This window comes from Lepidochelys olivacea (genome assembly GCF_965140295.1).
Source record: "Lepidochelys olivacea isolate rLepOli2 genome assembly, chromosome: 17".
Classification (NCBI taxonomy): domain Eukaryota; kingdom Metazoa; phylum Chordata; order Testudines; family Cheloniidae; genus Lepidochelys; species Lepidochelys olivacea.
Genome location: NC_140427.1, coordinates 4,347,087 through 4,479,920, shown reverse-complemented (window position 1 = coordinate 4,479,920; position 132,834 = coordinate 4,347,087). Strand labels below are relative to the sequence as shown.

The window sequence follows — 132,834 nt, the reverse complement described above, 5'->3', positions numbered from 1 at the left end:
CAACCATGAAGTCTGATTTGGCTACTACAATATATTAAAGGGCTGATCCCCATCCCATTAAAGCCACTGGGAATTTTGCCACTGACTTCAGCTACCACAGGAACCCTAATGCAGCAGATCTAACTAAGGCAATGAGAGACTGTGCTGTTGTTTCTGAGTAATTGGAATGGTTTTTCCTTACTGGTCGCAGAAATACTACTATACTTAGATCTCAGCAAACATCACCATCCACGCACCAGTTTACATTAAATATTCTACACACTTACTCTGAAACTTGCTTAAAATAGTTGGGCCTTCGCCCAAGTCACTGATTCAATGGACTAATAAAACATCCACACACACATACATGGTCTCTGTGAGGAGTCACTTTTCAAAGCCAGATTGTACTTCCACTCTGCTGTGGATGAAGGGCCTTCAATTTTTTCTCCCTAGCAGCAACAATTCTAGCGGGCAGAAAAACTACTAATTTTACAAACAATCAGGATATGGGAATTAATCACAAACCTCCACAGTCAGAGGTGCCGGCCTGTTGCATTCATCAGATTTCATACTGAACTGTAGGTCGTCATGACAACCCTATTTCAAAGAGGACAAGTACATTGCTACCTTTACTTCATTTTACATTAATAATGCAGGCAGCTAAGATTAAAGGAGACAGTGGGAACAGTTAAGCAAATTTAAGGCTTGATCTAGTAATGCTTACTCCCATTAGTCCTCCAACTGATTTGAGTGATTCTACTCATGAGAGCAAGGTTTAAGGAATGGGCCTTTATCTTAAATTGTAGTATTTTAAAATCTTATATTATTAAAAACGTTTATGCCTCCATGTAAAATATACACAACCTGAATATTTATTACATACACATATACCAATAAGCATATTACAAATAGTACTGATAGATTAGTTACAGTGAAATTACCCTTATATTGATAAAGGAGTGGACCAGTATTAAGGATCCATAATTCCATATTGGCACTGCTCCAGAACAGAAGATTAGAATGAGTTTACAATAAAACTTGGATTTACTGGGATTTGATTTATAACACCTTGGTAAATTTTAACACCCTTTGTTAAATGCATTCACTTAAACCCTGCAAACTCTCTTATAGAACCAACTTTATTTTTCTATCACTGGTATTTTTTTTATTTTCATATTTCATTTTGGTTAATATAATCAACATCCATTTATAGAAATGTTAGTTTGTCTTTTAGCTAAACAACCCAACACTCAATGAATACATGGAAAACATGGGATGAGCAGTTGGTTAATTAATCTGGGTTTTACACTGTATCTGCCAGACCATCTTCATATCTGTCTTGGATACCGAGTGGTCAAAAAAATATTACAGCAGTGCATTCTTTCTGTACTCAGCAACATTTTATAGATCTACCCTGGGAAATGAGTATTCAAGAGCACCCATACACGCTGAAACCCTCCGAGGATTAAGGAACATTTATTATCTGTATTATTGCAGTACATAGAGGCCCACTGAGATCGAGCCCCACTGGGCAGGGCGCTGTATATACTCATACTAAGAGACATTGCCTGCTTCAAAGAGCTTACAGTTTAAACAGGCAAGGAAGATTCAGAGTGAGTGGGAGGGAAACAGAGGTACAGAGAGAAGAAATGACTTGTCCAAGGTCACCCAGCAATTCAGTGGCAGAGCCTCTCACAGTTTACAATCAAAGGACCTGATTCTGCATGATTCCAGCATCCAGGCTGAAGCCGATCACTGCACCTGCATGAAGCCCTACTGAATGGAACAGGGCCTGAAGTACACAAGACAGACAAAAGATGGGGGAAAGGGATACCATTATTCCCATTTACAAGCAGGAATTCAACAGAAGTATCAATGGCAGCATGGGAACTGAGCCCATTTCTCCAGAGTCAAAATCCACTACCTTACTCATGAGTCAATCCTATGACATTTACATTTATTATGAGACTGATGAAACCGCAGGCAGAGTACATAAGAACATAAGAACAGCCACACTGGGTCAGACCAAAGGTCCATCTAGCCCAGTATCCTGTCTTCCAACAGTGGCCAATGCCAGGTGCCCCAGAGGGAATGAACAGAACAGGTAATCATCAAGTGATCCCTTTCCCTGTTGCTCATTCCCAGCTTCTGGCAAAGAGAGGCTAGGGATACTATCCCTGCCCATCCTGGCTAATAGCCATTCATGGACCTATCCTCCATAAATTTATCTAACACTTTTTTGAACCCTGTTATAGTCTTGGCCTTCACAACATCCTCAGGCAGAGCTCCACAGGTTCACTGTGTGAAGAAATACTTTCTTTTGTTTGTTTTAAATCTGGTGCCTATTAATTTAATTTGGTGACACCTAGTTCTTGTGTTATAAGAAATAGTAAATAACACTTCCTTATTTACTTTCTCCACACCAGTCATGATTTTACAGACCTCAAACACATCCCCCCTTAATATCGTCTCTTTTCCAAGCCGAAAAGTCCGTTTTATTAATCTCTCCTCATATGGAAGCTGTTCCATACCCCTAATCATTTTTGTTGCTCTTTTCTGAACCTTTTCCAATTCCAATGTCTCTCTTTTGAGATGGGGCGACCACATCTGCATGCAGTTTTCAAGATGTGGGCGTACCATGGATTTATATAGAGGCAATATGATATTTTCGGTCTTATTATCTATCCCTTTCTTAATGATGCCCAACATTTTGTTTGCTTTTTTGGACTGCAACTCCACACTGAGTGGATGTTTTCAAAGAACTATCCACGACTCCAAGATCTCTTTCTTGAGTGGTAACAGCTAATTTAGCCAATCATTTTATATGTATAGTTGGGATGATGTTTTCCAATGTGCATTTCTCTGCATTATTCAACATTGAATTTCATCTGCCATTTTGTTGCCCAGTCACCTAGTTTTGAAAGATCCTTTTATAGCTCTTCGCAGTCTGCTTGGGACTTAACTATGTTGACTAGTTTTGTGTCATTTGCAAATTTAGCCACCTCACTGTTTACTCCTTTTTCCAGATCATTTATGAATATGCTGAACAGGACTGGTCCCCATACAGACCCCTGGGGAACACCACTATTTACCTCTCCATTCTGAAAACTGACCATTTATTCCAAACCTTTGTTTCCTATCTTTTAACCAGTTACCAATCCATGAGAGGACCTTCACTCTTATCCCTTGACTGCTTGCTTTGCTTAAGTAATTTCTGCAGTTTCCACGATATGCATCTGAGGAAGTGAGCTGTAGCTCACGAAAGCTTATGCTCTAATAAATTGGTTAGTCTCTAAGGTGCCACAAGTCCTCCTTTTCTTTTTGCGAATACAGACTAACACGGCTGCTACTCTGAAACCTAATAATACTGTAGTCATTTCCCCCAAAATGACTGAAAGCAGCCTCCCCAACTTTCATTCTGTATCTCCCACAGTCCATTCGCCCCACAATCTTTATCATCATTATAAGCTCTGAAAGCTTCTCCCCCAAACTTTAACCAAAATAACAAACATTTTAACCATTTCCCCCCCACATCCTGCTTAGGAGTGTATATTGATAGCACAGTGCAAATACATACCAAGGGTTTGTCCACACTAGAAACGCTACAATGGGACAGCTGCAGCAGCACTACTGTCGCTTAGACACTCCCTACAGCAAGGGAAGGGCTCCTTCCATCACGGTAGTAAATCCACCTCTCCGACTGGCAGGTGCTAGGTCAATGGAAGGGCTCCTTCCATCACGGTAGTAAATCCACCTCTCCGACTGGCAGGTGCTAGGTCAATGGAAGGGCTCCTTCCATCACGGTAGTAAATCCACCTCTCTGACTGGCAAGTGCTAAGTCAATGGAAGAATTCTGTTGTCAACCTACTGCTGTCTACACTAGGGCTTAGGTCGGCTTAACCATGTCTCTCAGGGGTTTACATTTTTCACACCCCTGAGTGATGTAGCTCAGTTGACCTAACTTTCTAATGTAGACCAGCCCTAAGATGGCAGGGAATAGATGGACTGAACAAACAGCTCACTGGAGAGAAGCTGTCAGAAAGATGAACCGTCATCTCGCTGTGTGTGCCTACAGCACCAAGTACAACAGAGCTCTGCTCCTGGTTGGAGTCCCCAGACCTTATTGTCATGCACATCAAGCATAACAGCAATAGCCAGTTCTCTGTAGGCCACACAGTCCACAAAACTCTTATATTCTGAGTTATTTTATAACAGATCACTGCAGTTGCTCCTGTTTTCCATTCCCCTCCCCCCCCCCCCCCTTTCTGATCCCACAGGGAACTATTAGCTATTGTGCAGCATCAGGAATACCCATCATCAAGAAATCCCTGCTACTGACATTTTGAAACTAGAACAAAACTATTAACTGTTGTCAGAGAACAGCTGCCTGTAGCTCGAGGTCTGTTTTAGGAGAAAGCTCCTGGGAGTCTGATTTCATAACAACTTGCCTGAGCACAAAGCTTGTTGCCAAACTTTGCATCTAAACAGAACTGGGAATAGGCATAATTGCTTAGAGCCCTGAGCAGCTCAGGGGGGCCCCCTATTAACTATTAGTATGGGGAGGCAAAATATTCCTGTTTAAGGCCCCCAAATGGGCTAGCATCAGCTCTGCATTGAAGCCTCTCAATCTCCGGAAGTGGGGGAAATAGAGAGAAGTCAGCAGAATGCAACTCAATCCCCCTTCATGTCAAGGAAGTGAGAGAACATTTTGCTTTTGCTTCAGTAACTACATTGTAAATGCTTTTCACCCAGGTTCACTTCTGGATTAGAGACACAAGCAGTTCGGCTTTAAAAAAAACAACTAAAAAAAATACAAAAAAAACCCCACCCCCCCTGCAAACAGTTCATATGCCATAAAACCAAATGCAGAGAGATCTAGCATTGAACCAACTCCAGAGTATATGTAAAAAGAAAAGGAGTACTTGTGGCACCTTAGAGACTAACCAATTTATTTGAGCATGAGCTTTCGTGAGCTACAGCTCACTTCATCGGATGCATACCGTGGAAACTGCAGCAGACTTTATATACACACAGAGAATATGAAACAATACCTCCTCCCACCCCACTGTCCTGCTGGTAATAGCTTATCTAAAGTGATCATCAAGTTAGGCCATTTCCAGCACAAATCCAGGTTTTCTCACCCTCCACCCCCCCACACAAATTCACTCTCCTGCTGGTGATAGCCCATCCAAAGTGACAACTCTCTACACAATGTGCATGATAATCAAGTTGGGCCATTTCCTGCACAAATCCAGGTTCTCTCACAGCCCCGCAACCTGAAGCAAATACTCACCAACAACCACATACCACACAACAGAACCACTAACCCAGGAACTTATCCTTGCAACAAAGCCCGTTGCCAACTGTGCCCACATATCTATTCAGGGGACACCATCACAGGGCCTAATAACATCAGCCACACTATCAGAGGCTCGTTCACCTGCACATCCACCAGTGTGATATATGCCATCATGTGCCAGCAATGCCCCTCTGCCATGTACATTAGTCAAACTGGACAGTCTCTACGTAAAAGAATAAATGGACACAAATCAGATGTCAAGAATTATAACATTCATAAACCAGTCGGAGAACACTTCAATCTCTCTGGTCACGCAATCACAGACATGAAGGTCGCTATCTTTAAAAAAAAAACTTCAAATCCAGACTCCAGTGAGAAACTGCTGAATTGGAATTCATTTGCAAATTGGATACTATTAATTTAGGCTTAAATAGAGACTGGGAGTGGCTAAGTCATTATGCAAGGTAGCCTATTTCCCCTTGTTTTTTCCTACCCCCCCCCCCCCAGACGTTCTGGTTTAACTTGGATTTAAACTTGGAGAGTGGTCAGTTTGGATGAGCTATTACCAGCAGGAGAGTGAGTTTGTGTGTGTATGGGGGTGGGGGGGGGTGTGAGAAAACCTGGATTTGTGCTGGAAATGGCCCACCTTGATTATCATGCACATTGTAGGGAGAGTGGTCACTTTGGATGAGCTATTACCAGCAGGATAGTGAGTTTGTGTGTGTGGTTTTTGGGAGGGGGGTGAGAGAACCTGGATTTGTGCAGGAAATGGCCCAATTTGATTATCATGCACATTGTGTAGAGAGTTGTCACTTTGGATGGGCTATCACCAGCAGGACAGTGAATTTGTGTGGGGGGGTGGAGGGTGAGAAAACCTGGATTTGTGCTGGAAATGGCCCAACTTGATGATCACTTTAGATAAGCTATTACCAGCAGGACAGTGGGGTGGGAGGAGGTATTGTTTCATATTCTCTGTGTGTATATAAAGTCTGCTGCAGTTTCCACGGTATGCATCTGATGAAGTGAGCTGTAGCTCACGAAAGCTCATGCTCAAATAAATTGGTTAGTCTCTAAGGTGCCACAAGTACTCCTTTTCTTTTTGCGAATACAGACTAACACGGCTGTTACTCTGAAACCAGAGTATATGTAGTGATTTATCGCCAGGGTTAGAAGCCTTTTAACAGACGGATCCTCATCACCTCTAATCCTGAACTGATTGTTGATTCTTTTTTGGGAGGAGGGTGGGAAAGGTCAATTCACCCTTTTGCTTATATCCACGCTAACATGGTGCGTAAAAAGGAGTACTTGTGGCACCTTAGAGACTAACAAATTTATTTGAGCATAAGCTTTCGTGAGTTACAGCTCACTTCATCGGATGCATACTGTGAAAAATACAGAAGATGTTTTTATACACACAGACCATGAAAAAAAAATAAAAATCGCCCCGCAGCCTGTCTCTGGTTTTGCTCCACCGTCCTAAACTAAACGGCTGTCCCACCCCAGCCACCCACCCTGCTTGCTGCAGAGACTGACACTGTCCCAGGAGGCTGGCACACCCTCAGCGATTATTGCCCAGGGTTATTTTGTTTTCTTTTCTGAATTGCGAAGTACAAAAACTTCCTGCAAAAGCGGCTTGAGCCCGAGCCGCTCCCAGTCACCCCATAACAACGAACACTTTGCACTGGTAGATTTAAATACAACCACATTCCCCCTCCTCAGCAAGCTCCTCTTTTGTGGGGGAGAGGGGGTTGTTTGAAAAATGCCCGTGACCACATCTAACAGGAGCTACTGCTAATCCTCACCACCAGGCACGCTCTCTTTGCGAGTGTGGCTGTTGTGTTTGGCGCTCACTGATTGCTTGATTGAAGGCTGGAGGCTGCAAGTAACCACGTCCCCCGACCCTCTCACCGTGCATACACGTTGGTTGCTGCTCCCTTTCCATGCACCCTCGTTGCCCTCTAGCGACAACTGCAAGGAAGCGGGAGTCGGGAAGCGGCGAGATCACGCCAGCCCCGGCTCCTGCCCAGCCAATCAGAGCATCCCAGCAGGAGGCAGCCCCAGGGCTGTGCAGAGCTGGGAGCACGAGCCCAGGCGTTAACTGTCACCGTGCGTGCAGAGTTGGGCCCAGGGGTCACACACTGCTGCAAGAGCATTACGAGGTGCAGATTGCAGCCCTGGGCAAAGCCTCACCTGCTTGCAGGGTGCATGCAGCAGTATCAGCACTGGAAATTGCATGCGGAGCTGAGCCATGGCTCGCTTGCAGAGAAACGCCAGGGTTTCTGGCTGGCTGAGTTGGTCATAGTCTACCTTACTTGCTTGGTTTTCTCAAGTTGGGACACTTGAAAAGAAGGGACATGGGAGACTTCGCCTGATAATTCGAACCTTTTGCAAAGTGCTTCATCTGCTGGAAATCTGCTTTTAAGTCCTTCCCAAGGAGTCAGACTGGGACCAGTGTGTTGCCTGTTTCCCCCACTCCTCACATGCCAGTGCCGCTGAAGGGATCTCCTTGCAAAGGAGACTCAGCCCAGCTCTGCCAGGCCCATGCAATGGCATTGGTGCTGCTGCTTGCTCAGTAATAAGGAGGGATGCAGAGCCTGCTGGCAGTCCCTGAAGCAGACGGAGTTTTGACCATCACTGGCGGATGGCTGGAACGTGGTCTCAGTCCTGTTCCTAAGGCACAAGCATTCATATCACAAAAACATCTCATATTTATTTGCTTAGGTGTGCTATGCATTTCTTCCCTCACTCCAGGAACCATCACTGAAACCCTTTGCTTTGAGATGGGGGGGAGAAGAGAAATAGGCAGTATTGGGGACACTGGGGCATGGCCACTAGGTAACTCGAGGGGATGGAAGACCATGAGTGTGGATGAAGCCCCCTCGCACTAGGCCCAGGTGTCCTTGGCCCCCCCTCCCGCCTGGAGGCACTCGCAGCAGCTTTGCGTACTAGGCCCAAGTGTCCTTGGCCCCCCAGCCTGGAGGCACACACAGCAGTTATGCTGAGGATCTGCAACAATATGTTGCAGAGTCAGATTGCCTGAAACTAAGCAAGGCCAAACAGGGCAGATGTGGAAGAACAATGCTGAATAAAGCAGCTTTATGTATAGTTTAACAAATGATACAGAGAATCAGGGAACTAGCTGCAAACTGGATTGGCTGGCTATATGGATACTTGGGGCAGCTTGCTATTGGATAAGTATGCTGGGAAAAAGGATGTATAAAAGCCTGTGTAACTTCCTGCTCTGTGTGCAGGATTTGAGATTTTATTCTCCCTGTACCTTTTTGCAGCTGCAAATAAACTTTTCTGCTTCTCCACCCCGTTGTGATTCTTGGGTGTAGCACACCGGGTCACGAACCACTCAAGCTGTTGTTCAGCCTCTCGGCACTGGGTGCCAGCAACATGGGTGAGTCTGACACCCAAAACAATAACATTCAACACAAAATATGATTTTTTTTCAATCATGTTTTTCAGTCTGTCTTTTACCTTGAACTCCCCTGCCAATGGGTGTGTGAGAATTTCTGGTTGAAAAGTCAACATTTAATGCACACAGAAATGCCTGCCTATCCCTGGCTGCTCACACAGTCTCCACTGACCCTGCTCAGCTCTAAGGCAGGGGAACTGCCAGTCATTTCCTGTGACTCTCTTGCCCGAACAGCAACACGTCTCTGCGTCCTGCTGCCCGGGGACATCTCTATCTAGGAGTCAGAAGCAGCACTTCCCTGACTCTCCCACCTGGGAATTCACCTATCCCTGGGTCCCAGCAGCACCAAGTCCCCAGCTCCCATTGCCCCAGATCCCCTCTCTGCTCTAGGATCATACATAAAGGGAGTGATCAGTGGCAGGGCTGGTCTACGACCTGAGGCCCCCAGGCTCTCACAAAGAGCTCTGCCCACATACCGAGCCCTGCAATCTGCAGGAAGGGAAAAATTCATCACAACAGCTCCTCCTGCTGGCGACAAAATCCCATGGCCCGCGGCCAGCCCAGGAGAGTTGGCAACACATCAACACTGGCTGCTTCCCCCCTTGGCTGGCAGAGCTGCCATCTGAACACACAGCACCCTCCTTAGTCTCTCTCCCGCCCTCCATTCCTCTACACCCCATAAATCTGTCTCCTGCTCCCCCCTCTCTCTCCCTGCCCCTTCTCACAGTGTCCCTGTTGCTCCTCCCAGCTCCTGCATCCAGTCTCCTGAGCCACGGATGATGGAGCGGCACGCATTTCGCCTGTAGGCTGGCTTTAGTCTCACTGAAAATAGGGGGAGGCAGCAGCCAGCTTTACTAAGGGCAGCCTGACTTCCACACATGGCTCGACTGCAGGAAAACAGCGGCCATGTTGCTGGTGTCAGCCCCCTTGACAGTAACAGGAGAAAGCAAACATTCGTAGGCTGGCGCTTTTCAGCAGGTTTTCAGGAGACAGGTAAGACCAAAAAAACTCACATCGCAAGATTTTTGATAACCTGGTGAGAACTGGCAATACTGCATAGGGGTCATTCCCTAACAGGCCCCACTTCCTTTCTCCAGCTAACCCCTGTGAGGTTGGAGTAGTGGACTGAGCACAGGGCTGGCTGGCCATCAGCACTTCTCTTTCCACCTCTGCCACTGACTCACTGAGTGGCCTCTGTCTCTGGCTCCAATACCCTGCTAACACACTTCTGTTTAGTACTGACAATACCTCTCCCTTGTAACACTAGGAATGCTCCAGCCCTTTCTGCTGAGAGCTGCAAGAGTGACTGGTAAACACTTCTGTCACTTTCCAAATGCTAGGGGCCAACACTCAGTGCCTGCCAGCATACACACTAGTTAACTAAGCCCCCCACAAGCCTCTTCATCACTCTCCTTTCCCCCAGAAGGCAAGGCTTTATTCTCTTCTTTTGACAGGTGAAGAAACTGAGGCACAGAGACTAGTTCAAAATAATACTCTACAATAACACAGTGCACTAAACACATCATTGCAACACATGATTATTGGTCCAATTCTACTCGTATTTGCAATGGAAGAGAAAACTGAGTAAGACCTGAATTCATGTGGCTTAGCCCGAGATTCTCAAGGAGAAAACCCATGTTAGGTAATGAGTTATAGACAGGAGGATCATTTACTCTCTTAGGACTTCAGGAATCATGCATCATTTACAGACCTTTATGGAGATGAATTTCTGGCTCACATGGCAACTTGTGTCACCTCCTGACTTCTCCACATTGCATAAATCATCCCTCTTGCTGACAGGCTGCTGCAAACAGGCTCTTCTCCTCCCTCCCATCCAACCAATTACTCAGCAGAGGGGAGACAAAACAGCCTTCCCAAAGCACCTGTTAGCAGCAGAGGAGCAGGCAGGCCACACATAGGAGAGAGTGAGTGCCTGAAAGCCTGCCAAGCTTGCCCCTCGTCACTATACATCTGCTAGGATTGCCTCCAGCATTCGCGTTTGGACACTGTGACTACATGGACCAGGAGGACTTTGGCCCAAGAGCCCTGGATGGGAGGGGAATTTGTGTAGCAAAAGTCCTAGTAGGTGAAGGGAATGATGGGGCGTAGAGAAGCAGAGCTACAGGGTCACTACAGGGCAAGGGGTTGAGGCAGTGGTTAAGAGAGGCTGAGGTTTAACTAACTCGGGTATATGAAAATAGAATCATGATTTTGTAACAGGCATAAGAGGTTTAAAACACCAGGCGATTGGGCAAAGGCTGCAGGAGATCTTTGCAAATGGGACAGGTAGCTGCAGGGTGACAGGCAGCAAACTATAATAACAGATTTCAGAGTAGCAGCCGTGTTAGTCTGTATTCGCAAAAAGAAAAGGAGGACTTGTGGCACCTTAGAGACTAACCAATTTATTAGAGCATAAGCTTTCGTGAGCTACAGCTCACTTCAGAGTTAGTTAGTCCCTGATCCTACAAAGACTTAGGCACAGGCTTCAATTTACACCCAGTATGAGCATGTGGTGACCTTTCCACACTCACAGAGCATAAAATTAAGCCCATGTACAAATCTCTGCAGGATCAGGGCCACCAACAGAGACTCTATTCAGGTTCTTCTACCATACCCATCACCAGAGTCTATGAACTCCTGTTAGCAAGAGGAATTACAGTGTTTGAGCGTCATCCCTATGAAGTACTGACCATAAACTCCCTGAACATTAAATCCCACCAAATGGGAGTAAATCCATCCTCATCATCGTATCCATTCATTATACTCCACACCTGAACATAGCCATTGTATGAACAACATACCCCATATCTCAATGTCTGTACTTTGACCCGTTAACCTTTTACCCCAAATCGGGAAGACTGCAGATTATGTATTCTGTAGGCCACCCCTTCCTAAACCGAATTTCGCACCCCTTGATAATCTGTACCTTATTCCCTGATAACCAGAAACTTCTATGCTTAAACTCTGTCCCGTTTTCTTTCCACTTCAACATCATCTCAACACAATTATTAAACCTGGTTAAAAGGAAAGGGAAGAAAAACCGGCATTCTGCCTTTCAGCCAGGGGAGACTAATTGGAGCAATGTCACGACTGCTCCCATTTACCCTTTGTACAGGAGCATGAGAGTCACGGACACTAGCCAGCAGAGCTCTGGCGAGGGCTAACCAGGGACCCGAGCAAAGGCAGGGCATTACTGGAGAGCCCCTTACGTGCCTTCGGAGCCGCCCCGCGCGCTGCTATCGACCCTGCTGGGGGCCTGCTGGGCTCGGCGCCGCGCCACAGAGAAGGAGGGCAAGCGGCCTGTGACACGAAGCGGTCACAAGCCAGCTCGGACAAGCTCGGTAACAGAGGCCAGGCTCGCCCTGGGCCGTGCAATGGGCTCTGGCGCTGAGGTAGGGCGCGGGTCACACCCGTCAGGGCTGGCGGGGTGGCGGGCCCCGACCCGGGCCCCTGGCGGCTGTGGTGGGCAGGGCGGCAGGCCCGTCGCCTTGGAGACGGAACAGCCCGTTGACGAGCCGCTGCCGCCCTCCCCCGCCTGCAGCGCGGGGTCCGCGCCCGGCTCGGGGCGGGGCCCGGCGCTCGAGGCGGGGGTCGGGGGCGCACGGACTATTTGTTCTCGCGGAGGGCGCGGGCGCTGGCGCTGAGTCGCTGCCATGGAGACGCGTCCGGAGGGGACGGGGGCGGGGGAGCCGGCGGCGCGGTCCGGGCCCTGGGGAGAGGCGGTGGCTCCGGGGGGGAAGGTGAGCTCCGGCACCCCGGCGGGGGGAGCGCTGTGAGGGCAGGACTAGGGGTCTGGGGAGCAGGGGCCAGCAGAGACGGGGGGCTATGGGGGAGTAGGGTCGAGGGCAGGGTCTCTGGGGCTCTCTGGAGAATAGGGGTTGGGGGAGGGACTCTGGGGAGTGGGGGGCTGGGGGCCCTCAGGGGAGCTGAATCCAGGGGGTAGGGCCTGGGGAGAACAGGGGTCTCTGGGGGCAGATGCCTGGGGGGTAGAGGCCAGAGCGACATGGACTGGGGGTAGAGATATAGGAGAGATCACTAGAGAGTAGGATCAAGGAGGCAGGGATTGGGGGGACTGAGGGCTCTGGGGGGTAGGGTCCACAGGGCAGGGACTGAGGACTCTGCAGGGGGGCCTCTGGCATCAGGTCCTGGGGGCTCTGGGGAGTACGATGCAGGAGAACAGACTTGGGGGAAGGGTGATGCAGCAGGAGATGAACTGAGTGGACTAGGTGCGGGGGGGGGAGCTGAGGGGGGTTGTGTGGGCCCTCTGCTAGGAAGATGGTGGACTGTGCAGCAGATGAAAGGGGCACCGAAAGGCCCTTCAACAAGTCTTTCCCCCTATTTGCAGGCTCAGCAGTAGCTCGGTGTGACAGCCAGTGTGTGCCCCATGCAGAAGAGCCAAGGATGCAAAGGGGTGCAGAAATTGCTGCCTGGCAAGAAGAGAGGCAAGGCCAGCAGCAAGAAGCTGGCTAAGGGGTTCCTAACCCCTATGCTGTCCTCATCCCCACCACAGGCCACAGGCAAGAAGAAGCCAAAGAAGAAGAAAAAGAAAGCAGACCAGGATGACAGTAACTCCAGGAGCAGCGGGCATGGCAGCAGCCCCTCCACCTCTGAGGAGACAGGTTAGCAAAGCTGTGTTATAGCAATGGGTGCCAGTGGGCACAGCACCTGAGGGATGGGGGCACAGCCTAAAAGAAGTGGATGGGATGCAGGTGTGCATGGTGGAAAGCAGCTGTCACTTCTCAAAGGCCACACTGCTTCTGGCTACGGCCAGGTTGGCTTTTGCATAACATATTGCTAGCTCCAGTGGGCCCAGTGCTCCAGTGCCTTGGACCATCACTTACACCAGCACAGTGAACGGAACATGCTACCAAATGAGAATGGCAGATTTATGCCCTCTTTGCCCGGTGCACATGACCACACAAAGGGTAAGGTAGTGGAGAATCGAGTCTGTCTCCACTCTGCTGTCCCTGCTGTTTGTGAGGGAAGTGCATTATCACCTTTAGAGGTTATGGGTATAGTTACTGACTGTGCTTACTGATCAGCCAGCATACGTACAGATTGCCTGCTATACCCGTGTGTGTATGTTGGAGGGTATGAGGCTCTGAATCTTGGGGAAAGACCCTACACCCCCATGTTCATCCTTATAATATGATTGTGTGGTATCCAACGCAAAGTTTGTCATGTCGGGTGTCTTCGGAAGGCTTATGATGTACTGAGCATTGTTGTTATAGTAATGTTATAGGTTGTAATTTCATGTATATAGTTATGAGGCTGAAAATGTGTCCTCATGGCTTAAAACAAGCCCAGGCAAAACTCTCCAGGAACAGAGAGGCAGTTCACACCTCATCATGGCATGTAAGGGACAAACCCAGCCTAGCCTCACAGGAACAAAGGACACTGGCCTAGGAAACAACAAACGACCTGTTGGACTCTTGAGTGCGTAACCCCGCTTCCCTTGGTCAGTTTGGGACTACGATGAGGTAATGCTCACCTGACCCTGAAGGGAGGGGGCAAAGCCAAGAGGGAAGAAAGAACATGATAAAAGGGAGACGTTTGCCATGCTCTTCCTCCTCCATCTACAAACATCACCACCAAGCGCTGAAGCACTGATCAAAGTGGAAAGCCTGGCTGAAGAGCAACCAGCCAGCCTGTGCTGAGAAACATCTAAGTTTGTAAGGGCACTGAAAGTGTTAAGATCTGCTTAGAATGCATTCTGCTTTTATTTCATTTGACCAAATCTGACTTCTTGTACTTTAACTTATAATCACTGAAAATCTCTCTTTGTAGTTAATAAATGTGTTTGTTTATTCTACCTGAAAGAGTGCGTTTGGTTTGAAGCATGTCAGAAACTCCCCTTGGGATAACAAGCCTGGTACATATCAATTTCTTTGTTAAATTGATGAACTCATATAAGTTTGCAGAGTCCAGCAGACATAACTGGACACTGCAAGACGGAGATTCCTAGAGTTGTGTCTGGGACCGGAGATATTGGCTAGTGTCATTCAGTTGCACAATCCAAGCAGTTTATGTGCCAGAGGCTGTCCGTGAACAGCCCAGGAGTGGGGGTTCTCACAGCAGAGTAGGGTAACGCTGGCTCCCAGAGTCGAGGATTGGAGTGACCCAGCAGATCATCAGTCCAGATAACACCACTTTTGGTGCATACTTTTTGGAATGGGTAGCTATAAATATAGAAGCACACACAGTCTTGAGCTGAGATTGGCTCTATTTACGTACCTGTTCATAATGTAGAAAACTACTATTATACTGGGATAATTAGACATCCTTTTTCACTACAGTGCAATCATAGGAAAAAAAGAAGAGATTGGTTACTGTAGATCCCAGGAAATAAATCTGGGCTTTTGGTGAGAAGGAATCTTGTGCATTTTAGAACCTCCACCTAGAATTATAGCCTGTTAGTACTTCTTGCTGTAGCCTTTGCTTTTGTTTTTTTAAACAAATGGTTTATTGGAAGGTTTCAGAGTAGCAGCCATGTTAGCCTGTATTTGCAAAAAGAAAAGGAGGACTTGTGGCACCTTAGAGACTAACCAATTTATTTGAGCTCAAATCAATTTGTTAGTCTCTAAGGTGCCACGAGTCCTCCTTTTCTTTTTGGTTTATTGGAAGTACATGTAGCTCCCTCATGTGGACTGTAGGAGGCATAGGACATCTGTCTGAGAGCAGGTAGTTTCACAAAACTGTAGCAAGATTTGAGATAGCTGGATATATTTTAGATTTTCTTTCACAGAGCTGAACTGCAGTTGGTTGAATGTTCAACATTTAATTGATGCAAGTCAAAATCTATCTGACCTCTAACAAACAGTATTTGGCTTGCTGGTACAGCAACAGAGTGGGGGTTAATTTCAAAACTTCTTAACTGGGGAGGTTTTCTTCAATCATGTAAAGAAACAGAACTATTCAGTTCAGTACAATTGTAGAACGCCTGTTAAAATTATGTCAGGCATCTTATTAAAATAACATTACTCACACTATTAAAACATCAGGGATTTTAAAAAAATCTGACTGTTTTGTGAAGTTAAACTTTAGAAGGGAGCAGGATTAATTTATTACAATGACAAAAGTTAGTTAGTATAACCATTGGTGGAAGCTGAGACCTAAATGGAGCAAGACTTTAAAAAATAGCTCCAGCACAGATTGCAAGAGAAATTTTTTTCTCAGTGGTATCATTTCACTAGCTCTTTAACTGGAGAGACAAATTAAAACTGAAATTAATCCTAGTTGTAGCAGGTAACAAACTCTCAATCTGATTTTTTGAGGGAGGATTTATGAAAACTTCCTCTCGTTTAGGACTGTAAACTTTTTGGCACAGGGACCATCTCATTTCCCTGGTTGGCAGAGCATTAAAAGCCTGAGGTGGTGTTCAAATAATGGCCAGAATTTCTCATTTCAATTTCTGCCATTCTTTTAACTCAAATGTTTAACATTCACATTGGAAAAAATACAACACTAAAGTGCACACAACTACTTTACAAAAGCGCAATAGTCATACTGGTCCAATGGACATGATGCTTGTATCAAAGTGTTATGAGTACGTATTCCTAAGTACATTTATATGAGTACAGTTGTTCTATAAATGGCATCAGTCATTGAGCTAAATACATATTTCCCCTCAACAATGAGCTTTTATGTGATAGATATTTTGTTAACAAATCTGGTTTCTTGACAGTGAGTCTGTGCTATGTTTAATTATTTTTTTATCTGTAACTTTCTCATTACCATGTGAACAGTAAAGCCAGAGGTGACAGTGATGCCATATAAGCTCTCTGCTAATAATATTTATCATTGCAACAGATAAACATCACAGCAAAAGCAAGAAGCATCAGACCCTCTCTGCTCAGTTACTTGAAATACTAAGTCTCAGGAACGATCGTGACCCAGCACAAGGTGCTGTAAAGGGGATTCACATTGATGCAGAAATTAATAAGCTTTTATTATCAGCTTCCACTACTTCAGGCTCTACCCAAACAGAGCAGGACATTTCTGATCAGATTAATGAGAGCCTTCGATGGGATGGGATTCTTGAAGATCCTGCTGCTGAGGAAGAAAGACTGCGTATCTATAAACTGAACAGAAGGAAACGCTATAGGTTATATGTCCAGCAACAGCTACCCGCAGAGCCACGTCTGACTCTCAAGCATTTCCCATTACTTCAAAACAAAGATCCATACACAAATAGTGGTCAGACAGCATGTCAAAAGGATCGCTCCAGTCCTTATTTTCAGGAAAATAAAGATGAAGAGGTCATGAATGCTGAGCTAGCTACAAAAGTGTCTGAACTGCAACCAGCAGCATTACCAAATATTTCTCAGGAAGTTGTGTAAACCAGTATTGTTCTCTATTTTATATCTGTATTTAAAACAGTAATGGCAACAAAACCATTACTTTTAAACTTTGTATATACCTTTGTTCACGGCCACGTTGTTAGTGGGATTAATTCCCCCTACTAACAGGGTATTCTGTTTACTTCTGCCAGACCTTTTATAAAACACTACATAGAAAGTGGACAATAAAACAATTATTTTGATGGTTTTATTAAAGGTTCTCTACATCCTACTACTCTGCCCTCAAGTACCCTCTTACTGCTTATATGTTATTCATAAATAGTAGTGTCCTACTGGATTATCTCATTGCTTTTCAAACATGAATGCATTAAGCCTCACAGTACCTCAGTGAAGTGGGCAGGTGTTAGCCCATGTTGCAGATGGGGAAACTGAGGCAGTAAGTAGCTAAGTGATTTGATACTGTGCGTAGAGGGTAAGCGACATGCAGATAGGCTTACCTAAGGTCACATACAGTGCAGAATCAGGATTAAAATCCAGGTCTCAGTGCCTGGTTTGCTCTCTAACTGCTAGACAATACTACTTTCTTCTGTTACAAAAACGTATTGTATTGTTCCGTGAACTTGGAGATTTAAATCAGAAACAAAGTGTACTAAATTGAAAAGTGCCCTTTTCTCAAGTGACAGGATTGTCCTTGTCAGTATCGTGATTGCTGCAGCAACGTGCATCGGTGACAAAAATGAACTAAAAAAAAATTAGTCTTTCACTTAATAGGTTTCCCTGCCCAATCCATCAGCCTCTCAGATGCCCTTGCTTTTCATCACACACAGTAATGTCTTTCATACAAACTCCCTCAGAATACTTTTACAATATTAGAATATTTTAAAATAGCCAAGGGCAGACAAAAGGAGATGTTCTGGGGAAAAAAAGACCAAGCATCTGAAAGGAGAGAGACAAGAAGTTCTCGTAACTTCCCTCCACCTGCTCAGAAATATGTTCCTTTGATTTTAAAACACTTCTTAAACCCTGTTTGTATGCATTGGTCTTTTCTAACAACTATTGTCTTATATGCATAGGACTCCTCTGTTTTCTGTAATATTTTATCACTGAATGATCTTCTAATCCTATTGCCTTTAATTGGCTGCATGCCACTGGCACTTTTGCAATGGCAGGTTGGTTCTTTATAAATATATTCTGTTTCAAGACTAGATTCCAACGTCATTATTTGAAAACCAAGTGCTTTTGCAAAGGGGTGGACAAATGAGCAGCAAAAAAAGTAAACAAAAAACTCTATTAGGAATTAAAGAATTGGTATTTTGTTGCATCAATTCCTACCCTTCTGTTGATATTAAAAATAAAATCCATAAGCCTGGAAATTCAGAAGCATTTAACAAGACAGTAGGCATCCAGACACATAAGTTCTCTGACAAGAACAGCTTGTCACAAATCAAAAAAAAATTTTTAATATATAATAAATTCTAGTAACTTTTTATATACCGTGCCCATCACTGTGGCATCTGAGCACCTGAACTCTCCCCCCCACTTTTAAATCCACAATCAAAAGAGAGTTTTGTCTGTTTAAATACTCAGTTCATTTGAAAACAACAACTGCTTTGTTTGCAGTATGTGCCAAAATACATATCAGAAACCAGAACTAGCTCATTAGGAATAAAATGGTACCAGATGTGAAATACATGCCGTGGAGAGGATTTCCAATGGTCTTAAAAGCACTTCTTCAAGTGTCTTATTAAACTCATGAAGCCATAGCATTTGTATTATATTTTTATAGGGAATTTTATACTTGATATGGCTTATTAGAGAATTTAGCAACAATCAAGTCTGATAAAAGAAACAGAAGATCTAAGATCAGTTGAATATATTAAGTCTTTAGTTCTCAGTGAATCATGTAATAAATGATATCTAACTCTTCCACATAGTACTTACCCACTAATTTCAGTAATAACTCCCAGCCAGCCAGAGTTAACGCAGTAGAGATGAACCAGCCATTTGTGACTCTAGTTTGCATTCAAGACCAAACAACCACCAATAAGGCTTGAATTAAAAAGAGACTTCCCTACAATTATGGTTTTCATATAATTTATTACTAGTTAAATGAGAAAAAGCAAATTGAAACTTTGTTTTTTTGGGGGAGGAATCATGTCACAGAGAGCAGAACATATTGGACCTTGCACAGTGAGAACCAAGGTGTTGCTATATAGTAACCTGAATTTTTTAAAAAGCATCTTCTATCCGTTACCATCTTTTTAAAGAGGAACATCAATAAATCTGTGTTTTTAAAGCATGTGTTGTGTCCTAGACCATAGTGTAAGAGTTATTTCTAATTTAACTTGGAACAGGTCATGGTTACAATTTTAAAATAAAACTTCTCTCCAAAATCTTGTAATGAACTCAGGGGAAAAGTGATAGTGGAGTAAACCAGGCATCCATTCTAGTGCAGTATCGTGTCTCCTACAGTGGCAGGAGGAAAGTACAAACTAGCAATAATGGAATAACCTGTCCAACAGAGAAGTTATGTTTGAAACCCCTACACACAGAGGGTGGCTTATGCCCTGTCGTAAGTGCACTTCTGGCAAACGTTAAGGAATGGTCTTAGTGGGAATGTAATGAGCATTTCTTAAATAGTACAGACTAGATTCAATGCATTGGTACTACGCTATGCTACTCATGTTGGTAGTTCTGGCCCTGATTCACATCCCAGGCAGTTCCAATAGTTTCAGTGGGGTCAAAGGTCTTGTCAGAATTCCAGGACCCATAGTCTCTTATGGGGATGGCTATTTAAACTCAGCATTCCAAGTCTCCCTTGGAAATGTTTTAGCACATCTGGGTTTGTGGGCAGGAAACAAAGAAACTACTGATTCAAGGGAATAAACAGGTACAAAAAAACCCAACAAATCCCCTCTTCCATTACACTTTCAGTCTCTTGAATCATTTCAGCTCACACTAGTACCACATTGCAGAATATACCTCTACACAGGCCATTTGTAACACCTGCCGGATCTATTTTACTGCAGCCCCAATAATAATCTCCAGCTAGAACACATTCTACATTCCTCGCTCTCCACTGATGACATTTTCCCTTGTCCCTATGCCCTGCATAAGTCCCCTTTTGAGAGGTGGTCTTGGGCTGTTGCTCTATAGGGGATGAATTTTGTCCCATGTGAGTTTGGGGAGATATATATAAAAAAAGACAAGAGCCAGCTTCTATGGAACATCCACAATACCGGTACTACACCAACAAAGAGTATAAGCCACATCTTCAAAAGCACCCACTTTCCATGCTGCTCTCCTCTCTTTCAACAAAGAAACAAAAATTCTGGAGATTTAGAAAGCCACATGTTCTGGTTGGTCAAAGTGCATGATAGACAAAGACAATGTTAAGGTGCAGGTTATTCTGAAGTGATTATTCTCACCACCTCTCTCCTGCCCACTCCCCAACCCCCAGTGATCTCCAGTTGAAATGCACTCTGATTTGTTACTGCAGGGCTACTCAGGAAGCTCCGGGTATCGAAGACCTCCCTTGCCCTAGTGGAATCATCAACACCATCAGATCGAAAACTTAGACAGAATAATGATCTTTGTGAAGTCCAACAGGGAAAGCACAGACATAGCTGTGGATCTAGCCAGTTGACAGTTTTGCATTCCCTTTGTTGCAATGCCTTCCTTGGCAAGTCACTCCCACATACCCCTAGGTGATGCTGCTGGATTCCCAGGTTTCTGCTTCCACCTTATGACTTCCACCCTGTGGATTTCCTAACATTTTTCCACTGTTGCAGCTCCCCTTGAGTGAGAAACAGTGCCAGCATTACATAGTGGTTTGAAACTAGCGGATGTCTACACTTGGATTTCCAAAATTAATTACCCCTCAGAGATAATTTTCTGCGTAATAGTCGTTACAGTACAGTGCCTGCAAATTCTAGTATCTGCTGCACTGACAAATAGTTGCACAAGTTTGAGGCTGGGTTAACTAACTGAAAAGTATACAAGATCTTCTGTAAGATTAGGGGAGCCTGAAGAAAGATAACCCAGTTCCTTCTATGCCTACCCAAATGCAATTTAACTCTTGCTCTAATCAAACCTCCTCCTCCCCCCCCTCCCCCCGCCTTAAAGGAACATCTTTAAAAACAGGCATGAATGAGATTAAAAAACATCTGTTTAAATACAAAATTCTGGATTTCCCATCAGCTAGCCTATGCCAAAGGATGTCAGCACTTTCTGCTTTATCAAGGTCCTGTGACCAAAGCTGACATTAATTATGGCTCTCTGTTTACAAGTCGCTGAATTATCTGCTAAATTTTCTGCAGCAAGAGAATTGTCATTGGTTTTACACATCAGCATGAAGAATCTTACATTTTTCCACTGTCCCAGACTCTCCCTTATCTGTGAAAGAGCAATTAACTTTTCCTCTTTGGAAACATTTCCCTTATTTTCACCTTAATACTGCAATGTGGGAGCAGGGAAGGAAATCAGCAGCTCTAAAGGAGGATAAACTGATATCTCGAAAAGCTAAATTCCCATAGAAAATTAAATGCAGGCCATTTTGAATTTATGAGCTAGGACAGAGGTAGCGACAGGTAAGTTTCCCTTAGAGTGACTGGGCAATTAGGGTTTTTTTTTACCCACTTTAGCTAGTGGAGAGTTAGTACAGTACAGTAGAAAGGGACTAGGATGGATCATAGCAAGAGAGGCAGATGTCAGTCAGCAGCCATCCAGGAGGTAATCGTTCCCAGGGTATTCTGCAGACTCCAGCTCTATGCTGGACAAGAACCGCCGCATGGACTTCCTGCAGTTGTAATCCAGAGTGGTGGTGTACACAGTTTTGGTGTGTTTTGGGTAGACAATGGTGGTGCTGGTGAAACGCAGAGGCTTGTTCCGAGGCTCAAAGTGGACCTCGACTTTGTAACTGCGCCAGGTGCAATCAGGGATGCAGACGACCGTTTGGCTGCACGAGGAAACACCTAACCCCACCGGCATATAGACATCATCGATGAAGTGCTTGTCTGAGTCATACTTCACTGAGGAGGTGTACCTGAAACACAGAAGAGAGACCCTAGTGTGAATCTCACTTTGCTCCAGCAGCCAGTGCTCACTGGGAGATGTAGCTAGCCAAAGACACTACGGGAGGCAGGGTGATCTCCTAGCTAGGGCACTGAACTAGAACTCGATGGGTTCCATTCCCAGCTCTGCAATATGACCTCAGGCTAGCCACTTCCTCTCTCCGGGCCTCAGTTTCCTCATCTGTAAAATGGGGCTGACAATCCTGATCTCCTTTGTCACGTGCTTTGAGATCCATGGATGAAAAGTGCCGGATAAACACTAGGATTCCTAGTCCAAAGGCTTTTTTTATTTAAAATATACACATCCTCCCATTGATATCTATTTCCATTTAGGGGAAGAAGAAAACCACCTTCTGTTTGTAGCACACCTGGCGTTTTCATTGTTTGTCCAAGCACAATCTCTAGGCAGGATCTCCTTTTCTATTGGAATTTCCAGAAATGCCATCAGTGTAACCATCTTCTTAGCCTGGTGGGGCCTAGACAACCATTTTCAGACTCTGGCAGCACAGCCAGGCACCTAGATCCATATTTAGACTCCCTGTGGCCTGATTTTCATAATTGTCGACCCCTTGGAGCTTCCATGGAAGCAGATGCTGTTTTCTGTATTCTTATCCATCACGGGTCTTGTGGGAGTTCTTTATCCTTCCACATCCTTGGGGTCATCAGCCAAGGCAAATGCAATTATACCCACTTGTTTCCATGAGAAAACCCACCATGGACTCGACTGGCAGAAAATAATACAACTAGTGTATTGAGCATTTCTGATGTGAAAATTAATATCAGGAATGTCTGGGTTTGTCATATGAGATGGGACTTGAAGACTGTGTGTACCGAAAAAGATTTTCCCCCTCTGCTACACACCAGGCCTGATCCTGCATGGTACCAAGCATCAATTCCAACCTCAGGATTGGGTCCTTTGTCAACACTAGTGACAATTTTTTAAATCCTCTATCAGCATGCTGTTTGAGCGATACAATTGTTCTACTTATGCCTATAGAAAGGGAAACTTTGTTCCTTTTTACTGCAAAATTATGTCCAAAGGAACAATTCACATGCTATGAACTAAGGCAGTGTATTAAGAAAATTCCACATCTCAAAATATTAGTTTTTCCCTCCAGTTCACAGGATTACCTCTTGCTGATAAGTTAGAACCTTCTGCTATAAAACCATCAGCTTAAGAAAGTGGAATTCCTTTCTGCTAATAAAACAACCCTTTAGAAAGCTACTCCCTTTGAAGATCTTTGCTCCTGATTACCTTTCAAGTGATTAAACAGAACCCAAGATTTAGCAGCTGTACAATGAACTAAGAAGCATAATAAAGAGACACGGGAAGCCTTCCCTTGAAAATTCTTCTAGGAGGTGGTTAAAGGAAACAGAACATTCCTTTGCAAAGGGCTGGTTGAAGGCAGAAGTGGAGGAATGTACTGGCTGGGTGGAACTGAGCTTGAACCTCGGGCACAAATTGATAAATGCTATTGCTCCTTTGCACAGTACCTCTGTTAAACCTTTACTGCTTCCTATGCCCCTGAGAAGGGGAAGTTTAAACACTAACTGATTGTAACACTGTATTTACCTTATTTCCTTTGGTGGCAGAGGGTCAAACTCAACTCCTTCGCCAAAGGATAAAGGGCATAACCTCGCAGGGCAGCTGGAGAGCAGAGGGTTGGGGGAGAACACAGCATTCTGCAAAAGTGCAAAGAGAGCGCCTTTAATATAGCAATTCGGTACAATCCCAAGAGGGGATGTTTATTTAGTCACCCCCTAAGTCAAGGACAAGGTTAACATTACCCAAAACAGACATATCTGTAAATGACTGACAGTTCCATGGGCTTCCATGGAGACCCACGGATTTACACAATAGGTTTGCCTGGTACTTCTGGGGCATTCATACAGAGAAGGTCCTTCCCCACCATGAGGGGCTGGAGTCAGTACATCCTCCATGGATAGTATGGTGTCACTGCTTCGGGGATTTATGTTTGGGTTTTTTTTATCATTAATATTTTGAAAAGTGTGTATGAAACCTCTCAGCACTGGATTCATCCATCAATTCTGTACATAAATTGCAACAGAAACCTTCATGGGTTATTAAATTGCATGAACTTCCGAAGAGCCTTCCCAGCTTCCTATTTCCCAAGCTCAGCTGCATCCAGTATGTACTTGCACTTCAAGAAAGGGGGAACTCTTTCTAGCTTGGGGTTTCTCAGGAATGAAATGAAGAAGTCGCACGTCTGGTCCCTTAAGGGACCATATGAACTGTGAGACGGTTTCCCTTCTGCCAAGGCCCCCCAGCTGGGAAGGAGGAGCACGGTCACATGCTGAGGCGAGCACAGCACCTCTAAGCAGGCGAATTCTGCTTTTCTTTAACACAGCTTTGGAAATGCTCCTTTAAGACCCCTGGACGTTACGAGAATCTTATTGTTTGATCTTTGGCATGTCTAAGCTGTTCTCCCTTTTCCCATCTTAACAAATACATCTTTGATCTAGGTAAGCCAGTGAGGTATCCGTTGTCTACAATAAAAGGCCTGATTTTCAGAGGTACTGAGCACCCCAAACTCCAAGGGAAATTAGTGAGATGCGGGTACTCAGCACCTTTGAAAAAAAATCAGCCCCCAGAATTCAGCCCCCAGAGCCCAGGCTGGTATTCTAAGGGCACTATCCTGCTGATGCCACTTTGCGGCTTTCACTCCGGCAAGACCCGAGCGTGTGACAGACCTTTAAAAAGGCCTGGTGGAAAACAACTCCAGACAGTCTGAGTGCAAGAGTGACAGGCCGTATGGAATTCCTGTCACAGGCAGAAAGCTGGGAGGTTTTGTAAATGAATAACTCAGTTTCATGATTCTACGGTTCTGCCACCAGCCACTGTTACTGATGTCTGTACTTCCATCATGCCAAGAGTGTGCTGGGCACTTTGTGGGTACAGCCCCTGCACAGATAAATTAAACAGTAACGCAGCAGCAGTTCTGAGTGAAGGGGAGGGGAAGTCAGGTCAGTTGTTTTCGACCGCTCTCTTGTCCAGGTGCATTCTTCCAGGTGAAAATCTGTACCAGTTCTAACTGTAACGCTGATGCGACTGGGTTTTTAAATGTATGCTCAAGGCTTGGATGGATGCCGTCTTGTGTGATTTGAGACGAAAATCTAAATAAAAACAATCTACAGCCAGCTAAACAACCCAGCCTTTCCTTTACAATTTATTCATGGCAGACACCTGCCCCCTGGCTTAGGGAGACGTTACCAAAAAATGCGCAAACCGTTCTGCGGAGAGGCGCTGACTTGTCAGCAAAGGGATCACGCTTTCCAGCAGCTGCTGCGCCGCCAGCCAGAGGGGAGAGAACTGGCCGAGGGCATCTCTGCACACCACAAGCAGACGAGACACAAGAGGATTTGTGAGCTCGGCTGTGATTCTGTCTACTCTGCCGAGCAGGAGAGCCAAAGAATTGCATCGCTCCGCAGGTAGGACCCGCATCTTTGCGGAGAGGGGACAGGCGGAGGGGGGAAGGGGTGCGCACAGGGATCCCCAGAGCCAGCCACTTTTTGTGCTGCCCCCACCCACGTTCGGTCACACCGGGAGGTGCAGCCACTGCGAAGGGTGAAGCAGGGACGAGCCCTGCTGGGGATGCACGATCATCCGGAAGGGAAACTTCCACAGCCCGAACCTAGCACCCCCAGCACAACCCCGGCGCCCCTCGGCGACCCCCACCAAAGATGCCTGCCCGGGCAGCCCCGAGTCCCGCTGCCCTGTGCACGCAGCCATGCGCCCCCTGGCAGCCCCGGGTCCCTGCGCCGTGCACGTACCCATGCGCCCCCTGGCAGCCACCCCCAACTCAGTGCACGCCCAGCGCCCCGAGCGGCACTGCCCCGGACCGTGCAATACTCACCGGCGGCGCCTGGCCCGCGGCGTCCGGCTCGGGCAGCCCGGGGGCCGCAGCGCGCTCGGGGCCGGCGGCCAGCAGCCAGTGGCTGGGGCTGGGCGGCAGGCCGGAGTCGGGGCTGTCCAGCACCCGCTCGCCGCGCCGCTTCCTGTCCAGCGGCTCGGGCCCCTCGGGCAGCGCCAGCGTCCCCACCATGGCCCGGCCCGGCAGCACTGGCCACGCTCCCGGGCCGCCGGCTCCTGGGCAGCAGGGCCCGCCCCCGGGCGCGGGGATTGGAGCGGGCGGGGCCCGGGAGTCCCACCCCTCCGCCCCGTCCCGCTGTAAGGAGGGGGCCGCCCGGGGCCGGGGCACCAGCCTGGGAAGGGGGCGGGGGACCCTGCCCCTCTGAAATCCCCAGACGCCGCACGCAGCCTCCAGAGCACGCCAGCACTGGGGCAGGGGGGTTCCACCCAGCCCTGAGGTTCTGGTTGTTTCGGTACTACAGCGAGAGCCTGCTTCGTCTCTGCTTTACGTGGCTCCGGTGACAAAATGCCAGTTATTGATGGGGCCCTATTATGGGCTAAACAGCGCTCTCCCTTCCCTAGCGCCTTGCAGGTAAGGTTCTCAGAGCAGGTCACAAACCTACTTTAAGCCTCACACCAGCAGGGAAGTGGCATTACCACCCTTTCACAGGTAGGGAAACAAAGGCACGGACGGCAGAGTCACTTGCCCTAGGTTACCCAGCAGACCAGTGGTCGAGACTCACACGTACTGCTCTGTAGCACCCAGCTCGCCTCTGTCCCACTCCAGCTGAGCTAAGACACCACTCTGGTCTGTGACTCTCAGATTGTTATATGTTATTAAATTTGCAAGGAATTCTGCTTGACTGGACTTTAGGAATAAGGGGTGAAACCCTGGCCCCACCGAAGTCAATGGCAAAGCTCCCAGTGACTTCAACGGAGCCAGAATTTCACCCAGAGCATCTCCACCCACCAGTCACTGGGTCAGTGCTTCTAGAGGGCTGAGCTGAGAGAGACAGCAAATCCGTACAATAGTGGAAGTGGAGATCCTGTGCTGATGCAGCTGCCCATCAGTACCACTCCATGAGTCTGTCCTGGCTTTTGTTATGAAGACGAGTAAGATCTAGTGCTGTTCCTGTCTACACAAGCCAGGCAGCCATCAGGGTCACAGCCTTGCCCGTCCTTCCAGAGCTTGACACTAACCCTTCTGCCTGCCTGAACAAAGGTACTGTTAATCCAGGACGTTATTTATCTGCCTGCGGTCTCCCTCAGAGGAGGAAACAAATGGATTTTCCTACACTGGCCTACTGGGGACCCAAAGGGCTAGTGGCCCCTACTTCACTGTAGTCACATTCCAGCAGCCAGCACTCCCTGCCTCCAACGGTTTCAAATTGGGCCAAATGCAACCTGCATAATTTATGGTGTAAACATCTTCACATCCCCTCATTTAACGCAAATTCACCCCTGTCCAGTCCCACAGTGCATGACTGTACATCCTGCACACCCCAAGAGAGGGCTGAGTCACAGTTTTGAACCCGGGAGTGACACTCTTCCACGTTGTCCCTGTACAAAGTCACTCCCCTGATTTTATCAACTGGAAGTAGGTTTAGTTATTAACGCAAACAGCCGAGCACTCATTTGGCTATATATTTCAGATCTTGTGACTCCAGGGGAGCAGCCTATTTACTGAAACCATGTGCAAGTGTGAAATATAACTGCTGAGGGATTATTTATCTTTGGTGTCACTGCATTTTTTAAACTCAAAGGCAGATCGTAAAACAGAGGCTTGGTACCTAGCTAGGGCACGTGTGTACTGTACTCCAGAGGTGGTCTGAAGACAGGCTGCTGCCCTAGACCCTCCTTCCAGCTTTAAACGGTTTATATTCACCCTGGAGAAAAATCTCAACGACCACAGAAGAAACATGAAAAACGCAGCCACATGGAACATGAAACGGCCCTGCCAAGGTAGTTCAGAGCAGCAAACCCTGAGCTAGATTTACATTTCCCCTGCCCTAGCACACACGGGAGGAGTTCTAAGCAGCCATGGTCAAAGTCAGAGCTTTCTGAGCACCTGATTGTCACTGCTTGGGAGGGAGGGGGAAAATATGGCTGTGCTGTTACTCCATCTAGAATTGCCGGGGAAAAGGTGTGGCTACATAATTCAGTCAGAGCCCAGGGGGTGGGTGGGTGTTTATTTATAAGGAGTCAAGTGGATATGATTTCCTTTAATTTCAGCAACCTCCGAGATCCTCTGGCAATGTCCCTGTGTTTATTCAGAGCAGCCAGCAGTGCGCGTTCCCAGAGCCTAAAACCTGAGCTCCTTATTCAGGCTGCTGTCCTGCAAACTCTTCTGAACATGCTTAACTTTACTCCTGGGAGTAGTCCCACTGAAGTCACACACATGATGTTAGGCACTCGTGTTAAGGGTTTGTGGGATCAAGGCCCAGTAGGGCTTTGCCTGCACACAGAAGTTGCACCAGCACAATGGTGTAGACGCTTCCTACACTGACAGAAGGTTTTTTCTCTCAGTGTAGTTAATTTACCTCTCTGGGAGAAGATAGCTAGGTCGATGGAATCCTTCCATGTACAGCAGGGCGTTAGGTCAACCTAACTATGGAGCTCAGGGTGTGAAAATTTTACAAGCTGAGTGATGCAAGGTCGACCCAAAGTTTTAGGTGTAGGCCAGGCCTTAAAGATGCTATTTAAAAATGATTTAGTTAATCTGGGGCAAACCCCTCTAGGCGCACACTTATATTGTCTTAAATACATTTTGTCTAGCAGCTTAGCCTGCCCTTGTAAATTTACAAGGGCAGGCTACACCACTATAAACCAGGTTTAAACTGATATGAGTGACTCCACACCAAAGTTGCACTAATTCAGTTTAAAGGCACACTTTTTATTAAAGCGATGCAACTTTGTGTATAGGCCATAGTCCTTTCCAAGGCAAACTTCCACTTATGATTTTGCCCCATATAAATAGCACTTGGCTGGTTAATTGAATTTCTGAATGGCCACTGCTACTGAGGCAGAGTTGATGGGGGTGCAGAGGATCAGAGGGAAAGGTCTCCAGATTCCTGTAGTACTAGGAAGGCTAATGGAATGGCTTTTGGAAAATCCTAATTAAATAATCATGCAGCATCATCAGATTTGATGGGGAAGACTCCTCTAGGGGAAAGAAAATCTTTGCTGGCAGCCAAAGCAAACACATTGCTGTACAGTAACACACAATCTAGCCTGATGGGCCCAGCACAAGTGAACCCAAACCCTTCAAAAGAATTCCTTTGCTACCCCCAAATTAAAACCAGAACAGAGCCTTCAGCCAGAGGCGTCTGTGGTTTGCAGCTATGTACTGCTGGGAACTCCGGATACTTATTCCTAAAGGAATTTACATTCCTTTGAAGAAATGCTATTAGGTTGTTTGTCTTCACTGAAAAATGTGGATTTAAAAAAAGTACATTAAAAACCTGAATCAAATCAGCGGAGTCAGAGCAAAAGTGCTGGACAGGTGGTTTGTTGCTTTTGTTTTAAATACACCCAAGGCCGGACATTTTGGTCTCTCTAACACTGGGAAAGCAGATCACCTTTAACTTCCAAATCTGCCATCAAAAACCCTTTATGAAATGAGAGGCCCCGAAAGGCTCAAGGAGCCATGTCCAAGCTAACACGATTATTATTTCGGAGTTGCCACCAAGCTCCTCAGATCAGAGGCCACTCAGCTGATAATGTAGTTAGAGAAATGTAATGGGGGTGCAGTGGGGGGAAGCTAGATTTCCACTATCAAGAAGTCTGAATTTACAACATGCTAAAACTGCCGAAAGATGATGGATTTATTTCATTTAGAACTTTGGTCCATTCAGCAGAGGCCAACACTTCCATAAAGAGCTAAACTGGAGATGAGGCAGGAACACACCAGATCGCTCCTCTCTGTACAGCTGTAGTAAAAGCACCAGTGTCATGGTCCCAAAAGCTTTCACTCCTTGCAGAAAGCCAAAGAGTTCAGTGTCCTGTGTTTATTGCCTTCTCTTTACTGAAGTCCACTAAATCAAATGCTAAACCTGATTTGACAGCCTGGAGCAAGAGTCTCTCATGTTCATATTGCACCTTTTACCCTGAAGAATCCCAAAGCACTTCCACAAGCTGCATTCAGGGACCATTCACCTACCACTGCAATGTGGCAACTGTTAGACAGTGCACAGCAATGTTACGTTCTAACTTAGAACAGACGGTAAAGAACATCAAACCCAACTGATAATGCAAGTTAAAGAACCCTCTCTTATGAAAAGTGTCATGGGAACTTTAATAACTACAAGTCACCAAGTTCTAGGTTTTACCCCTCATCTGAAAGACACAAAAGTGGTATATGGGGTCTGGCTTCAGGACTGATTCAGAGCACGTCTCCTGAATCACTATCCCCTCCTTCATCAAGTGCCTTGGTTGTCTTTGAACGTTTCCCATCCAAGGGCTGACCCAGCCCAGTACTGAGAGCTGATGGGACACAGCACCAAGTTACTGCTCAACTTCAACCAAAGAGGAAGAGGTTTGTGAGACCGTGGGTGCAGTGTGCAATTCCAGTGTGGGTCACAAATGTTCCTGTCACTCCATGTAAGATGGGAGGGAAATTATTTTCAAAAGTGACTAGTGATTTTAGATGCCCATTGTGAGATCCCTTAAAGGAGCCCACACTCTCAGCCCCTCCTGAAAGCCTGGCTGGCCCCTTTAAGGCATCTCAAGGTGGGCACCCAAAATCACTAGTCTTTTGAAAATCTTTGCCAGTGTGTGTAAGTAACAGCTTGTTTGCCCATCTCATTTGCCTCCACTGATGCCTGCATGCATCCATTATACAAGTAATTTATCAGGACCCTTGTTCCACAGGGGACTTTCCACACAGGCCCAGCTTTCTGAGCTTAATCAGTCATCACACAATAGCTACACTGATGTTGGTCCAGAGGAGAAATCAATGAGAGAGAAAACACAACAGGAGCAATCTGAGTTATTTGATAATGATGAAAAAATCATTTCCAAACAATGGGAAATTCCAGGCTTCTCACCCCAGCATGGTCTGTGAAAACATAAGGTGCTTGAATCACACTCAGTTAAACTACAAGGCAGGTGATTTAATATGTGCTCTATAAATGTTTGTTTCACTGGGATGCAGACTAAATTCATGAACATCAACTGCATGTAACTCTGGTTATTAGAAGTCCTGATCAGTTTCCAGCAGTTCCCTCTGCTGCACAGCACAGAATCATTGCTGTGTCGGAGCACCTTTCCAAACACGTTAAACCCTGTGTTGGAGGATGCACTCCTCTTCCACTCTCAGTTGCTGGTAGCAGCTGGGATTCTGGCAGGTGGCTCACTCTTCCCCTTAGCAATTGGATCTAGTTCCTCACGGCACCCAACAGGTTCACTTCTGTTTGCTGCCTAATATGGCCCCTTTTTAACCAACATGAAGAAAGCACTGTGGTCTAGTGACATCTCAGCACGGAGCCAGGAGCCACAAACTCCTCTATGTTATACTGACTCACTGGGTGGTCTTGAACAGGTCACAAGATTTTGGTACCTCTCCTTCCCCCTCTGTAAAATTGACATAACATTCACCTACCTCAAGAGGTGCTTGGGAAGCTCAGTTAACATTTGTGAAGCGCTCTGTACGTGCTAAGCGTTACCAGCAGGCAGGAAACTGAGCTCTGTTGGCAATAAAGCTGAAAATAAGCAAAGGGTTTGGTGAGATTAACAGAAATGTTTGCTATATTTTCCATTTCACTATTTCCTGCCCTGAATGATAATTACTGCTCCTTTTATTAACTGTATCCTCCTGGGCACTCCAGAAGAAAAGATCCCCAAGAAAATGGCCCTTTTAACAAGGTCACGAGATGCACAACCTGCTGAGAGCCTACAAGGTGACCCAGTGCAAGAACATCTCAACACAAGACAAGACAGAGTCAAAACATTGAACCAGTCCACGTCCTCTCGTGCTGTAACTGAACTCAGTGACATATTCATCAATGTCAGCGCAGATCACTTTGCAGCGTTAGAAAATGGGTTTCATGGTGGTTTGGACAGAAGAAAATCAACACAAACAGGAAAGGGATTTTTTATTTGCAGCCTGATGAGCTAACAAATCAACCAACAGAACACTAAAACATGTTCATCTTGTACTACCTGAATTCGGGCAAGCCTGTCTTGGAAAATATATAATATCCATACCGGGAGGATTGCAGCTGACGTTCTGCAGTGCATGCTTTTATTAATAAAAGCCAATGGCTACCACAACATTGCACATACAACTACATACAAAGAACATTATTAAGGTTGCAAAGTCAAGAACTCAAAAGTTAGGAAACGCCAGAATTAAGGTCGTCTCTGGAAAAAATAGTAAGGGATCACAGAATTAAAGATTGTATCATATTGCACACACACACAAGGGTGCTGAATTAAGGTTGCACAGAAAAAGAATTAGTCCTGGCATTTCCTAACTTTTGAGAGCTTGACTTTGCAACCTTCATGTTATTTTAACATAGTTTTTTGGTGTGTAACTTCCTAGATTTTTAAAAAAGCAAACTGAAGAAACAGAAAATCCATTATGAAGCATTATATCAACACCACATGGGTCGTCAGTAAGGTTGGAACCTTTAGATCCACCTGACAGAGCTAATGGAGTAACTACTAGCAGTGGTAGGCTGTCATCCTTTATTGGGAACAGCTCTAGAGAGATACAGGACACTTTGCTGGGTTTCATAGACATTTGCTTACAGCAGAGCGATGATGAGACAGACACCTGGCATGAAAAATTTCAGCCCAAACAGTTAGGATTTGGCAAAGGTATAAGGAATAGAAAACAGGGTCTTATAATGGGAAATGTCAAGCAACCTTAATGATAGCCAATAGGTGGTGCTACCAGCCCCACCTATACCAACTCACACACAGAGGAATGTGTTTTGTTCAAACAACTTGTCATATAGCCAGAAATAAAACATTTCAGCTCATGTAAGTACAGCATGTTAAAGAGCCAACCTGTCTTAAATTGCCTGTTGACGGGAACACCTCTGTCACCCCTCCCAACCTGCAATTAGGAGAAACTCACTATAACTCACATGATATAACCCAGAGAGTCACATTCATCACTGCAAATTTGGTGAAAGAGGTGCACATTTCTGGCTGATCACTTGATGGAGGAAGAGCAAAGGGAAACGTACTGGAAAGAGAAATGAACCACTGACTCTCAGAGCAAAAGAAGTGGACTAAAATAAAATAATATTTATTGTATTCTAAAAGTCACCGACTTTTCATTATTAATAATGGAAACAGGAGGTTCCCCAGAAGTCTTTTCTGGAAGGTAAACAGCAGAGACATTACAAATCATCATCTAATTATTGACTAACACAAGATTAACTTTCCTGGACTGCCTCCCACCTGGGCTGGGCAGGGAAGAATCCCATTGGCTCTGCTGCTACTAATACAAATACTGTCTGTGAAAGGTCACTTTGCTGGAGCCATAGAGATATGCGAGGTGGAAAGATGATAAGAGGGAAACTCCATCTGCTAAGAGAGGGGAAGAAATGAGATACAGAAAGGTTTGTAAAAGTTTACAAGGCCAGCATGTGTCATACTATACCATGAGCACCACGCAAGAGGATTTTAAAACACATCAGGTAACACTCGGTGGTGGATACAAAGATAGGAATATAATTCTTCATGCAAACGCCCTCAGGACAAAGGCTGCATTCTGTGCAGTGCAGGTGTGTGTATGGGCACGTGTACACACAGCTTTCAGATTCCCTCCCCCCAAAGGCAAATCGGATCCAGTTTGTTCTGTATAAATTGCTACAAAACACAGGCTAGAAGAGGATCATTAGTAATGATTTAATTGGCTTTCATGTCACATTCCAATATACATCAAGAAATTACTTCCTGCACAGAAAACTTTAAAAGGTATTTTATACAGAAACACAATTTCTTTATCCTCAGAAAATGTACAACTCAGCCAGCTGACACTTACACTTTCAGAAGAGCCCACTCTGATAAATACCAAAGAACAAGAGAAGAAAATTTCAAATCAAGGAAGACAAATGCAAACATGTCCTTTACAGGGTACAATTCAATGCACCTGGATTTCTAACGTTCTTCTGATTTGTTTATTATTTTTGTTAACCTTTCCTTTTATCTCTAGAATTCTGAATGGCAAAGAATGACAATTTAGGAGTCTCCAGGGTAAAGAAACATGGAAATAGTTCAGATTTCATCCCCACAAAGTATATTACAGCACTGACCACGCTATTGCTAATTTTCATTGGGAGGAAAAAAATAGTTTAAAGTGAAGTTACTAGTCCAGCACGCAGATAATGAATCTATGCAAACAACCTGCATTCCCATATGGCTTGTCACTGCATTTGGTAATAATAATAACCCACATTGAGTTTAATTATTTGTTCTGCAGGAAAGGCAGACTACACACCCTCTTTTCTTAGGTTGTCTTTTGTAAACTGATCAGTAAGAAGTGCAAACACCACTCCCTGAGAATGCAGGTTGTGAAACTAGCAGAAGGGTCAGAAACAATAATCAGCACCTAGGGGAAGTGGTGTGATCCAACAAGAGGCTTTCTGATAAGGATTCAGAAGTTCACATAATTGGAGCTTGTCGTCACCCCTTTTAGCCAAGTTTACAGAAATTCCTACCACTGCTAACACTGCTTCAGGTGCATGCTTAGCGATAGAGGACTCCCCAGTGTACGTGTCTGGCTGCCTCCAACACCTGTCTACACTAGGACTCCCAGCATTTTAACACCAGCACACCATTCGAACCAGTTTCAATAGTAAGAGTTTTTTGTAAAGGTTTCCTCGTGTAGACGAGGTTAATGTAGGTGTTACAATATCTGAACTTTCATTTAGGTGTCAGTACTTATTTTAACAGTTTTGGTCAGATACAAATGATTTTATCTGCTGATTTACCAATTCTACTGTAATCAGTCTCTCAGTTCATAAACTATTAGGACACAGGCTGATTTATCAGTCTTGGAAAAATCACTATTACTAGCCCAGGCACAGAATCTACTGTCCCACTCACACGGGGCTGATACGGGAAAAACACTGGAGCCTATGTTTTCAAAAATGACTAGTGATTGGGTGCCCGACTCGAGTCGCCTTAAAGAGGCCTGATTTTCCAAAGGCACTAAACATCCAACTTCTGAAAATCAGGCCCACTGAAGGTGTCTCAAGCCAGAAATCCAAAAATCACCAATGACTTTGGAAAATGTAGGCTTAATATATTATTTGCCAATACAAAAAAAAATAAAAATAATAGCAAAACTTCTTATTCCAACAGAACTGTTCGCAGCTGGCCTATAATCATATGAGAATGATACTTGGGGAATGTTAAAGGGAAGTGAAGGAAAGTTATGGGACCTTTTCCAAAACATTAATATCTGATTCCACTTTTAAAAACCTATGACAGAAACAGGGTCACCCCAACCACTGAATGCTGGGAATGAGCCAGATATAGAGAAGGTAGGAACTTCAGCAGTTTGCCTTACCACATGCTGGAAATTAGCAAATGATGGCAAAGGAAACAAGGCAGGGATGGAGCATGAATATTAGATTTGTTCAAGACCTAGACATCAATAAAGGTCTTTTGAGGAGGGACAGGAGAGTATTAATGCTCAGTAACATGAATAGTTATCTTCATTTAGGGCCCATCAAGTAAACTATCAGTAAAGGAAATGCAGTAATGCAGAATATTGCACATATCGCAACCGTTATCTGTTATTTGAGCAGCGTTTGGTTCAGGTTTTTGTTTTATGACATCCAGTTTTTAACAGATCTCTATCCTACTTGTAACAGGATCGAAACAAATCCCGCACCACTGCATGGGCTACCACCAGTCTCCTCAGCTATGAGCACGGAAGCCATAATCCAGGATAGAGGGGGTGGGGGTGTGGGTGTGTGTGTGGGGGTGTGTGTCCCTCTCTCCCTTCGCACATGGGAAGGAGCAGGTGGAGTGAGAGGGGACAGGACAGCACAAAAAGATGAACATGAAGCTAGTGTCAGGCCAGATTTTCAGTCTCAACAAGGACATTTCTAATTTGGTGGCCCCCACTCCTGAGTGTCACAGGAACTCTGGAGGGTTTTTAATTTTAGACACAGGTCTGTGCGTGTGGAGTTTGGTTAAAATAAATCTGTACTTGATCTGGAATGTTCTCTCCCTCTCCCGCAAGTGAACTACATATCCCTGAACAGTGGCTGCAAACACTAACCAACCTGTATCTACAGCAGGCCCCAAATCAATACTATAATGAGAAGCAAGCTGGAAGTGCCCTGGAGTGCGATTCTCCTGAGACGATTGCTAGTCAGCTGCAGTGACTCCTCACCTGACACAAACACCGCATGCATGTGCCCCTGCAGAATGGGTAGGAAAGCATGGATTACAATACGGAAGCTGCACATGAACTCTCCTGCCACCAAAATCCCTGTAGTCTTGTATCATCACCTGGACTGAAACACACCTTTAGCACTAGGTGGAGAGATTGCCAGGGGGTTTGGGAAGAAATCCAGTGGTGATAATGAGGTGATTTGTGTCACTCAGTTAAGGCTTCTCAGGCAAGCATGTGTCAAGATGAGCACTTTTCACACAAACACTTTACAATTTAGATCCATCAACCCAAATCCTGCTGTTACTGAAATCAAGGAGCATTTTGTGGCCGACTCCAATGGGAACTGGATTGCAACTCCGGTTACTTTAAAACAAGCTGTGTTGTGAGATTTGGGGCCCAATTCTCCCCTCAGATATTCCAGTGCAAATCTGGAGCCACTCAATACAAGTTGCAACAGCGTAAGCGAGAGGAGAACCAGGTCCTTTAAATTTAAAGCCAGTGAGAGGGTTCCATCCTGTGAAGAAATCCTGGCAGCAGCAGGCCTATAATTAAAACTAACATTTCCAGCGGCTCTGCCTTCAGGGCAGCGATGGTGCCAAAGTGGCACACCCATCTTCTGGACTCCAGCTGGCATGAAACAGGCGGCCACAAGCATGGTGGGATAGTACCATTTGGTGCTTGGCTTCCAAGGCCTTATTCCATGAACAGCCCTTTGTGGAGGAGGGAGAGAGGTGTAGTGTAGGTTAGAGAGGGCGGGGTAGCCCAGTGCACGTGAGAAAATAATGAGAAGCTGAAGACAGCTTCAGCAGATGTAGAATTTGGCCTTAAAGCAGCAAAAGCAATAGAGACTGCTGGCTTGTTAACAGTAAGGTGTGATTTGACCGGTGAATGCAGTGATTTTGCCCCCTCCTTGCTTCCCACAGAGGGTTCTCCTTGCTGTTTTACTGATAGCTTGACCACACGCTCCTGCCCTCGGAGCACAGGGGAGACATTGCAGTGTCCTGTCCTGGGCATTTATAAAGAGCTCAGTAGAGTCCTGGGGGCCAGGAGCCAGCGATTTAAGGGGATCTTATTTTTAAAGAAACAAGCAGCTCTATGATGGGGAAGGAATGTCGTCTTGTCACTTTCAGGGCAGAGTCCAACACTGGGAGACCCCAAATGGGAACTGCAGCTAGACGCTGAGAAAGTAGCATTGTATGAGCAGCTGGCAAACCTTGGATGTAATTCAATCAAAGCATTTTCATAGCCTGCAGTCTCCAACTCACTGCATCTCCTCCAAGCTGTGGGCCTGGAGAAGCCCCAGTGAGACAGATTTCCCTCGGCTAATCTATCCCTGGGGCACAGAGCTCTGGAAAGATTCATCCCTTGCCAAAATCATGCTGCTTCTCCATTCAGAAGAATATGGTTAATGCCTCTCAGGGCGTGGCATGGATTCGGCAGCTATTTTTCTGTGATGAAGTGTAGGATAATGGGGAGCCTGCACAAGACCTGGCCAAAGTTGCTTCGGGGCAGCAGATGTTGCTTCTGTCCATCTACAGTCTCTTCTTGATGAGCTTCTCCAGTTTTCGTATTCGGGAGGACTCCTGCTCAGGTGTGGGAGCCGTCAGGGACATGGAGCTGGTGTTCTCTCCCCCAGAGGGAGGGGTGGGAAGCCTCTGGCGGAACAGTTCCAACATACTGCTTTGCTCACTTCTCTTTAGGCCCTGTTAAGAAACAAAAAAAAGTGGAATTACAATACACAGTGAGAGCACTACTGAACCTGGACAGTGGATGCCGGAAAAGAGCTACTGCAGACCCAGGTTCAAATCTCAGTCTTCTCTTCCTCCCCTGCAAGGGCAGGATACAGCCACCCCACTGTTCTAGACAAAGGAAAGCTAAGCCTGAAGCCAGGGATTGAACTCCCAAGTCAGTAGGTAAAGGGAAAGCAGGGTAAGTGGCATCAATCAGTAGCAGCTCTCCAGGCTTTCAGAGCAGGGAGGATGCATTTGTTCTGTAAATTGCCTTTTCATATTTCAGAAGCCCCACACATTTCTACTGAAACGGTTGCCAAGGCATTCAGATTTCTCCAGAGGGGGACTTTATTAGAGGACAATAAATTCTGCTGGGTTGGTTCTAACCTTCATGTCTAATATCTTCTGGAAAGTGTCTGTGCTGCAGTCAGCAAGGAGTTTGATGTAATTGTCAACAAACACAACAGGTGGCTCATGAGGGGCCATAACCACCTGCAGAGAGAGAGAAGGGGGGGGGGCATCAGACACAAGCTATGAACATATAAACCCACCAACCAGCTATACAAAGAGCCATAACAATGGTGGATGGAGAAGTTTCTCCTGACATGTAAGTGGAGCTTCTAAAAGCCCAACTGAAATTCATTAGGTTGAATTATCCCCTACACAACCTGGCATCTGCAAAGGATGAAGAACCGTTACCGTTTAAACTAGATTCAGGCAGAGGGATTCTGGAGAGGAGGGGAATGATGCACATTTTACAAGAGCCAAAAGTCCTGCTCCAACTTTACCTGAGTAAAGGCAAACTCTTCTTTTTAAACAGCAGGATAAATCTTTGTGCTTTAAAAGAGCAAAGCTATGAAGGGCTCAGGACAACAGTCTCCTGCTCACTCCCTGTGCTTTGTCCTGCCAACAATCTCCACACAAAAAGAAAAGGAGTACTTGTGGCACCTTAGAGACTAACCAATTTATTTGAGCATGAGCTTTCGTGAGCTACAGCTCACTTCATCGGATGCATCCGATGAAGTGAGCTGTAGCTCACGAAAGCTCATGCTCAAATAAATTGGTTAGTCTCTAAGGTGCCACAAGTACTCCTTTTCTTTTTGCGAATACAGACTAACACGGCTGTTACTCTGAAATCTCCACCCAGACTTCCAAGGCCTTTCACCCAGAGCCCAAAGCAGAGTTGTCTTACAATGGAACTGTCTGGGCAACATGCCAGAGACACTGCTGTGGGTAGCTTGCGGTATCCATGTAGAACAACAGCGTACAGTCTCGTCTCATCTGTGCAAACCAGTGGAACCTACAATGGCTAAAGAACGGAAAAGAGGCCATACACGCTTACTTTTACTGAAAGGTGCGAGCAAGTTAGTAGGAGCAAAGCAGCGATGAATCCCAGAGCAGGGAGGAGTGATGGGTCCCGTTTATGAACTGTCAATTGTTACTCAGAAGCTGAACAGATCCGAGAGGCTGCAGGGACTGCGTATTGTGTTGAAGCTGTTGTAGGGCTCTCCCTCCCAGCTTGTGGGCTGGCAGGCACTGGGGGTGGGGTTCGAAATTTCATTTTATTAACCTGGGAAGCATGAGTCTCTTCAATACCACCGGGAGAAGAGCCATGAACGTGGCACTGGTGAAAAGCCCCAGCTGACATCCTCTGCTCAGGACAGGCAGCATGTGCACAGTGGGAGCCCAGAGTTCCCCCTTGCTGCCCCATCAATGAGCCTCAACCCTAACCTGAATTGCTTATTACCCAAGCTCCCTTTCCACTGTACAGAGCAGACACAGTATCCCGTCGGGGTAGCAGGAGAAGATTACGTCTCCATCATTCATCTCCCCAGGAAAGCACAGTTTAGGGTCACTGCTTCACACCAAGGGCCTGCTTGTCACTCCATTTCAGAGCTAGGCTGCCTGAGGAAGCTACTTGAGACAACGATTAGGGTCAACATGGGGACAGTGGCACCCCCATGGATTGGGATCAGCGAGCAGAACTGTGGGGAAACTCCACACTGGCTTTGGGGCGATTTCAGCTAACGAGTTCACCTCCTGAGCTGCATTGTCCCAAAGCTACCAAATCTCCAGTGAAACCATCTGAGGGGGAAAAAGAAGGTTTCACTCAAAAGCCGGGTCAGGTTCATGTTCCTGGTCGGGATTGGTGCCTGAAGCAGACTAGTTTCTCATGGTTTTGGAAGGTTTGCCCAATTCTATTAGTTGACCAGGCTACTGTTGCTTTACATACCATGAAGTGAGCCACGGATATCAGCATTGGTGGGTTGTTCGAAGGCATCTGACATTTAACCCCATGGTCTCTGAGTACCCAGAGTCACTCCACACCAGAGCATGTTATTACATTACTGACATTAATGGCCCCTCTATCTCTGACAAGGCTCTCTGGACATATCTGTATGCAACACTTCTCCATAAGAAGTCCCAGTAGGAGAGGAGTGCAAACTCCCTCACAGCACTCCAACACATCAACACCACTTACAAGTTAAGTGCCCGAGCACAGATGCCAGGTTTGTGGATGTGAGGAGACTGATTAATAAAAAAAGAACAGGAACCACTGACGATTGGATTGTTTTGGGTGCATAAGCCAACCAATTAGTCCGGTCACCAGTTTATTACCGGGACTGTGGGCTCACAGCGGGACTCTGGTGAGCGTGGTGGTATGAAATATGGTAAAGAAAATATTGACTAGAGGGAGAATAGCTAAAGGTTCCACTGGCACTAAAGGACACCCTCAGCGTCAGCAAAAGTATTTTTACACACTAGCACTGACAGTCTGTGCTGTCTGAAAAGCAGACCTGCGACTAATGCAAGGTCTCTGCATTACATGAATAGTTGCACTGCTATCCTGCATTGCCCAGAGGATCTGCGGATCTGCTGCAACGTCAATACAAGTGTCTCACCACTCGCACTGGCTTCACAGCGTGACTGACCACGCCAGTATGATAAGGGGGGATAAAAACCTTTTGTTTTGTCTATCTAGAGCATAAGCTCTTTGGGGAAGGGATTTGCTTTTACTACGGTCCTGTGGTCGCACAATGGAGCCTTGATCTCAGCTGGGGCCTCTACGTGCGGTGTCGCTGTCATACAGTAACTAGTAGTCTTTTCTTTTCTTTTGGTTCAATTGTTTTCTGAATTCAATACTATTGTTTTAAACTTTCTAGTCTTTACTGTCCCATGCGACTCTGACAAGAAAGGAAATTCAGATTTAAAACTCCTACCATGCCCTTAGCCTGGCAAGCATGTGTCGAACAAACCAATTCTCTGAGCCAGCAGGCAGCACCGAAGTGCACAGGGCTGAGGACAAAGCGACTGCCTTAAAACTGAATCCACTCACTTTCCTCTTCCCTAGTTTAAATTAGACTCTCATTGTTGTGTTAGCTTAGCTTGGATATTATAACTGATCCCAGCTCCCACGGATTCTCGCACACAAAACCATCTGCACTATTTTGTTAACAAACAGAAGACAGCACCATCCACAGGAGATATGGGAGGTCATGACCTTCAGCACTGCTGTGCCAGCCCTTGGTATTAGTTCAGCCTCAAATCTGATATATTACTCCAAGGATACAACAAGCTCTGGTGTTTTCACATCAATTGTTCATTTATAGTATGACAAAAATTGTTCTTGGGTCATTTTACAGTCACGGGCTTCAAAAAGCGAAAGAGGACCCCACTCAACAAGGTAATGGAGCTGTGTCTGGACTGGCTCTCCTGCTAGACAGCAAACAGGTGCCACCACCTCACTTGGCTCTCGCCAACCAGCTATGCGTGAAAGTCTCCAAGTAATTTTAGCGGTAGCATTTGCTCTGAAGCATATGGGGAGGGATTTTTGAAGGTGCCATAGGGAATTAGGATCCCAAACCCTATTGTAAGTCAATGGGATTTGAGTGCCCAACTCCCTGATGTCCTGGAAACGCCAACCACACCATACCAATGTGCACATACGCGCATGTATTCTCGGTAACGTCGGGTTCCAAAGAAATGGCCCCATGGCAGTCACACTCCGAGTTTCCAGGTCAAGCAGACTCAAAATAAAGAATCTTGAGAGTTACCTTCAGGATCATTTCAGCCCGCGTCATGCCCTTCACCACTATCTTTGTGTAGCTGGCAGGAGCCTTCCTCACCACCTGGGACCCAATGGAAGGCAGATCCAAGAGAACCATCTTCAGAGAGTGAGTGTCCAACAGCAGCTGTAATAGTTAATCGCACTCCGCTGTTATACTTTCCCCAGCTACTAAGTGTCATTAGCAGCTAGAATGCCACAAAGTCTAAAAGTTAAACTCTTTACAATCCCAGAACATCTTGGCATTTACATCACTGTTGGCACAGAAGGAATGAATCACCATGATGGAGCCTCAAAGAACTAGTCCCCTCAGTTGGGGTATATCAGCAGATCTGCCCTGACCTTAATGGAGCCATGGTGATTTACGCCAGCTCAGGATCTGGCTCACAGCATGTCACCCATTTGTAAACTGGAATGTTAACTCGTTCCTAAGATCAACTCAGTAACACCTTGATCCCTTTGCCTCCCAACCTCCAATGCTATCCATTGTTCTGCATTCACTCAAACACTAGTAAAACTACAGAACAGTACCTATACTGACAGCTACCCACCTAACGTGCTGCACTCACTGACTCAGTGTCACTCTCCGTACAGTGCATGTGAACTTTCACTAAACTGGCCTCTACCAACACTTCAGGCAGCATAATGGGAAAAGGGCTGCTGCTCAGCAATAGCTAAACTGGAAAAGGTGCCCTCAGCCAGAGCTTAATTACCATAAATCCGTCAGGTCCGAATTAGAAAGCAGGATGGAGACCAGCCGCGGAGCAGAGACCTGAGTCATTTGGGCTGTATTTTTGCTTAACCAGAAGTGGAGCACAATTTGATTGGTTAACATGGGACAGGAAACACTCTGGGTATTCAGATCCACAGCTCATTCCTGCAAAGGGGCTAGAATCAGGCGGAAGTGGGCTCCCCACAACCTTACCAGTGCTGCAAAAATCCCCACAATAGTTAAGGACGTTTGTGTTACGGTCCTAAGCACACAGAATTTAGTTAACATATGAAGGCTATCGGACGTTAGTTAATATACTTGGGATATTGATTCCAAAGGGAGTGGCCATGGCAAGTTCACCAGCTCAAATGTGGACCAGATTAAAAAAGGGACACTCTACGATGGCTGTCTCAAGGCGTGTGAGAGATGAATTGATGGTCTCAGTTCAGTGGGGACAGGATTCCATATAATAAAAAAAAAAACATGTTCACAAACATGGTACTGGTGCCTGGATTTGAATACAACTGCTGTTAAATAGCTGAGAAACTCCCTTCAGAGATCAGCAGTGGCAGTAAAAAGCAGCACTATTATGGTAACGTTTGCACCAGGGGCCAGATTTACAAAGGTCTTTAGACAACTAATGATGCAGATAGGGGCTTAGTGGGATTTTCAAAAGTGCCTAGAGCAGTTAGGCACCTGACTGCCATTGAAAATCAATAGGAGTTAGTCACCTACCACACGCACGTGCTTTGGGAAATCTCACTAAGTGCCTATCCATCTTTGTCAATCCAGCCCCAAGAGAACAAGCATCACTCAGAATGAAATGGATTCAGGGTATAGATCAAAGCCTAACAGACCTGCACTGTTCAGTTTGCATTAGACAACACAGCGATCAGAGAGCTGAAATGGACAAGTTATTCCATTACCCTAATAATTAAACACACAAATGCACTGCTGGTAATGGGCTAATCAATTTAACCACATGGTCATTCAGAAAAGCTCCAGTGACAACCTGGAGTCTCTAATGATGTTTATTATACAAGATAACTAGGAATTGTACTTCAGCCACTTGCTTTCTATTCGGGAAAGCAGCAGGAGTTCAGTCTTTACACAAACACAGCAACATCTTTTTATTTTTTAAAGAAAGATCCTGTTCCATTTCGCAAAAGCCTGTTGCTCAGAGATTCTGACTCCTTGGCAGCCGGCAGCTTTGAAGACATCCATCAAAAGTTCACTGTTCTCCCATCTGAAAGCCTGTCCCATTCAAGCCACGTCTTCAAACAAAGAGCAGTGGTGTCCCAGCCACCAGACAGGTGTATGAAGATAGAAAAGCTGAGGCGACAGACCCAGCACCTGCACCCCGAATGCAAAGATAATGCAAACTCTCCCGATGTGTCCAGTCATTTGCATTCCCTGATACATGGCTACGTATCAAAGTTCACTGTTTCAGTATATGTCAAAGATATTGACAAAACCACTTGCTTTCTTAAGGCTGCTATTTGCTGTCTGTTAATTTTGGGGCTATCTAGGGAAGATACAGAAAAGAAAGGAGACAAAGAACTGGGAGTCAGGAGCTCAGAGTTCTAGTCCTGAGCCTGCCATTGGCCCCACTGTGTGACCTTAGACAAACCACTTCAGTGCTTTGGTTTCCCCATCTCTAAAACTGAGAATATTGTGGTGCGGCTGAAATGGTTTGTAAAGCACATGGAGATCCTGAGATGAAAGGCATTTTATAAGTGCCACAGCATTTTTCATCCAGCAACACCCCAAAGGGTTTGCCAAGCTCCATTCAGCAGCCATTCTGTATCAGCACTACCACACCAGAGTGTTTTTTAAAGAGAGAAGTATCATATCCATCTGGAAATACAAGAGGAACTGCAGGAGGCAGAATATAATTGCCCACACTGGAAATTAGCCAGGACACATGGCTTAACATCAACTCCTGACAAAACTGCCATGAGATCTCTGATTGTCACCAGATTTCCTATCAGAATCCTCAGCAGGACCGCCACTTTACTTACGCTTGAGATGAGACACACTCACAGCCCATGGGATGTACAACACTGAGCATTTTCATTATAAAACCTGTACAAAAGTGGGTTACGAATTCATGCAAACAAATTTGCTTTGGGCTGTACCTTGGCACAAATTCTCAGCCTTAAAAAAAAACAAAAAAACAAAAAAACAACAGTTTGGCTGCTTTTAATTACACAAGAGTTAAAAAAACAAACAAACAAACCAGACAGACATTTACTGGTTTTAGAAGCACATGGATTAAGAGTAAGGTCAGGATTTTTAAAACCCACTAGTGAGTTTGAGTGCCTTAGATTTTGGATGTCCAAACTGAGACATTTTAACTGGGCCTAATTTTCAGCAAGTGGGAGTTCAGTATTTTCTGAAAATTAGGACCTTTTAAAGGCGGTGCACTCAAAATCGAGGCATTCAAAGTCACATCCTGACAAATATTATTTCTCTTCCAATTCCTTTCTCCACCCAGAACTCTTGAACTTCCTCCCTTACCCACAGACTCTTCCTCTCAGTCTCACTCCCCCATCACAGGCCCCATAACATCTAAAAGGACTCCTCAATCTTCTTTTCCCTAAACCCTTCCCAACCAGACCTTCTCGCTGACTCACGGCTGCATTCATCCATCTTGAGCCACCAGACCAGTGTCAGGCCTCCACCTGCCTGTTTAAAAGCTTCATAAAAAGCCAAGACCCATCAGATGAACACTAACTTATGCGTGCAGCTGGAATTTCCATGGCAAGCTCAGGTATGCAGGATGGAGAAATGCTGCAAAAAACTGGAAAGAATGCTGCAAGCACCTGTAAAAAACCACAAATGGCACCGCTGGGAGCTACACCTCTTAGCCCCAGGCCCTATAAAGGATGCTATTTTTTCTTTAAACTACATTCACAGTAAGTCGTTCACAGCTCCAAAGTCAGTCATGGTCTACTGCAGCAATCCACGCTTTTGTGCAGCATTTTGTTCCCCAAACTGCTATAAAAGGAAATACAAACAAGGATCTACACAATCCACATTCTAACATCCTGTTTGAACAAAACATTAGCTGGGAAACAAACTAACAAAGCCAAGGAAAGACAGAAACTTCTTTCTCTCACACTTCCATTATTTTTCTTAATCTTACTATTATTACAGCACGTTCATCAGCAACTGATCTCAGCACCTTGGTAGAACAGGGTTCATTCTAGCTGTAACTCAGGAGTCCAAGGCTTCTGCTGGATTGGGTTACAACTTTTACATTATTTAAAAGCCACTTGGAGGGTGTTGGCTGGACGTTTCACTGTGAAACATTCCCCCATGCCTCAGCTCCCACTACTAAATACAGACACCTACACAGGTCAGGGGCTGTGCACCTGAGAAGCTTCAAAAGCCAGGGCGGCTACTATAAAAACGGCCTCCTTTTCCTTTAACATTAGCTAGTCTCTCAGGAACTGTTCTGAACACCATCAACACACCCCTCTCTCTCTAGTTAAGATTAAATGAAACTTCTTGTTCTCAAGAAATCAGGTTCTACCGACTAACTAAAATAACTTTACAAAGTCACACAATATTTTCCCTGTTATGAATCCAGCCATGTTATCATGATTCGATTTCTCTCTCAAAAGACGATGAACTTAAAAACCTGACAGACTCTGCATTTCGGTAATAAAAGAAACCAAGAGAGCCGCTCTCCAGAAGATGTTTGCATCATTACAAATCTTCTAGCACTTAGAAAAGCAACAACCAAATGAAAATCCAACATTCCTAACCAATCATCTTCATGGTTTGTTTGCCATGGCCATGTCTGGGGACCAGGAACAAAAACTAATACGAATGCTATGGATATACGACTGCTATGGATATTGACTGATTACTGAGCACTACGAGGCAAGGGCAATCATTCAGAACTGAGCTGCTGGCATTGAGTTGGAGGCAATGTCAGGACCTGCTCAGAATTCTCACCATCAAGGAGGCAATGTTTGCAGCTGAGCTTCCTTTTCCAGGTTGACAAACCAATGTGCATTGGCACCTCTCTAGACTATTTGCTATGCAAACAGCTTTGCCCTCCCACTGTGGCTGCTCTTACGCTGCTTTTCAGGCTTTAAATGACTGGATTTGGAAAAGCCACAGCAGCCAACTCATTTACAGTTGAACTGCCACCTGGCGCCTTCTGCATCAATTCCTTTTTCAAGATCAGACATTTATATGAATAATAGATGAAATTCACCATTGCACAGGGCCCTCTGCACCATTTAAGCACTGTGTTGGACCAAGTTTGGAGGCATGGGGGCACATCTGGTACAGCTATCCAGGGATGGCTCTGCACCAAGCCTTCTGATGATGTGGGCTAATCACAGAGCATCCTCTGGTTGTGTTCACAGGACTGCAGGTGGACAGCACAATATGTGGTTGTGGGAGGTTGGGTGGGTTACCCAGGGAGGATCCTAGACACACAAACTACCTTTATTTCCCATGAGGAGATCTGTACTGCCTACAGTACTTTAGCCATAAATAACATTTCACTCATCGCGCGTGCTTTTCACCAGGCTCTTTAGGAGCATTAAATCTCATTACAGCACCGTGAGGCAGGTACTGTAAGCTTCACTATCCTCATTTTATGCAAGGATAATCTTAGGTCCAGAGAAATGAAGGGACTTTGTCCCAAGTCATTCAATGAGGCAGCAGCAGAGTTGGAAACAAAATCCAGGAACCTGAACTCTTCCCTGATCTAACCCTAGACCACACTGCCTACCAGCGCATGGCAATCTTTCGTATCCCACTCCCCAAAATGTATCATGACATCACTGATCAGAAAGTCGTAAAATCACCATTGAACACTTACTTATATTGAAATTCAGACAATGCATCACCCGCAACACCCCACTTCTTTAGCAACAAATGCCCTAGTTTGGTGCAATTTGACACAGACACCAGGAAGCTGAGAGCTCTACAGCAGGATGTAATTAATTTTTCTCACCTGTTCTGCCCCCACCATGCTAATCGGTTTGCACTTGAACAGATGGTTGATGAACTTGGGAATGAAGGAGCTGCGGAGAAGAAGAGTACCAAAATTACATATTTGAATTTCAATATTCAGAGTCACATAAAATCTTAAGCGAACCCTGTGCAAAATAAATCAGGGTTTCCATTATGGTACTGCAAGTGCATACAGCTCTCAAATGGATTCTGAGCATACAGTATTTTTTTAAATATACAAATAGGTTAAGTAGAGTTCTTTTTCTTTAACCATGCTGATCTAAAAGTTAATCTGGAGGCCAAGTACATGTTATATGTAAGTATTTCTGTAAAAATGGAGCAATATATTATAGTGTCAGTTGAAGTATCAGTTAAGTAAGTTATCATACTACACAATAAACATCAAAACACCGGGACAATAACTGTTCATGGAGTGGAAACATCTTTATAACAAGAACCTATTCTGTACAGGATATAGAAATACTATTTACATAAAAATAAGTATTACAGAAGTACCGTGAGATTCCCACCAAGATCAGAGGTCCACTGTGTGAGGTGCTGTGTGTATATACATACACACACACACACACACACACACACACACACACACAGAGTAAGAGAAAATCCCTGTTCTAAAGACCTTACAGTCCACGCAGGTAAGACAAAAGGTGGGAAGAAAGGCAGCTTTACTATCACATTTTACAGCTAGGGAAAGGAAGCTGCCAGAGTTTGTGTCACATGGTCAGTCTTTAGCAGAGCTGGGAACTGAATCCAGATCTTCTGATTCTCAGTTCAGTGCTTAAACACAAGCCCACCCGGAACAATGGAACAATACATGATAGAACGTAGATTTTCTGGGTTAGGTTTCTGTTTTTTCTTGATTTTAAGTTTTTTTTTTGGGGGGGGGGTGATTTTTATAATGGAAAAAGAGCTTCTCTCCTCTCCCCTCCTTGAGAAGGGAAGTCTTATCAATGTTAAATGTGTTTTCCTTGTCAATCTGGCACCCTTTGAAGCCCCATGCTCCCAGGGATGGTCTCCCAGCAGGTGGATGGTTATTCTAGGGCCCCTCCCTACGCTGACAAAGGGCTACATCTGGGTATATGTTTCGCGGGTGAAAAAAGCTGTTCTCAAACGTTTGCTTAGGTGGGATCTCACTGGTTGACCCTTCAGTCCAAAAGACATGGTTAAGGTATTATAGTGTCTATGCCACAGTGTATCAAAAATAAAACACACACAAAAGACATATTATGTCTATATTTCAGTATTTTATGCATGTCTGAATTTTACACATGTTGACGATCAAAAAGGCCAAGCTACACAGGACACCACCCAGTTACACTACCCCGGCAGTAACACCCTCATTAAGGCCCCTTTACACTGCCAGAGTGATGTAAAGGGGCCTTAAAGCAAATCGGACTCAGGCCCACAATATTCACCAATAAAACCAAAGGGCCGCACTAGATGCATTCAGTAGCCAAACTCAAGGAGAGTGGCTAGCACAAGCAAAAGGAAGTTATCTAGACCCCGATGAGCAGCTTGGTAGGACCACATCATTAACGTCCCCTTTTCCTCTTATTCGCTCATTTGTAATTTACTTGGCTTCCTTCACCTGGCCTCCATTTGGCTGAACACTTGCATGTCTCATGTTTCCGGTCCCATGTCTGGGACCCAGCGACAGGTTTAGACTTTAATGGCTCAGTCCTGTATTTTGTTTGAGTTGGTCTGTTTTCTTTCCCCTTGCAGAAAGCTCCACTTACTGCAGTGACTGGAATTCAGTTTGGTTTTCCCTTTGCATCTGTCAAGCTATTTATTTCCATCCCGCGAAGGAAGCAGCCTGGTCAAGACCCTCTTTGTCCTGCCACCAGTTATTCTCACCAGGTAATTTCTTCTTGCCCTCACTCAGGTCAGAATGACACAAGGTACATGTCTGCAGCCCATGCAAAGCACTCATTAAATGAGCAAAAAAACTGAAGGCAAGAAGCTTTTTCAACCGAAGAATTTTCTCCTCTCTCTTTTCATGGCCGTGGCCTCTCACAATGAATAATCTTTGCCTGGATGGGAGGGGAGCCTCAATGGGGAACAATTTTAAAATCATTACTGAGAACAAGCTCCAGGGCTGCCCCCAAATGGCTTTCAGTCTGGCCACATGAGAAACTAGCCTTGGCAACACAGCATAAACAACAGTAGGAAAACAAACACGAGCTTCTACTGCAGGAAAGCATTAAGGCAAAGATGAAAGTTATCTGTCTCATAAGTCTATTTTTCAGGTGTATAAATAAATCCCAAAGGCCAATTAGAGAGAGCCAAGAACAGCTGGAGTTTATGTGAGCCTATAAAACGGACAATCAGTAGAAGTTCTGGCTGCAGCAGTTCACTGCAAATGGAGGAGCGTGCAAGATTGCGTGCATCTTTGATCTCACATGTAGGTCTAACCCAAGGGCAGGTCTGGTGCTAATACTTCCACATTGCATATGGGAGACAGTAACATTGCTTAATTCTGCAGCATTTCAGGTAGGGAATCCGCATTCACATGAGCCAAGGATTCCCCCTTTGAGTTGTCCAGCCAAAATCTTCAACAGGGGAAGCTTTGCTTAGTGTGAAAATTTCAAGGTGTCAGAGAACGGCCACCTGCTCTCCCCGCAACGAGCACAGAACGGAGGAGGGAGTGACCTTTCCATCCCGGATGCTGCCTGTTACGTTATATTATGCCCTGTCTAACTGGAATGTCCAGCAGGGTGGGCAAGATGAATGACACTACCCCTCTTCCATGTGTTGGCTGGCAGAGGCCATCAAGAGTGCTACAGCATGACTGAGAATCTCAGCTCATCTGAGCTTCTTGTCTCCGAAGACCTAGACAGCACAATTCCTAAAGTTAGCTCCAAAGCCCGACTCCCCCACAGCACGTGTAGGCAGTCCCGATAAGAGGAATATATATTTATTCTACTGTATATTCTCTCCTCATGGTTTAAGCACTTTGAAAAATGTGCTCCACTGTACTCAGAGATCTACATTTTAATGCCACAACTCATTTACAGTTTGAGCTGTAAAATCATATCCAAAACACTTTGTACAAGCAGACTAGTCCCCAAGGTAATAATAAAGCAGAGCAAGACAGATTAGGAGCCTGAAAACAGAAACCACAGCACTTGAAAGGCTCCCATCCAATAGGAGAAGCTTTGCCAAGCTTGTGCTTTCCTAATCCCTTGCACTGATAATGCATTAAACACAATACCTCACTAAGCAAGACAGACAGAGAGATGCAACCACAGTACATTTGTTTTAGAGATGACGACCTGCTACAGAATGTTGTTCAAAGCATCCAGCTGTTCTTGAGTCACTAGCAATAGAGAATCACTTAGGTTTAAATAACCTTCTGAAGTTCAGATCAGCCGCTCTCTCCGAATCAACAAGATTTACTCCAGGCTGCTTCAACACTAGCATATGCTGCCTGAATGTCACAATCTTCTTTCACATAATTCTGCTCACTGAATGCCTGATCAAAGTCCCTCCAAGTCATTAGTTAAATTTGCACTCTAATTATCCACAACATTCTACTGTACTTAGCTAACACAGAGCCAATCTGGGGCAGAGGAAAAGAGGATTACCTTTAAAAGCCTTACCACATGCCAGGGTTTCTATCCCCCCTGTTCCTCAGTTCCAATCTCCTTGCAACTTCCAAAGGTAGGTTGAGCAAATGTCCATACAGATGTGCTATATTTTTTATTTAATAGGGAAGTGAGTTAGGTACCATTAAGAATGTAAGAGAGGGGTTCATTTGTGTTGCTCTTAAATGTCATCTTGAATTTCTACTACACCAGTCTAGGGAGCGTGAGTGTCTTGGTCCAAAAGGGAAAAAATGGCATACACTGAAAGACACTTCAGGTCCCTGGTGAGGAATTTTCTTCCTCCAAATTTGGTTCAAATTTCTTCAGCTGGTTTTAAGTTTAACAGCTTTAGAAACTCTCTCTCCCTTGTGGTCCTGTAACTCAAAACCAGCCCTAGTGCAATACAATTAGATTTAAGAAGTTGCTGCCGGTGCAAAAAGATACAGATGTTCACACACAAAATGCAAACAGGATTTTCAGCATTGTGTAGCGCATAAAAAGGTACAATGTCTACTAGACAGACGAGCCTATAACATTAATACTCTATGGATTGAGAGTCTTAAAGACACCCAGATATGGGTAGGTATTAAAACGTCACATGGGTGCTGAGAAAGATCAAGGTATCATTAACTAGTGTACTGGTTCTGTTTAGAAGCAAGTCTTACAAAAGACTTCAAATGTAAATACTGGCAAAATCAACATCATCAGGAGTACGGAAGAAGCTGAATTCTCACATATAGGGCTTGATCCAGATCCCAGTGAAGACAACAGAACTTTCTCTCAACTTAAAGAGACATTGGAGCAGGTCCACAGTTGTATTCAGAGGTCTTTTGAGTGGTAGTTTTGCTGTTTTCTAAGGTCTACCAAGGAACAAACTTTGAACCACTCACTCATTCCAGCTTAGATTTGAACTCATCCCAGATGGGAGAGCTGGGTGCTTTATCCACAATTCACTTGGTATGTGCTTAGCAATAAAGTTTAAAGGGAGGCAACTAAGCCAAGGTATTAAGACTGTGCCGTGAACAGCTGAGTAAATGGATTTTTCATTTATCACCATGATAGCTATATAAAATTCAAGTGTAACCACATAGGAGGCTTATGCGCAATAAATTTTCAGAGACAGCGTGTCGAACAGTGATTATGGGCAGTGTCATAATATGATTTATCAGTAACTGCTCCTTAATGCAAACTACTGAGCACCCAGAGACAGAAAAGGGAGTGCAACTCTCAGGCCATCCGCCCTGCTACAGAAACTTATGGCTCTCAAGACATCCCACTACATCCTTTTCTGCTGAAGTAGAAACCGAAGCTCTGATTCTCACAGCCACACAGTAACTGCAAGTCTGTACAATTTACTTTGGAGAGATTAGCTTATTAGAACTGAATTAAATGTTTAGGTATTTTTAAGTATGAAATATGGCACGTGCAGTGTTCCCCGCTCACGCCTTCTGCTGGGCTGGCCATGCAGAACTCGACAGCCAGTAGCTGTAGCTACCACGGCCTTTAACAGCTTTTTCCTGGGTCATAGGCCTGCAGTGTTTGATTGGTCTCGTCGAAGAAAAGGGAGTTTAAAAGAAATTGCCCATAATCCCTTCAAAGGTAATTTGGCTCTAAGAAACAGGGCTCTAAAGACTCAGAAGCTAGGATTTTAAGGGGGGGGGGGGGGTCTAAGAGAGGTGGGCACTCAACTGCAATGAAAATCAGTGGGAGCTGGGCCCCTAACTCCAAAAAAGCCAGCCTTATTCTCTGCATCCCACAACCACTATTAACCTGTTTAACACTGACAGGCCAGGAAGCAGATCATCACAATGGCTCCACATACCTGGAGTACATTTCCAGTCCGTATTGATCACTGTCTTTACACAAATAAGCAGCTCTAGGAGGATTGTGCACTGTGTATTTACTTCTAGTTAAATGCAGCTTCACAGCCTGCTGATTGTTTAAAAAATGTGTTATTAGAAGGAGAAGAAGAATTGTCATGAGAGTTGGGAGCTGGTACAGGTTTATACCAAGGAAAAAAGAGATTCCCATAACGAAGCTGAAGTGTTCTTTTAAATATCCACCAAATGCTGATGGTCAACCTCTTCTGCACTGGGACTCCACATTCAGACACTCAGAACGGGTCTTTTGCAGAGGCCCACCCCAGAAACCTCTGCACTTAGAAAGCGGTTCTCCAACGATCATTAAAATAGTTTACGGGCTGGTCCGGGCATGTGCGAAGGAACCAGTGCAGACGACTGAGCAAATTTGCTTCAGCGGGACACTCAAGACAAGGAATGGAAGCACCTCACAATCTCACTGACAGCTGCAGGTGACCCCATTCCTCTAGACTTGGGAAGCTCTTGACCTATATGTCAAAAGTCACTGATATAATGTACTAAAACGCAGGTACATAACCAGACTAGCAACAAGCAGAATTACCAGAGAACCCTGGGACAGGCAGTGACTTACTTGGCAAATTTAATACAGAACTGAGTGAAGTATTTTCTCGTGGAGGCCAGATTGTCATGGATGATGGGAACATTCTGCTTAATATGAAGGATAACAGACGTGACATAAGGACTCTGGTCACCAACATGCTCCACATTCTGCCACTGCATCTGCAGGAGGGGGGGAAGAAAAAAAAAGACCTCTTACTTCATTAGGCTTTAGACAATGTAAAAATACACAGCAGTGTAGAGTACTGAAGTGAGCACTGGCTTTTTCCAATCCAGCCTTTACAAAGATCTGTAGAGAGTCTCCAGGAAAAAGTCATCATAATTCTTTAACCAGGCAGCCCTCTGTGTCAGCTGACTGATGACCAAATCCCTGGCAGAGAAACTGAGACCTGTTTTCTCATCAAATTACAGTTATTAGTGGTCTAAGAACCATGGAGCCCATTGAACAATAGAGAAGACGTGAAGAAAGAAGAGCTAGAATGGCCCTAATGTATCAAAATACAGAGTTGAGGTGGGAATATGTACCAATGCTTATGGGTGGTGGAAGGGTGTGCACATGTACATGGGTAGAGCACAGGGATAAACAGCTTTTGGTGTAAGTCAGGGGGACACTCCAGCCTGTTTGAAAGTTTCTTTTCAACAGCTCCCATAAATCCTGATTCTGGCCCTTTAAGAAATTGACTGCAAGATTGGAAAAAGGCTTGACATCTGTATCGAAACAGGAACATTAACACGGGTTAGGCTGAGGACAGCTAGATGGAAAAGAGATAAAAAAACCAGTGCAACTCAAACATTCCACATGAGCTCAGCTGACAGCAAACCTCATAATGTTACTGGTGTGGAAGGCTAGAATGCAAGACTCCAGCTCATCCGAAATGCACATATAAAACTATACACCAGCAAAAGAATAATGACTCCATCCCCCTTCTCATTTTCCTATACCTTCAGTAGAAGTACAACTGAATAGCTGCCTTTAGTAAGAAAGACGTGTGACTGCTTTGACAATGTTCAAAACATACAGCAGAAACCTTCTGAAACGAAGTGAACAGCTGAGGTCTTGAGGTCCCTGGAAAGACATCTTTGTTCACAGCAATTTCCCCTGCGGAGTAAGACCGTCCCGAGAGTGCCGCTTAGTGCTCTTACCGAACATGCACATTTAATGAGTAACAGTAAGCACTCATGATTCCATGTTGCATTATGGTTCCAGGTAACCAGTTAGCACTGCAGCCCTAACGTTCAAGGAAGCCATTAAGATGAATTATGAATGACCAGAACAACAGAAAATCAGGATGGAAAACTGCACGTAGTTTGGGGGGGGAAGAAAGATACAACTATTTTTGTTTCCTTTGAGGGATGCGTTTGCATAGGATCTACCTTCACACTTGCTTGCCTAAGCCCCAGATCTGTGTGTATGGCGTCCCTGCTATTTTTAATCTTATTACAGATGCTTTGTTCCATATGACTTTCCAGATTCAGCTCCATGCAAATGATGAGGGGCATAGGTGACTTAGTGGGTTAGAGCAGCCAAATCTCCAGTGTCTAGTGGAAGAGTCTATATACGTCCCATACAAAGCCTTTTTCGTTAACAAAACTGAAGAGAAACACACATGCACTCAGTCGGTAAGAGGGACATTTTTCTCACTGCCTGTTCAATAGTTTATAACTCTTACTCTGCCAACCTCCCATTGGAGGGATTGTTCAGACTAGTCCAGCTGCTCTTCAGCTGCTCACAGCAACCACCACATCTGAAGAAATACACCTCGTAACGGTTTCCTTGCCACACTTTCACACATTCCCAGCACCACAGCTTCCCCACCGATGGTAATTTAAAATGAACGCATGGTCAGGATATACAAAGCACATCTAGAAAAACCATCAGAGTATTGCTTACCGATAGTGCAACACTTTCCCCCCCTGCTGTAGACAATTTGTTTTGCTGGGTTTCATTCCTAAAGCAATTCTGATTACCAATCTTATAAAAATGTAAATTAAAAATTAGCTGGGTGCACGCAATTTTCAATAGGACAACAGTAGCTGTAACGAAAGGAATAGTGTGCACACATACTGAAAAGTCATCCAAAGAAATATGAACCCAATTTTTCTGGTAAAGGGTAACTTTTCTCCTGTCATTTTAAATTTACTCTTCAGGACTCAAGTGTTTTTTCCATTTGTGTTTGTCTTGGGATATCCCCAGATAGTTTTTGACTGGTATTGTACATAACCAACCAAAAATATAAGGTCTCACCTCATATGTGTGAGAGAGAGGAAATGTGACAATGTGAGAATAAGGAAAGAGCAACTGAGAATTGCACGGATAAAAACGTACTGTGCTGAGGGGTTCTGAAAGGATCCTTAAAAAAAATCCCACTAGCAAAACTCGGGTGGTTTTCTATGTAACTAGAGCTGCAGAAGTCCTTGCTTTTTATTATATAAATTTGTAACAAATGTTCCAATGAAGGCAGTTCATGTTACAGCCACGTGGTCACTTCATTGCAACAGTGTTTATTTTGCAAGTTTTGTTCCTTTTACTGAGAAACGTTCAGCTTTGTGAATTATGTCAGCACTACAAATCACACCTTTTCCGCTGTATGCAACTTTTCCGCTGGCAGATGTGTATTAGGAGTCTTAGTTCAGTGTATATTCGATGCAGACACATGCACATACCCTTGGGCAAAGGGTCTCTCCAACTCCTCACACAGGTCACTCCCTATTTGAAGTCTTTCACTGAGTCTCTTCTCATTTTCTGCATCCAAGTCAAGTTTCTTATCCTCACTTTCAAGACTGTTTCCCATCTACTTTTCAGCTTTCACAATGAGGCCATCAGCCATTGGAGCAGAGACACCTTGTCTAACTGATCTAAGGTACCTACCATCACATTGTTTCTGGTTGATACAATAAATCTCTCCATACCACCCAGCCCCATATGTTCCTTATACTCCTAAGCCTGTCCCCAAACTACTTTTATCTCTTTCTCACTCTCTTTACATCTTTTCATGCTACTTCTGCACCTAAAGAGCCTTCCAAATCCAACTGCAGCCAACAACTTCCCTCTCCTCCTTCAAACCCACTTCTGGCCTGAACTCTCCCAAAGGACTGCCTTCCATTGGTGTGTCTACACATTCTTGCTATTTAACTGTTAGTCCAGTGTATCTTTTTTATCCAAGGCAGATTAAGCTCTTGGAAAGTGCTGTCTTTATGCCTTTCTGCAGCACCACATACACTTGGAGCATTCCACTTATAAATACCACCTCTAAAACTGAAGGGCCAGGAGAAATCATCATAAAACGCAAGTGGTGTCCCACAATAGCTATGGAAGCAGTTATTAAAAGTAACTAACTACCTACTTAGATGCAAAGATGATACATATTTTGGAAGGTGGAGTCCTATCTTCACTTAAGATTTGCCCAAAATACTTAAGATAAAAGAAAAACCAGGACCACTTTTGTCTGACATGGATATTCACATTATTTATTTTCCGTGTGAAATCTCTCTACGAATAATGAAGCCAAGATATGCTTCAATGCTTGGGTATTTCATAATTCACTTCTATTTCTAACAAATTCTTTCCCAAGAAAACAGCCATTTTTCAGAATTAAAAAGAACCCAGAATAGTCCGCCTCACAGATTTCGGAGGGTTTATCTACAGTAAAAGATCTGAACGAAGGAAGAGCAATGGCTCTGGAACAGACATGTATTCATATTATAGGAAAATAAGAGTGGATTCATAGGCACATCCTTCATCCCTCCGAAACAGAATGAAATTTTACTCTTCCAAATGTTAACATCTTTGTTATTCAGCTGGAAAGGTAATAAATAGGTCTTGAGAAAGTAAAAAAAACAAAAACAAACAAATCGTACATCAAATCCAGCTCTTTCAAAATTCCAGTGAAACTCGCATACAAGCAACTGCCTGCCTGCTGCAAATGGAGGAATGGGTGTGCAAACGACAAGTATTTACTTAGCAAGTTTTGCAGCGCTTAGCTTGTTTATATCCAATCATTCCCATCACATGGATTTCATTTTGCTGGTGTTCCAAAGACAAAAATAAATGGCCGACCAGCTGCTGCTTTCCCAGTCCTGTGGTTTTGCTATGGTATAAACAACCCAAGCTCAGGGATTCGGACGAACTGTCATAGTGGGGGTAGGAGCACCTATGGGTCTGACAGGGCACATAAGCAACACCTGAAGTGCTAATCCCCTCCCCCACATAGTGCTGTTTTCCTGGAAAAATTCTCTTTCCACTTGGGACATGTACAAATTCTGTTAGCAGCTGCATTCCAACTCACACTCTAACATGGGGGTGGAGGGTAGTTGCAGCTGGAATACATCACGAACCAGAGTGCTATTAAAACTTATGGCAGTTGGGAAGTAAGTCGATGCTACAAAATGGAGACCTATGCTTAATATTTCTAACTGAGAGAAAACCCAACCCATAGTTCAATCTACTTTCATCGTCCTCACCTCTGCCTAAAGCAACCTGGGCTTTTCACAACACCGTAGCAAGACAAACAGCTCTACGTTTCAGCTGATGAGCAAAGGAGAACAATGCAACTGCCACATAACCCAAAAGAGCTGGTGACTCAGAAAGAAAGGTCGGGCTTCTGGCCTCTCTATTCACAGTGCCACATGCCACTGGGAGCATCAGAGAAGTGACAAGGCACAACCCAGCCCTATACTGCCCTTTGGGTACCTCCAGACAGACAATTCACAGGCCAGCATTAGAAAAGGCTTGGTAAAGCTCCTAGACAGAGGGTGTGGAGAGGAAAGTGACACACAGTGCAAATGGCATTTAGAGCTAATCAGATTTCTGCCAATCTCAAAGATTACCACAAGCATTGAGAGCTAAAAGGAAGGACAGGGATGAATATTCACTGACAGCGTTCTATTGCTCATGTGGCTTGCTTAGCTGTGAGCAAACGGAAGCTCTTACTGGAGTCACACAAAAGTTAGTCTGGAAATGAAGCACAACTTGAGCTAAAAAGCGGTGGCAGCTTTAAAAAACCAAGCCGGCACCACAAAGTTACTCTCCGAATGGGGCAAAGGAAACATCCAGAGTGAAATTGAACAGTGTCACTGAGCAACAGCTCCAAAGCATGACTTAAGGCTACCTCTTTTAAAAACCTACCTTGCTCATAGCAGTAAGGGCCGGGTCACAGGCTGCATCCAAGTCCTGCACTAACAGCTGTATGCTGTTTGAGATCACACTGCAAAAATCAAGTACAGGCATTATGATAGTACTCAGCAACCCAGTGCCAAAACTGACTTCTCTGAATGTTAAAAGGAGAAAAAACATAGGTGACATTTGTACTGAATTGTGAAGAGATACACAGTTAGAATTTTTATTTCTCAGAACCCAGGAAATATTGCATGCCATTTACAAGGGAGCTAGCAGATGTGATATAATCTAGACAGAGACCGCCTTTCACCATGCCCTGACATACAGAGGGGGAATAAGATCCCAGTAATGTGTCAAATCACTTACATGGGCAGCGTTGCTGGAACAATTTGTATAGTGGGGGTGCTGAGAGTGATTAAAAATGAAAACCCTATACATGATGGAAACCACTTCAAGCCAGGGGGTGCGTGAGAAACCCCAGCACTCCTAGTTCCAGCACCTATGTACATGGACCACACCCAATGACCAAACCGTCCGGCACTGGGGGCAGAGCTCACCCCTGAAGCCTGTTTGTGATTCTGTTTCCAAACTTCATCTGGTCTTTTTAAAATTTCATTTCCAATACGCAGTTCTACACCATGCACTGGGATGGCTTCCACTTGATATTTTGTTGTTCACATATTAACCAAAGAACCTTACAATAAGGCTTTTAAATAGTGCAGCTAAGACTGTGCATCTGGATGAGTTCTGAATGTCTGTCTTCCTTTTGCCGGGGCGACAGTAGATGGGCCATTTATAGCATGTCTAGCACCAGTCCATTGTTCTCGTTTCTCCAGAATGATAGGACATGCTAAACCATGGTCTTTAAAAAAAAAATTACTAATATTTCTTAAGAGCCATTTTTGATCCCATTACACTAAAGTTTGGACTTAAAAATCATGGGCCTGTAGGGCTTAACCTAAAACAACAGTGAAAGAATAATGTATGTTCATCTTCTGTATCTTGGATCATCCCCATGGACGTGTGACCCAGCAGTGCCTTTACTGCAGGCTTTTGCTAGGAGGTATACAAGACAAATCACCTTCCCACTAAATAAACAGATTTTAACCTCAGTACAAGCCTCAAGCCTTTCATGAATGACCTCTTAATTTTCCATGATCATGTTTTGCTATTTGCCTTGCAAATGATGCTGGCCTAGTCAGAACTTGCTGAGTGTGTAACAAACCCTGATTTCTACTTTCTTTCCCACCCTCACCATAAGTAAAATTCTGTAGATGCTGCTCTGCACCTTACCAGCTCAAGGGTTGGAATTTTCTTTTAGACATTTAAATGCAGTTATTGACATAGATGGACACCATCAACCAGCTACCAATTCACTCTGCATTGTTCCCCCTTACACACACAAACGCACATGCAAGCTGTCAAATCTCTCCAGTAGAGCTCAAAGCACATGAAGACAGGAGCAGTGCCCTAAATAGAAAGAGTGCTCCTGTCCAATACAGGATTTGTTTCTAAAAAGTGACCTTGACAGGCAAGCCTGTCAAAAACAAGCCTGAAAAATATTAGAGATGAAGCGCCTGTTGTCTTTAAAATAAATGATGTGGCATTTGCACTAAAACGAAAACACTTGTGCCCATGACTACTTGGCCGCTGTGCCTCTCTGCCATCTGGTTGGTGCCACATGATTTGCTCCCTAAGGAAACTACCCAAGCTCAAGCAATACCAAGATAGCTGGGATGGAGAGAACTGGGCTGCTTGGGTATGTCTGAGTTCTACAGGACGTCTGCTGTCAGCGAGATGTAGGGAAATAGTTGTGGTTTAGCACCAAAATGGAACATGACCATTCCGACAGAAGGCAAGCAGCTCGCGACTGGCTTCCATATGTTCGTAGTCTACCTAGGGCTTCGTCACCAGCCACGGAGTCTGCTGTAAGGAGCGGCAGACAGTAAGTTGGGGGGAAAAAAATCGAGTTTTAAAGATCAGCCTGAGTGGTTTACAGGACAACGGGATTGCAGCAGTGCCTGACTTACGGCACCGCGCGCACCGAGCAGCACCAAACGCAGAGTGCTGCATGACAGCCGTGCTCAGAATCCCTGATCGGAACTGGGGCCTTGCGGAACTCGGGGCCGTACAAACAATCCATAGACGCAGATGGGCTGTCCCCTGAGGAGCTTACAGCCCTTTACAAACTAACCAATTCATCCACAGCACCCCTGTGAGAAAGGCATCTATACTCCCTGTTTTACAGATGGCAAAACCGAGGGATGGGGACACCAAGGCCGGCCTTTTCCAAGGAGGCAAGGAAGTTCAAACTAGATACCCTCTCACTAGGATCAGGACAAACCCTTTAGAAATCCATCCTGAAGTGACTTGCCCAGAATCACACAGCAAAGGAGCGGCAGAGCTGGGGTGAGAACCTAAGAGTTTCTTGGTTCCATGTTCAGACCACAATTCAATTTAGCCTCCAAGTTTGCCTCAAGAAGACTGTTCGCTATGCTCCTGTCATTTCCTAAACGACCTGCACAGCCAAACACTTCCCCAGCTAATTGCTAATACAAATTCTTTACATGCATTCCAGTGATTTTTGCCTTCTCTTGTGCAATTACAAAGAGAAGGGAAAAAAAACAGCTGCTGGGCCTAATGACTTGTTCAGTAAAACAGTGGGCGGGGTGTGTTATCAGCAACATTTTATGGCTTTATTTACTCCTGGGTACAACTAAGCACCAGATCCCAGTAGAACGGACTTGTTTATTGTTTAAAGAAAAATGTCTATATCAAAATGAGGTTCAGAGGCATGTCCTCCACCGACAGGACACTGGCCAAAGTGCTACTCTGATTTAAAGGTCTTTAAAAGCCTCTGCTATGAGACACATCAGCCCTGAAGGTCTAACTTTAAAGCATGTAAAATGGCAGATGTGTGAACAGTATGTCAAAACAACTTCCAAAACCTCATCTCATTAGCCACTAAGTGAGACAACCACAACTGAAAGGCGACACAAAATAGCTGGCTCATAAGAGCAGGTCATGGCAGAATGCAGCACGCACTGTCCCATTGCCCTTATTGGAAGAATTGTACCACACAGCAGAATGGCAAATTACATTCCCACTTCCAGGCTAATTTGCTTTGGTGTTTCAGCTGTAGGCGAGGGATTCGCTCTTCTTAGTTAGGATTTGAGAGATAACACAGAGAAAGGGAATTTGATTAGGTCAGAAGGAAACCAGGCTGGAGAAGCAAGAGGAGCCCTAGAGTGTGAAAATCCTGCGTGGGCATTTTGTTTGTCATCCTGCCCATTACAGCAAGAGAGGAGGAATAGTCTTAGCTGGAGCCAGACAGGAAAAAGCTTTTAAAACAGCCTTGCTGGTAGCAGCAGATCAACATGGGCTTGTTATCTTTACTAAATCTTAGCTCCAGGACTGGCAAGAAGCACCAGTAAGAGTGTACAATTTGATTAAACACTTGTTCAATTAGGATTTCAAGGAACAGTGGTTCTGTGACAGATCAGAGAGTCAGGATAACTGGGTTCTGTTCCTAGCTTTGCCAAGGACTGTGTGCGTGACCCTGGGCAAGCCAATTAATCACTCTGTGTCTCGGGTTCCTCACCTGAAAGATAAGATGGGGATAGCCCTCATAGGCTAGATGGTTGGAGAGAACTTTGAGGTCCTCTGATGGAAGGTGCCAGCAATGGTCTTCTTATTAACATGGGATAAAAATCATTTTAATGTATGATCACAATTTCCCCCTCAATTACATTTTTTAAATGCAAGGATCTTGCATCTTGGACCGATCATTTTATGCCACATGAAATGGTGTTTGATAATAATGAAAATACTGCTGATTTACACTGGGAAATTACTGTAGGAAGAAGGTATCAGGATGGCTTCCTTCTTGAAATGTAACAGGAATCTCAGACAGCTACCAAAATGCAAATGTTATTCCAGATGGGAACTCACTATTTCCTTTCCTTTCTCAGTCTTTTTGTTCCTTTGGCCATAATGATGGGGAACAACTACATCGATGGTCAATACCACTCGTGTTCTTGGGCTGTCCAGGAGAGAGACTGTTTTTTCACCTGTGAAAAGAAGCCTACTTCTAGACTTAAGCATCATGGCATTACCAGTTTATATCCTACATCTACCAGCCGTTCTGCTAGTACTGGCCTGGCCTACATCACTGAACAGATCAGCTATGACATTTGCCAGCATTATGGAAAGATGCCCTGCTGGACATACATGCTGAATGTATCCATCTCTCCTGTCAGGTTGATTCGTTCCATGAGACTTGCATCCACTTTTTCTTTGAGCTTTTCTTCAAGCTGTCAGGGGACAAAATGAGTAACAGACAGACATCAGATTTCTACCTAAATTGATAACTTAGCTGCCTAAACTCCTGGAAAAGCCAGCTTGTTAAATCAGGAAATGGTCCTAGACTATTGCAACCTGTCTGAGATTTCCTTAGTGGGTAATAGTATCCAGAATAGAAATTTCCTGTCTGTCAGAACCTCTAGACACAATGGTGGTGTGTCCTTGAAGCAATTGACTTTCAAGGCTGTAAAAGCAGAGTTTCTGGCCCAGTAATGCACACAAATCTAACATGACAATGTACTAGGGTACTAACTCACCTAAACCAGGTGTGTAACCCACTGATGAATATGCGTTACAGGTCCCCATTTGTGCCAGATGTGCAGAGGCTATGAGTCTACAGCTCCAGCTAGAGCAGCTTGGTTCTTTAGCTAAAGCAGTAGCAACTCATGGTTTTTGGTGTGAAGGTCCCCGGTTGAACCCGCACTGGATTGGCCAAGATGGAGGCTAACACAGGGCATCCACTAAGCTAAGACATTCTGAGAGCATGTTAAATGTCGAGTTAACCACAATGATGGAGGCGCCTGAGGGAAACATTGTGTGTCCCCTCTTTTCACTGTGCCCTGGCACTCGGTGAGATGATTAACCACATTCCTGGTCCTACATTAAGTTAAGACTTGAAGGATAATGGAAGAAAGGATTTTGATGATTCACCCTCTCTTGGATTAAAGCAGTTGATGTATCAAGCATGAAAGAACACTACCCAAAAGTGAGATACCAGTTAGAGTTTAAGACACAAAACTGTTCTGATAGAGCGAGGGCAGCAAAATCAACGCTCTCTTGTCTTTGAAATATGGTTTTAATTAACGTTCTAGTTTCCATACTTAACCCAGCATTATGCACAGCAGAAATTACTACGCCAATTTCAGCACAGAACCTGTCTGACTTTAATTAGATGAGTAGCAACCTTTAATTTTAAAATTAAATATTACAAGCTATTACTTAGTGCAGCTGAGGACCAAGGTGCAGTACTTCATTGTCTGATTTGCCATGGCATAATCGTGTGGTGGACGGGATACAATATCACAGGTTATTGCAGAGGGAAGTTCACCTGCTGGGTTGTTGCCAAGCAGTACTCTGCTGTGCTCAGGATGCTACAGATGAGACAGAGTTCTTCTACAGTAAACTTAGCCACTTCTGAGCCCTCCTTTTCTTTCAGCAGGCTGGTGATGGTCAGTCCACCACTGCTGCTTGTTGTTCTGGGGGAAGACAAAAATTGTGAGGCTCAACCATCAACTGTGCTTTCTGGTACACGTACACACACCACCATATGCACTATTTATAGATTTTAAGGCCAGGAGAAACAAGTCTGACCTCCTGCATAAAACAGGCCAAAGAATCTCACCCAATAATATCGACACCAAGCCCATCCCTTCTGTTTCAGCAAAAGGGAATCTTATAGAAAGAGATCAGTTTTTATTTCATGACTTCTGGTGATGGAAAATCCAGCCCATTCCAGTGTATTAGACCTTAACCAAAATTTAATACACATTTCATGGCTAACCCTGTCTTGGTTGTCAACTGCTCCAATACTCTGCTTAATGGCTATAGGAAGATCTCAGTAGCTATAATGCAACATGGTAATAAGCTATTTATTATCTGATCACTAAATACATTTCAACATATATCTCAGAGTTTAGCAGTCCTTTCAAATACTGTGGTAACTAAAAGGACAGTAAATAGCATACGGAGATTATCTCCTGTATTTTCTACTGATTTGTTGATACACAGCAGTTAATCAAAGGATCAGAACAGTTGGGAGTCAGGAAATTCCCTGCCTATTTCAACTCTATAATCCAAATCCTTTTTAAAAAAAAAAGGATAGGACAGTGATATTTATCTTGGACAGCAGAAATAGAGCACAAAAAGTCATATGTTCAAAGAATGCAACTGAGGTCTGCTGGAGAACACACGTTAAATTCATCTCTCCATTTTTTTAAATGTAACCCCACTACCATATGTAAAACATTTTAGCTGGTTTCAGAAATTCACTTTGCAGCTCACAGATTTAGAAAGGGTGACAGCCTGGATATACCAAATAGCTGTATGCATACATTATCTGTAACTAGCATTGACGATTTCCCAGTGAATTCACTTGGACAATTCTCACTCTTATTTACTCTAGTGTAAATCCATGACTTCAATGACTTCACTGGATTGACATATGTTTAACAGAGCTTAGTTCAATTAATTATGTCTGTGTGTACACACACATACACCCCCCCTACCTAAAATATTTCCAATCAAGACACTTCAGAACCCTATAACGAAATTACGTTTATTACTCGTTATTATATGAATCACATCAGTATCAACTTGATTGCCCTGATTTTCAAAACTGTGCTTGCACAACTTTGCTTCTAATTTGCATGTGTAATTAGCACAGATGTGTATGTCAGGGCTTTTGCGTATACAACCACCCAACGTGAAGGGGCCTGACTCTTCACTACCTTACATCTTGGCCTCTTGGTGTTAAATGCTTCTCTTCCTATCTGGTAGTTTCACACTCACTTTGCATGTGACACAAGGTGTAGGGCAGTGGAAAATTGGGGCCTGAATCGGCCATTGGGGTAGCTGTGCACAAGCAGTTCTGAAAGTCAAATCTCAAGTGTTTATTGTTCTTGGCACGGTATCCGACTCCCACTGAATTACAATGGGAGAGGGTCCTAACTCCCAGAGACTCTCCTGAAAATCCCAGTGCTAGCTCTTCTGTTTGCCCTCCTGCTGTCTCTCAATTCAATATAACAGTACTTTGTATTTACGTATGGGAGTCATATCACAGCTACGCGCTTCCTTTGAAAGTGCAATGCTGGTATTCACAAGTGTTGATTTATTAACCAGTTATCATCACAACACATCTCTTCCCACACGGTATCCCCAGACTGTGGCCTAGCATTTGGGAAACTAAACTTACTTGGGCAGGTTTCCAGAGAGAATTTTCCAGGCATATTCCCGGAGGTACTTCTGAAATATGGTGGTCAATGCTATCATGGGTTCACCAGTGCTGAGCTGCGAACACTGCACCATGCACTTCTTGTAATAGACAAAGAGGTCAGCACAGCTGGGCAGGACAGCTCCCCCTTCATCCACATTTGGCTTGGGAGGCCCTTGAGCTTTGAAATCAGCAACAAATCTGTCAATCAGCTCGCCAAGATTTCTAATGCAAGGAAAATAAAGAGAGATTTTAATATGGTGGTAAAAAAATAAAAAGATATGCTTAAAACCAGATGTCTTGTCGTATGATACCAATCAAGTGAATTCAAATCTTAGCAGACAGATGCTTTAGACCTCTCCTATCCCCACCCATTCAGCACAAAGCTTGTTCAACAACAAAGAATAGGGCAGAAGAATAATGACCTTGTGTACTCAGAATTTTAATGGCAGCTTCAATTGGTTCTCCAGACATATAAAATATTACAAACCCTGCCAGGACCAGGTTCAGCATATTAAATGCAAGTGCATAAAGACTATGCTCAAGTTTCATTCCTGGCACCAGTTGAAGTAACAGTTGTATTGCACAGCTCAGCCTCCTCCAAATCAGGGCATGGAGAACATGCTGGTTTAAAGGGACGAGCTCAGAATGGTACAGCATTGGTGCCATTTGTTGTTTCATGGTTTCCGTTGGTTGTGCAGAAAACACAAATCCTTTAAAGAAGCTTTATTAATAGACAACAATTATTAACACCACATGAAAGTGTGTTTTTTATTCAAGCTCTTTTTAATCACTGACTACTTATTGTATGCAAGCATGGCACTTTTTGCTGCCCCCGTTGAGCTGCGGAGCACCAGAGTTAATCCGCTCTTCGCTAACTGTAATTGCTACAGGGGATAGGATGTAAATGCCCCAACGAAGTTCACTCATTACCTAGCCCACCATGGAGAAAAGGCTTTTCAGCTTGGCAGATGGCTGATACAAGCACTACAGAATCAACACAAGTCTTCTGATCAAATGGGGTTCCTTTGGTCCCACTTCTCCAGGACCAGCACCTCCGTGTTAGCATACCAGGTTCCATTCTTAGAGTACGGATGGGTTTGCTGGTCTGTGCGTGATAGGTTTCATTAGAGCTGGTTGAAAAATAGCGCCCTCCCCCTCCCCAAACAGAAAATATTGGGTTTTCAGCAAAATATCAAAAATCAAAATATTTCTGCTGAAAACTGAAATTTCCATTCAAAATGGCACCATGGTGCTTCATGGGAGTTGTGGTTTGGATCCTTACTCTCCCATTCTTCTTTATGGTCGAGGCTCCCTGGCCAGACTACGTCTCCCATGATGCACTCCTCTGGTGAAGAAGAGGGGGATACATCATAAAAGTGCCTGGCTGTGGTGCATCATGGTAGAAGTTGTACAGCCAGAAAGCCCAGCCCAACTCATAGGGGAAAATGGTACCATAAAGCAACTCAACTACAATGAGACACAGCAGCGCCATTTTGAACTGAAATGTTTCAGTTTTCAAACAAAATATTTGGGCTTTCAGGTGTTCATTTTTTTCAACAAAATATCAAAATTTTCCACAAAAAGTAGACACTTTCTGCAAAAAATGTTGTTTACTCAAAACAATTTTTCGTTAAAAAACCAACCCCCTGCCTAATTTCAACTGAAATTTTCAACCAGCTCTACATTCAATGCCTGAGACCTGGCAAATCAGATAACTAACTGGGCTGGAAGTATCACGTGCACTGGGATCCCCTGAAAAGGGCACAATAACCCTTCTGCCATTATGCTTCTGATGCTGGGCTTCAGGAATAGTCCTGTAACACCTTTCCAAACATAATTTCTGGACAGTCTCAGGACAAAAATACACTTATTTTCTCTTGCAGATGAAGACTGGACCGTCAGCATCAGGGTTCAACTGCCTTTGCCACGCCCAGGTTTGCAATCAAGGATTGACGAGCCTGATACCTGACACTTCCAATTTGATGCTGCAGAAGTTGAAGAACTGCATGGATTTGCGCAGTCAGAGCAACCGAAAGTAACCAAGCAATATGCCTGCCATGGAGACATGGAAGGAATGACTGCTTGGCCTTGATTCTATGGCTTATGATCCTATTCTGTGTTGTGGAGCCCCTTTAGCAATTAAATACCTTATGGAGAGCCAACTACCAATTTTGCAACGAGGTGTCTGTAGAATGGGTAGGCCTAGCAAAGTGCCAGAGACAGAAGCTCAACTACGTCGGAGCAGTGATCTGTGAGCTCTGCGGGGCAGGCATTGTACCTGCCTCTCTGTTTATGTGACACCTAGAGCATTATGCAAACCTGTGACGATGACGACCATTTTCTTCCTTCAGGAGACGTGACTGGGAACAGAGGGGAGAAATAGATACAGAATCAGGGAGGTTCCTGCCATGGCTGCAGCATCAGCTGAGCCGATGCCTACTAAAGATGGCTCACATATGGTAGCCTGCAGCATTTCTTCAGTGTCCCAAAGGATAACTGACATGGCCTGTTCCTAGTAAACGTCCTACTAAAAATTCAACAGCTGCTTTTCTATCCCAGCAACTGTGCTTTGCGCCGTGTGTGCACACAAATCTGACTCTTTGAGTAGGCAGCAGCCATACTGTTCTGATTTCTACTATCCCAAGACACGGTGAGCAATGGCAGTGGCTTTTGTTTCTTTACACCTCTTATGCTTGATCTCCACAACAGAGTCTCCTTTGCTATGCAAAGCAAGTTAGATGTATTCTCTGGCTCCCCCAAAGCCTTCTCAATACAAGCACATGTAGCTGCAACAACAGCTGTCTGAAATGGCTGGGAAAGCAATGCTATTGTACCATGCCTAGTCTAAGGCTAAGCTGTGCAGGCAAATGTCGGGATCCTGGGGTAGCCAAATACCATGGATCACCACTTCAGCAAATGATCCTCAACTCTGGAATTCACTTCCCCTCCCTTCATACATCAGAGACTGGCTGAATGAGCTGGCCTTCTGGTCAGATTGCAAAGCCCTTCAGGCTTTTCCCGGTGAGCAAGCTGGAGAGGATAGATGGATTGGGGTGGAGAGGAGAGTCCTGTGCTGAAGGAACTTTAATTGTGGACATTGGTCCAATTTGCATTTGGAAGTTATTGTAAACAAGCAGCTCAATTTTGCTTCTATTGATGTCAATGAAGTTTTCCCATTGATTTCAGTAGCTGCAGGCCCAAATGCTGTACAAGTGCCTAAAGCATTTAAGTTAGTCCAAATAACTGTTTTGTCACTTTTCTGATGGACTGCATGACCTTCGCTGTGAGCCGGCGGGGTCAGCAGAGCACCCTCACTCATCCTCAGGCCACTCTGGAGTTCTTGTCCAGATTGATGTGGGACTGATGTGCTTTTGGGCCTTGATGAGCCTGGAGATGGTGACAATTCTTTGCAGGAGCTGTTGCTTGGGAGTTGGCAAACTCATGGCAGCTGGACTGTGAACAAATACGCACATTTCTGCCAATGCACCACAGGAACAACATATTGGCCTCAGAGCAGTGTGAAGCACCAGATAGGGAAAAGTTGTTCCCTACCATTAGGAGCTGAAGTGTGAAGAAGGTAAGAGAGAAACAGAAAAGGACTCTCTCCTATCCAGGTTTTGGAAATGAGACCGCTGCAGACAGGACATTTTTTTTTCCATATGCAAACGGGAAGCTTCTCCAAACAATGGCATACTAGCTGGGAGCAGATTTTCCAAAACGAGGTAAGAGAGAGAAACTGCAATGAAATCACTCGACTGCAGAATTTTACTCTGTTTCTAATGGACTCAAATCCTTCTATTTGCATGCTCACCCTTTCTTGATTCTCTCTCTCTCTCTCTCCTGGTCTCCAGAATGTCAGTACTTTTTTCTAGATCTACGACAGTATGCAATTAATACAAGTTCCTAGTTAGTGCTATCACGACACAGCTGTCAGCTGAGCAATGACAGAATTAATAGCTAGTGCTTCGTTCTTCATTAGATGAATGGGAGGATGCACAATCTTCATGAAGAAGAGCTGGATATCAAGCCATGAAGCAACATGAATAAAGAATGCACGGCGTTTAACAAGCCAGTTTGTTCAATCTAGATAACATGCATCATCTCAGTAGTAGGAGCAAATAACGTGAAGTAGTCCAGGTCAATTGTAGGGTATAACACACTATTGGATACCTCTGGAACTCCTTGCTCAAGTGACCCCAGATTCAGACCACTAACCCTATGCTGGACTACAATAAGGCACAGCGATTTTCAAGACAGTTTGAGTATGTGGGGATTTTAGAGGACTTAGAAATATTGGCTGATAACAGTTAGCAAGTCTCAACTTTAACAGAGCTACTGCTCTGCTATAATATAGATTTGTTTATTTCCAACATTAGATTTCCTTCCAACATTATATTTATTCATGTTGCTCACATAAATTGTGCGTCAGAGTCAGACGCTTATATCCCAGAGAGACTGAAGTGCAATCCGATGCCTGATATTTGAATTGTAACCAAGCCTGAAAAAATCCCACAAATCTTTAAAGGCTTTCTTCCAGGTATCTCCTGCGAAACTGCTACAGATTTTGGCACCATGTTTCTTCATACTGGTATGGAAACAATTTTCCAGCAGAAAAAAGGAACCAGCTGCTTTCTGCCACGAACTAAGAGACACTAAACAAAACTTCTGTCCCACCATCCTTTCTATTTGCTGCCCAAATACCCAATTAATTATCTGAGCAACATCCCCTATGCAGATATCAATCAAACAGATCCCTCAAAGGTTCAATCCCAGTAGAAAAGATTGTACAGAAAAACAAACTTGGGGGGGGGTCACTAATGTGGCAGTTTTTCTTTGAACTCCCTGCTATAAAGCTAATGTAAAACATCTTGGGGACTGCGGAAGAAAACAGGAGGAAAAAAACGTTGAGAGCAGGAGCAGGGTGGGGTAGGATTACTGAAAACAGGGACTGAATTGGCCAAAGGGGGCGGAGGGGGGTGGAATGTTCAGACACTTTGGTGTTTAGCTTGTGGAGAGAGAGGGAAAAAAAGACATTTCCCTTTGTTCTGCAGTGAGAATGAAATCTAGCCCCAAAAGGACAGACTATTGCACATATTTTTTAAAGCATAAAAGGTTTATGGGACATGGAAAAACTGACCCAGGATTTGCAAAGAGAAAAGGAGTACTTGTGGCACCTTAGAGACTAGCCAATTTATTTGAGCATAAGCTTTCGTGAGCTACAGCTCACTTAGAGACTAACCAATTTATTTGAGCATAAGCTTTCGTGAGCTACAGCTCACTTCACAAGTACTCCTTTTCTCTTTGCAAATACAGACTAACACGGCTGTTACTCTGTGACCCAGGATTGCTACCTGGCATTTCAATGCAACTGGGACACAGTGGGGCTCTGATCCATGACTGGGGCTCCTGGGGGTACAATAATATGAATAAATAATAATTATATCACCATCATAAGCCTCTATCCAATTTAAGCCCATTCATTTCTCTCCCCTCTGGAGCCCTCAGGGAGCTGGCTGGTCACATGATGGTGACTCCTCCTCCGCTCCCCCAACCCTTAAGTTATATTAAAAGAAGCTAAACTATTTTAAATACTTTCCCATTATCACTTTTCCCTGTAATCAGTCACTGCAGTTGTCATGGGGGCATTATTTGATCACGAATGGGAGGGAAGGTGCCCAGGAAACAGTCTATGAAGATGTGGTCAAGCCTATAGAAAAGTTTGAGAGCCCTAGGCTAGAACATCTTCCATTCAGAGGATCTCTAAATATTCTGCAGTGAGACAGAAATGATGATGATGCTTTAATAGTTTACGGTGACTCAGATACTAAGCAAAATGGTGGGCCGGGAGTGACAGAAAACCTATTTGATAATAGCTAGCACATTCATAGCACGCTTCATGCGTAGGTGTTTATACAAATAATCAAATCTCAGAACACCCCTTTAAGGCAGGTGTTACATCCATTTTACAGAGAGGTAAACCCACACACAGCAAGGATAAGACAGATGCAAAACATTAATAAGCAAAACTATAGATGTAGGACTTGAGATGAAAGATAAGTGTTTATCATGGAGGGGCAGTTGACTATGCTCTGAGTCTTCATTGCTCATATTGCAGGAGAAAAGCCTGCTTCCCAAGAAACCAAGATGGATCACTGCTCCAAGCCTATGGGACTAGAGAACACCATGATCCAATCACATCAGGGGCATTCAAACTTTGCCCAACCCAAGGCCACACTAGTAACTTACCAGAAGCCTAAACTCTTTTCCTGATTTGAACACAAACATCCAATGGTAGCCACTCTCCTTTTTAAATAAGGAAGCAAGGGCTGCGGAAATTAATGGAACCTGCAATGTGGTTTGGCAACCCAGACTGTCAAAATGGTGTATGCTGGGACTTGTAGTGCCTGCGAGTCACATCTCTCAGCAAGGAAGCAACAGAGTGCATTATAGGACTTGGTGGGCCCCATTTTGGCCACCTTTCATTGTGAATTTTCCAACGTGGGGTGTGTGTCAAACACAAACATCCCTCTGCAGTTTCTCTTTTTGGGAGGTCCATCTCTGTACATCACATCCTTTTTAAGAGATGAAGGAGCGGCACTACTGTTGCTGACTAAAGCGAGCAAAGCAGAATTTGAGAAAACCCTCGTCATAATACACATTCAATCAAGACAAAAAAAAAAAAGGGTGCATGCTTTTTACTCACTTGTCCTGGGACTCAATATATACATAGAGGTGAGGTTCAAAGCACTTGGAAATGATGCCATGAAATGGGTTGTCTGGCGCCTTTGGCTTCTTGGGCTGCAACGAAACCATTTAGAGCAATGATTGGAAACCTGCCATCAAACTTCTACAGAAAATAGCAAAGAAAATAGCACAGCAGGACCTACATTCCTTAGAACTTTATTATAACCCAGAACTCTATGGCTAGATAACCAACAATGTACAGAGGGTCACGGTTTGCCTCAATCTAGCAATATTCTCTTGTGTTTATTTGCCTGGTTTATTTGCTTTGAAAGATAAAGTGTTGCTAACAACATATATAACCTGGTTTGGACCCTTCACATCGTAAGATGTCCATAGAATCATAGAAGTGTAGGGCTGGAAGAGACCTCAAGAAGTCATCAAATCCAGCTCCCTGCACTGAGGCAGGACCAAGTAAACCTAGACCATCCCTGATAGGTGTTTGTCCAACCTGTTCTTAAAAACCTCCAGTGACAGGGATTAGTTAGTAAGCCTCTCCGAATATCTAACCTAAATCTCCCTTGCTGCAGATTAAGCCCATTACTTCTTGTTCTACCTTCAGTGGACGTAGAGAACAATTGATCACTGTCATCTTTATAGCAACCCTTAACATATTAGAAGACTTCTCACGTCCCCCCTCAGTCTTCTTTTCTCAAGACTAAACTGCCCAGTTTTTTTTAACCTTTCCTCATTAGTCAGGTTCTCCTAACCTTTTATCATTTTTCTTGCTCTCCTTTGGACTCTCGCCAATTTGTCCATATCTTTCCCAAAGTGTGGTGGCGCCCAGAACTGGACACGGTACTCCAGCTGAGGCCTTCCAGCACTGAGTAGAGCAGGACAATTATCTCTCGCATCTGACATACAACACTCCTGTTAATACACTCTCGAATATTAGCTTTTTTCACTGCAAACTGTTGACTTGTACTCAATTTATGATCCACTATAACCTCCAGATCCTTTTCAGCAGTACTGCCACCTAGCCACTTATTCCCCATTTTGTAGTTGTGCATTTGATTTTTCCTTCCTAAGTGAAGTAATTTGTGCTTGTCTTCACTGAATTTCATCATGTTGATTTCAGACCAATCCTCCAATGTGTCAAGGACATTTTGCATCTGGCATCTTGTCCTCCCAAGTGCTTTCAACCCCTCCCAGCTTGCAGTAAAATAAATGTATGGTCTTTCAGAGAGTTGTCTTTTCACTTGTAGAGTTCTCTTACAATAAAGAATAGTTTGTGCTTTTATAACACCTTTAAACAGAGGATCTCTAAGCACTTTGCAAATAAATAGGGAAGTTGTGAAGATTGGTTAATAGTAAGGAAACACCATCAAAAGGAAACCCCATTAGAGATGGGCACAGCAGCTGTTTAAAAGCACAATGAACACATACCTACATTTTAAGACATGAAATATACTATACTCAGGTGGAATTTAGGTAAGCAGATCCCAGGGTTGCAATTATCAATGCACAGAGCACGGTAGGATCTCTTTCACTATGACAACATATTTTATGGGGGGAGGGAGGTTATGTTTTAAAATTATCACTAATAATACTATTTTTCATATCAGATTTGCAACATTAAGTACATGCACAATTTTGGGTCATCTGTCTTATTCTTATTTTATTTCATATAATATTTTTTAAGTGCCGAGCCCAACTCATAACCATGGCACATCCTCCTTTCTGGGAGTCTATATTTCCAAAGCCCAGCTCATTCACTGATTCAGCAAAGTCAATGGGGCTGTTCGTATGTTTAACATTCTGCACATGCTTAAGGACAATGCTGAATTGGGGCTTTAAAGCCTCCAAATATTTGTACCGTATCTAGAATTTTTAAATGTTGATATCGACACTTTCTTCTGTTGTCTCCATTTCTTAGCAACCAGACAATTTCACAGCCTGCAAAGAAAGCACTGATGATTCGGTGGTAGAATTCTCACCTCCCTTGCCAGAGACTTAGGTTCAATGCCCAGCCAATGAAGAGCTGAGTTTTCCTCTTTGAAAAAGCCTTTTCATCCTAAGAAAAGGAACTAGAGAGCTCTTTCCCACGTGCTTTCCTAAACAACAGACAAGGAGGCACTGGGTCACCTGTGGAATGTGCACAGAGACTGGAAACACCAGCATTTCATAGAAATAATTAAGACTAGCGCACACAAAAATGAGTAATAATGTGTGGCTGCAAAGCCTATGTGAACCAACAATTTATGGAGGCCAGAACACTCCATGAACCTGGTTTCATTAACCTTTTCACGAACAACAACATTGGGGAATGTGAGCTTTTATGACTCTGGGAGAGAGCAACTGCCCAGCATCCCCCAATCCTGTGCTTTGCCAACGTCTGTGCAATCCAGCTGGATGTGTACATTCCTTGGCTTCAGGAAGAAAGCAATGGGTGGCATTTCTAAAACACACCATTCCCAGAGGTCTCTGGAACGGGAGCTCTGACAGGACCACCTTGTGCATCAGGGAATCAGGGATTCACTAGGCTAGTGATGTTTACCGTTCCTGTGGCTGGAAGAGCTGGATTAAAGCAGAGATTGTGTGTGCTGTCCCTCTCTCTCTCTCTGCATCATCCTGCACCCCACACTGCTTAGAGAGACAAAATACTAAATCTTCTAACAGTAGCACTGAAGCAGTATTTCAGAGTGCATGAATGCTGTCCAAGAGCTGCAGATGTTTAAGCTATTTCCTCCTGGAGTTTGATGGAATAATAAAAGGTTACTGTTGTCACAGTAAGGAGGTCTGCAGCTGGCCCAGTTTCCTTTTATTACTATCCAAAGTAAACAGATTAAATCTAACTGCTAGGATCACCAGAAGGGTTTCTTTTTAACGTGGATTTCTTTGATTTCTTTCCCCTCACTCTTGTGCCCCCCCAGTAGCCCTCTTCCACTTACACATGTCCTCAGTCATCAGCACTAATATCTTAGAGGCTTTCTACCTCCCAGCCCCCTCCACCTTCACCCTCTTCTTTTTCTGCTCCTCTCCTGCCAGCAAAGGCGAGTGAAATATACGAGGCTCTGCCACTAATGTGCAAGTGTTAGTCACCAAGTGGTGCCTAGGAGGCAAACCTCCTTCCCAGGTGTGCCTCAGCTGGGCGGGGCTTTGCTGAGTGCACTCACAGCTCCAGCCAATCGTGGTGCCATTCTCAAGGGTAGTAATCTGGGGAATGCCAAAAGTGGGGCTCCCTCCCTCACAAGAAGCACTACAGGGAATGGCACGACGGGCTGGCACAGACTTGATGCCAGGAAGGAAACCAACTTCCTTGTATGCTGGGAACTAGACAATTCCCTGCTCAGAAATACTTGAATTGCCTTCTGACAAGTTAGTACATTCAGCTGTTCATTAAAAACAGGGGATGGTTCTGCAGTTCATTTAGTCCCTCGCCTGCCCTCTGGCGCCCTTGAGAATCCCCTCAGTTTTTCTTACACTTTACTCCCTCCCCAACACCTTTCCTCGTGGCTGGCTTTCTCCTAGCCAGCGTAGGGTAGACAGGAACAAGTCAATGCCCACACCGCCCATTGGTAGAAAGGGCCATTCTCAAAGGACACACCATGCTCAGACCTCCCTGGCCCACAACATCCTACCTCCAGATCATTTCCTGCCCCTAACAAGCTCAGGAAGGTGGAGCTCAAACTCAGGTTCCTGATAGCCAAGGCCATCAAGGTAATATCCCACCGGGAGGAACAAATCCTTGTTTTTAAAAATATCTGCTTTAGGACTTTCTTTATTATGATTATTAAATTATTTGCATTTCAGTGACCCCCAGGCACGGAGCAGGACCAGAACAAAAAGATGGTCCCTGCCCCAAGCAGCTCACAATTAACGCTCTGCAACCTTCAACTGTATCGAGCAAAATAAAGCGGCTTGTTGGCTTTGAGATTGGTGTCTATTAAAACAAAGAATACCACTTCCAGCACATTCATTTACTGTTTGTATAGTGCTCTAAAGGTGCAAAGTGTTACGTAAGTGCTTCGCTTTCCCATCCCTGGAGAGGGAATGGAGAACAAACAAACAGGATATAAAAATCCCTCCACTCATATTTTTGGAGCGAAAGTGAAAAATTACACATAATGAGCTTCCCATATTTATTCTCATTCACTGATTTGAGGTTTAATTTGCCCAGTTGACAAAGCAAAATATGATTCTCAAATGGCCAGCACAGCAAATATCATCTAGGATCTGAAAACCCAATTATATTCTGGTGCCTTTTGTCAGTAAGGGTTCTCCAGTTACATTTCAGCTGCTGACCAGGTTGCTGACATGCAAGGTAGACTAGAACCCAGCTCATTCTCCCTACCTTGGAGGAGTAAAACCGGGTTTGTTTCAATAAAGTGAACACCTATGACCTGAAGTCACATGGGGAGATGTGTCCAGTGAGGGACCATTGCTGTAAAGTATTTGTTGGACCAAATTATTTGTTGGACCACATTATTTGTTGGACCACATGCTCAGCATGTGGCAATGACAATGAACTTCTCAAATAGATTTGGAAAAAAAGCTTAGGGACTTCCAGAGAGTCTCAGGAACTGGGACTCTTTTGTTTGCAGATAAGGAACTTGGAAGACTTACTCTGTCTATATCGCCTTTCTCTATCACAGTTTCGTCCGTCTCTGTCCCAGTTTCATCTTCCAGAAATGGGTTGGTGGAGGGAGGTGGCAGCTCTGCCTTTTTCTGTTAAAAAAAGAAAGTCAGTAAAGGGAGAGACAGTTTCCTTTTGGGACATCAGCCACGTTGCTGCATTCTCGCTTTGCCTTCCTAAGCCCTATCTGCGTCTCCCCTCCCTGCCCGATTGTCTTATGGGAATAAATCTACAGATCACGGATGACCACAGAACATCGAAAGCAAGTATCAGCCAGAGGTCTGCTTTGTGAAAACGCAGAAATGAATTCAAAGCTCAACGAAGTGAAAGACTGATGGTGAGGCGTACTGCCAAGCACCTCCATCCTGACCTCCTGCTAGGCTACAACTAGAGTCCCCCATCCTCCTCCACTGCTCTATCAATGCATCTCACTCCTGACAGGCAGCATGCCCTTCTGTTCCAGTGCTGGGCTCCCCAATCTGCCAATACACCCCAGGAAGGGAAATTCTGGCTAACACCACCACAACAAATTCCTACTCTCCCAAAATTAGCCCTGGGATCTTTAATAGCTAGCAAGCTGGGTGGTCAGCGGGTCACAGTTCAGGGCTCCAAACTCTGCTCACTGCTCCATCAAGCATTAGAAGCAGAACCCAGAATTGGTGCTAAACACTCAAGACGGAAGAAGCAGAGTTTGAGCTAGCGGCAACATGGTCTTTACTGGCCGACAAGCGAATGGTGCTGTGGAGCACTAAGAGGCTGGAGAGGGTGAAGAGCCTGCTAGGGGAAGGGGAGCAGAGTGGCTTCCGTTCGAGGGCTGCCCTGTAAGAGCACTTCTTGGTCACACGGAGATGGAAATATAGAGATGGTGGGGTGGGGCAGGGGAGGGAAATACCCATGTGAGACTCCAGTCACATGGTTTCCAAACTGGCTTAGCCAGCCAGGACAGACTGTGCTGTGGGGCAAATCACAGGTGGTATGTGAGTGTGATAACGTAGCAAGCCCCAGTGCATGAGGGGGTAACCCAGAGATCTGCCCACCAAGTAAGTAATGGGGGTGGACACAGAAAGGTAGCGAGCAAGTGGCTGTGGCATGGCTAGCTCGAGTGTCCTTTCCCCCGCAGCAGGCTAAGAAGCTAGAAAGGGCTCCAGCAATTGGGATGCATTGTTCTGTTCTTGGGTTTATTTGGAATCTTTTGTGCACAAAAGCTCCAAGAAAAGGGACTAAACTCTGCTGCTCCTGACAGCATCGTTCATCGCTGCCAGCTAAGGTTTCTGCCCACTGGTCTACAGTGGGCTTGGTAGAAAGTGAGGTGGCGCGTCACCATCTGTCCACCCCTCAGACAGAAAACCTCTGCAAGTTCCTTGTAACTCACAGAAACACGACCAAGTATGCAAAGCCAGAATGAGTCTTTACTGGTTACACTCCGACCATTCAAAAGGGGCCCACATGCTCCATTGGCCAAGTCTTGCCTTGCATTGGCAAGACTTGGTTCTAACCTCTTTAAACAGGGGCTTTATTACAGAATTGCTGACACAACAGTTAACTACAGAACAGTGCTGCTGCAGCAAATCCTGTATTTCGGCTCCCCTCTGCCACTCATCTCCACTGTGTATTGTCCGTATACCCATATATAATTACATGCTATGTTTTGTGTTTAAAAAAAGAGTTCAAATGACAGCAATCCCAGGCTTCATGGTCCCTAAATAGAATCAGAAGTGAGAGAAAGGCTGCCAGGAAAAGAAATTAATTTTCTTTATTTCAAACTCCCTTCTCTCCTCTTTTGTTGTTCTTCAATTACAATTGCTTCCGTGCATCCTGTTTCTGAAGGGAGAATGAGAACAACCCAATGCAGTCAGCTAATTAACAGCACATTGGATAATAAATATTCTGGGAAAATGAAAATCAGATTGTGAAGAACTCTCCAATCAATCAACTGAAGGAAGTGTTAAAGAACTCCCCCTTTAATTGGCACCATCCACTGCATTACAGCAAATAGTAATGGTTCAATCCATCACAGTGGGCCCTGATGGAAACCATTACACCTATACAGCTTCCTCAAAGATAAGAGTCCAAACAGGCCTCCGCAGATTAACACTGCGGAGCAGCGCTCCTCAAACCTGCGGTCTTTGAGCCACATCTGGAATTTGTGCTGTCTAGGCAGCATGTGTTTAGCACTCCACTTGCTCATCTTAGATTCCAGGCAGAAAAATCAGAGTGACAATCCCAGGAACACTCCCTAAGCTAATGGACATGCTGGTAACAGACAGAGCTCGGAACAATGAAATGAGACAAGGCCGCATGCAAGCTGCCAGGGTCCTTTCCCAAAGCCACTTTCCCCAGCAAATAAGAGTAAACCCCACGGCTAAGGCAGGATGGGACCTTTTCCATGCAGTAATTGGAAAGGAGCACTGAGAAGAGGGGAAAATGTTCAGTTATGATGTTGTATCAGCGTGCAAGAAACTTGTGTCATGATGCATATTCTGTGGTATAATTATGTAGTGGCTCTTCATAACAAAGGGGCTTCAGCTATAATTTAATTAAAGAGGCGCAGGAGAATTGTAGGAGAAGTAGGATAACCATGCACCCTCAAGAGGTAGGGGAGGAAGGGGGTTCTCTGTGCCCCAGGTGGAGTACCTAGGATCAAAAACTCTCTGCTCTCCAATCCAGGCTAACATCTTTTGGGCAGAGGCTTTCAAAAGGTATCCTTTATAGCGCCTCACTGCCCCAGTTACAGCTGAGGATGGGAGTTTCTTCCCGTAACTGCTAGGGCTGTAGGGCTGTTCTTTAGAAGTTTCCTTACCACGGTCCCATCAGCCAGAGTGCACCCCGAGAAGCGTTTAGCCATCAGCCCTTCAAAGTTGGTCGTTCTCTGAATGGCAAACAAAAGCAATTTCACCTCAATCTCTTTAGCTCTTGTGCGCATGATCTTAGCAAGCTCAGTCCTGAAAGGGAGGGAAATGAAGGATGTGATTTCGTGCTTGAAGAGATCAATTACTTATGCACATATTAAGAAAAAGATTTGAAGCTTATGGTCGTAACTCAGTCCAGTTCCTATAGCGAGCCAGCTCTCGTCACTAAATTCAAGTTAATTCCTAAGCCATTCTCATTTAACTGCTAAACTCCCATACAGATTAGGTTTCAGAATTCATACCCATGTGAGGTTTGTGCGTAACAGGACACCAGCCACTAACATCCAATGTACTGTTCTTAGCCAGAAAACCCTACAGTAACAAAGCTTTGGTGAGAGCAGTGCTTATAATTGGGGTCAGAGAACAGCAGCAGGGACAAATGCTTTGGGGACCTTGGCTGGCGCATACTTTTCGGTCTCCTGGGGGAACTGGCTTTCAAGGAGCTAGCTCTGTGAGATGGCAGTCCCAGGCTTCCCAGGCTCGTTACTCATCTACAGCTCTGCTGCAGGGAAGGTTGGCTTTTCCTTTTATATCAATATCTGTGTATTCAATGTATTTCTGTAATTCTCTCTCAGGATTATCACCTAAACAGCATTTTTTTCCCTTTGTAAGTCACAGGCAGTAACCACTCTACAAAGACATTTAACAGCAGCATTTTAAAATCTTACAGATCTGCCATCAACTCAGTGAAAAACATGGATATGCCCTCTTAGCAAAATTCACCATGCTAGGAAGCACGATGAGCTGCGTTTGTGCTCACCTCGTAACATGGCAGAACTGAACGGCGATGCGCTCCGTCATGCACCACTCCTGCGGAAACATCCGCCCGTACTTTTCCTCATAGTCCATCAACTGACGTTTAATCCAAGCATAGCGTCGGTCAATTTTATCTAGCCAGGCGACCTGAATGAGATGAAGAACACTGTACAGCCTGCAGCTGCTAATATTTAGACATGTTGCCTAAGTATATTCTAGTGGCTTTAGAGAAGAAGTGGGGCTAAGAAACTTGAAGTCAAATGGAACTGAACAACAAAAATAATACTTAGCACACCTTCAGACTGCTTAAATACAGGAGGGATTTTCAGACATGCTGAAGTGACTTAATAGCACTAGTCTTACTGAATGTCAATGGCAACTGTGCTCTTAAATCACTCAGGTGCTTTTGAAAATCTCACCCATTCTCTCATTTATTCCCAGCACTCTGGTGCAAGGTACATATTATTCCCGTTTTAGAGAAGGAGAATTGAAGCCCCAGAGGAAGTCAGTGGGATTAGAACTCAGGAATTCCTGAATTCCCATTTTCAGCTGGCTTTCCAACTCTGGCACTTGGGCCACCAGTTGCCTGCAGGATCCTTGCTAGTGCTGTGTAGAAGGAAAAAGTACAGCACAAGACCACATCCTAAATCATCATCCACTCAATAGCACATCATTAAGTCATTACTCATCTCTGACACAGTTCAGAAACAAATATTACAAAATCAAGCTGGGAAAATATGAAATTAGTAGCTGCCAACAAAGCAAAATCCATTTCTTTTGCAACACAAAATCTAACCATAGCATGCTGTGCTCCACTTACGTCTTGGTTTTCCTGGAAAAGTACCAGGTATTCCGAGAGGTGTTGTTTAATAAATTTCTTGATGATTTCCTGTTTGATTCTGGGATCTAAGACACTAGCAACTAGACAGGCATCACGGAGGACGTTGCTGGGACCGCCAGGCCTCTGTCAAAATAAACAAGAACAAAAGATTTACTAGCCAAAAAGCCTAAAGGAGAAATTGCAAAATCTACTGGGTTTTGCAGCTTCATCTTGTTTTTGTCCTCTACTTTTAGTTTCCTTTTCCCTCCACTGCTGCTGCCCGGCTTACTGATGCTTAGGTATCTCGCTTCTGGTGGATGAACAATGAAACATCTCTCAGCAACCTGCAGCAAAGCACAGCCAGCTCAGCACACCATTTTCGTTAAGCCCTTCACTATACACAGAATAATTCTCTAAAGAACGATGACTAACAAAGCAATCCTGGGACAAGCAACCTTGTTCCCAGCTGCACGGAGGGCCAAAACAGAAAATAAAAATAAAAAGCAGACAGGAGTTGATCAAAGCTTCAACATTTAGAAAGTTATTTGATTGCTGGTCAATATTGGCACATACCACAGCTTTACCGCACAAGACCGCAAACATCACAGTCGCTTAGAAGCATCTTCAGTAAAATCCCAACCCCCAGTGCAGTTTCAAGTGGACACAGAGTTACTCTGTTCAGGGGCTCTTTCAAAGCCTCTCCATTGATTTCAATGAGCTTGAAGTAAGGCTGCCATTGTGCAATCCCTGTTCTTAAACATTCGTTGCGTTCCACCAGTGCAGTGATGGGCAAAGCGATCCCTATACTTGTACAAGGGCTTAGTAACATTTCTCAAGTGTTTTGGGGCCCATCTGCATGTAAGATGCTTTATAATACAAGGTAGTTATTCACAGAGAACTCTAGGCTTTGCAGGAAGAATAAGCAAGAAGTTGTAAGCCAAATCTAAGAATTGTTACATCTATTACCACCATCTTTTGCATCCCCATAGTGCCTAGCAGGCCAGTCCTGGCCCACTGTGGGAGGTGCTGTACAGAACAAAAAGACAGTGCCTGTCCCAATTTTGTTACCTCTTATAAAAACTGTGGCCTAGATCTATAAAACAGTGCAGCTCTGCTGGTCTCAATGGAGCTATAACAGCTGACCCCAGCTGAGGATCTGACCCTAGAAGTGAATTTTTAAATTAAAAATAAGAGCTCTTTAAAGCAATAGTGACAACAGTGATCAGAAGCCAGAGACTGCGGGGCTGTCACTGTGAAAGCTTCCTTTACACAGCCTTGCCATCACATTTTGATCATGACCTGCAATACACTTTGTGAACTGCTTCTTACCAGGATCTGCTACTGCTATGATCTTTGATGTGGACTAACTGTCTCACTACAAGACCCATTTTGTTTCTGACAAATAAGCCAGATTTGAGCCCAGGCGTCCAGAGAATGAAAAAATCTAGTACATTAACTGCACCTTCAAGTGCCCATTTCAAACATTAAAAGTAAACAATGAAACTATGAGACTCTGTTGTATTCATGGGTCACATCCCCGGGCAATGAAACTGAAGAGACAAGGCAAATGATTTATTAGGTATATGGTCAAGGAGCAGTGGTGGTATTTTGGAAGACAGAGTTAGCTCCTCCTGTGCAAGGAATCCAAATTCTCCACAGAGCAAGCAGTAATTCAAAATTATTGCTGGACTTCTGCTTGTTAGTATCCACGAACATACCAGCTCATTGCAGCATAGTGGGGTTTTCATTTTTATAGCGCTCCAGGGACTGGCAATGGGGAAGAGACTAAGTATTATCTAGACCATCCCTGACAGGTGATTGTTTAACCTGCTCTTAAAAATCTCCAACGATGGAGATTCCACAACCTTCCTAGGCAATTTATTCCAGTGCTTAACCACCCTGACAGTTAAGAAGGTTTTCCTAATGTCCAACCTAGACTGCCCGTGCTCCAATTTAAGCCCATTGCTTCTTGTCCTATCCTCAGAGGTTAACGAGAACAATTTTTCTCCCTCCTCCTTGTAACAATCCTTTATGTCGTTGAAAACTGTTATGTCCCCTCTCAATCTTCTCTTCTCCAGGCCAAACAAACCCAATTTTTTCTATCTTCCCTCATGGGTCATGTTTTCTAGACCTTTAAATAATTTTTGTTGCTCTTCTCTGGACTTCCTCCATTTGTCCACATCTTTCCTGAAATGTGGTGCCCAGAACTGGACACAATATTCCAGTTGAGGCCTAATCAGCGCAGATTAGAGCGGAAGAATTACTTCTTGTGTCTTGTTACAACACTCCTGCTTAAAACATCCCAGAATGATGTTTGGTTTTTTTGCAACAGTGTAACACTGTTGACTCATGATCCACTATAACTCCCAGATCTTTTTCCACAGTACTCCTAGGCAGTCATTTCCCATTTTGTATGTGTGCAACTGATTGTTCCTTCTTAAGTGGAGTACTTTGCATTTATCCTTATTGAATGTCATCCTATTTACATACATTTACTTGATGGAAAACAGTAAGAAAAACTATACGCATTACACTAACACTCAGGAGACTAGGTTTCTTTCTAAAATATCTCCTAAAACAAAAGAAGTCGCACATAGATCAAATAATAAATAAAAACCCATGATGATTATATTTGACATTTCATTTGAACAACAGACTGTTCATTAGAGGGAGAAAAAAGCCACAATACCTTTGTGCCCTGGGAAGGAAAAGCTTCTTCAAAATCTGCCAAGATTTGTTGTCCTAACTCATTTTGGGCAGCCTTTACCCTGCCAGAAAAAGAGCAAACAATTACTTTGTTCCCGGAATTACATGTAAGCAGTGTCAGGATGAGCTCCACCCTGACATCTGGTGGTGAGGTGTGGCAAGTTGTGGAAAAGAACTTCAGGGGCCGATCTCATTTGCATAGGCACACCCACCACGCCTAGAATGAGACCATAGCTGCCCAAATGGTCACTTTGGCTGCTGTGGGATCCCCAGTGTCTCTGTTATTGGGGCAGGAAGAATAAATTGTTATTACCCTGATTATGGGAACTGTGCTTGGAACTGTACGTGGCCTTTTGTTATGATGGAGGGATTCACCATCAACTAAGTAGCACTCGCTAGGCAAGGGTCATGGGTTCCAAAACTGTGTGAATGGAGAGAGGCTGGGGACAAGTAGTAGTACTTGGTGGCATGGGCCCCTTGGTGAGGGCCTTACATGCTGATTGCACTTCCTCCTCTCTCCACTGTGGAATATCAGAGCTAATTTTGATTTCATTAGAAGTCTAGTTATAGGCTGCTGAGCTGACTTTGGGCTGACAGTGTACCAGCACTGGGGCTCCCCTACTACAAGCTGAATTCACCTAAGAGCTGAAATCACTGAGTGTTGTGTTAAGTAGTGGGGGAGCCTGAAGATATATTGTGGAGCAGTTTGCGGGACGGCTGGTGAAGCAGTTCGACGCGGAGCAGTGTGTGGATGGCAGGAGCTGCTTGTGGGCCGTGGAGCTGAGTTTGTGGGGCGGCTGACGGAGCGGAGCGCAGCTGAGCGAAGGAGTTCGTGGGGCGGCTGGCGGAGCGGAGCGCAGCTGAGCGAAGGAGTTTGTGGGGCGGCTGGCGGAGTGGAGCGCCGCTATGGAGCTATGGGGCGGTCAGCTTCAGATCACGTAAGGTGCCTCTTACCCCCGTCCCATTTCCACCCAGGTTGGGAGGTAAAGCTCCGCCGATAAACTTTCGAACTCTGGGGCTGCCCTGACCAGGGACAGAGACTTTTGGGGCATTGGACTTTTGGGACTTTGGGTGATTTGGGGTTGCTGGACTCAAGAACCAAAGGGAAAAGGGCATGCCCCAATTTGCCTGGGGTGGGGTGTTTTTGCTCATGGGTTGTGTTATGAATCCTGTTGGTGGTGTTTCCCCAACATAATGCCACATTGTTTCTCTCTGTTATTAAAAGACTTTTGCTACACTCAGACTATGTGCTTGCGAGAGGGGAAGTATTGCCTCTTGGAGGCGCCCAGCGGGGGTGGTATATATTTTTCCCAGGTCACTGGGTGGGGGCTCGAGCCGGTTTGCATTGTGTTATTGGAATGGAACCCCTAGATATTGAACCCGGCCCTTGTTGCTGCCAACTCTGACGGGCAGAAGGGTTACATTTTTGGGGGCTCGTCCGGGATCGCCTGGGTCAGTACCCCTCGCAAGCACCTGTTGAGTGATCCACTACATTGGGAAACAATTTATATTTTTTTTGTTTGTGCTTATATTTTGAGGAAATTACTGTTTGTATAATGGCTAATATGTCAGGTTTGTTGGGCCCTGGCTCAGCAGCTTCTAGCTCGGAGGCTGCAGCCTCGGCTGATGATTGGACAAAAGCTCTGGGGCAAATATTGGAAAAGGTTGTGCTGCCCCATGCTGAGTCAGACTCTTGTCGTAAGTTAAGATTATTTGCTGGGGAGGAGGAGTTTGAACCCTGGTTAGAGCATACCACTGAAATGCTGCAAGAGTGGGCCGTACCAGATGCAGAAAAGCGAAGATGCCTTATAGAGAGCCTTGGCGGCCCAGCATTAGATGTGATTCGCACCCTGAAGCTCATTGACCCTGGGGTCAGTGTGAAGGACTGCCTAGAGGCCCTTGAACACAACTTTGGGAGCGTAGAGGGCCCTGAAGACAGCTACTGTAAGTTCCTTAATTCCCGACAACAAAAGGGCGAGAAGGCTTCAGCCTACATACAGAGACTGGAGAGACTGCTTCAGAGAGCTGTCATGAGGGGAGCAGTGACTGCTGAGCAGATGGATCAGACCAGACTGGCTCAAATTGTAAGAGGAACTCAGTATCAGAACCCGATTCTACTTCATCTCCAGCTAAGAGAACGACGGGAACATCCCCCAAGTTACTCCCAGCTGATAAAAGAGGTCAGAGAGGAGGAAGAAAGGCAGGCTGCCAGTGAGTTTTGGGAAGCCCAAACATCGGAGCCAGCCAGCACAACACCACTGCAAATGGCCAGTGTACTGATGGTGAGCACCAGAGAGGAACTTGCCCAACAAATGCAGGTCCTGACGGAACGGATAGCTGAGCTGCAAAGTACCGTTGACCGAGTTAAGACTTCTAGGAATAAGAAGCCTCAAACTGTGGCGATTGAGAAGCCCGCACTTAGAGCCACCATCCCCCCCAGGCGAAGGGGGAAAGGTCAATTCTTCTGCTACCGATGTGGTCAGGATGGACACAGTGCTGCCAAGTGCCGTAATGAAGAAAACCCCTCCTTAGTGTATGGAAAGCTGAGGATCAGTTGGGAGAGATCCGGTAGCTGCCAGAGGGTCTGGGGACGGGGACCCCCCAGGTCTGCAGGATTTGAAGATTCCCCCAGAAAAGACTGTCCAGCTGGGATCCCTGCAGGACTGATAGGGCCTCGAGCAGAGGTCATGGTGAGGATTGAAGGGGTGGAGTGTAAAGCAGTGCTTGACACTGGATCTCAAGTGACTATTATATTTCAGTCATTCTACCAACAGATGCTTAGGCACCTGCCTATACAGCCACTGACTGGCCTTGGCCTATGTGGCCTCAGCATGGATGAATACCCCTATCAAGGGTATGTCATAGTGCACCTGGAATTCCCAGAGGAGGTTGCTGGGGTAAGAGAAGAGGTAGACACAGCTGCCTTAATATGCCCTGACCCTAAAGGGACTTCTGATGTGTCTGTGCTGATAGGGACCAACTCCAGTCTCTTCAAGGTACTCGCGGATTACTGCAGAAGGCGGGCTGGGGACCAGTACCTGAATACCCTGATGATCCATACGCTTTGTGCTGAAGCCTATAGGAAAATTGAGAGCGCTAAAAGGGACACATCTGAGCTACCGCTTGGGGCACTGAAGTACGCGGGCACAACCCCCTTAGTAGTGCCTGCAAGGACGGAGCAAGAAGTGCTTGTCATGAGTACCTGTCTGAAAGGCAGTAAAGGGACGTTAGCAATGATAGAGCAGCCGATGGGAGGAGAGCTCCCTGAAGGAGTGCTGGTCCCCAGTGGAGTCATAACCCTACCTGCTGAAGCCCAGGAAAGGGTGACTATACTGATTGCTAATGAAACGAGTCGTGATATTTTTGTGAAGCAAGGACAAAAGATAGCAGACCTCTTTGAGCCTGAGTCGATTGTAAAACCCCAGTATGAAACTCCAGTTTCGGCAATAGACCCAGCAAAGTTTGACTTTGGAGATTCACCAGTGTCCGAGGACTGGAAAGATCGCCTGAGGAAGAAACTTTGTGAAAGATCCAAGGTGTTCTCACTGCATGAGTGGGATGTGGGATGTGCAAAAGGAGTAGAGCACAATATCAGACTACATGACTCTCGACCTTTCAGGGAGAGATCTAGGAAGATTGCTCTCTCTGAGATGGAAGATGTGCGACATCATCTTCAGGAGCTGGCTGCGAATGGCATCATTACAGAGTCCCGCAGCCCATACGCCTCACCCATTGTGGTAGTCCGCAAAAAGAATGGGAAAATCCGGATGTGTATTGACTACCGCACCCTAAACAGCCGTACTGTGGTCGACCAGTACACTATGCCTCGAGTGCAAGACGCCTTAGACTGTTTGCTGGGAAGCCAGTGGTTCTCTGTGTTGGATCTTCGAAGTGGATACTACCAGATCCCTCTGGGAGAAGAAGATAAGGAGAAGACAGCCTTCATCTGCCCATTAGGGTTTTATCAGTTCGAACGCATGCCCCAAGGGATTTCTGGAGCACCTGCCACCTTTCAACGTCTCATGGAGAAAGTTGTGGGAGACATGAATTTACTGCAAGTGTTAGTTTATTTGGATGACCTGATTGTGTTTGGAAGAACCTTAGAGGAGCATGAAGAAAGACTTCTTAAAGTGCTTGATAGGTTGGAGGATTATGGTCTGAAGCTTTCAATTGACAAATGCCAGTTCTGCAGAACCTCAGTGAAGTATGTGGGTCACATTGTGTCCCAAGAAGGTGTGAGTACTGATCCTGATAAAATAGAAGCACTCACTACATGGCCACGTCCAAGTAACTACAGAGAACTCAAGACCTTCCTTGGATTTAGTGGCTACTACCGCAGATTTGTGAAAAACTATGCTACGATTGTAAAGCCTCTGAATGATCTTACCAGGGGACATCAGTCCAGCAAGAACAAATCTAAGTCCAAGAATAAGGGGAGGTCCCCAAAGCCTCCTGTGCAGAGACACAATGGCCCCTTTGCACCATTTGGGCCACGGTGGGATGAGAGATGTGAAAGGGCTTTTCGAGAAATCATTACTTGCCTAACTCATGCTCCAGTCCTAGTTTTTGCTGACCCAAGCAAACCATTTATCCTGCATACTGATGCCAGTTTGGAGGGTCTGGGAGCAGTCCTGTACCAGGAAGTGGAAGGCAAATGTAAACCGGTAGCCTTTGCCAGCCGAGGATTGTCTGATAGTGAAACTCGCTATCCCACCCACAAGCTGGAGTTTTTGGCCTTGAAATGGGCCATCACTGAGAAATTTCGAGACTACTTGTATGGTGCTCAGTTCCAGGTGTGGACAGACAACAATCCACTGACTTATGTGTTAACAAGTGCTAAGCTGGATGCTACAGGGCAGAGATGGGTGGCCGCCTTGGCTAGCTATGAGTTCAGCATTCAGTACCGATCAGGGAGAAGCAATGTAGATGCAGATGCATTGTCCAGGCGTCCGCAGGCTCCAGAAGTTGCTGTGATACCCACAGATGGAGTGAGAGCTATTTGCAGTGTGAGTCGCCGAGAGCCAGAGGCCCGTGAAGGCTTTCAGGGATGTGTTGCAGAAGCTTTGGGCCTGCCCCCTGAATGCATGCCTTCTGCTTCGGTGAACTATATTGCATTAGACCAATCTCCTTTGCCCATGCTCAATGCGGCTGACTGGCAAGAAGCCCAGCGGCAAGATATTGACATTCGTGATACACTACTTGCCAAAAGGGAGGGGCGAAGCCCAGCTGCGGTTGTCCCACCTAACCCGGAGGGTAAACTACTATTGAGAGAATGGACCAAACTAAAACTGATTCAGGGAGTGCTACACCGAATGACCACTGACCCTTTACAAAAACAACGAGCACAACTAGTACTGCCAAAAAAGTACAGAGCCCTGGCCATGAGGGCCCTGCATGATGACTTTGGGCATTTAGGGATGGAGAGGACCCTGGAACTTATTCGTAGTAGGTTCTATTGGCCCCGAATGGCTGAAGATGTTCGCAGGAAATGTGAGACTTGCGCTCGATGTGTTCAAAGGAAAACTCTGCCCACGAGGGCTGCATATCTCAAGAACATCACCAGCAACAAACCTTTGGAGTTGGTATGCATTGATTTCTTGTCTGTGGAGGTAGACAAGAGGAATGTTGGAAACATTCTAGTAGTGACTGACCATTTTACACGGTATGCACAAGCATATCCCACACGTGATCAGAGGGCCACCACCGTTGCTCGAGTATTGTGGGACAAATATTTCTCAGTCTATGGATTCCCGGCTCGGATACACTCTGATCAGGGGCGGGATTTTGAGAGTCACCTTCTGAAGGAGGTGCTGAAGATAGCAGGAATTAAAAAGTCTAGGACAACGCCTTATCACCCCCAAGGTGATCCTCAGCCCGAGAGGTTCAATCGAACCCTATTAGATATGTTGGGAACTTTGCGACCAGAGCAGAAGGCAACCTGGAGCCAGCATGTCGCATTTCTGGTGCATGCCTACAATGCCACAAAGAACGATGCTACGGGAGTCACCCCATATCTCTTGATGTTTGGGCGAGAACCAAGATTACCCATAGACTTGTGCTTTGGTGTATCAGAGGATGGAGATAGCTATGAAACTCATCAGCAGTATGTATCCCGACTAAGAGAAAAGCTGCGGGATGCTTATCGCTTAGCTACCGCTGCGGCTCGGAAGAACGCAGACCGCAACAAACATCGATATGATGCTAGAGTGCGTTCGCAGGAGCTCCAGCCGGGGGACAGAGTCCTGCTGCGAAATTTGGGTATTGCTGGCAAACACAAGATAGCTGACAGATGGAAGGCAATACCTTACCTGGTGATGGAAAAGCTGGGAGATCTGCCGGTCTACAAGATCAAACCTGAAGACGGTCCAGGGCAAATAAAGACGGTGCATAGAAACCTTTTGCTCCCTGTGGGGGAATTAGTAAGCACCCCTTGTGAGATGGGCCACGGCAGGGCCGCCGGGCAGAACAGAGGTGCTAGACCAAAGCCGCCATCCAACACAGACAGTGGGCCCCCTGCAGCTAACTTACCCCTATTCTGCACATCTGAGAGTGAGTCTGAGGAGGAAGACACAACCCTGGTGTATCCTGGGATGGAGACAAGATTTCAGTCTCGATCAGCTGAACCAAACGAGAGTTTTCCCTCTTCCGCCCTAAACCCAATGGCGGAACTATTTAGGCCCCTTTCTGATACCCCGGTGCTGCTGATGAGACCCCCCTGTGATGACAAACACAGGTTATTGGACAATGGGGACAGACAGGTAGAGGATGTCCTGGGCACCTTGGACCCTCCAGCGTTAGAACTAGGAGTGCAGGGGCCTACGCCAGTAGCCGAGGGACCCTCCAGGGAAGCCTCTCCATCCGTCACTCAAGAGGATGTTCCCCCTACCTCGGCAACAGAGATTCTCAATAGACGAGACAGGGTGATAAGACCAGTGAAACGGTTAACTTATGATGCACCTGGGGTGACTAGTGAGGAGCCAATACATTTAGCACACAGGCTTGTGGAAGCTAAAGTGGGCTTCCTGAGGCCCTTTGGAGGAAACCAATGAGTTGGTATAAAGGGAGTGTGATTTGTCGGGACGACAAAGTCTCGGCTGGGGGGAGGATGTAAGCAGTGTCAGGATGAGCTCCACCCTGACATCTGGTGGTGAGGTGTGGCAAGTTGTGGAAAAGAACTTCAGGGGCCGATCTCATTTGCATAGGCACACCCACCACGCCTAGAATGAGACCATAGCTGCCCAAATGGTCACTTTGGCTGCTGTGGGATCCCCAGTGTCTCTGTTATTGGGGCAGGAAGAATAAATTGTTATTACCCTGATTATGGGAACTGTGCTTGGAACTGTACGTGGCCTTTTGTTATGATGGAGGGATTCACCATCAACTAAGTAGCACTCGCTAGGCAAGGGTCATGGGTTCCAAAACTGTGTGAATGGAGAGAGGCTGGGGACAAGTAGTAGTACTTGGTGGCATGGGCCCCTTGGTGAGGGCCTTACATGCTGATTGCACTTCCTCCTCTCTCCACTGTGGAATATCAGAGCTAATTTTGATTTCATTAGAAGTCTAGTTATAGGCTGCTGAGCTGACTTTGGGCTGACAGTGCACCAGCACTGGGGCTCCCCTACTACAAGCTGAATTCACCTAAGAGCTGAAATCACTGAGTGTTGTGTTAAGTAGTGGGGGAGCCTGAAGATATATTGTGGAGCAGTTTGCGGGACGGCTGGTGAAGCAGTTCGACGCGGAGCAGTGTGTGGATGGCAGGAGCTGCTTGTGGGCCGTGGAGCTGAGTTTGTGGGGCGGCTGACGGAGCGGAGCGCAGCTGAGCGAAGGAGTTCGTGGGGCGGCTGGCGGAGCGGAGCGCAGCTGAGCGAAGGAGTTTGTGGGGCGGCTGGCGGAGTGGAGCGCCGCTATGGAGCTATGGGGCGGTCAGCTTCAGATCACGTAAGGTGCCTCTTACCCCCGTCCCATTTCCACCCAGGTTGGGAGGTAAAGCTCCGCCGATAAACTTTCGAACTCTGGGGCTGCCCTGACCAGGGACAGAGACTTTTGGGGCATTGGACTTTTGGGACTTTGGGTGATTTGGGGTTGCTGGACTCAAGAACCAAAGGGAAAAGGGCATGCCCCAATTTGCCTGGGGTGGGGTGTTTTTGCTCATGGGTTGTGTTATGAATCCTGTTGGTGGTGTTTCCCCAACATAATGCCACATTGTTTCTCTCTGTTATTAAAAGACTTTTGCTACACTCAGACTATGTGCTTGCGAGAGGGGAAGTATTGCCTCTTGGAGGCGCCCAGCGGGGGTGGTATATATTTTTCCCAGGTCACTGGGTGGGGGCTCGAGCCGGTTTGCATTGTGTTATTGGAATGGAACCCCTAGATATTGAACCCGGCCCTTGTTGCTGCCAACTCTGACGGGCAGAAGGGTTACATACAACTAGTTGTTTTGTGTTTGAAATCTACAAATGTTGCTCAAACATGCTCTTCAAACCAAGCAGCTAGATGAAAATACACAAAAACCTGGCATAATTTAAAGTCATATCCACATTATGTAGGCTATTTCATCAAAACCGGATCAGGTGGGATTTTTATTTTTTTTGCTAAGTACATCTGGCTAACAAGTTAGTGCTGTGACTATGTTTATTAAGTTCTAATGGAAGAAATGCTTGATTTTAAAACCCCCCCCCCACTATAAATTAGTGCTGTCATTCTGGATCAGTTTTTCAGCTGGTATAAATCAGTAGTTCTTTTAACTCCAATGGAACTATACCAGTTTACACAAGCAGACAATCTAGGCCTCTATATTCATGGGCACCATTGATATTTTAATTAAAAGTATATTTTTAAGATATAAAAGGCTTCACAAAACCTCTGTTTCCAGAGTGGAATTATTCACAGCTCCCAGGTGGACTGACCTATTGTTAAATACCTCCATTCAAGTATCCTTTGGCTACAGTCACACATAAGTCCTTTATTTCTTTAGGAGAACGAAAGAGCTAGGACTTGAAGAGGGTGGAAATGTTTAAACAACTCAATCTTTTGTTTTCTTTAAAGAGCCATATACAAGATCCATCTTTTGTTTGACTTAGCTGAGAGAACAAAGCTTCTAACTTTCAGAAATAAAAGTTGACAGGGCTTAATTGATTCTTTTAGAGAAATGGAAATGCCTACACATTCTGGAGCGTGCCAAAGTAAATAGCTAAGCACTTAAGTCCCTTTGCAACCCTTGAAACCTTCCATCACTTTTTACTGTACTGGAACTGCTTTAAGGACTAAAACTGATTATACAAAACAGTGGATTTTCCATAGACACAGATATGTTAGTAAGAGCAGTTGGGATTTTTTTTTTTTTAAATATTTATTGAGGGTGGATTTGGATTGTTTAAAAAGACCTTCCAGCCATATCTAAGAAGGATTTGCTTATTTAATTTTCCCAGTTCAGTTCCAGCAATAGCTGAAATGCAACAAGTGACAACAACAAAGCGGGATTCTTTAACTGTCATTTTCCCTTAGGTGCTGAAATGCAGAAAAATCCATATCAGTAAAAATTACAGAGAGATTTTGTGTGTGTGTGTGTGTGTATGTATGTATTTAGGTACTGCTCTCACAATATGATCTGCTTTTCCCTGATTTACTTACATGGATCTTCCTTCAAAAAGCTTTCTACCTGCAATGTTGAATGCAATTCTCAATTATGTTCTTTGCTGTCCAGTGCTATTTGAAAGTTTAAACACTACTCCAGGTTCAGATCTACATTCATGCTTCTATTTTGTGGTCAAGCTTAGAGCTGGCTGAAATTTGGGATTTCTGGCTTGCACCAAATTTTGAAATTTCCTGAGAACTGGAAATTTTGGAAAAAAAAATCCTTTTGGAAACACCAGTTCAAGGTGTTTCTGAAACAAAATATGTTCCCCAGAATGCCAGCCGCAGCTGACTGAACTTGACCAGATTCACATCAATGTCAGTCAGCTGTTGCCCAGGCTGGCAGGGTCTATGGTTCCAGTGCAGCCTTGCCATGCTGCACTGTAGACCCCAAGGCTTTCGGACTCCTCTAAGCCAGCTGCTTCCCAGGGCTGCCTGACTCTGTTTGGTCAGAACATTTCCAACCAGCTCTAGTCCAGATATTAAAGGAATTATATTAATATAATAAAACTATGGGGGGACATTGTAGCAATAGAGAGGCCCACTTCATCAGCCCTTACTCGTGGGTGTAACCCTGCTTAAGTCAGACAAGTAATTCACGTGAGAAAAGACTGTAGGATCAGACCTCTTGAACCTCAAGAAAAAAAACCTGTGGATTGAGAAAGCAGCATCTTTTAATGGACTAACAAATAAACAAGCGTTTGGCCTCAAAACATGTCTGGAGCCATGTGAATAAGAGACTTTATATGAACATGTGGACCTGTTTGCTGTAATTCCCGTTTCCTTAAATTTGACAGGATACAGTAATATCAGCATTTGACTCCAGCTGAAATACAAAGTACAAAGGAACCTCAGAGTAGGAGAACTACTGGCTTCTAAAAAGCTGAACGAATTAAAGAGGCTGTGAAGTAGTTATAGACCCATTTTTGAGATTTGTTGTTCTAGGCACTAATTCAGAAAAGTACTTAAGGATGTGCTTAACTTTAAGCAAGTGAGTAGTCCCAATGACTGCTCACATGCTGAAAGTCATACATGTGCCTTGCTGAATCAAAGTTTTAAAATGGATTTTAACGAAATGTAACACAAACAGAAATCTCTTCTTTTTAAAAAAAAGAAGTCAAGGATGACAGGTGTGATTTTGTGATACTTTATGTAAACATTCCCCTCATTGTGACAAACTTAAAATATTAATACAGGGAAACAGGAAGCGAGTGAGGCCTCAGTCCTGCTACACGTACACATCTGAGTGACTTCACTCGTTTTAGCAGCCCCAGGCCTATTTGCATGTGTAAAACAGAGCACACGTCTACAAAACTACGGCCTTGTCTAGTTTCAGTGCCCAAGCTGAAATGCAAAGATGAAACCAATAGCATCCATGGTAAAATATAAATAAATGAAAAATTTCAGCTGTTTCAGCCATTCTAGATGTTGCTAGTTTAACTCAGTTTTGGTGGTTTATTAGTGCTAATTTTATGCTGACAACTTCCCTTTACCTGACTCCCAGCAAGTGCTGGGACCGCCACAAAGCAGCCACCTTGACCCTAAACAACACGGACTGGGCATTTCGCTATGGCAGCTCACACATGCCTTCAACCTTTGGCTACATGTGTATTAGCAAAGACCTTATTTCTCTTCTAGCCCTCTACTTGTCTTTTCTTTTCTTTTTAAAATAACTTTGCTAAGTTTCAAATAACAGTAAATTACTAGAAACCACAATTCCTTTTGCCAAAGCTACCAGAAATATTAGACTGCTCCTGGCAGCCTGCTGAGATAAAAAGAGGCTGAACTAGCCTGTTTTTCTGTGGGAGACTTATAATTATGTCTCTTCTAAATATTTTCCAGGCTTTTTTCCCCTCACTATCTGCAAATCTTTTTAAACCATTTTCATGGGTGGGTTTCTCACCACTAATTATATTCTCCCTCCGCAGATAGAAAACAGAGCAGAAATGAGAGATAACAGTATCTCTGTTTACTGTAATCCTTTAATACACCATATAAGTAGTTGTTTTAAGAAGCATGGCTGGAAAAAATATCAGCTGAATTTGAATGCAAAATCTGATGCTCAATAGATCCATATAAAGCATCGGTACAAGAACCTGAATAGAAGAGGATCCAGTCAAACCTCTTATAAGCACCTGGTGAGTTACTTACAAAGGACTGTAGAAATACAACAGTTAAATGACATACAATTAAATTTGGCAACATCACGCAGCAAGAACTTAAATTAAAACCATATTACTTGCAGCAATCCACCCAGTAGTGTTCAGCTGTCCCTTTTCTTTCCCAAGTTTTCACATTTGGCTTCATCTCATTCACCCTGAACAAGAGAGCTAGTCAAATCATGATGTAGCAATTTAACAAATAAAATATTCAAATTATTATTATTATTGTTGTAGTTCTTCATCCAACTCTACTTTTAAGAGGGATTGCTTGATTTCACAAACATGCAAGACCCCTCAACCCACTTTGGGTTGCATTGATTGTTAAACCAAAGAACAAATGAACAGGTACACCAAAAACAATAACTTGAAAGGATGAAAACAGTGCTAAAGCTAAGCAACTCTTCTTCAATGTTACGTTAATAATTAAAACACTTCCAAGCAAGAAAGAGAAAAGAAATGAAAAATCCAAATCATGCTGGAATATGGACACGTGTAATCAACCTCAGGTCAGATATTACAGAACAATAAATCATTTCACAATAATTTGCTGCCTGTCAAGTACTAACAAGATCCTAGCAACATGTTGGGTGTAGCTCTTCTTTCACCCCACAAACAACCACTTCTAATTTTACCAGATGGTGCATCTGTAACTGTCTAAACAGAGAAAGGAAAATCCCACAAACAGGATCTTAAAAATAGTAAGAACAGACTTTCCCTACACTTCTAATAGCCTTATCTTAGAGAGGCAGTAAAACAGAGAAAGGTTTTCTTCCCGGCCCCTACCAGATTTTGTGGTAGGACTTGACACCAGTGTGTCTTCTACCGGCATTATGAAAAGGTTTCATTTTACAGTCCAAGCCACTATAAAATAAATGGCTGCACATTAGCAAAGGAACCATGGGCCAAATTCTGGCTCACCGCATAAGCAGTTACATATATTAGGTGCATAAGCAGCATTAATGCGTGGCTGTGTAATGGCCAGCAAGAGTCTCATCCACAGCTCCCTGCTCCCATCAGATTGGTACTGTGCAGAGCAGGAGCAATGTAGAAGAAAAAGGGCATGCTTTCTATTTCTGGGGTACAGCACATACATGGACCATGGCCTTAATTCAGTAAAGCATTTAAGAATTTGCTTAAAACTCCCTGGACTATGAAGTAGCTTAAGCAAGTGCTTGAAGTTAAGCCTGTGTTTAAGGGCTTTGTCAAACCAGGGCACATGCCTATTATTCCCAGGTGTCTCCACAGACTTTGAGGGGAGTAGTACCGGGGTGGAACACATGCATCCCCACTGGGTTTTCTGGCAGAAGGGTCAGCGCAGTACAGAGGAGCTGCCAGATTCTACCTCTATGTTTTCAGTGTTCAGACACACTAAAGCAATGACATCAATATTGCCTGCAATCCTATACTGCCTTGGACAGCTAGTTGCTCTCCCTAGGAAGGACGCCATCAAAAGCCATTCTAAACACTGTATCTGCAGAGCTCCGCCAAGGCCCTCTCCTCTACCAAGCCCCCTCTTTGATATCTGAGAATGGCAGTCACATGCATGCAAAAAGCAAACATTAGGCTAAAGTCTATGAGTTCACATTACCATGAAAACATTGTCACTCCATCCCCTGCATGAATGCTAACAGCACACTTTTAAATTTGATTCTTTGGCTCTGCCTTTAGCACCGTCTCAGGCAGTTTTGTACACAGTGTGGTTCATTTTAACCCCACCAAGGAGTGAGGGGATGGTAAAACACGCTAGCTGTCTCCTAGCCATTTTCTCAGCCCCATCCTCAAATTCCCAACTGAAGCCATCCCACCCCAAGAACGCCCGGGTGGGTCACTCAACACGAATGCTTAATCAGCTAGAAGGCGGTGGTAGTGGGTGACAAGATACACTGCTAATTCAGGAAGAGACTAGAACCAGAGATCAAGGCCGAGTATCCTATGCAGCAGTGTAGAGAAAGACCACAAGCTCAGCTCACTAGTTCGGATTCTGTTGTTCAAACGATTCCAGAAAAACAGCACCATGACCAAGCTGGGTGAAAAAATTTCGTAGCAGAACCAGGCATGTTTTGTCCATTTATTTTTTTCCTGGATGGGGTGGTTGCTGCAAACCTCAATTGCTGAGCTCAGAGCCAAGTGGGGTCAATTTCAGGTGGAAACCATACAAAACTCAGTAGATTCAGAATAGCCTTGTTTGGTTATTTCAGGGAAAATAAAGTGATGACTCCCACTGCATGAACCAATGGGAATCAGCACATGAAGTTCTAGACTCAACACTATGGGGAAAAATTTCGCCCTGACTCTGTGCAATTCCATTGAAGTCAGGTGGAAATCAGGGCAGAAACTGGCCCCGAGCATTATTTTGTTTTAAATGTACATATCTTCTACTTTGTGTTATGCTTCTGGGCCAAAGAAACAAGGCTAAGAAAGTGGTGGAAAAGATCAGCTCTGGGTTTATTACAAATACAGATTCCTATGAGGTCACATAAAATGATGTTCACTGTAAATAAATTAATTACTATGCCTATTAAAAGCCAGGCAATGGGAAGCCAGGTCATTTGTGAATTGTATACATAATAATCATTTATGAATAAAATGGACTGTTAAAAAGATGAACCAGTTGCATCCAATTTTAAACTATCCATTTTGGCTGGATATAAATTGCAAAGAATATATCCAGCCTTTAAATTCTTGGAAAAGTTACCCTGTGCAATGCATTTTCTAACTTCCTTTCCCCGCAGGCATGTGAAGGGCAAAAAGACCGATCATTTTACCTTTCGGAAAGCTGGCGTATCTGTGGAATCCCCATATATTTGTTGAAGTGCTCTAACACATTCACAACACCTTGCAGGAGATTGGCAACTTCCCCGTACTGTCTCCTCCTGGTCATAGCCCTGAAGAGGAAATCAGAGATTATAAAACCAGGCTCAGTGTAAAGGGCAGATCTTGGGTGGCAATTCCATAGATTACCTCATCCTTCTCTGGGTCACAGCAACGCATACTGAAATTTATTTTTCTAAAATACACAAACGTTCATTAACATTCCGCTGCAGCATTAGAATTTGTTTTAACTGATGCTAAAATAAACGGAGACAGCATACAGCTAATAATACTTCAAAAACACAGACGTCAAAAGTAACTCTTGGCAAAGAACATGTAAACTACTGAATGCATCAACTTAACAGTACAGGTTTGAAGGCAGTAAATGTTATTTTGTCATATTGACCCAAATTAAGATATTTCTCATCCCAGAAGAGTATGAGTTAGAGCCTCACAGGGAAGAGAATTATAATGAAAAGTGGTTGGCCTTGACTTCATTGTTAATGTCTTTCATGAGCAAATGATGGAAAAGTCAAATTGAATTATTTCTTTTTCTGTATTCTTCAGGCTCTGTACAGCTGGAAAGGCTGGGTTTAAACTATAAGTGCCTAGAAACATGAGGTTCTGTGCAGCAAGCTCTCAGCTGGGTAATTTACTACCATGCAAACCAGGCCTAGCCCTTGTCTTGCAACTTTCCAGTTGCTTGCAAAACTCATCTGATCAACAAGTGAAACCTGTGGATTGCCCCAGCAGCATGCTCCTCAAGCAAACCAACTAGAGACTACTACTGATAAAACATAGTTTCAAAATGCAGGCAGAAGAGAAGAACTGGGTTCCCTTCTCTTGAAGGGCCATTAAACATACTTCATAATTTATGTAACAGCACCTGCACACAGTAGTGGTGGGCACCTTAGAAATGCAAACAACTAAAGAAATAGATACATTTCACTAATCTCAAATACCACTTGAGGGATGCTCTAATTTGTAAAGCCCACACTCAGAATTAGGAAATCCAACTGAATGGAGCAACATTATTCACCAACATAGCAACTATGGTCCTCTAATGCTGATTTCAGTGACACAACTCAAGAGTCCAAGGGTGCAACAATAGTTCCCATTCATATGAGACAGGGATTGCAGGACCTGCCAGATACATGCAGAAAGGACCTGCCAACAGTGTTTATAATAGCGATTGCTAATTCTGTGAGCGCACGGTCCCTGGAAGAATAAGAATCGGCTAATGCAGAACTATTCAGAATGCTGCCCAGTACTCCACAATACAGCTGTAGAGCCCCATATTTATAAAAGTGCCAGTGAAAGTTCCTGTGGCTTACTCAAGTGAATCCACACCCCCTGCCAGCATGTGTAGGTGATTGAGGGTAGTGATGGAGGTGGTCAGATGCCGTTTGGCATGATCTAGTTGCTTGATATCTCGTGTGATTTCTTTAACCTAGGGATTAAAAAGAAGAGACTGATTAAACATCCAAGCCACCACAGCAAATTGTAAGGAGAGGATGTAACAGGCCCTGTCCTCTGGAATTAGAACCCTGCTAGCTTCTACAGCCACATTAACATAGGGACAAGGGTTCAGAACCTACATACAGCACGTAGAACTAGAGCCAGAATGAACTCTCCATAGCATGTGCTACCAATATGCGACCATTAGGGTGGACAAACCACAAATGCTGAGAACAAAAGAAGATCTCCCACTCCCCTTAAAGGACAGGAAGAAACTGCCACTCACCATTTGCTCTGATTTTTCCGCCTTGTCTTTGATATCTTTAATCTTACCAAAGAGTTGCTGAATGGCTTTCTGGGCCTCCTCAAGAGCCTGAGAGAGAAGGAAAAGATTCATACTCAGTTTCCATCATCAAAGGAACTATGCAGTTGCTCCCTAGTGCAAATTTTGTAGCATTTTTACAACACATAACATTCAATCTGTATATCAGAGGCCAATATACAATTGTATTGTCCCAAGGTTTAATAGAAAGACCTGAGACAAGGAATTTTTCCCAAGACCTTTTCAAAATAAATTGGATAGGATTTTATTCTTTGTGGTCGATGGCTCAATATGAATTTTATAACAGACTCTAAGTGCCTGAATTAAGAGCTCTAAGAGTTTGTCTCTACGGATTACAAACTGGAAAGTCACGATATTTAAGAAAACCAGAATATTTTCCACCCATCTAGTGAAACTGGAAAGACACTTAAAACCTCCACTGATCCACATATTTACAGTGGATCAGGAGAAGAAAATATCTACTCTACCAAAAAAAGTGATATGAAAAAGGTGCCATCAATGGAAAAAGTATCAAGTGAGTTACCTAGGGGGACAGAGGAACTGAACTTGCCATGTTTGCTAAATGAATAAGTCTCCTAAATGAAGGGGGAAGGAGGCTTTGTGGTTAACACACTAGCCTAGGCCTCAGGAAATCTATGTTTAATTCCTGGCTTTGCCACAGACTTCTACTTCAGTGTCTCTGTGGCTCAGTTCCCCATCTATAAAATGGGGATAATATTTAAATATAAAATTCTTCTATCCCTTATAACTCTTGTTTAATTAGAATGTTGGCTCTTCAGAGCAATACTGTCTCTTCCCAGGTGTACCAACAGCACCTAGCACAATCGGGGGAGATGTTGGTTCCGGGCTCTAGCTAATACTGTCATACAAATAATAAATAAAATGACCCCCCCCCTCAGCCAATGCACCAAAATCATGCTACACGGCACTATAACAGAGAAACAACAAAAGGAGTGCAGCCCTCAAGGACAGTGAGATTTGTGTAGCCCAGAGCGAGGCATACAGCAACATAGGGAAACTATTAAGAACACATCAAGCACATTGAGGCTCTCTCATTTCCAGGTTCCCGTTCTGTTTTTGTAAGTAACACGGTGTGATACTGACAGATATGAGGATGCATGGCTATCTGTAGAGTGGTTCCTGGTTTTTTTAACAACAACAAAGCTTGACTTCTGACAGCAAAGGAAAGAAGTAGTCAGCATAAAAACCCAAGACTGCCCATAAGTTTTAAATTAAAAAAAGAACAAACCATGTTTTATTTTTACAAAGCCACTTAGCTGCTGAACCTGGGTTACAAGCACCTCCTAATCTAAACTCACACAGGGCCTCGTGTCTTAGAGAGCTTTCCCAGGATCTGCACTGTAATATTACATAGGGAAAGTCATCATACTTTGTCCATTGTTTCAAGGAAAAAATGTGTGGCAAAATATTTAACACGTTAATAGTGAAAGGAGAGAAATTTCTCCTTTCCTTCCTTCCTTCCTTCCATGCTTCTCAGAGATTTCCACAGTGGGAAATGTGAGCAGAGGCAGACAGAGCAACAGCTTCTTTGCAGGGTAAGAATAAGATTCACAGTCAAGCTCATACATTAGCATCTCTCGAAGAGAGAAAGAGAAAGATGACAGCATTCTCATCCATATCATTGCTACAGTTAAGGGTGCGAGAGCACTTCAACTACAAACCTGTTTGCAGACATTTATAAATCAGCTGTAAAAATTCGCTTCCAGCCACATTATGATTTAATCACATTTGGGAATTTGACTAGACAAATTGAATCCACCATGGTATGGTAACTCTGTAAAGCAACTACTGCATATATGCAGTAAGGGACCAATTCACATACCACTGAAACCAGCAGAAAGACTATTTGACTTCAGTAGAGCAGGATCAGGCCCTAGTGAGCTCTAAGAACTTTTAATTAAGGTTTTAAATACATCTGTACTTGTGTCTTATGCAAAACAAGCCACCTGAGGACAAGATCCTCAGCCAGCACACACATTGATTCACACCAGTGAGGAAACTTGCCCCAGGTTTCTTGGCTGCTACTGTACACTGAGCAGCTGGTTTCAATGGCATCTCTCCCAAATCTTTTCCTGATCACTGTGCTGCATAACCAATTCTTTACTTTCAAAGCATTGTGCGTTGTTCTGTCATGAAGTGCATTCACATTTGTTGGCCTAAGTTATCCAGTTCCTTTCGCATCTGATGGTGATTGTAATTATGTGCTATCTGCGATTCCATCATCATCTGCAGACCTGAAGGGCTCATTTACAACAATTTCATTCAAATCATTCCTATTTTCACACCCTCCCTCACTTAAATTCCCTTCCTCCATAAATCACACTTCTGCCAAAGGCCGGAAAGCATCAGCTCTTCCTCCAAAGAAGTGCTAGCAAAAAAGATAATAAACCTAAATGGAAAACTTAAAAGTTATGGAATGAAGGAATGTAAAACCCCACATCTCGGTCACTTTGCTTTCAATCTCAGCCCTCCAGCTGTGGACTCTAGGGCACGACCTTATCTACATACTTATCTGTAAAAGTCCTTAGCCTTACTGCTGCTGTATTACAGGGGTAATACCATGGCCAGTCTGTGTTGAGATCTGTACTTTAAGCATGACTAATATTCTTCTGTTTCACATTTTAATAACTGAATTTGGTTTCCAAATCTGGCACAATAGCTCTTCCGAAGAAAACTGCATTTTCTATGTCTTGATCATTCATGAGTTGGTATTACATTTTTTATGTTCAAGTTATAGAATTGAAATTTGTGTGTGCACCTGCTGTTGAATTATATTTATGGTTAGAGTTTCATCTGTATATGGTTGTTCAGGAGAAGGTTAGTGGTAAGTGGGCTGTAGGTTGTGGAGAGGAGGCAGCTGAAGCTGAGAAGGGGAACAAAAAGATGGCTTGTACACGGGTTGTTGAATGACTTACCTTCTTCTTTTCCTTGGTTTTGATATCTTGTACTGATAGGATATGCAACCTAGCAATCTCAGTTCAAAGATGACACACAAAAAATTAGTTGAATATATAAAATTATGCACAGAGGTGGAAGTGTTTGCTTGAAAACCTCCTTATGATCATGCTGAAAACGTTAAGTATCTTTTGTCGATTCACTGTTGCAGGTAGTTCAATATCTCACCATAAGGAAAGTGGGAATGACTCTTGATAGACAGAGGGCTGGATTTTGTGTGGTATTTTCAGTTCCTTACATAAATAAGACCAAACCACACAAAGGAAGTAAGTTTAAACCCCATCACAACTGGTGTGAATTGTGTATGTGAGGGGGAGAAAGCCACCCGATCGGATGTCCTAAAACTAACCTGCCAAGTAATTCAACAAATAAGCCCTTTCCATCTTGATAACATCTCCATCCCCAGCTCCCTTTGTCTTCTGCTGTTAAGTAAGCTTCTAATCATCCCCCTCTTTATATCGAATCCCATGAGCAAGGATATTATTGTAGCTACATACTCCTTGAAAAAACAAATACATTTATCAAAATCTTGTGTTTCCAAGATCAAAAGGAAGACCAACTTGGCAGAAGGATTTTTTTCCCCCCTCCTGCTGGAATGGTTTACTTTTTATAATAAATGTGACTAAGTTGGAGAACATTTTTTAATTCACTTTCCAGAGGGGAAAAAAGGTCTCATCGGAAGTATCAGAATCATGTGAGCATTAACTTTTATCTATTTAACGTCCCTTAGCCAGTCATCCAACACGTTCAGTTAGTGAAGTGAATGTACATCTTACATAGATAGTTACATTGCTCATCTGCAATTGACATCTTCCTTTTTTTTTTTTGCTTAATTATTCACGTGTGTGAGAAGGAGAAAAAGAGTTTGGCTCTTAGCCCTAGTTTCTTTTTATAATAAAATCTTGCCTTTTATTCCATATCCATTCCAAAGCATGTGGTTTAAAAACAAAACTAAAGAATTCTCTCTCCAACTTATTTAACCACAGTCTCTGTATAGGTACCAGATCCCAACTTCAGCTATTAAACAGACCATTACCAAAGTGATGCTCTTGCATATTCTGAGACTTGGATAGGCCTGTAAAAAGTCAACCCAAAGTCCCTCACAGAGGCCAGTTGTTACATTTCCTTTTATTTCAGCACAGCACTGACTGCTACCACTAACTGGTATTTCAAGCCAAGAGGGATGTTGAAAACAGAGCTCTAAATAAAGAGATACAGAGGCCAGATCTGGCCAAGAGATTAAATTAGCTCCCACGGAAGCACCACAGCTCGATTACTCCATTCAGAGTACTGTCATGACACTTATTTAGACCTTGGACCACCCAAAACAAATTTAACCTTCAGGGACATATAATTATTTGGTAGGAGATGCTAAACTGAGCTCCATTCAGAGCCTCATCAGTGGCTATCACGGGGGATGGGCAAACACCAATGACATTTCACAATGAAGTTAAATGACAACCCCAGTGCATTAACTGACAGACGCTCATGCTTAGTACAACAGGTTCTAGACATTCAAGGTTGCACACAACTTATTGCAAGGTACATGATATTTGCTCTAGATATGCTTTGTAAAGAGCTTTTGTAACTAGTTTTATGGGAAAGTCCTTTATTTTTTGTTACAAATATCGAAAGATTTTTTCTTGCCCTTAATTACTAATCAGTGTTTCTAAAAGTCTTTTACAGCATCATATAAAACCAGGATTTGCCTCATTTACTCAAACTGAGTAGCACCTTACTCTGCAGGTAGTCCAGCTGTGGCTATTCAAATCAGTACGATGCCTTTCAATGTGAGCACGATATCAGAATCCAACCCTTACCTGTTTTCTTATTGCACATGGGTTACATTTTCATTATTTAAAATTCACAGACCAAAAAAAAGCTTCAATAATCTGAGGTATCAATTATTTAAGAGAATTTTGGCATTTTCTCAAAAATCATACAAGGTTAGAAAGCCAAAAATTCCATATTTACATTATAATAAGAGGACAAATATCAGAAGGCAGGAAAATTCACAGCCACCCAAGCCGCCTTAATTCTGCCTTCATCCCCTGCCAACATCCCATCTTGCACACAATCGCATCTTGCATCTAACATGGAGGTATTTTGATAAAGGTTGCTTTGATACGAGTTTTTAAGAAGTTGGCAGCTTGCCATAAGGTGACCTCTGCAAAGCACATTAGCAATGAATGTGTGGCTGGTGATTTAAAGCTGTAGAGTACTATGCGAGGTCTAAGCAGTATTACTCGCCATCAGTCTCCCAAGTTAAAGATTGCTTTGTTATTTTTACTCTATGGTACTTAGACAAAATATATGGTGTTGGAATGACAAGTTTCTCTTTGAAGTCCTGTCCACTTCAGTTATCAAAAATAAGTGGAGAAAGCAGTGGAAAAAAATAAAAAAATAGCCAGACCTCTCTCTAAAAAGTTAACCATTAGGGTCCTGATTCTGAAAATGGTTACATGCATGCTTAACTTTGCTACCGTGAATAGCCCCAAATTACTCTAGCTCAAAGTTAAACATGTGCATAAGGGTTAGCAGGAGCGGGGGCTACCAGAGGTTCTTTTCTAAAGGTCTGAACAGGCAACAAGAAAAGGGCCAGCATCTTATACTAAAATCGAAATCTGTTATCAAGCTCCTGGTAAGACCTGGTCAAACCTGGTCACTATTAGGAGATGGTGAAAGGAGAGGAGGGTTACCCACCCTTCAGAGTCAGGATCAGCTAGCCTTACTCCTGCCAAATTTGTTATCCACTGCTTGTCTCTTGGGTGGGATTTTCTAAAAACCATACATCAAGGCTTCCCTGAAACAGTAGGAAGTTATTGAAAAACTCAACAGGATCAGTCCAGAAAAGTGACGAACACCTACACTGTATTTTGTCGAAACGCTATCCTGTTCAGTGATAACTAGTTTTTAAAGCATGGACTTGGACAGAGAATGTAAGAGCAGTAGTATTCGCCTGGGTTTGACACACAGCCTCCAATCTGCACTCCCAGACCTCCAACCATCTATCAAGGTTATTTCATTTGAAGGACAGTATTTGTAACGTGTTCTGCAAAGAAGTGCATGATGTGCTGATGCTTTAACTGTCACTGCAGAGTCTCATCGCTTGCTTGGTTTGATCCCAAAGAGTTTGATTCCAGAGAAGAACAAGATGGTGGGCGATATAACGTCATCTCAGTTCAAAGGGGGTTTATAAATAAAAATCCCCATTCATGGAGATAAAAATATCTCCCTTCCATTTCATCTCATTGGGATGAAAATATTCCCAATCACGAACATGGGAGTACCCGTAATAATGACCAGTCAACTCACAATTACTAAACACCAAACACTTGTTGCATATTTTATTCTCAGAAAAAGCATACTCCCTGAAAAGAGTTTCTCCCTGCTCATGTACAATAAATTCTCTCTTTCATACTTCTGGGATACCCCAGCGCCTCTTGTTTCAGAAATGGGACAAGAAGCAATAAAAGAATAGAACGTCAAATATTTAAACCGGGGAAACCTTTAGGATCAAAGTGGTTTATGTTTGAAAAAATACTTCCCTTGATTATTATTTTGCACTTCGTTGGAGATGGAGCATTGAAGCCAATGGCAAGCTCCAAAGCTAACAAATTGTCACTGGAATGCTGACCAAACTAAACCAGGATTTTGCCCGCGGACACTTTAACAGCCAAAAAAAAAAGGTCAACAGCTACCATCATGTGGTGCCAGCATCTGTTACTTTTACCTACTTAAGGGCTCTGGAGAGCCACAGTTTGGACAACATGAGCTCTGGCCCTGTTTTATGAATTAAAGAACTCAGGACTCCTGCTATTTTGCTGAACAATGTGGTTGGGATGTAGGGGGAAGAGAAGAGACAGGAATAGCAGCTGGTATTCAGTTTAAGTTTTATACTGCAATTTTTAGAACAAGGTACAAGTTTCCAAAACTGTAAATCATAGAATATCAGGGTTGGAAGGGACCTCAGGAGGTCATCTAGTCCAAGCCCCTGCTCAAAGCAGGACCAATCCCCAATTTTTGCCCCAAATCCCTAAATGGCCCCCTCAAGGATTGAACTCACAACCCTGGGTTTAGCAGGCCAATGCTCAAACCACTGAGCTATCCCTCCGCCCAACAACAACAAAACTTGACAATGTTGTAAATTTCAGGAGCACCAGTACGAAGTGAAATTGCTAATAAATATTGATTTGACTTCCTAACGCTTATTTCAAACCCCTTCATTTACCCCTTAAAACATAACCTTCAAACAACACAGCAGTAGCTCTGAATGATTCAATGGTGCCGGAGGGCTGCATATTTCTTTTTGACCTAGAAAAACCTAGTTAATTGATGAGCTCTGTGCATGTTTGGCATTTTTTTTGTACCTCTGAAATTTTTTAAGTTAAGAAGAGAGATAACATAACATTTCACTCAGACACACACAGAAACCTGCCAACAGAAAAGCTGTGTGAAAACCTGTTCCACGCTTTTTAAGTCATGGGGCACCATTTGGTAGTTTAGATGTAAAATTTGGTGTTGACACAAAATAAAGGTTTGGTTTGCTTGACAAAGCTTAACAACATTTTCATGAAGCTTTGTTCTGATGATGATGACAACAGTTTGTTTGGATTTAAACGACTGCCTGTAGCAACTGAAACCAAAATGTTGCAGTATTTGGTTAGTGCATAAGGAGGAGAGTGAGACACTGACCACAAATACACACACAACGAAAGATGACACTGTCTGAAAAAGATTTGTTTACTTAGAGCAAATCCACCCTTAAAACACTGCATGAGTGCAGCTGCACCACTGTAGTGCTTCACTGAAGACGCTCTAAGCTGACGGGAGAGAGCTCTCCCATTGGCGTAGTTAATCCACCTGCCTGAGAGGTGGCAGCTCTATCACCCGGAGAAGCTCTCCCACCAACATAGCGCTGTCTACACGGGGGGTTAAGGTCAGTATAACTATGTTGCTCGGGGTGTGAAACTGGTATATGTCAATAGGGTAGACCAGACCTCAGTACTGTTATAAGTAACCATAAGATCACTTTGAGTATAGTCAGTTACATTGTTTCCCCTTGTTAATGAGTTGGTTTTGGGTGTTTTGCATAGCAAAGAAGGACGGGAAAAGATTTTTAAGAGATGAAAATGTGACTGTAAAACCATAACTGGCAGGGGAAGTCAAGCAGTACCCGACACTACTGACCTTTTTTAAATCAATTCAACTTTGAATGGTTGTGTTCCTTTAAAACCAACTTTCTTGCCACTTATGGCAATTAAAGGATGTCCTAGCACTTATGTGCAGGAGTAGGGGTGTTACCCATAGCATCCTACCCGAAATCCAACACAGGGAATTACGCTCTACCTGTCTGAATTCCTCTTGCAATTCCAAGTTGACATGGTAGTCATCTTCACCTCCACCCTAAAAAGGAGGGCAGAGTTGTTGTGCTCTATTGAACAGCTGCCACTTTCTACCAGTGATGTGGCGACATTTCAGGGGTGGGTGCAGTGATCTCTGAACACCCCCTACCCACCCTTTCAGGGCTGTTGTGGAGCTCAGCTAAATATTTAGGGGTTCGGAAACCCTCAGACAAAAGGAACTATACGAGGTCTGTGCACTATGAGAGAACAACTTTTCATTGGGGATTAGAAAAAATGTGCTAGGATAGGTTGCTTGCTTAGGAAACTTTAGGCCTGAGGGCCACTAGGATCCACTTTGTTCTGTCCCCTCTTGAGTAATAATGGTTAAAATACTTAGATGACTTCCACATGCTGGTTGGTGTGGAATAAAAACTTGCTGGTTTTATTTGCTTCTAGTTAATATACATTTCCACTGGATGTTATTACTCATATTGGAAAACTGCCCAGCGCTAAGTATTTTATAGACACTTGACACATCTGCCCAATTTCTTAGAGTCCAAACGTATCCTTCATGTTACAAATTGGGCTGTGGTTGGGATACTGAGAGCTTTGAACTTCTGGAAACCTCCCCGTTCTCAACTGCAGAGAGTTAAATCTTCTTTCATTCCTTGCCACACTTACAATTGAAATCAATGAAAACCTCAAGCATGGTTAAAAATAAATTCCCATCTAACAACCCAAAAAAGCCTCAGCTGCAGCACTTTCAAAGAGACTTTTGTATACTGTGACCACGCTAACAATTTATTCTATTAAGGTCTCATACCTGCAAGTCCCTCCAGTTTGAGAAATGGCAAAAAAATACTCTGTTAGGATTTCATGTTAGAGGATGCTGTCAGAGTTGCATCAAAGATAAACACAATCTAGGATTAAGTTGCTCTGAAATATAGTCAAGCCTCGGGAAAACAGGAGCATGGTTTGGAGAAACTCTGAACACTTATTTCTTATGCCTACAATTTATTCTGCTGAAAGCCTCTACCTCAGCCTCCACACACAAACCCCTCATCACTTAGTCCATGGTCATGTCTAGGAAAATAGGTTGTACTGGAAAACACGTTGGCTAATATGCATTAGCGGACATGATTTTAAACAGGACATTGCACCTCCCGTGGACTCAGTTTATCAGCTTTAAAACTGGCTGTAAGTGGCCCAGGCTCGCTCTCCCAGGGCTTGTTAGCTGGCTGTAGGTGACCCAGGCTCGCTCTCCCAGGGCTTGTCTTCACAAGTAGATTAACTGGCGTTAACTATAGTGGAATCAGCTATTCTGCTATAGCTGTGCTGGTCATTTTCACCAAGTAGACAAGCCCTTAGGGCTTTATCACTGGAGTACCTGATCCTAGTAGCCCTCTCGCCACTAGGAGTGACCACTTACCAATTGACATGGTTTTGAAAGGTTTTAAACAGCCTACACATGCTCAAACACTACCTATTTTCCTAGTCTAGACACGGCCTAAGCATTCCAAATGCAAATAATTTCAGCCGGTTTAAAAAATTTTAAAAAGAAAAAAATCTAAGCTTCCCCCATCTGGGGCACATACCCTGTTGCTGCTGACTATACGGGGACATGTACTACTTTAAAACATTAACTCTCTCCCCTGCCCCTTTGAGAAATATTTGGCTGTCCCCCACAAAAAACCTGCAGTCAATCTATGGGTGGAGGGATGCTCTTGTGAGTAAGGCATTGGACTGAGAATCAGGATTCCCAGCTTCTAGTACTTGCTATCTACAGCCTGTGCATGAGACCTTCTGAAAGTCACTTGTCCTCTGGATGCCGAAGCGTCCCCAGCTGGAAATTGGGGCTAGTACCTATTTATCTCACATGGTGCAAAGCAAACTAGCCTGTTCAGGTGAACACACAAAATGCTATATTGCTACTACAATTCTATAGTTTATGTGCAAAGCCAACTAAGTTCCAATCTCACCTGCACAGAACATGGGTTTCTATCGTCAGTCCTTTTGCTGCAAACAGAATCCAGTTTTCAGCCAAAAAGAGGGCTCTGCAGGGGACTTTATTCAACAAACCAGCTTTAAAAGCTATGTTAATAATGAATCAAGCTTCAAATTGTACCCCCTTCCCTCCCCCCCAAAAAAGAGAAAATCCATAGTTGTGGTTAGAAGTCTAGCCTGGGTGTTAAACAGGCAGGCCAGGACTGACAGGCACATGAGATCTGAAACAGAAGACGATCTTCCATATTGTTTGGGGCTACATAATGAGGTATAACACCTCTACTCCCATATTTACCCAAAAGCCTTTCAGAGCTGTCCTTTTCTATAGCATCAATGACTCCTTACGTCTGACTTGGGGGCCCAGGGATGAGTCAAAGGGGTGGTAAAGCATGGCTACCCAAGACCGTGAACTCACCTGCAACACTGTATTGCTTACGTGCACATAAGCCAAGCCACAGTGACATGCATTGATTTGGGATTGAAACATTGTGGCCCATCACTATAGCAATTAGACAGGTGCCTCAGACTCCTGGCAAAGCCCTTAACGTCACTGTATTTGGGCACAGTGACTATTATGGCTTCATCACGTAAGTTTGCGATGAGGGCTAGCTAGTCACAGCCCACACTTAGCTGCACAAGGGAGCAAAGCCCCACTCGACCCCAGGTCAGAGACTGGCTGCAACGGCTACTCCCTCATCACTCCCCACTGAGAGCAGGTAGAGTGGAGTCGCGGCTCCATCTCCCTCTACTAGCCAGGCAGGCACACGATGGGGAGCAAACTGCTCCAGACGAAGGGGCGAAGTGACCTGTTCCTTTCTCAGGGAGCAGGGGAGGAATTGTGACTCAGAACCACAGCTGGCTCCCCGACTTCTCCTTAGGTGTGGCTACTCCCCAGGTCCTTACTCAGGGCTGTTTGTAAAATTACAGCCTAGTCCTGAATGACTGGAAACTCCTCCAGATTATTAGAGCAAGGATAGGTCTACATAGCAAAACACACCCGCAGCAGAGAGCCTCAGAGCCTGGTTCAACTGACTCGGGTTCACTCTGCAAGGCTATAAACAGCAGCACAGACTGGAGCCCTGGCAAGGAGGGAGGGTCTCAGAGCCCAGGCTCCAGCCCAAGCATCTACACTGCTATTTTTTGCTCTGCAGCTCAAACCCAAATCACTTGACCAAGGCTCAAGCTCGTAAATGCAGAGGGTTTTTTTTTTTTCTGCGTAGACGTATCATGAGCCACTGAGGTAACATGCTGTGGATGAGGGCTTGTCTACACAGGGAAAATGGCCAGCATAACTATACCAGTCTAAATATTCCACTGTAATTCTACTGCTGTAACACCCCCACATGGACGCTATTCCGGAATAAAAGTCTTCAGACAAGGAGTTTTACCAGAATAACCATACCTGTATAATGATACAGGTAAATTCCCTGTGTAGACAAGCTGCAATTCTCTCTTCTGGATCTCATTTTTTTTAGAATACGTGTTGAGTCTTTACCCCCACCATGCTGCTCCTGTTCCTCTCTAAACCTTTTGTCTCCACCTCCCACATGCCATTCCATGCCTCATTTTGTTCCACCCACAATGCTCCAGAGAGCTGCCCTTATCTCTTGAAGTCAGTGACCTCCATTACTCCTCCAGATTCAACAAACCTGATCTCCACTCCAACATGGCCTGCACCTCCCTATTTGAACTGCAATCTTGTGCATCAAATTTGCCTAGCCTGTAAACTCCTTAGGGTGGGGCACTTGTCAATTATATGCCTGTAAAGTCCATTTGAGAACTCAGCATTTTGGTTGTTCCCACCAAATCACATTTGATCAATCAGAGCCATGTTTGGTTTGTACATTGTGTACGTCCAAAAACTGACCAAAATAATCCTTTTCAGATTTTGTAAAATAAATCCACTCTTGGGTTGAGGCCTATGATTGTACAGCTGCATTACAAACCCTGAAAATAGGGATTTATAAATGGAAATGCTGACGGATCTTCAGCTCTAGGTATGTGAACATAATGGCTGGAATAAACGTTTCCCCATGGGGGGGGGGGTGGCACTGCATGGTGAAACCAAGCTTCAAACTCCTGCCTGTTGTCAAAATTTTTTCTGTTGGAGTGGACTTCTCATGCAGCTGGCGTGAGGCAAACAGCACCAGCTCCAACCCAGCAAGATCTTGTTTTGTAACTTACTCCGGGCTTGGGTCCATCTGGGAATGAAGTTTGCCTGTTGCCAGCACAAAACACGACCCGAGCCACACCCTGGACAGTTACAGCAGTGCCTCTCAACTTTTCCAGAATACTATACCCTTTCAGGACACTGATTTCTCTTGCATACCCCCAAGTTTCACCTCACTTAAAACTTACTTGCTTACAAAAATCAGACATAAAAATACAAGTACATCACAGCATGCTATTACAAAAAAATTGCTTTCTTTCATTTTTACCTTATAGTGAAAAATAAATTGATTGGGATATAAATATTGAACTTACATTTCAGTGTGATACTTGAACCTGTTTTTCACTTGTGAGCCTTGTCATTCTGGGAGGCTGTGAATTACAAGTTCACTGTCGCCACTTCTACTGCTTCCAGCTCCTCGTTTTAAAAAAATCTATCAATTTTTACATCGCAGCCACATACACACCATGACAACATCAACCTCATTAACATGTTTGCATGCATCAGTAAATGACATAAAAGGCATGCATGTTTCATAAAGTGCATATATGCACGTTACGGTATAATATAGTATATGGAGCAGTATAAACAAGCCATTGTCTGTATGAAATTTTAGTGACTTCGCTAGTGCTTTTTATGTAGCCTGTTGTAAAACTAGGCAAATATCTAGATGAGTTGATGGACGCAGAGGTCTTTCAGGAGGTACCCCTCGGGGTCAGTGTACCCTCGGTTGAGAACCACTGAGCTACAGGATGGTGACAAACTGCATTTACCCACTTATGATATCGAAGCACAAGAAAAGGTCAAGCTTCGACTTGCTTCTCCTCTGAACTTGGCTACGCAGCACATGGCAAAAGTTATGCTTGATCTCCTTGTGTAGTTGCAGATGCCAGTTTTAATGGCCAATGTCCAAAAGGATAATAAACAACAGTATTTCTTCTTGGCATGCCATTTGCCTAAAACCCTTTTCAATAAGCGTGTTTTAGACTAGAAAGGCTTACTGTGTTCCTGCAGCTTGGAAGAGAGACCATCCAACTGCCGTAACTTGCTAGAGAAATGAGTCTAAATGAATCTTAAGTTTGATTTATTTTGGCAGCTTGACTTCTGTTTATTATTCATTGGCTACAAAAGCTTAAGAACTCTGTGTGACTTTAATCACAAGGACTGAGTTTTAAGAAATGTGGGTTTGGTTTTTTTTAAAACTTACACACAGAGCTTAAGACATTCCCTAAATCTGCATTCCCCCCACACACACTCCACACAAAAATCCTGAATATTCGCCTTTGCCTGCTAACAATCAGGATAAAGGTTTCTGTAGAGAAAAACAGGAGACAAGAATGTTGAATGGTTCATGATAGACGAGTGTTCTACATAAGAGGCATGGGAGATATTAAAGCGATTGTGCCAAAGAAAAGCCTACAAATGATATTATTTAAAATGTCAGGCTTAAACACTTGTTGCTAACAGGCTGATGATTTTACAGGGCTCTTCAAAGCCTGCTTGTTCCAGCTAACCTGCTATACTGGTAGCCTCTAGAGGCCCTGATCAGGAATCACAGCCCCACTGTGTTTGGCACTGCACAAAACATTAAGTAAATAGATAGTCTCTACCCCAAAATGCCGAAAATCTTTTCTTAAACACAAGACACAACACGTGGGTAAAACAAATAAATGGGTGGGCACTGGGAGATCGAGAGGATGAAGTGACAGTAACCTGAGTACGTTGTTGCCTAGCCTAGCTGTACACCCAATTTAGCTGTCTACCTGCCTGGCAATTGTTGTCCAAAGCCCAGCACTTAGGCATATTTGTGATTTTAAGCATATTAGCCATCTCACTGACTTCAAAGCAACTATTCACGCACTTCAGTGTTTTGCTGGACCAAGCTTAAGGAAGGAGGGAACAAGCATTGGACAATGGCTAGGTGGCAGGAAGCAAGACTGAGGGCACAACTAGCCTATGCAAAACTGTCTTCAGTGGGTTACTCACATGCTTTAAATTACAGATGGGCTTAAGTGCTTTGCCAGATTGGGGCCTTATCCTCACCTTCCAGGCTCCCTCCCCGTTCTTAGGCTGCAGGAGGTCTTAGTGGCACCTGCATCATTTTCACCTCTCACTTCCTCTGCTCAATCTCCATATGCAATTCCCTTCCTCCCTGCATCCATTCGGTAAAGTCCTCTCTGATCTCAATTGAAATAGCTGAGTGAGGGTAAGCATCCAATGCACATCAGTCTAAGACCTTGCCAAACCCAAGAGAGCTGTGGGTATTTCTCTACACCAGATGCATCCATCTTCCTCCTTTCACAGGCTTAAACATAGCAAGATCCTACACTGTGCACATGGCTTGGGAAGAGAAGGCATTGCTAACCTTCCCCCAGCGGCAAGGGTGCTACACATTTATCTTTATCTGCAGCATTGTTTATGAAAGTACCAGACAGCTAATTAAAGTGTCCACCGCTGAGCTGGGTGCAAGCTTGACAGCAAGAATTTACTTGCATTCTTATTAACACCAGCAGCTGCCATTTTTTTCCTGCACTCCTATGGTTAAGGAAAACATATTTCCAATATTATGAGTCAAAAAAAAGAGATCTGGGAGACAGTCAAAGCCAACTGAGTTACCAAACTAGTATCTTCACCTGCCAAAAAATGGGCAAGGCTGTTCCCTGTCCAGAACAGGTCCACTTCCTTTTTCTTATTATTTAACGTTTATATTGCACTGGGACCTAGAAGCCAATTAGACTGGGCCCCATTGTGCTAGGAAATCCTCTAGGTTAAATTACGTTTTGTTTTTCTTAAAGCAATTTAACACACTAGCAACTTAAAAACAAATTCACACATCCATCTGAAAATGTTCATCTACTGTTGTAACAGTAAAACCTATCACTATAACAAAAGATTGGGAAGGAAAGATTTTTTTCCCTATAAAAGACAACCTATTTCATCAGTTTCAATAATTTCCTTGTATCCCTTGTTGTTTGTGAAGGTCAGGAAGTTGGGGTGGGGGGGAGGATTTTAAATAAAGAAATTCAATAGTAAAACCACAAACATTGGCAGAGAGGCTTGGATGTGAAACTAATTCTAAGTAATTTTGAAATGGACTAGATTTCAAGTTGCCTGTCCTTTAATAACTCAAGCTTGCAAATGTTCTGGCTGCAGAGATGGAACAAAAAAAGAGTTAAATTATAGTCTGAAAACACAGAGGATAAATTACAGAAAGGGAGTTTGAGGGAATGGGTGAAGCAGCTCAGGCCAAAAGAACATTATAAAAAAGTCAGTGATTGTCAGACAAATTATAGCTCACATATTTAGAAGCTTTGGTAATAAACTGGACTAACTGGCAGCAAATTAGAAATGTACTCACAACATGTTAAATGCTTAGTGGAAAAGCAATGGGAACTACCCATACCGTAACCTGGGGCAGATATGAAAATGTGCAGTCACTGGAATTTAGCTTTTGAGCAAGGGCAGTGTAAGCTCCTTTCCCATGTCAGATCTGAGAAAACTCTAAAGGGGGATCTACAGCACTGGCTCGATACAAAATTCAGGCACAGCCCTAACTACATATTGTTACAACTGACCCACAGCAGCTTCTGCATACCCAGCCTCTCCCAAGGCATCAGAAATAGCTGATGTCTGGGACTCACAAGGAAAGTGTCACCCTGCTATGGAACGTTCCACCCACAGCTGTTGTTTTTCCCCCATAAAGAGGTAATTAGCAAGTTAATTTTTGAAGTTCACGGCATTGCCTACAGATGTCACAAAAATATCACACAAGAAAGTGGAAGCCAAATGAGCCAGACTATTTAAAGGCCTTTGCATTTGTAGAAAATCCTAGGGCAAAACTTCAAAAATGCAGATGGCTTTGAACTGGGAAATGTTATACTATATGGAGAAGATGGAGCACTCCAGCCTGTAAAGCTGTTTAAATGGTTCCTTTGATGCTACATTTGATTTATTTTAATTTTAAATTCAAGCACTTATTTTCAACCATCTTACTATTTTTTTTCCTTTGGGTAATATAAAACATTTGGGGCACTCCATTTAAAAGGGAGTAAAATTCAGCATTTTTCATCTGCTTGACAAACTCTCATTAACGTGTGCAATGGCCCTGGGAAGCACAGTAGTATTATCCCCATACTACAGAAGGGGAGACTGAGACCGAGTGATTAAGTGACCTGCTTATAGCACAGAGGCTCTTAGCGTTGGACATGGGATTAGAACTCCATACTTCCTAGCTCCTGGTCCTGTGTTTCACTCTGTCTCAAGGCCTGATGTTGCACTGCGAGCACACCCTCCTGCTGTAGGCGAAGACCCATGATCGGGAGCATCTGTGCTTTCTGCAGCCCGTGTGAGAAATCTGAGACACTGTACAGACCATACCTTTCCCAGACTCTCTCTTTTCCACCAGCTGATGAGCAAAACCAAATGCTAGCCTGTTCTCAAAAGCAATGTTGTGCTCCCCCCTCCTGGACAGAAGGGGAAGATGCAGTTGGCAAATAAAAAAGAGCACCCTCACTTTGCTTGTGCTCAGCTCTTTAGTGGCCCCTCTCACTGAAATAGAAAGGATCTGATCAGCCACCTACAAATGAAAGGCTCCAGACTCCTGCTCCCTCATTCAGCAACCAAGTTATGCAGAAGAGAGATGGGAAACGCAAAGACAAGGGTTACATTTCTGAATATTCTTCTCCCCTCCAGCAATGTACATGTCACTCCCCTTAATAAAAACAGAGGGGAGAATAAACTTCTGTATCCACAATTCTGCCCGCTCCCAACCATACGTAAATAACTTGTACCACAGTGAACTGCCTCCTTCAGGGCAGAGTGCCGCTTGGCACCTCCTCCTGGCTTTTGTTGGCTCAAATAAAACCTTTCATGTTGTTTTAGCATCACTGTTGGGGTTTATATTTCTTTGGAAAGAAGATCAAAGCCTTTCCAGGGTGTTTTTATAAACAGTGATTTACCCTCAATTCTACAAGGTATCCTCCAGGCCCACAGAAATCAGCAGTTGCTCAGGCCCTGGCAGCATCAGAACCCGTGTTACTACAACTGGCACTAAAAATAGGACACTGGGCTACCTCTCTGTGGACATGACAGACCTGAACAGCTTCTTCTGGTCACCTACGTGTTGTTATATGGTTAAGAGATGGGAGTGGCTTCTTTAAAGCCACTCTAGCATGCTGTGTACTAAACTCAAGATGGCCATCTCAGCCGCTATGAAATCATTACAACTGGGACATGGTATCTGAGGTTTAAGTGTTCTTGTTGTGGATATTTTTAATGTTTGGCTTCAAAATACAAAACGTGATTAGTGAATTGCAAACTCTCTGCCAGCCAAGTTCCTCTTTAGTAAGGAAAGCACTCTGCAAAAGTGTCCAAATGGAACAACAGTTTTTATTTGGGTCAGACCTGTCATGCTCTCAGACAGGAGGTCAGACTAGATGATCATGATGGTCCCTTCTGACCTTAAAGTCTACGAGACCGAGTCTTGCCATAAAGAGAATGTTATTTTAAAATGTTACTTATTAAATTCTTATGTTTATTTAAATGGTCCGACACTCAGAAAGGAGTCAAATGCAGAGTGTAAGCACATCATTGGACTAGAGCGTGCCACACCACCTCTGGAGAAGAAAAAAGCAAGACAGTCCCATGTGCTAGAGAAAAGTGTAGAGGAAGTGTGGCAGATATTATCCCCATTTCAGAGATGAGGAGACTGATGCAGAGAGACTAGGTAAATTGCTCAAGGCCAAAGAGTGAATTAGTGTCAGAGATGGGATTAGAACTCACGACTTCCTGACTCTCTAGCCTGTGCTCAGACACACCTCTGTCTCCCTAATCATAACATTACAGACTGGGTAAACTCACAAAGTATTAAATGCTTTCTCCAAACACACATGCAGAAGAACCTGCAATCCAGGAACGAAGCAAGTTTTTGACAGATTTATACATCCCTCCAGCAACATGCACAAACCAAGCCCGGTTCCACAGAGTAGACTATTGTCACCTGGTTACAGCATCTGCCACACACCGTAAATTAAAAACAACACACCAGTGAAGGGAAACTCTCCTCTAGATAAGCAGCACGGAATGGTTTGCTACGGCTTGGTCTCTGGGAGTAGAGAGGAGAAGGCACAGCAGGAAAGAGATAGATTAGCAAGTAAAAAGGTTACACAGTAGCTGCCAGTTCTACACATGTATCAATTTCCAGCAAAACCCAAAAGACAAAATGAACTAAAAAATGGGTGATAAGGAATGAGAAGACACTCGGAATCACCAGACAGGGAAATTTCTGCCAGGAAAAATATAATTGTTGGAGAATTCAGATGACATATAGAACATAGGATCCAGACAGAAGGGGATAAATAGGGCTTCCTGGTCAGCATGGCTGTTGCTCCTGAAGCATGCTGCTGTTTTTTTAAAAGTTCCACTCTCTTTACAACGGCATTGATTCTCTCCATAGCTGAGCATCTGTTTTTCTTAGATGTGCCTCACTTGTTGGTAACAAATTCTTACAATACTTTGGAAAATTAAACTCTTCCTCTGTTCCATCCAAGAGGGAAAAGCTGGGCCTCTTGCCCTAAAAAAAACTTAACATTTCTGAGCATCCATATTTCCACTGAACATGTGCTAGTCAAACAAAGGCTCCCTTCAGCAAAAGAACAGACAGCCAGTGCTAAAGATCAAGATTTTCACCCACACGAACTATCAACAAGGTCATTATCTGAAATGGCCTCTCTCTCCATTCGCCTGCATCCTGAGCCACTGAGAAAGAAAGAACTATGGAGAGGCCAGGAATAGCAATTATTTCTTCTGTGTTTCCTTTCTGTCTGGGTTCTGGGGAGATGAATGCAAAATTCCATCTCTAACTGAAATGCTATTCACAACTTTCTCTCTGTAATCTGACCTGCTCAACTGCAGTACCCTTTGACCTACAAATATCTGAGGCCTGGAATTACTGACATTTCTGCAAGCTTTATACTTCTAGGTCTGCCCTTCCCAATAGTGACACAGCTTTGTTCCAGCAATCCATGTATAAAACATGTGTGCAAGCATATATACATGTACGTTGTACAGACAGAGAGGAAAGCATACATCCTTTAAAATACACACAGATCCTTGAGAGAGAATAATGCTTTCAACAATTTCTTGGTGTCAGTATTTCAAACTCTTTGAAAGGATTAAAAGCTTAGTTGCATTTCTAGATGAGTACCTGCCTTTAACATGACACCCTCTGGTTACGTTCAGTAAAATAAAGTGCTATTACCTTGAACAGCAGTAAAGTGATTCAACATGGAAACGCTCATGCCTGAATACTGCACTAAGCTACTTCAAAGGGGCTCTGCATAAACATGTCACACACATGTAAGTATTCCGTGGTTTTATTCTGATGGAATTTTAATTAGTCCCTTAACAGGCAAACTAACTAGAAGCTTCACAACAATATTTACCCTTCAAATGTGCACAGGGTACTGGCCAACGCCTGCACTGTTTCAATATGGCACAGTGACCTTCTAAGGAACTCAAGGATGTGAGACATATAAGGCAGAGATTTACATGGAGGGTGCTGGACCTCCACAGTACACATCCGCCAACAGCCTAGGAAACTCACCCAATAAGTCATCATTTCCCCTGGTAAACCCAAGCAGCCTCTTTAAGTTCTGTCCAGCGGTTCTTGCAAAGGTTTCTCTACACAGGATTCCACAGCCAGCATTTCCACTGATGCTCAGCACCGACATACTCTGCTGAGCTGTGGCCTTTTGTCACCATGTGGGAACAGCTCCTTTTATTTTGTGTCCCTCGTCAAATTCATCCTCTGGACCTGCCAAAATCCTAGGCCATGCTCTAATCATTTCTCTCCTTAACTACACTCTCCTCCTCTTCTCTGCGTTCTCCCGGTCAGCCCTCCACCCTTCAGTCTGTCCGAGAAGCTGCTGCCAAAACCATCTGTCCCACTTTTGTCACCCTGAGCACGTTTCAACCCTCTTCTCTATCTGCTGCACTGGCTTTTCCTCAGCCTCAACAACTCCCCTTCCACGTGTAATTCTGACCTCATTTCTTCTGACACACTTCTCCTGACCACTCTGCTGGCCCCCCACTTCACTCCTGACCCAGGCTGTCTTTCACATTTTCTCTTATACTAGGAATAGTCTCCAGTCTCCATCATGATATCTGTCCCTGACTCGGTAATATTTAGTGCTCAGGGAACCATACCAATGTTAAACAGTCCTCCTGGGATAGGTAAACAACCCCCATTTTCCAGATGCTAATACTGAAGCAAAGAGAGGTTAAATAATTTACTCAAACCACAGCAAGAATCAGTAGCGGAAAAAGGAGGAGAACTCAAGAAGTCCTTGGCTCCTAGCTCTGGGCTCAGTCCACAGTTCATAAGACCTACTTGTATAGGTTCTTTTATTTGTGACTATAAACTAGAAGATCAGTCTATTGGGAGTGGCAAACTGAATATGTTTTAATGGTGGTCTGTGTCCTTTCCATGCAGAACAGCTCATCTTTCATCACTTAGCACATGGGCTCAAGTGCTTTTATTTGCCTATGCAGTTATTCTTTCATCATGGTAGATTTTTGCAAGCAGGTGCACTTCAGATTGAGGCTTTCAACAGAGTCTGTCACTATGTGCGTGAGAAGGAAAGGAGCAAACCCACACAAAACTGTACTGAGGGAAAAAACTGAAAAATACATCCAAAAGGTCTTACTAGCGGGGGGAAAGGCAGTCCCGTCTCCAGGTACTACTTTTTAAACATTGTTTTCTCTTCTTAATACTAAATGTAATGCTCATGGAAGGTGCTGGATTGATATGGAAGCTCCCTGTTTACCCATAAAACAGCTACAGGACATGCAGCAACATTGCTAGCTGCCTCAACGTTGAATCACATCAACGGGTAAGAAGGTAGTTCAGTCTTCATGGCTACTATATCCTGTGTCTTGCTATTAAGTTCTGGGTATTGGGGTATGGACACTTGTCAAATAGGGAATAAACTGAAACCTGCCATCTCATTTCATGGGGGCCACTCGATCAGACAGTAATGACCTGGGACATTCCAACAAGTGACCTGGTTAAAAGGCTCCATATCCTAGTACCAATCCCCTGAGCTATCCACTCCCACTTAACAGCGGGCCTGTTTTTATTTGCTTTACTCCTATACCTCTGGAATCAACTTCAAAGACTGACAACTGCAAGCATCATGTTTCTGTTTTGATTTCATTAAACTCAATTTCTCTCTTGCCCCCTTCCATAGGCTAATCAGAAGATAGTAATAACAGCTGTCCTGTAAGTGACTCTTCAATATGACTTAGTGTATTCATTCTCCGTGGTATATACAGTGTTACATATGTGTGTGCCAGATGTTAGTAGCATCTCTACAATGGGACACTAGATGGGAGAGTGCTACGAGTTACTACAGAGAATCTTTTCCCAGGTCTTGCCCACATTCTCAGGGTCTAACTGATCGCCATATTTGGGGTCGGGAAAGAATTTTCCCCCCGGGCTCAGATTGGCAGAGACCCTGGGGGGGTTTTCCATCTTCCTCTGCAGCATGGGGCACGGTCACTTGCAGGTTTAAGCAAGTGTAAATGGTGGAGTCTCTGTAACTTGAAGTCTTTAAACCCGGATTTGAGGACTTCAGTAACTCAGCCAGAGGTTTGGGGTCTATTACAGGAATGGGTGCATGAGGTTCTGTGGCCTTCAATGTGCAGGAGGTCAGACTAATGACCATGATGGTCCCCTTTGACCTTAAAGTCCACGCATCTATGAGACTTCTGCATGCCATAGCAGAGGGAGAAGAGAGCCTTGGGATTTTATGTGATATAAGACACATGTACCTGTCTGCCATCCTGTCCCACGTTTGTCTGTCCTCTCACTACTGTTCGAATATTGTCATCCAGCCTCCTTTAGGGAAAAGCAGACAGTGTCATCATAAGGAACAGATAGTTTGTGAAAACCAGTGCACCAAAAAAAAAAAAAAATTGTACCTGGCTTGGTTTGTTTTTAAATGGTGCTGACAACATAAAACTGACATTTTCATAAACACCTGATAGTCTCTCAGATATCAGCAACAACACTGAATATTGTCAAAATATGAAAATTAGTTTCAAAATCCAATTCACTTTTTGCATTTCACACCAGTTGGCCAATGGTATCAGACTGGGCAGTTTCCCTTTCTGGTTCTCCTGGACTAGAGCAGAGCTTTCAGGTAGACAAGACCTTTCTTCTAAGTAAACAAAATTTCACAACCCCCTCATTTGTTATCCTTACCTTTATAGCAAACGTAAGAATGACGACAATAAAGTCTGTGCACTACAACTATTACTGCAGCTACGACATTTGATCTCACCAACACAGAAGGTTTTGGCCACCCAGGTTATTCTGGGAGTTTTGTTTCTCTTTGCTTTAGCATTGTAACACATTTTTCAGTGCCCCACGATTCCCACCGTTGTCTTTTGTGAGGTTGAGAAACACTGCGTTAGAGCTATGTTATTTGAGTGGCATACACTATAGGAAAGAGTTGAATGTAAAATTTAATTAAATTATAAAATGTACTAGAAATATTTTCTTTTTTTAAACCTCTGCCCAACTCTTTCTTCAAAGATATTTACATTTCAAGCATAAAACTACCTAGCTTCAAATAAAATGAGTTAGAACCAGCAGCAGTGCAAAGATTGATCTTTAATGGAAATATATTAAGTCTAATGACCATATGGCCATTTCCCATCTATGTGACAATGAAAGGAAACAGAGTGCTACTTACCTTATTTTCAGTCTGATTTTGTTCACAACTTCATCAATGTTTGCCAAAGACTGCAAGATAAAAAACAATTTTTCAAAAGAAAAATGTTTTTTCAGTACATACACGCAGTTCGCGGAATCAAACCTCCCTTTGAATAACACTTGGCATTTTCTTTCATAGCACTATCCCCCTTTTATAGACAGGGAAACTGAGGCACCAAGTAATTTGGCGACTTGCTCAGGTCATGTAGAGGTCAGTGACAGAGCTTGGAACAGAAGCCAGATCTACAGACTCCAATGACTCTTCAACTCGCCCCTGCACATGCATAAACACGCTGAGTACAACTACAACTTCTCTTTGCGATTGTACGAATCCTCCCTCAGAGGAAGCAGTTAAAGGGAAAGGTGATGGTGACCTCTAGTGGATAACGCAGTCAAAGAGCAAATAGGATCAAAGTATGGTAGGGTTCAACCATACAGTACTTTGAACTTCAGCAACCTCTAGATGAATGCAATGGTCCCTGAATGCCTGAGATCCACGGATACCTGGCAATGAAGGATGCCTGACTGGTATCTGGGTGTGAGCAAACCAAGCAGAACAAGTTGAACAGAAGCAACTAAAAGGAAAAATCCTACCGCTTGCTCTGCTGCTGCAGTTGACCCAAACGCAGCAGAATCTAGGAAGTTCCAGCAAGTTTTCAGGAGCTCACCCAAGGTCTGTTATGCTGCAGAAGGGACCTCCCCATCTCAACAGACCTCCCAACCCCAAGCCAAGCCTAGTTCGTGGGTTGGAACTAGGGAAGGATTTGACCCCACTAGATCTCCATTCCTTATCCCTGAAAGGAAACGATGGTTTTAAAATCTAGTCTGATTGTGACTGGACTTTCTGACGCTTCACGTTCAAAACATCCCTGGTGTGGCTAGAATCCTTGGGGCCTCCCAGTATATTGATCCAGCAGGATCTGAAATTCAGCTGCAAAAACAGACCGACCCTTGGATCATGAAACTGTTTCTTTCTAGAGACCAAAATGGAATTTTCATTATCTTTGAAGCTGCAGCTAGCACGTTGGGAGACTGTCATTCTATGTCACCAGGTCTGAGTTTAAGAAGTAATTGCCTCTGAAAGTCATAATTTTGCTGCTCTTCAGAAAGAAGCCCTGGGTATATTTTTAAACCTGTCTTCCTATGGACATGCAGGGTGATTTACATACTGAGTCACCATTAAGATTACCCAATGGCTCATGGGACAGCAGAACCCCAAGCATTTGACTTACTTGCTCAGTTGGAAAGAGAGTATTAATATACTCCACAGCATTGAAGTCTGCCCTGTCCAGTGGATCTTGGCTGGGAAACACCTAGAGAGTGGAGAAAGAAACACAAAATATCAGCTTGATCATCTGTAACTTTAAACTATATCTGTTATTTTAATAACTAAAACACAGACATGGGATTATGTTTAACAGCATGGTCCTGACAGGTCTGCATGGAGAGTAGTCAGGCCTTTATTCAATGGAGAATAAATAGTTTTTGTGACTACACCCCTGGAAGTCTTTGTGCTATTAAAATTCCTGCATTTATCAGACTGGGTAAACACAGATGTAATATATATGCACATCCTGAGATTCAATACCAGCACAATCAATCATGTGCTACAAATTCCCAAGAGACAGAAACTATTAATTATGTATCTAAAATGATGTTCATGTTTTCATCATTGCCTGGAAATTAAAAGCTCACGCTGAGACCATGCCCTTCTCTTGGGTAGGGCCATCTGGTGAGAGATGAGATGTTTTCTTCCACAAACTTGTAATATAAAACACGATGAATTAAGAAAATGGTCAAACTAGATCCCTGGAGACCTAGATTTCACCAGGCAAACATGGAAAAGAGAGAGAGGGTCAATCTGTTAAATGATCTAGTTATCCCAGAAAAGAGCAGCAACTCTTTCTAATCTATCTTCAGAGGGTGCTCAAATGATCCAAGTAAGGATGTTAAATTATTTTTCCTCCATCATAAATATATGATGTATTACCTTCCCAGTTACCATGTCTGTTCTGTGCCATGCAGCCATCAATCCCTCCCTCCCCAGTCTAAACCACGTCCTGGACATACAGTAAATCACATCAGCCATTGTGCAGTGTCACCCGTGTGCGTCATTCTAGTCATTCCAAGCTGGCGAGAGGCAGCTGCATTAGGCCAAAGAAAATCCTACACAAAACCTTCAATTCAAACTTTTTGCTAGCTTAGCACATCGAGTATCTAAATTTGATATGCTTTTTTTCAAAGGGAAAATCTAGTATCTCTGAAAGGATTGTAACTTAGAGGGCCTCACTACTGTTAATATGGTATTTATCCACCTTTCAGCTGAGGAACTTGGGGCACTCTAGAAACTGAGGCACAGGGAGATTAAATGATTTTCTCCAATATCACACAGCAAATCAGTGGCAAAATCAGGAACAGAAAAGCCAGGTGGCTTGACTCCCTGATCTTCTACTGGGCAACACTTAGAGATAGCACAACAGATCAATGGCGATGGCTAATAGTCTTGCCAAAAAACTACACAAAACTCAGTTTGTCTCAGACTCCTACTCTAGCTGGCAACTGCAGTTTGATGACTAACTGAGTCTGTCTTGCTACCGTCTGCTGTTTCTCGTGGGCAAGCAGTGTCAGTGCCCAAAGTTCTTATGAAAGATGAAGGTTGGCAATGGCTGTAAGGAGAGTCATAGATTCCGGGAGATTTAAACATGTCCATCATATTCAGGATGTGTGGAGGGGATTATGGTTGGGCACGTAACTGAGCAGACACACAGCTAAGCATATCTGACTGAGCATTTGAAGAGAAAAGCCAGTAGGACTGTAAGCTGAGTGTGAAGTTTGGCAACATTGCAGGGGCACAAATGAACTGAGCAGTGAAATCGAACTGAGTGCCCCTAAGCACTAGACCAGCAAGGTACTACAGGACAACGAGGTGGAGAGGTGATGAAAAGGCTCCACATAAAACTAAGACAATATTTATGAAAAAAGTATAGCATCTCTGGCTTGTAATAAGGGTAATGGGGGGAGAGGAGACACTAAATATCCAGGAGGTCATAATACAGTAGAGAAGGGGAAGCAGCCTGGGTCAAGCTTCCTCAACCGCTACAGAAAAGTTGCAGGAAAGATGAATATGTTACTTCACTGCGGTATTCTCTAGTGCAGCAGAATGGTGAAATCTCCCTTGCTATCCCTGACAGCCTGCCTCCTCTGCTGATTCATATCAGCCTTTACAGCTAATGGTGCCTGGTATAAAAAATCCCAGGGGAGCTAAAAATCATTATTTTATATTGATCTTTTGAAGTTTACACTGACTTTTTTTAAATCAGCAAATCAAAATTTTTATTTACAAGACACAGCATCAGAAAACCCTGTGTGGCTTGCTCACTAAGATGCAGGGATAGTGCTGGAGGAGACCACTTGAACCATCAAGCCTAACAACATTACAATTAATGCATTAGCTAATGAATCCAGCATCTTCCCCACCCCTCATCAGCCTGTTGCAGAGCTGGGACTTGAACTCAGATTTCTGAACCCCATCTTTAACCATAAGACCATCCTTTGTTCATTCCCGGTTCTGTGCCTCCTTTCATGCAATCCCCCACACCCAGCACAGTCTTGTAATTAATATTTGCTAAACCCTTTTCCCTTTGCCTCCTTCAAAACACTCCAGGAGAGTCACTTGCTTTGTGAACCTTTCTACCTCAAGGTCACTTGCTATTCTGCATACAGTCCTTGGACCATAAACTGTTCTGGATATTGCTCCTGGGGGAATTCTGCGTCACTGTGCATGCACAGAATTCATGTCCCCCACAGATTTCTTTGCTTCCCCACAGAAAAATGGCTTCTGACAGGGAAGCCAAGGAAAGCCCACAAGAGCGGTCATGAGCCCCTCCCCGGCAGTGCAGGCAGGTTGGTTCAGGCACTTGGAGCAGCAGATAGAGACATAAATCATCACTAGGACGGGGCGGGAAGGCTGAGCAGTCATGCGTGTGAGAGAGAGAGAGAGGCACTCTGTCCCGCTTGCTTGCTATTGCGGCACACTTGGCGTGGAGAAGGGGGCTTTGGGTTGTTTCTGGGGAGGTAGGCATGGGGCAGAGCAGAATGTAACAACCTGCCTGCTTAGTGAATTGTTCCCATTGTCTTTGTGAATTCCCCCAGGAGTATAAAACAGATGTAAAAGTTTTAAGGCTCTTTTACATTGCCAGAGTGGTGTAAAGGAAAATATGGCTTTATAAATGCCTATGGTGCTTTAGTGATTGGAAATGGTCTAAATTTTTGGACTGAAAAAAATTCCTATCAAAATGTGCTCCATAAATTGTTTGGTATTTACCTTTCTGGAGATGGTCAGTAGCCAATATAAATTGTGAGTTTGATTTCCAAGCCCCCCTTGCTGTTTAGTTGCCTGTGATGTAACACTGAGCATATGGCTGCATATATTTGTTGACTAATAACTAGAAATAAAGGGTCAAAACTATTAGGCAAGGGGGTTTGGGGATTTCTTCCAATGCTCCCCACTCCCATTCTCCATCCATTGTATTGTAGTTTAAATAAACTGCCAAAATAATTGAAACTGGTATGATTATATTGCATTATTTTGACAAATAAAATGTGGAAAATTTTGCAGAAATTTAAAATATTGTGCGCATAATTTTTAATTTTTGGTGCAGAATATTTTTGTGCAGAATTCCACCAGGAGTAGGACATGGAACCAATCAGTAGATTGGCAAAGTCTCCCTGTTAGAACCATTTGACTATAGCTACATGTAAAAAAATATTATGGTTATAGCAAAAGTGGAGATTTACATATGCACAGTTTAACAAAAACTTTACAAACTTTGTCTAGTTCCCTAAACAATCTTTACTGGCCCAAAGCAGTGGGAAATTCTGCTTATGTTGTGATTACATTGAACAGATTTGATCCCAGACACTAGACCAAAGTCAATCTCCATACAAAACTCCCCATCTTAACTCTCCATACAGAATTTAAAATGTTTTTGTGAGGAAAAGGAAAGAAATCTCACCACCCTGAAGGAATTAAAGTTCTCACTAAGATTAATGGCCTGCTGTTTTGTGGTCTCTAGGTGGCTCTCCATCTCTAACATAGGGATTATGATACATCACAGGCAAGACCAGAAGTCTTCAACTTTAAAATTATATGCAATAAACAAATTTATTTACCTGGGATGCTAACTTTTTCCATTAGTCTCAGCTTGGCCACTGACAGTCAGTAGCACCTTTGTTTATAGCCAATTTCATTCTCATGTTCTTAGTGCTGTAGTTGATTGAATTTCCAACAGTGGAGCAAAATATTTGTTTTAAAACAACCATTTTCACTGCTTTTTATAATTTATAAGAACATTTGCCATTGGCTTTAGAGCTTTTTTTTTAAAAAAATTAAATGTGGGGCCAAATTTGAATTAATACTGTTCCTTTAACTTAGTCCTTGCAAGCACTTTAAGTTCCTTTAAAGTGTCACTAGCAGAAAAAGGCAGTAGTTGGAAACTAAAGTGAGTCAAATTCAAAAGTAAGGTGCAATTATTATTATTTTTTTTTTTACCAGTGAGAATAACTATCCATTAAAACAACTCAGACATGGTGGATCCTCCAGACTGGCTATTGTTCTAAAAAATATGCTATAGCTCAGAGAATATTGGATGAGGTTCTTTAGTCTGTGTCATGCAGGAAATCAGACTAGGTGATTATAATGATCCCTTCTGGCCTTAGCATTTACGAATCTATGAAATGCAAAGTATTATTATTACAGCCAAATTCCAGTTTCCATTAGACCTCAGGATTAATTTAGCTGCTCTCAAGGTTCTCAGTGAAAATGGTTCAACTGTTCAGCATCAAGTTCCTCTCTTCCACCCATCCCATGAAAAAATTCCAAAGTGTCAGGGATATTGCTTTAAAAAACAAAACAAAAAAACCCATTAACCTCACAGCATAAACGACACCCACAAGAACAATGACAAAGAAATGCTGCTGCCTTCCTTATTGATAGGTGCCGTGCATCCCTGCAGCTGCATCAGTCTCCATCATCCCCTCTAGCTCATTCAAAGAAAGTCTGCAACTTAACTTGTTAACTTTAGGAGTACTTGTGGCACCTTAGAGACTAACCAATTTATTAGAGCATAAGCTTTCGTGAGCTACAGCTCACTTCATCAGATGCATATGAATATGCGATATGCATCTGATGAAGTGAGCTGTAGCTCACGAAAGCTTATGCTCTAATAAATTGGTTAGTCTCTAAGGTGCCACAAGTACTCCTTTTTGCGAATACAGACTAACACGGCTGTTACTCTGAAACTTGTTAACTTTAACACCCAAGAGGATCATCTGAGCGATGTGTTGTGAGGCAGCTCCCATTCCTTGCCTCTAGATTTTCACCTATGACAGGTTCCTGTTCAGACACCAAGGGTGAAATCCTGGCCCAAGGGAAGTCCATGTGAATTTTGCCACTGCATTTAACAGGGCCAGGATTTCACCACAGGCTGTTGTTAATTCCATTGCATCTGCTTTGGAGCACAGAGAATTTTAAGGTACATCTGAGGCTCTGGCTCTAGAAGGATCTGTGTGGGCTGCTCACTGAAAAGGGTTGTGACAGCCCTGAAGCATGCCTCTGCAAACCAATGGCCTCCTTTGAAAGGGTGGGACAGGGCGATATTTCGCCAAGATCCAAATCAGCCAGGGGGTTCTTTTGTGGTTCACTTAAGCCTATAATGGTTGATAAAAACCACACGCAGGTTGGCTCCCTCTACAGTCCAGGCCTGAAGCAACAGAGGGGAAAGGCTGAGGCATGGACAGACATTCATTTACTAGGAAAGTTAATACTACCTGAATGATGATAGATTAATCTAAGATTCCACCAGAATCTCAGCCCCCATCCAAGAGAAGAGCACCCCTGCGTCCCCCCCAGCAGAGAGCATCCCTGCCCCCCACCCCCAGCCCCTTCAGGGGAGAGCGTCCCTGCCCCCAACCCCCCCAGGGGAGAGCGTCCCCGCCCCTTCAGGGGAGCGCCCCCCCCAACTGCCCCAGGGGAGAGCGTCCCCGCCCCTGCCCCCCACCAGCCTCCCCAGGGGAGCGCCCCCCCCAATTCCCCCAGGGGAGAGCGTCCCCGCCCCGCCAGCCCCTTCAGGGGAGCGCCCCCCCCAACTGCCCCAGGGGAGAGCGCCCCCCACCAACCCCTCCCGAGGGAAGCGCCCCTGCCCCTCTCAGCCCCGCCCCGACCGGCCCTCACCTGCTCTATGGCCAGCTGCACCTCAGGGGCCAGCTGCAGCACGGCCTCCAGCTCCTCCACACACTCCAGCTCGTCCTCCTCCATCCCGGCCTGCCCCGCGCCGCTTCCGGGAGCGGCGGGACGCCGGAGGACTCCGGCCAACCAGCGGCCGCCCCGCCTGCTGGCGCCCGGCTCGGGGGCGGGGCAGCCGCGGGCCTGGGGGCGGGGATGGGGTCGCGAGTGACGAGGAGCGGGAAGGGCAGTGAGGGGGATGGGGCACTAGGTGGCAGTGCAAGCGCGGGAGAGGGGGAGGGGCAGGCAGCACGGGAGGATTCACGTGGCTGGCAGCACTGGAGCGAGGGGGGGGAGGTGCAGGGGGCTGGCAGCACTGGAGCGAGGGGGGGGAGGTGCAGGGGGCTGGCAGCACTGGAGAGGGGGAGGGGGCTGGGGCTGGGGCTGGCAGCACTGCAGCGGGGAGGGGGCTGGCAGCACTGGAGGAGCAGGAGCACTGGGAGCAGGGGGCTGGCAGCACTGCAGTGGGGAGGGGGCAGTGGGCTGGCAGCACTGGAGGAGCAGGAGCACTGGGAGCAGTGGGTTGGCAGCACTGGAGCAGCAGGTTGGCAGCACTGGAGCAGCAGAAGGGAGCAGTGGGCTGGCAGCACTGGAGGAGGGGGTGACATGCTGTGCTGGGGGCACCAGGTGGGATTTCTGGCATCCTGTGAAGGTCACAAACCAGGAAAAAGACGGACCTTTTCTTAGCAGTGCCCCTGCTTTTGGTGTTAGAATTTGGAGTGGCCGGAAAGACTCCCACAGGGGACAGGATCAAACCCTCTGAGATGTTATCATCACTAAGCTTGAAAGGTGAAGTGAGTTGCCCCAGGTTGGGAATTACGGATAGAACTGGGAACTGAACTCCTGTCTCCCAGTTCTGTATTCAGAGCACTCTTGCTAATAAAAGACACGTATTTTCCTTATAATGAGCCTTCATTTATCAAAAGTCCATTATTCCTCCTGGTGCTAGAATGCTCAGGCTGGCCCACCACCTCACAGCACTAATGAAAATCTGTTTGTCTTGATTACATATTTCTTCACATAATTATTTCTGTCTTAAATCCTGTTTTCATGTAGCACAGAAGAGCACTTGTGAGTTGCACTCCAGCAGAGATCCCAAATCGTCTGATTCCTTGTACG

At 44.2% G+C, this 132,834-nt stretch overlaps 3 protein-coding genes across 4 annotated transcripts; 1 reads left to right on the top strand and 2 right to left on the bottom strand.

Moving 5' to 3' along the window:
- The first annotated feature begins 11,753 nt into the window (after positions 1-11,753).
- On the top strand, positions 11,754-18,932 carry LIAT1 (ligand of ATE1). 2 transcript variants are annotated; one of them, XM_084651041.1, is made up of 3 exons: positions 11,754-12,091; positions 13,045-13,318; positions 16,509-18,932. In XM_084651041.1, exons 2-3 carry the CDS (start codon positions 13,084-13,086, stop codon positions 17,036-17,038), a joined length of 765 nt encoding a protein of 254 aa, XP_084507167.1. In that variant the 5' UTR covers positions 11,754-12,091; positions 13,045-13,083; the 3' UTR covers positions 17,039-18,932. The 2 variants fall into 2 exon arrangements, with proteins under 2 accessions (XP_084507167.1, XP_084507168.1); XM_084651042.1 differs by lacking the exon at positions 11,754-12,091 and adding an exon at positions 12,240-12,439.
- Positions 18,933-19,076: 144 nt separating this feature from the next.
- RFLNB (refilin B) lies at positions 19,077-26,195 on the bottom strand. Its single transcript, XM_084651043.1, has 3 exons — positions 25,947-26,195; positions 23,645-23,754; positions 19,077-22,043 (listed from the first exon to the last, which is right to left on the bottom strand). The coding sequence occupies exons 1-3, from the start codon at positions 26,133-26,135 to the stop codon at positions 21,713-21,715; spliced, it is 630 nt and encodes a 209-aa protein (XP_084507169.1). The 5' UTR covers positions 26,136-26,195; the 3' UTR covers positions 19,077-21,712.
- A 7,593-nt stretch (positions 26,196-33,788) lies between these two features.
- On the bottom strand, positions 33,789-131,800 carry VPS53 (VPS53 subunit of GARP complex). The gene is made up of 22 exons (XM_084651037.1): positions 131,665-131,800; positions 125,666-125,746; positions 124,414-124,463; positions 123,488-123,554; positions 101,105-101,191; positions 100,695-100,810; positions 99,315-99,434; positions 84,738-84,816; positions 82,049-82,192; positions 81,233-81,375; positions 80,364-80,505; positions 77,554-77,655; positions 72,950-73,044; positions 66,226-66,468; positions 64,363-64,510; positions 63,183-63,265; positions 58,962-59,040; positions 53,850-53,998; positions 47,795-47,864; positions 42,091-42,228; positions 38,423-38,527; positions 33,789-38,008 (listed from the first exon to the last, which is right to left on the bottom strand). Exons 1-22 carry the CDS (start codon positions 131,746-131,748, stop codon positions 37,838-37,840), a joined length of 2,496 nt encoding a protein of 831 aa, XP_084507163.1. The 5' UTR covers positions 131,749-131,800; the 3' UTR covers positions 33,789-37,837.
- Between the last annotated feature and the right edge of the window lie 1,034 nt (positions 131,801-132,834).

What these genes read in the sequence shown, in the direction of transcription:
- LIAT1 (XM_084651041.1), top strand. Translation starts at nt 13,084, where the DNA reads ATGCAGAAGAGCCAAGGATGCAAAGGGGTGCAGAAATTGCTGCCTGGC. An exon ending in CTCCACCTCTGAGGAGACAG is followed by an intron (nt 13,319 to 16,508) that starts GTTAGCAAAGCT and finishes TCATTGCAACAG; the next exon opens with ATAAACATCACAGCAAAAGC.
- RFLNB (XM_084651043.1), bottom strand. Translation starts at nt 26,135, where the DNA reads ATGGTGGGGACGCTGGCGCTGCCCGAGGGGCCCGAGCCGCTGGACAGG. An exon ending in CCGCGGGCCAGGCGCCGCCG is followed by an intron (nt 23,755 to 25,946) that starts GTGAGTATTGCA and finishes GCACTTTTGCAG; the next exon opens with AATGCTGTGTTCTCCCCCAA. An exon ending in CTGCCACCAAAGGAAATAAG is followed by an intron (nt 22,044 to 23,644) that starts GTAAATACAGTG and finishes TCTGTGTTTCAG; the next exon opens with GTACACCTCCTCAGTGAAGT.
- VPS53 (XM_084651037.1), bottom strand. Translation starts at nt 131,748, where the DNA reads ATGGAGGAGGACGAGCTGGAGTGTGTGGAGGAGCTGGAGGCCGTGCTG. An exon ending in CTCTGGCTGATGGGACCGTG is followed by an intron (nt 77,656 to 80,363) that starts GTAAGGAAACTT and finishes TTTTTTTAACAG; the next exon opens with AAAAAGGCAGAGCTGCCACC. An exon ending in AGAAAGGCGATATAGACAGA is followed by an intron (nt 73,045 to 77,553) that starts GTAAGTCTTCCA and finishes GTTTCGTTGCAG; the next exon opens with CCCAAGAAGCCAAAGGCGCC.